The sequence below is a fragment of the Streptopelia decaocto genome, assembly GCF_964273445.1.
Source record: "Streptopelia decaocto genome assembly, chromosome: 18".
Classification (NCBI taxonomy): domain Eukaryota; kingdom Metazoa; phylum Chordata; class Aves; order Columbiformes; family Columbidae; genus Streptopelia; species Streptopelia decaocto.
This window is the reverse complement of record NC_138673.1, coordinates 9,487,799-9,629,402: the sequence shown is the minus strand read 5'-3', so window position 1 is coordinate 9,629,402 and position 141,604 is coordinate 9,487,799. Positions and strand designations below refer to the sequence as shown.

The 141,604-nt window shown below is 48.0% G+C and overlaps 7 protein-coding genes across 10 annotated transcripts; 1 reads left to right on the top strand and 6 right to left on the bottom strand.

Annotated features, from left to right (window-relative positions):
* Positions 1–61,070: 61,070 nt before the first annotated feature.
* Positions 61,071–68,307, bottom strand: MRM1 (mitochondrial rRNA methyltransferase 1). Its single transcript, XM_082068680.1, has 5 exons — positions 67,384–68,307; positions 66,860–66,953; positions 65,016–65,136; positions 61,629–61,748; positions 61,071–61,498 (listed from the first exon to the last, which is right to left on the bottom strand). The coding sequence occupies exons 1-5, from the start codon at positions 68,109–68,111 to the stop codon at positions 61,449–61,451; spliced, it is 1,113 nt and encodes a 370-aa protein (XP_081924806.1). The 5' UTR covers positions 68,112–68,307; the 3' UTR covers positions 61,071–61,448.
* Positions 68,308–69,184: 877 nt separating this feature from the next.
* DHRS11 (dehydrogenase/reductase 11) lies at positions 69,185–90,260 on the bottom strand. 2 transcript variants are annotated; one of them, XR_014185661.1, is made up of 7 exons: positions 90,090–90,260; positions 79,352–79,561; positions 74,245–74,339; positions 73,668–73,797; positions 73,242–73,356; positions 72,547–72,612; positions 69,185–71,818 (listed from the first exon to the last, which is right to left on the bottom strand). XR_014185661.1 is itself a non-coding variant. In XM_082068642.1 (7 exons), exons 1-7 carry the CDS (start codon positions 90,219–90,221, stop codon positions 71,777–71,779), a joined length of 768 nt encoding a protein of 255 aa, XP_081924768.1. In that variant the 5' UTR covers positions 90,222–90,260; the 3' UTR covers positions 69,185–71,776. The 2 variants fall into 2 exon arrangements, 1 of the variants encoding a protein (XP_081924768.1); XM_082068642.1 differs by having other exon boundaries at positions 73,242–73,334.
* A 689-nt stretch (positions 90,261–90,949) lies between these two features.
* GGNBP2 (gametogenetin binding protein 2) lies at positions 90,950–109,377 on the bottom strand. Of its 2 annotated transcripts, none has more exons than XM_082068406.1 (14): positions 109,255–109,377; positions 108,465–108,582; positions 104,656–104,736; positions 102,466–102,719; positions 101,401–101,499; positions 98,928–99,041; positions 97,072–97,281; positions 95,925–96,099; positions 94,279–94,473; positions 93,486–93,636; positions 93,186–93,311; positions 92,953–93,104; positions 92,302–92,550; positions 90,950–91,606 (listed from the first exon to the last, which is right to left on the bottom strand). In XM_082068406.1, exons 2-14 carry the CDS (start codon positions 108,555–108,557, stop codon positions 91,403–91,405), a joined length of 2,103 nt encoding a protein of 700 aa, XP_081924532.1. In that variant the 5' UTR covers positions 108,558–108,582; positions 109,255–109,377; the 3' UTR covers positions 90,950–91,402. The 2 variants fall into 2 exon arrangements, with proteins under 2 accessions (XP_081924532.1, XP_081924533.1); XM_082068407.1 differs by having other exon boundaries at positions 97,078–97,281.
* Positions 109,378–113,030: 3,653 nt separating this feature from the next.
* PIGW (phosphatidylinositol glycan anchor biosynthesis class W) lies at positions 113,031–115,732 on the bottom strand. The gene is made up of 2 exons (XM_082068409.1): positions 115,595–115,732; positions 113,031–114,967 (listed from the first exon to the last, which is right to left on the bottom strand). Exon 2 carries the CDS (start codon positions 114,954–114,956, stop codon positions 113,436–113,438), a length of 1,521 nt encoding a protein of 506 aa, XP_081924535.1. The 5' UTR covers positions 114,957–114,967; positions 115,595–115,732; the 3' UTR covers positions 113,031–113,435.
* A 503-nt stretch (positions 115,733–116,235) lies between these two features.
* On the top strand, positions 116,236–131,385 carry MYO19 (myosin XIX). The gene is made up of 25 exons (XM_082068405.1): positions 116,236–116,366; positions 116,704–116,794; positions 118,067–118,211; positions 118,987–119,135; positions 119,359–119,472; positions 120,229–120,361; positions 120,573–120,642; positions 120,991–121,093; positions 121,261–121,357; positions 121,824–121,900; positions 122,246–122,336; positions 122,484–122,655; positions 122,851–122,924; positions 123,014–123,135; positions 123,835–123,948; positions 124,275–124,451; positions 124,892–125,038; positions 125,576–125,683; positions 126,348–126,418; positions 126,804–126,913; positions 128,718–128,881; positions 129,372–129,501; positions 129,684–129,769; positions 130,121–130,435; positions 130,622–131,385. Exons 2-25 carry the CDS (start codon positions 116,783–116,785, stop codon positions 130,748–130,750), a joined length of 2,910 nt encoding a protein of 969 aa, XP_081924531.1. The 5' UTR covers positions 116,236–116,366; positions 116,704–116,782; the 3' UTR covers positions 130,751–131,385.
* Positions 131,386–131,434: 49 nt separating this feature from the next.
* On the bottom strand, positions 131,435–133,457 carry ZNHIT3 (zinc finger HIT-type containing 3). Of its 2 annotated transcripts, none has more exons than XM_082068410.1 (5): positions 133,316–133,452; positions 132,498–132,529; positions 132,338–132,418; positions 132,190–132,270; positions 131,435–131,856 (listed from the first exon to the last, which is right to left on the bottom strand). In XM_082068410.1, exons 1-5 carry the CDS (start codon positions 133,393–133,395, stop codon positions 131,666–131,668), a joined length of 465 nt encoding a protein of 154 aa, XP_081924536.1. In that variant the 5' UTR covers positions 133,396–133,452; the 3' UTR covers positions 131,435–131,665. The 2 variants fall into 2 exon arrangements, with proteins under 2 accessions (XP_081924536.1, XP_081924537.1); XM_082068411.1 differs by lacking the exon at positions 131,435–131,856 and adding an exon at positions 131,885–132,018 and having other exon boundaries at positions 133,316–133,457.
* Positions 133,458–135,067: 1,610 nt separating this feature from the next.
* On the bottom strand, positions 135,068–136,036 carry LOC309447813 (lysophosphatidic acid receptor 1-B-like; the record flags this gene model as incomplete). The annotated part of the gene is made up of 1 exon (XM_082068791.1): positions 135,068–136,036. The coding sequence occupies one exon, from the start codon at positions 136,034–136,036 to the stop codon at positions 135,068–135,070; it is 969 nt and encodes a 322-aa protein (XP_081924917.1).
* Between the last annotated feature and the right edge of the window lie 5,568 nt (positions 136,037–141,604).

Genomic DNA, 141,604 nt, shown 5'->3' with positions numbered 1-141,604 from the left:
GGACCAAGATATAAACCCCGGGAGATTGTTTTTCCTCACTCTTACCAAGAGCACTTTGCAGAGCCCGACTTTGGGCAGTCAATATAACATATTCCTATAAGACTGTCAGGAGGATTGGTAGGGTAATCTGCAGAGGTTTTGTGGATCTGCAAATTGAGACTCAGCCCTCAGAGGATTAAGGTTTCAAATTCAATTTTACGCTAATTCTAGGCATTTTTTTAAAAAAAACTACAAGCTGGGCTTTACTACCTCGTGTAGAACATTATTTGCTTCTCCTTGGGCTCTCCTTATTGTTTGGGGAGGACACCAAGCGGATGTAACTGACTGCTCGGCTGCGTCGAGCGGGACCGTTTGCGTGCGGTGTGTCTGAAATAGTTCACCTGTGAGTAAGATGAAGTGCCGGGGCCTCATCCTGCTCCTCTCCGCACTGGGGAACGTCAGCAGCAGTTGACAGCACTCGCTATACAAAAAGCACATGGGTTCAGATCGAATGACCCCTTCCAGTCCTGTCAATCAGTCCCTTCTTCTGACTCCTGGATTACTGGGGGTTTTGGATGTCACCAGTATTAGTGGTTTGTGCTTTGAATTGGAAATATCTCCTAGGAATAACTGGAAATATCTCAGGGCACCACCATGAGAAACACCACACAAACATGAACTTCGAGAAAGTTCTGGCCCAGAAGATCTCCAGCCTGAAATCTCAACAGTGTCAAGTGCCAAGACCATAGACAGAACACAGCACCTTATTTGCTGAAATAAATTGCAGATTGTTATTTTTTTTTAAAGAGGCAAAAAGAAAATAAACTGGAGAGCACTTGTAGAAATGAGTGAGGTTTCACCTGGTGATAAAGGTAGTTATGCTCCAGTAATGAGGAGAAAGGGAACTTGCTATCAAGAATTAATGAGATCACAAAGAACAGGCAGGGGAAGTGAAGGTTTTTAAAATGTCCCTGCAGAACACCAGGAATAATAGAGTGAGAAAAAATGGAGTAGATCCCTGTGGTAAAAACTATTAGAGGCGGCGAATTATAAAACTATTAACCAGAATGTAACTCCCAATTAAAAGATGATTTAACACTGGAATCTGATGGATGAATTTTGATTAAATGGAGAACTATTAGGAGCCCTGGGAAATGGACTTCTCCTGCCAGTTCTAAAAGTTAAAAGGCAGTTTGATATAAAAATTTATAAATTAAGGTTAATTACTTTAAATAACATGGCTGGAAGCAATAAAAAGAAATTTGTAATATTCTCTGGAGTTTTAGGAAAATAATATAGATATCCACACCTCTCAATGGAAAATCGAATTAGCGTCCCCAAGTACAGGGCGCCAAAGACAAAGGCAAAACAAACTGGCTGCCAAAGGGGCTGCGTGGGAAGCCGAACGACTCGGAGCCTTTGATCCGCCAGAAAACTCCTCGTCTGCCGCCGCAGTGACTCTCGTCGGGGTTTATGGGCACAGGAACAGCGCATCTTCACTCCAGCCTCAGCAACCCCGCGAGCACGCTGCAAACCCAACGACGGATGCCTTGACGTCCAAGAGAAAGGCTGGTCCCCTGCCCTCCGAGACAGGTTTGGCTCCGCAAGCAGGTAGGCGAAAATCAGTATCAGGTAACCAAATCCGTCATGGCAATGGGAGGGGACGCAGTAGCCCAAAGCGAGGTCGAAGAGTCCCTCTCTTAAGGGCTCATCGTTGTGACTTATAAACCTTTAAATATTGTAAGAAATGATTCAGCCTTGGCAAGGAACGGGCTTGTCCAGAGAGGTGTTGCGGGTTATTCGGAAATGAGAGCTCTCAGAGGCAGGACAGGGAAGCTCAGCTGGAGCTGGGTTACATGGCACCGCACCAGCCTTTGTGGAATACACCCTAATGCAGAGAAAGAAGAGTGTTTGGGGGATAAGGCACTTGTTCAGCCTGAATTTCTTTTATCCTTTGAGGTGGATCCCGTGGAGGAGGTGGGGACTGAGGCAGGAAAGCCTGTGCCCATGTCATTCTGCTTTAACTGCCTGGACTGGATCATTCCCTGGGGAAATACAGCAGAAGGCGGCAGAGGAGGAGAAGCTTCTCCCGCGACAGCCTCCTGGGGCTCTTATGCAGCCGATGCTGAAAAGGGTCACAGAGGAGGCAGAAAGCCTGGAAGGTTTCCACACATCCCAAAGGATTCCCAGGAAGCTGGAATCATTATGCGGAGACATTCTCCACTAATAGAAATGTCTCCTTGCCCCCCTGCTTTCCACTGACCTGGCTGGCAAGGGGTCTGCCCCTGAACTCTGCAGACAGAGGACGGTATTTGCCAAACCACCACCACGGGTCAGGTCGCAGCAGCTTCTCCGGGTCTGCAGTGCCAGGACCCCAAGGAAGGGTCCCTGCTCCTGCCCTGTTTCTGCACCACGGGTCCAGGAGGATTCCCAGGGGAAGCGCGGAGTGAGCTGCACATCAGTCCTGCCCCTGGTTTATTAATACTTGCCAAACCCAGAGGAAGGGGCAGCTCTCTGCAGGCTGCCCTCGCGAGGCTGAGCCAGACCCAGACGTTCTGTCCGTCCTCTCCATACACCCCTCGGGGAACGCCGAGGTGGAGGACGCCATCGTGCACCCCCATGGGCTGCTCACCCAATGCGATGTGCACCCTCCTGATCGCTCGTTCCTCGGGGCTGGGATCCGTTCTGTGCCAGCTGAATGACCGCAGTTGTGTGTCCACCAAATCCCCCTTCCCCGGGTTCTGTCCTATTCCCCTTTCCCCAGGTTCTGTTCTATTCCCCCTTCCCCAGGTTCTGTTCTCCTGCTGCCCCACGTACCTGCGCACGCCTGTCTGTCCATTTACACAGACACGCTGTCTCAGCCTCCCCCTGTCACTTTCCTCCCTCCACATCCCCTCAGGGTGACTCTGTGCCCGCTCACTCGGATCCAAACCCGGGACACCCCCCAGCACGCAGGGTCCCCCACCCGCTCTGCGAGCTCCCACTCTGTTCCACACCACGATCAGAAAACCCCTCTGCTGACTGAGCCATTTTTTCTCGTTTTCGGTCCCTTTGAGCGCTGATCCGTGAAATGGGCAGCTCCTCCCTACCCCCTTCCCCACGCACACAGCTCGGGGTCACCCTGTGCCCCCCGTTCTTTGTGTCGTCACCCTCCCTGCCCCTGCCCGGCTCAGCGCCGTGCTGCTCCTTTAAGGCTTGCTGCCTGTAAGTGATTACTCTTGGCTATCACTTTTTCTATATCAGACATGTCATGGTGAAGAATCTTCAACCTTGACTCTTACAGCTGCCCTAATTATAGGACATATTTTTGGTGCTGTGTCTTTATTCCTTTCCGTGCTGGCACTCTGACCCCGGTGCTTCCTCCGTCGCGCTTGTGTTAACAAGGTTGTCCATTCTACAGTTTCCTCACTCTGATTTGTAACTCGAAATTACCATATCTGGCTTTCACTCACTGACAACCGTCACTTTAAATAGGCCTTTTAAAGTTAATACGATGTCCATTCTAAAGTGGAGTATTACTTTTCAGTGATGTTAAATGAGCAATTTAAGGAGCTATAGGCTTTTCTTATAAGAAAAATTAAATTTTATCTGCCACTTAATTTATGTATAGGGCTAACCCTAAACAAATCTGTCATAAGCTGCTGCCATCCCTAGAAAAAAATAATAATACAAGAATAACTCTAGTTAATGGTGGTAAAATACGGAAGAAATACGTGAGTTATTCATAAAAACATGTCAAGCTCACACTTTTTAGAGCCTCAGGTACAGGCTGCAGCAGGAATATACTCCCTTCCAGGTCTCATCCCGCGGGCCTAGTGGATCGGTGGCCAGCAGGGACAATATCAGCGACTGGAAACGTTTTGTCAGTGCTATCATGATATCATGGTGCCTCGGGAAGTAAAACAGCTTTTGACTTGCTAGTTCACACTGTCTAAGGAAAGGATATTTACACTAACGCAGGTTTTTGCTGGGAGGGATGGAGTTGAGCTGCCGCTGCAATGGGCTCGGTCCCATTCCTTCAGCCGCCCGGATGATCGGCGAGGAGCCCGCCCAGCTCTCCTCCAGAAAAACCTGCGGAAGAGGAAGGGAATAATGATGATATTCACCGTCGGATGAAATCAGGGGATCTGGAACTGCGAGATCCAGCCCGTGTCCGTGGTTTCTCACTCATACCCTGCTATGCCGTCCTCCCTGACCAGGCTTTTCGGAGCAATGCATGGGTGCCTGATCTCCTCCGAAAGCCTCAGCTTCCACCCCTCCACCTTCCGCCACTGCTTAAGTGAGGCCATAAATCGCCCCACTTCTTACTGGATCACAAGACCAAGTTCCCTCCTATTCGGGAAATTATTTGAGAACAAACCTCCCTTCTTGAAGAAAGTCCCTTATCTCCAGGCAGCTCGAGCAGCTCCAGCCTGCCTGAGATTTCAGCGTTCATGGGGGATCAACATGCTGGGCCTAATGCTTTTCCCCTGGCTTCCGAAAGGTCAGGACGGCAGTATATTGAATCTCTAAACATACTGATCATACAGCTCTGCTAGCTCACTAGAATCCATTAATATCCAAGATACTGGAAGGGAAAGGGAAAAGAACCTTCCTCCACGAACTTAAATCAATTAGCTGGGACTAAAAAATGTAGATTCTTGTGGAAGAATAAAAAATGGAAAACACCAGGCCTCATTATCCTGTCCCTGAAGTGCCAGAGGGTAAAATTATCCTTCATGATGATGTTCTGCATTGATTAGTCAAACATGGAGGAAATCATATTAAAGATTTGACACCCGACGTGGGATCAGAAGAGCTGCGTGCTACAACAGCACATGCAAATGCTGTGGCGAAGTGGTTTGTGCTCCAAAGGAAAGGAAGACGAGAGAGTGTGGAAGTATGATGGGAAAAGAAAACCTGGAAAATTCCCTGTGGAAGGATCTTGGAGGTTTTAACGCTCGGTTCAAGAAAAAAAAACACCAAACTTTTTCCATAGAAGATACTTCAAGAAGCTATATAATAACTTCCAGATCGTTTCTCCTTTGCTTTTTGTTAATTATCCAGTAGAATCCTGTAGCCAGAAGCTGATTAGATGCATTCAGGTTCAAGAGTAGATCCTAGACAGCCATAGGCAGATACCCAGCACCCTCAAAGAGCCACGTTATCGAGGGTTATAGCTGTGGAGTGACCCCACTGTGGATTCAGTAAAACAACAGGTAAAGCTAGAACTGACGGAAAGAAATATTGTCCTGAAACGGGAGACCAAGATCTACAGGTGAACTGGCTTAACTTCAGAGAAGCCACAGTGAGACAAACCAGCCCCCTTATTGACAGAAGCCATTTCACTGAACTCCACAGATATTACAGCCCCACAGCAGGAAGGGGAAGGAAAGAATTTGTACCTATATAAGTGATGCCACTACCAGAGTGAGGGATCTGGCCTGAACCAAGGCCAGAAACGTGGCTTTGCTACAAGAATCTGCAGTTTAACATTATTATTAAACCAGGAAACCTGCCAGAATGGCTTTGCTCATGATTCCACTGGTGGTGAGGATCATAATGTGCATCTCTCTGACCAAAATGCTGACTGCATTCAAAACCACACAAACCATTTGATGGAAACGTTGTGTAAAATCATTATAAGCCTATGCTCTTATCAGACAACCATAATCAGCAGCTCTGGGATCTTCCAGCACTTCAGGGCTAATTTCTACGCCAGAGTTAAGTAAATTCCATGGCATGGATAACCTAAATTATTTGGCAGATTAGACTGCAGGAAGCATACCAAGTATTACTTAAAGCATTTTTCAAACTGCTGTACAAAGTGCACTGTAGTGATAAAACAGAGCAATACCTAATTAATATGCACAAAAAGCCCCATAGTTAAATAATTTTAACCCCTTTCTTACGACTGACTCTGGAGGGTGGTATGAACAGAACACATACCGCAGTCAGCTAAGCAGAAAAACATCTTGGTTATAAGATAAGGCTGCCAGGAGCGCAAGTCTCTAACAGAAGAAAAGCGCCTGTAAACAGAGCGATCGAGACTTCCCAATTCAAAACGGTATTTTTCCTCTTATTATTCTGATGGTGGCATCAGTCTAGCAATTAATCCAGCTCTCATGGCATCAAGCTCCTTACCTCAAGTTCTCTCTCCCTGTTTCTTTCCATCACCTTTTGAATATAAACGTTTTTTCTCCCTTCTGGACCAAAGAAGCCAAGAATTTTTACTGTCGAGCAAGACTCTGAACGTGATACGGCCCATTGCTTCAACTGATATGCGCTCCCTACTTCATCCCACCACCCTACCATGTTCTGCCTCCACGTGTTGTTCCACAACACAAAGGTCCGCGCTTGATGTGTGGCGCACCCACCCGCCGAAGGTCCATGCTGCCTTCAGCAAGGTTCTCACCATCTTCAGGAAGATCTCCCCTTTCTCCTCTGGCTTTACTTCCACCTCGCTCTTGGCATTTAGACCCAGCGACGACCATCACAGTCCCTGGGCAGTTGTCCCTGCAGATGTGGGGCCAGCAGCAGAGCAGCTTTCCAGATGCTTTACAACCCCACGCAGCTGGACTGAGACCGAACATTTGAACTCCAAACTGAGCAACTGAACTCACATCAAAATTGCTGCTGACAGTGTAACTAAATAAAAGAGCTACTTTTCCAATCCCTGCGGCCAATGCAAGAAACAGTGGTGAAGAAATGGATATTTTTCATCCATTTGTCTACAGGGATCGTCATTAAATTGGAACATAAAGCTCAAAAGACCCACGTAGTGTCACCAAAAATCCTGGAGTGGACTGTCACATGGTAACAAATCACTTGGAAATGACTTTGTGGGTGGAATCATAAACTGATTTTGGAGCAAAAGTTTGGTGGAAAGTCACTGAGTTCTGTGAGGAAGAAAAGTTTGGATTTTTCCTCTTTCTCCCCGTTTTCCTCTCAGCCCAGCCCAGCCCAGCCCAGCCCACCAACAAGACTAATCAGAGTTCAGCACCCAGTGTAAAACATCTGGGGAAACACCCTTCTGGTTTGTCAGGATTTGGAGATGGACAGCACGTCCTGCTGAAGACCACGACTTCCTGGTGATGCTTGTGTCACCCTGGAGCCAGAGGTGACCTCATCGTGTGAGACGAGCAGGTTAAATCTGCAGAAAATTACTTTATGGGCACAAAGTTACAGAGACCGCTGACAAGAAGCCAACGTGGCTGATGCACTTTCCTGGACTATTTAGGCAAATAGTCCACACAATATAGTCCCACTGGCAGCTCCATGAGTAGTGGGGTAGCAGGAGGCAAGTACAGTATCCATATATTCACAGGTACCTCTAATGTACACAAAAATATATAATAAGCATCAGCAGTCTTCATTAGAGTACAACCAAGAATTATGGAGATCCTAACCTTGCAAGCCGAATAAATTATTGCCAGAGGATTATTATGTATTCTAACAATATCTAATGTACCTCTTTGTCTCTCATAAATTACAGGGCATCCTCTGACTCCTAGAATACACTCTGCCTCATGCATAGGGGCTATATAGTCTTTTTTTTCTCTAAATACACACAATAGAAACTCTAATCCGCATGGTCTTGCATAAAGATTTTAACAGCCGAGACAAAACATACTTGTAGTCACACGTTCACTGGCCTGGTGGAACTATTTCATTTACCAAAGCAAATGACCACAATTAAAATGTACTGATAAAAGGGAAGCTCATTTGCAGTGTGTGTGTAAGAATATCATTATTAGCTACGCACATACCCCTGTTCACGGTTCCACGGGAATTTTACCATTGTACAAAGTATCCCCACCCAGTGTAGGCGGCAGCAGAGTCTCCATGACCTTTGGACTTTCTGCCATCCCATCAAAAAATCACCAAAAACACCTCCTTCAGCATTGACTTATCCAGTGCGGACTTACCAACGACTCCCAATAGTGAATCATCGAACTCAGTTCTCTCCTGCAACCAAACTCCTGTATTTTAACACCTTCCACTCACAACCGATGGGAAATGACACCTCACAGAGAACACCGGCTCTCCGTGTGCATCAGCACCAGCTACGCTACCTGATTTACATCAATAAATAGCTGGCCCTCGGGTGATCTTGAAATTAGCAGAACCTGGTGCATTTGCCTTTCTTTGCTGAGTGCTTCCGTCCACATCTGGGCAGCAATGGAATTGACTGACAATTATTTTCCAGTAGATTTACCCAGACATTGGATACCTGCTTCAAAATTTTTAAATGTCTAGATATACCAAAAAGCACCACAGACTTAGAAAGTTCCGTACCCCAGAACCAGCTCTTTTATTGTCCATTTCTGCTGGGAAAGACACGAAAAACACGTTTGGTTGCACGCTGCATTAAAACTGCAAAGAAATCTAAAATTACTTTTAAACGTCCCATTCAATTTACAAGGCCACAAGGACAATTGTTTTGCATTGTTCTCTCACGTTCTTTCTGTTTCAGGTTCCTTTTACCACTTAGACTGTCACATACACACACACACACATTCACACCCTCCTTCAATATGAAGACTCCAAGAGGGGTATTGTGCGTAAGCCTCCATGGGCTGTATTTTTATTATATATTAACAAGATGACGGATACCCTGAGTAGAATGGTCAGACAAGAAATATTCTCAGGGTGTTATTGATTAACTGTTTTTCGGAACAGAGGGAATCATTTTGAACTGGTTTAAACTATGATGGACTCAAGTGGAAAACGCAAGCGGAATTAGCACAGAGCATAATTGACTGGGCATGGGACTAAGTAACCTCTCAGCACGCTGGGGGTGGTGCAGCCAGGGGGCTCCAGCCGGGGCTGCGCCGGACCCAAAGCCCTTTCTTTCCAAAGTGAACTCTGCCAGCAGCCAAAGACGACGACGAGTAAAGGGAGGAGGAAGAAAAGGGAGAGAGAGGGGGGAAAAAAAAAAAAAGGTCCAGCCACTCAGTTACATGATCTAAATTCTAATCAAACATCATTTAAAGCATGTTTTATTTCAGCCTCTGGAGAGATAGTCCCTCCTGACTCCTCACCATGGCAACCGGTGTCTCATTTCAGAAGTGTCATGCCACATTATCATCTTGCCGGCTCACACACTCCTGCCTGACAAGTTCTCTCTGCCCCTTGTGACAACCGTTCCAGGCTTATGCTGTTTATTTTTGGTGTCAGGCTGGCCCTGGCAGATTGAAAGGCAACCTCAACCCCCTGAACAACAAGCACCACACCCCACTTGGTGGTAAGAGATGATTTGAGAAGATATTTGCTTACATGTGTATAAGCAATTTGCCGTCGGATGAAGCCGCGCTGTCTGTGTGAATGCACGCATATGTTTATGTGTGCAAAGGGGAAGGAGACGGAGAAGTGTTAACATTTCATGAGAAAGCAAACAATTCATTTCAGATCCCACGCAGTAGATTTCAACCATCAGATCCTGTTACTTGAGGAGAACAATATGAAATATGGGCCATCGCAGGTAGTCTGTCCTAAGAGACGCAAAGCTAGACGTTGTCTCTGCCAAGAGTTTAACTATGCGTTTTGTACAGCCTCTACACAGCTAGGACTAAGTCTACAGCTGGGCTTCTCGGTGTAAGCACAACGATAATGCTGATACTAATTATAAAAGCATGTATTACATTTGCTTTTAATAGTAAACATAAGAAAGCAGCAGGATTTCTGACAGCCATTCGACTGCTGAGACAGTGGCCTCTCTTCAAGTAGGCGGAGGAAAAAGTGTGCTTGGATTAATTGTTTTGCTGCTACCATCACTAAGGCAGGAGGCAAGCTCCAGGGAGGCAGATACCATGTCTACGTAGCAACAGCACAAAGAAATGAAGGAATAGGTGTTGACAATAAAGAGGTCAGCACAGATTTCATATTTACTATCCCAACCAGTTTCTTTGGCCCACAGGTGAGGATCCACTCTGGAACAACACACTAAACAACGGAACATCCCTCCCAGCTGAAACAAAACGACTCACAGAAAGTGATTTTTTTCAGAGAAGTCACAACTATGCTGAGACAGTTGGAATCTCGGTCTCATGTTAATCAATAACTGATTCCCCAGTTATCATTTTCATGGACAATAATCAATCTTACTGTTGCTAATCAGATTAATTGAATGTCATTTTCACAATGCCACACAAACGCAGCAGAATATCTGACTGTGATGGGTCACTCAACACTGTCACAGTCATGAGAAACATCGTTATCATAAGACTTGTACACTTTTTTCACCAGAGAGCCAAAATAGTAACTTACAACAGTGAAAATCAGCCAGTTGCTTGGGAACATTTTACCTGAAAGGCGAAAAGGAGCGTTAAATGCAATATGTGTGATAAAGGGCTTGTTTATTTCAGGACATCTACAGACACTGGAGCTCCCATCCACGCATTTCATGGGGAGAACAGAGCATCATCCTCTGATAAGTAGCCAGAAAGGGCTGATTTCTGGAAACTTCATCATGATATTTTCACGCAAGTGATCAGGATGCTGGTTACTGACAATGTGCCACAAATACAATTGCTGCAGTGATCTCTTTTTCCTCCTTCACACAGGTCATCAAACCTCTATACCAATTTCTCTGCTCAGACAGATAGCCAAACTCCTCTAGCAAAGATCACCAGGCTGTGAATAATATCTGCAGAGTTGTTGATGGAAAAGACTGATTCGAAAGTCAATCCATACAATGGGACAGCATGAAAAGAAAAAGCTCTTGAACGACTTCTGTTCAAGACAACCGTCCCACAGACACAAACGATGGTCTCTAAGCGACACAGCAGCGGGACAGTGACCCTGGTAAGAATGTCCCCACCAGCACCAAGTAGGACGATATGGAAAGCAGCGGTCGGAACTACAACACAACAGTGATAACTGTTGTGGGCAAAGCTGGTGTCGGCCATGCCTCCCAGATTGTTCTCACCTTCCCAAAGCTGTGCGGTGAGGAAGGAGCCCGTGGTGGAAGAAATGAACGTCGGAGAAGGTCAGAAGAGGAACAGTCTGAAGCCGGGTACAGCACTGCAAAACAAGTGGCAACAGCATTGAAAAGATGGCCAAAGGCTGCGATAGTGCAAAGCAGAGCTTCTCCATCACACACATGTCATTAGGGATATCAATGAGCAGCACACTGTGAGTGTGGTTTACCATGGCCTTTATATGGGTCACAATGTGAACAACACCTGACCCAACATCCTTGGTGCAATCTCAGAGAAAGAACCGTAAACTGGGCAAAACCCCACCATGATCTCAGATGCAATCTTTGATTAAAATAAGGAGCTAATTGTAAAGCAGTTTTCATTAAAAACAAACAAAGCAATATGTTCATTTAATTTTTAATCCATTTTCTGGTAACTGTACCATAGAAAGACAGAGGCTTACTACAGCAAGGCATCTGTAAACAAAATATGATCATCCCAAGACACACTAATGGCATTTTACAGAGTTTGTAAAAGTCGAGCATGTACATTTTTAAACCCATAAAATGAAGAAAATTAACATTGATTATGGAGCAGCAATGAAACTCCAGAGTTGCAAGTCTCATAAAAAGCTATAAACACAGCAAATGCTACGGGAGATCTTTCCAGCAAAGACAAAAGGAAGCCAAGGGGAATATTTCACAGTGCAGAAGGAGCATCCAGGGAACAGGGAAGGAAGCCGCTTTGCTTTGCTTTGTAGGAAACATACAGTACTTTTTTCCCCTCAAAGTTCCTGGGTACATCTACTCACAGCCATATGCACAATCAAGTGCATAAAAAAGTATATCCATGCATATGTTGCTACCATCACACAGCCCAGCCTGGGAGACTTGCATTCCAAGCTCGGGCAAGCAAATCCCGTATTTTTGTCTTACATTTGCAGTTGCTCGTGCATATCTGTACAATCACCTGTACACCTATCTTCATAAAAACCTAACTGCAACAAAATAAATAATCATAATTCTGCTGTTTCTCTGTTTCCGGTATTCTCCACCAGAAAACGGGTAATAAAACAGCAAGCTCTCTAAAGTAGACATTATCAATCCAGGCCATGCAAACAAACACTTCACCGTTTTATAATCTCACATGTCAAATGAACATCATCGTTCCCTTTGGTGCTTTAAAATATCAGGTCCATAAAATGACTAAAAGGCAGCTCAGCAATGCTGCCTAACGCTAGGACTGCCTAGAACAGACACCAAAGCTGACGGGGCCTTTGCTCCCCAGAAATTCCCCTTCCCCCCACAGACCCAGGCAATGGGTCTCCCTAACTGAACAGCGAAATTTTGATTTCTCACATTTTATGTATCAGTTTGCCATGTTTTTCCCCTTAAAGTATAAGAAGACTGCATGATGTATCCGCGACTCCACAGCCCTCCTGGCTACCCACAAAGATACAATCACAGCTGCCTCTGAGAAATAGCAAGCAAGCCCAAAGCATCCAAGCAACGTCTGTATCATCTTCACTCATTTGTGGCTTCGAATTTGCAGAGTAGAGTTTACTGTGTGCAATGGGCAAGTGATACCCACCTTGTACAAGAACTTCCCTGGGACGTGGAATCAGCATCTCCCCAGCACAGACACGGGTGCTCAGGGCAGGGACAGTGGCCAGATGCAACCTGAGCCACTCTGTGTAGATACAGTTAGACCCGCCTGTCTGCAAAAACAGGATACCAGCACTTCTTTAACGTTTATTTCTTGTTTACCCTTCCTATGCACTTCTCAGCAGCACAGGGAGGCTAAACAAGAAATACTGCGGGCCACTGAATATGGGAATTAGAGTGGGAGAAAACCCTGATGTAGTCTGGTCTGTCCGATGCAGCACTTGTTTTAAAATAAAAGTGTGCACGGCATGACAGATACTGACAGAGAGAAACTGCCTTTTACAGGAAACGGATAGGGCTTTCCAGCTTTATCCTTAAAAAAAAAAAAAAGGTAATAATTATTAAAAAAAACCCTGGACCAACGTCACTGATGAAAAACACAAAATGAAAATATCGCTGCTAAGGGCTCTCCTTAGTTCGGAATGTCATGTTTACAACAAGGCTATAATTTTACAGACTAATAAGATGAAGTTGGTGGCAAAAGAGGACAGGGGGAGCGGAAATAAAGTCTGAGCTTTGGAGAGAGGAGGAAGGAGGCTGGTAAAAATGCTGATATTTACTTACTGTAAATGTTGAGCCTATAAAACCTTCCCTCACACAGCAGCCTAAAGTGCCAGGCAGACACCAACAATAGCATGCTTGAATGAAGTTGTATATTGTTTTGTGAAAGCGGCAGCTCACAGCAGAACTGAGATTAATAACAAGCACAGCTTCCTTGGTGTAAGTTACACAGCACAGCACCACTTGCTGATGGCGCCGGGCCCAGCGCGGCCACCGCTCCAGCGCCGCTGCCACGAACCCAGCGCTCAGGGTTGGTTTGTTGTTGTTTTACAAACCCAAGTGAAAAAGGAATTAATTTCTGGGGTGCAGCCTGATCAGCGAGCAGCCGAGGCTGCTTGCAAATACAGATTCTGGCTCCCATTTTGTTCCTCTGTAGAAGAACGGGCATTTTTCCTAAAACAAAGACGTAAGATTTAGTAGGCAAAGTCCTTCCCGTGGTCCCTGTAATCTGGTTCCTGTAGGCAAAATGCATGTGAGTGCTTTAAAGTTGTTTGGATACCAGTTCCTCTGAGACAAAGGAATTTAGCTCACAAATAAAATCTCATGCAAATCTTTCTCTTGGGAGATGTTTGCAAGGGGCGTCTGTTTAGGTGCGTTTCTTGCACAACCGCCTGGCAAAGCCACCAGCGATTGCTGGGATCCCAGAGCAGAACCCTTGCTTTATATAAATATTTTTATTTGAGGGTCTAAATTCTTACAGATATCCCCACATCTTTCCGGTACGTGGGGCAGGGGAGGCCAAAATCTCCCCGTTCGGGATCCATCTGCAGAGACCCCCCGGGCGGCGGCCATGGCGGCGGCCGCCCCGACTTCACCGCGACCCGCCGCCAGCTCCGGTTGGCACGGGGTCTTTCATTAATGGTTTGTGTTTATTTAATGAGGTGAGGAGCAGCCTCTAGCGGCGGCTCAGCCGCCCAGCTCGGCTGAGGAGCGGCCGCCGTGGCTCCTCGCAGCCCGGCCGCCATGTCCACGTGTGCCCCACGCAGCCCCACGGAGCCCGTGCCCCACACAGGGACAGAGCCACGACCCTCCCAGAGTCCTCCCCCGCCCCGGCTGTACCTGAGGACGATGTGCACGGGAGGTTTGGCCTCCCCCTCGCAGGGTGCCGGTCCCCGAGGAGCAGTCGAGATGGGGCGTGGGGCAGCACAGCCCGGCCCTGCGACGTGCTGGCCTCCACAGAGACGTGTTTCTTCTGCTTTTCTTTATTTCCTTCTATCTGAGGCACAAATTAATGAGTCTTGGGTGGGGAGGGGGTTCCTAAGGCGGCACAGCGTGGGGCAGCCGTCTCACTGTCAGTGGTCTGGGGCAGGTGGGTGAGCTCCCTCACAGCCCTGCTGTGGAGCGGCGCTGCAAAAACTGCCCTTTGGTTCTCTTTCCTTTGTACTGACTGCCCCCAATGTGTGCAGAGCTCCCTGGAGCTCAGAGGAGGGTCCCCATGTAGCCCCATATCGCCCCCAGCCCAGCAGCGACCCGGGGCTGCTCAGCCCCCCCGTCCTGCCCCTTCCTGCTGGGACACTGCGAGTGGATTCATCCTGGAAAACTTCCGTGAGTCCGGCTTTACAAGACTGACCTAAGAAGGAGCAGCTGTGGGGCACGGTAGCAGCTCAACACATTGCTCTTGTCGAGGCTGCTTGCAAATACAGATTCTGGCTCCCATTTTGTAGAAGAACGGGAATTTTTCCTAAAACAAAGACATAAGATTTAGTAGGCAAAGTCCTTCCCGTGGTCCCTGTAATCTGGTTACTGTAGGCAAAATGCATGTGAGTGCTTTAAAGTTGTTTGGATACCAAATAAATGGGCATCACACAGCTGGAGAGAACCAAAACTATTCTGTTTTCCTCCCAAACACTCACTGAGGTTTTTGAAGAGCGGTTTCCCCCTGGTTAACTGTTGGAAAGTCTGATGCACCATATTGGATGGTAGCTGTTTAGCTTCTACTTCAGGACACTTGGAGTTTCAATTGATTAAGAGTGTGTGAATCAGAAATCTTTCATTGCAACTTGTTGCAGAACACAGAAAATTGCCCCATCAGTGCTTGTGTTGACCTTGTGCTCGCTGGTTCCCCAGCCAGGCCAAGTGCCCTCAAACCCTTTGAGCATTTGTTCCTTTCCTCTTATCTCTTCCTTCAGTTAAATTCACCTCCCTAATCACTTTATCTTGTGTCCTGAAGTTCCTTCAGCATCACAGCTCCCCGTTCTCGGCAGTACCAGCCAGCACATGCTCACAAGTAGCTCTGCTGCAAGGACCCGCCAGCCCATGCTCAGCCAGACACGTGTCCCACACTTGTTTCACTCCAGATTACACTTCTTGACTGTGTTACATCCAACCTTTCCTGCCACTGCAGAAATTATATCTTTTGGCTTTCTCTGGCCTGTGATTTGCATTAATTCCTCAGAAAGCCACTGTCAGTGTTCTTCTCCCTTTATTGGCACAGCTTCCAATTTTTTAATCCTTGATGGTTTTCCTTAATTAAACTCATAATTTCTCCTAACTATTTCTCTAGTGCAACCCCCAGATTAAAGTGCACGTTGGCCTCCCAGCCATGCAAGGTACCTTCCTCTGTACCACCAGCTTGCATTGCTGGAAATCTTCCTTGGAGCTCTGGACTTGACATCCGCAGGAACTTCTCCATCTCTGGGCTTCAAAGGGTCTTCATTGCCCTCGACAGAGTTTTCCTGGTTTTCGTTGACTCAGCTCTAAATCCTGAAAGGGATTTGACAGGGATCACATGCTTTCAGGGTCTTTTAACACTCTTAATTTCTCCATCACCTTTGCTCAGTTTCCTTCAATATTTCTTCTTTATGCAAAAGGAAATGTATCTTTCATTCTGCCACCCGCCTTTGGGAACATGAAGGCAAAACCGTCAGGGATTATTTTTTTCCTTACACAGTGTCTATCAATAACTCTCGGCGGCTTTTAGAGTCTTTCCATCGCTGATCTATTATTCCTTTGGCCCGCGCAACATTTCTGATTATTTATTATAACCATTTTCGGAGTCTTCCCTTCATTTCCCACAATGGCTCGTGTGTCTTGTCACTTCTTTTACTCCTCGCTTCATCCTCAAGTTGCGGTTTCAGGACCAAACGCTGGCACATCCGTGTTCTCCGCACGGGCTGCGGGAGCTCCCAGGCAGACAACCAGCCCCTTAAATTGGGGAATTCAAAGGGTGGCAAAACTCAGACCATTTCGATCCTGCGGATATACAACATATGAGAGGGAAGGCAGCAAACACCTTGTGTTGATTGTGAATGTCACTCGTCACTTTAAACTAAGTATATTTATCACATCATAATATTGTATGTTGCATTTCTGAGACCTACCCTTGTATATTTAGCACGTCTGTTTCATTCTGATTTTCTTCCAGCTTTCCACTTATTTTTCCCCAAGAAAAGATTCCCTTTCCTGAAACCCAGTTTATCTTTTGTGACAGCAGTCCCAGACTGCGCTTGCTCCCTCTAGACAGTATAAAGCACCAGCCAGAATGAAACCAAACCCACGAGTTTTAGTTTCTGGGTGATGTACACTACAAGGGCTCTAAACACTTGTGCACCTTCGTAACTAATGCTCCGCTCCATCTCAGTAGAGCTCCAGGAAGAAAAGGTTTGGCTCTGTGAATTTGCAATTGGGTACCTAAGAAAATAAATCACTCCTTTTACCAAGAAGCAAATTGCCACCACCTATGTAAATAAAACCCCTCACTTGAGGGCAATTTCAGATTTTGATCGAGCTGAAACTTCCAGTGAGATCTTCTTTGGAAACCCTGGTTTTTTTCTGTTATCCTCGCCTGAAGTTGTGCTCAGCTCCTCTTTGGTTTTTAATGGCTGTGACCACCTTACCTCCTACAAAAGTAAACGCTAAAAAGCCACAGCCCTGAGGGTCAAAGTAGAAATGCTCTTTATTTATAGGGGGCACGTTTAACTGTCATGCAGTTCCTGCCCGCTCTGCGTGTCACCGTTATTCATGGGATCCTCTGGTCACTGCTGCTGGTGCTCAGCTGCTGGGGATGAGCAGCACCACCTTGGACACTTGGTGGGACAAGGGAACCAATAAAAAGGCATCCAGGAAAATGACCATTTCAAGGGAGATAAAATATCGTTATGTGAAATGGATTTGCTGGCACTCCTCACCAAATTTAGCACCTGTTAAATTATAGAAACCATTATTCCTCTTATACAGAAAAGTCCGAAACTTTCCCTCAAAGATATATTTTATTGTTTTAAGTGGGGCTTAAATGTATTTTTTCCTAGTGATAAATTTCCACATATGAATTTTCTTAGAGATAGAACAGGTTCTTTTTCTGCTAATAATTTGATTGATCAAACAGGACAATACTTCTCTTTTCCCACAGCCCAGGAATATTTTCCTCCCAAAGTGATACAGCTTCATTTAATTAACAACACAACCTGTCTCAAGTAAACCAGGTGCTTTTACATACAAAACCACTGCTGCGCGTCCCATGTATGATCCATCTACATCCTCTCCTTGTACTTTCCTACTGCGCTTTCTGAGCTGTGTCCTCACTGGCCTTGTCCAGTGTAGCGTTAAACGTGGTTAACGCGGGATGGCCCGTTCGGAGCTGCAGGAAACGTTCCTGTGTTTGTTTGTTTGTTCTTCCTTTGGCTGAGCGAGCACTCTGGGAACAGTGGAGCCTGCAGAAGTATTCAGAGAGTCTATAATCAAACTTCCCCTGGCTGGGTGCAAGAGGCCAAACTAATTAAACAGAACATCAGCACAGCGATGCAGTCAAGTGTCTGCTGAAAGGTGACGGGAGAAGGAGCGGGCTGGAAAAGCAGGTGCCTTCCAAAGGAAGGAAACGTGGCCTTGCAGGACAAAACTAAAGTGCATTTGTAGAAAAATTTTCTGTGGATACCTGAGGGTATTTTTTTTTGCCCCTGAGGGTGGTGAGAGCCTGGCCCAGGTTCCCAGAGAGGTGGTAGATGAACCATCCCTGGAGACATCCCAGGCCAGGCTGGACGGGGCTCTGAGCACCCTGAGCTGGTGAAGATGTCCCTGTCATGGCAGGGGGGGCACTGGGGAGCTGGGAAGGTCCCTCCAACCCAAACCATCCTGTGATTCTATGATTCCCAGCAAGTGCTGGTATGGACGTGCATCCAGGAGGAAAACGTGGAGGGGAAACTCGAGAAGGACTGATCCCGTTTGATCACCAAGCGTAGAAAAAGCGGAAAAGAGCAGATGCACCTCTGCAAACAATTTTTTCCCTCTTCCTTTTTAACATCAAGCAACTTTGAAACACCTGCAGTGGGAAACAAAAGGTTAATTAAAAAGAAGCCCAGTCTTTGCACTAAACTGATTGCTGGGACTCCTGCCAGCCGGGGAAGGTTAAAGAGCTCAAGCATGCGTGGGCTGCGCGGGGAATGGCTAAAATTTACAGCCGGCTCCCTGGAAAGTCACAGTTCAGCTGTTCTCCCCGAGCAGGTGCTCATGGGAGCGGGCCTGTCCCTTTCAAAGCGTGAAGATTGATGAAGCCTTCGCTCTCACCAACTGTAAATATACAACCAGCCTTGTCAGAGCAGGTTTGTAACATCACTTGCTGACAGCAAGAGATTTTTTTTAACCTCCTAAACACACGCACGCCTGCCCCACACAGACTCACACACACAAGTGCTAAAAGCAAAATTAGTAAAAGGCTTACCCAGGAAACAGAGAAAAGCCAATAAATAAAATGGTGGGAAAGGCATTTATGCTTTCCTTGCCCATAAAGGCAATAGATAGAGGATGTATGCGGGGTGATTTCATCCTGTCCTTCTGAAAACAAGCAACGTCTTCCTTGGGCTGTGGAGTTTATGGCCAAGTCCTGCCCGGCAGCTCAGGCACTGGGGCAGGAGCCGGGCGAGCCGAAATCAGCCCATGGACAACAGCAATTCCTAACATTGCAGCCAGTTTAACTAAAATAATTCTGCAGCATCCTTTGCTAATTGCTTTCCCAGGGAATTTCCTTCTGTGTTATCATTTCTCCAAGGCAAAATTTCAGTGTAGTAGAAAACGTTTAGCCTAATTCCCTAAATTTCTTAAGTTTGAGCGTTTGTTTGGTGGCGGTTTTGGTTTTGCTTTTGATCCACTGATTCTGTTAACTACTTTTATCTACTTATCATTAACAGATTAGCAGAAGGCTGCCCTTCCCTAGGGCTCAGTGATATAACCCCTGTGCAGCTCGGCAAAAACAGGCCTTGGATAATTTCCTGAAATTTTCAACCCACTGGAGATTCCCAAACCCACTGGAGATCCCCCAGCCCATTGGAGATTCCCCCTAACCCATTGGAGATCCCCCAGCCCATTGGAGATCCCCCCTAACCCATTGGAGATCCCCCAGCCCATTGGAGATCCCCCCTACCCCATTGGAGATCCCCCCTAACCCATTGGAGATCCCCCAGCCCATTGGAGATCCCCCCTGACCCATTGGAGATCCCCCAACCCATCGGAGATCTCCCAACCCATCGGAGACCCCCCCAAACCCTCTCTTTCTACAAGACAGAGAAATTCCCACGTCTAACATGAAGCTCCAACAGACCCAGCTTGCACATAGGCTTGTCCAGGATAAAATTCATTTGCATTTCCTTACGGATACTTAAAGAACACACCTATGAAAAAATCGGGCAACGCACTCAGCATTTGCAAACTGTCACATTCTTCCTTTTGCTGTGCTACATCCCTTTTCTCAAATTCTTTGACTGACGTGGCTGTTTGAGTCGCTAACGCTCTGTGATAGAACTGTCACTGTCGTTTCTTCTGTGTTTACCCCGTGCTGCTCACAACCAGGTTCCCCTCCCCGGCACAGTCCCTCGCGCTACCATACATGCTAATAAATAGTAAGGAAAAAAAAGGTACTTCCCTCTTTTCAGTGGCAGAAATATAACATATAACAATCATCCTGATGAATAGGCCAGGAACTGGGAATGTTTCCAGAAGCTCTAAGGAAAAAAAGAAGTAATTTATTGCAGGTGCTAAAAATACATCATATACCTGTGAATACAGGTGACCATCGCTTGCTCAGACTACGGCTGCTGTCCTTGGAGGGAAAACACCACGAAGGTCTCTTGCTACCGTAGTGAAGAGCAAACTGCAAAGTCCTCCCCGAGCCGCAGGAGGGAAACCTGAAACACAATCATATTTTCTCAGTAAAATGGCATTTGGGTCTTCCATGAGGTCCATTTTTCTATCAGCTTCATTATTCCCCTCCAAACAGTGCTGCTTTATTTTGCGTATTCCTTCACTAAACTCCACCTGCTAATATTTCAAATCCACGCTTATCTGCCTGTTTGTGCGCTGGCTCCCTGTGCCACCCCATGCCCAGGCCAAGCTGGGGCTCTCCCTTCCCTCAACAGGGGAGCAGTCGGGGCTGGGGGGCCGTGCGCCCCCTTTCACACGGGTGTAAACCACCCGGTACCATCAGGCTGCCCCAGCAGGGCCCTGCTCTTCCTCACATTTCTCTCTTCACACCTCTGGGATGGAGCTGTCGTTCCCTGCTCCAGTCCAAAACCAGGTCCCCAGTGTCAGAGATCTGATACAGCTGTCCCCTTGCCATCAGCTGAGGGTCACACCAAAACCCCTGCTTTCATTTGCTCGTTTTTGCCCAGATGTTACAAAGAAGGCAGCCAAGGCATCATCCCCATCCCCTCCCTCACCCGTGCCCCTGTTCAGAATTGGTACCGTGAAAAGAAGGATCCTGAGACCTGTTCAGCCCCCACTCCCCCATCCCGCCGGTCCCACCTGGTTAAACACAGGGCATTACAAACTTCTGCGGCTGGGAGCATCTGATTATTTTTATGGAAATTCACTCCAAGTTCAGAAGTGGATCAATGACAATTTCTCAAGCTGGCTCCGTTTTGAGAACCAAAATTGACTTTCTGGAGAAGCTGCTTGATTTCCCAGCTTTCCCTCACCAGAAAACAGATTATTGCATAGGGCAGGGGTGATACAATTCAGCTCCAAATAGGTTCTGGGCCTATTAGACCCCAATATAAAACTCACCCAGGCTCCGAGGAGAACAGAATAGCTCCCTGCCATACTCTGCCTTGTCACCCCTTTACACCAGAGAGACATGAGAGTGAATCCATTGGCTAATATTCAATATGCCACACAGATATAAATGGCAGCTCAGGACATAACACAGGAGAGACTCATTTTGAGCAATTTAGTTCAGCTATTCCTTTTCTGAGCTCCCCAGTTTGCCCTATTTCCATTACCCAGCCGCGCCACTTCTTCGCCTTCTATATTGTCTTGCTGTCTGCTCATCTCTTTGTTCTCCTTTCTTTTTACATTTGAAAAGACTTTCCTTCTACTTCCAAGGTCTTTCACTCGGTTTCCCTCTCCCCGTCGCCTGCCGGGTCTCTGCGTCGCGCTGGGGCCACAGGAGCAGCGACTCGCTCACTTTTCGGCACTGAGCACCCTCGCAACGAGCAGCTCCCAGGGCCGTTCTCCCCGCATGGAGCGTGCGGGAGCTGAATCAGCCCCGCACCAGAGCTGCGCAGCCCACAAGACAAACTGCCAAAGCTTTTCTCGTCTCTTTACCCTCACACAGCCCTACAGAATTCAGTTCACACCCACAGGCTCTTTTGCCACCGTGTTTATCCTGGAGAAACCTTCTATGATTCTGTGAAACCTGACTCACCTTTTGCTGCTAAGTGCCACAATTCCTATGGTTTAGGAAGAGTTTTAATTGGAGATTCTGCTCGTAAAAGGTAGTGCAGTGTTAAAACTGCATTTTTACAGGGTGTAACTGAGTCAGTGGAGCGCATTCTGCACTGGACAGGCACAGGAGGATAAGCAAAGCTTATCTTAGGTTCAGCTTTATCCAGCCAGCACCTCCCCAGCCCTTGCTGCTGCCTGCAGTCACCGTGGTGCACAGCCTGCACCCCAGCCCGAGCTGGTGAACAAACAACAAACCCAGGGGCCGGAATGGTCCGATGTGGTAAACTCACATTTCGTGGTCTGTCTGCAACAGAGCAGGTGACCCTGGACACCGTCTTAGTCTCCGGGTGTCCCTGATGGCATCACCTGGTGGCACTGACGGGTTGTCCTGCCCCGTGGCAAAGGCCCCTCTGCAGCTGGGAAACGCAGCGAACCTCTTCCAGCTCTCTCTGATGGAGGAATTCAGACTTGCCCTTCTGCACATCTTTCCTCTCAGCTTGGCCTTTCTCGATAGCAGGATCTGCCCACAGAACACGTTGTGCTGCAGGAGAACGGTGTTTGTTTTTGCTGCAGCTCTGGTTAACAAATACGTTCACTCAACATGTTAAAATCATCTTGGAGGCACCAGAGGTAACCAAGATTGAGGCTGTGAATGCAGATTCCCGGCTGCAGGTGGGCACAGGGCAGCGCCTTCTGCAAGGCCTCTAGAAAGAGGCTTTTAATTTAGCACTAATAGGGAGGTTATTGTATGTTAAATAAATACTAATTGATTATTTAATATATATGCGTTGAGGGTTAACTGCTATGTAATGAGCTCCTCTCCATTAGTGGAGCTGCTAAACGTCAATTAATATGGGTTTTATAATCAATTGATATTTAACATGCCCTAACTTCCTTGTTTAGGCTTAATGGGTCAGCATTTCTGAAGTGGCCAATGCCGATAGTTTCTTTAAAAAATTAAAAAACATTTGCCGGAAGATTTACGAAGGGATGGAAAGTTATGATGCTATTAAATGCTGAGCTCCGCAGAACTGGGCGCAGCAGGGTTAGTCTGATACCCAGAGCTGCGCCAACCAGAAACCTCTGGAAAGGGCAGAGGGAGCCACGCTCCCTTGACTTCTGCAGGACTTGGGCTTTTCTATGAAGAGTTTCCCTGAAAACGCTCTGTGTTGTTTCAAAGCTTTGTACCATCACCCTCTCTCCTTCCTCAGAACTTGAAGCAGTCTATGGCAAAGAGCTGGGCTTAGCCACTGGGTGATCCTGGTTTTACTGTCCGTTTGCACTTACACACGCTCTGGAGATGGGGTGCGCAATGCCCCGTTTGGAAATGACCGCGAGACAAATATCAGGGACAAGATTTTCAAGGGTGACCAGGGGATTTAGACACACAGTTTCCATTTATTTTCATAAGCATCACGTCTCTCAATCTCCCAACTGCCTTTTTGAATGAAGAAGGCTGGGATTTTGTTCCCTTTGCCTCTCCGCTCCAAACACACACAAATAAACCACATGCAAGCTGTTTGTGGTGTGCACCAGGGAGAAAACAAGGAGGTTTGTAATGAAAGAGGTGACCATAACACATTTACAGCCATTATCTAACACTATTCCTTCTCTAATTTCCTTACTGGCAGCTTTCAGGCAGTTTCTATGATGTGTCAGAGTTCAGCTTTGCCAAAAATCCAGCTGGAAGAGGACATACATGGAAGTGCAGGATCTTCTCCCATTTGAGAGCGTCTTTTTCAGGTTTGCCCTCTCCTGTACCCAGCCAGACCCCTGCACCCTAGCGGGCCATTCCAGCAGCTAAATGCTCCATTTAATTAGGACTATATTTCTAATCAGCAGGGCTGGATGCAGGATGATGGATTCCCGTTTCAGCGCTCTCACTCCGGTACGCAACAGCACTCATTAACGGCAACTCCATCACTTTGCCGCTGTGGAAAGCGGCTCGTGTTACCCACACTGAAAGCAGGTCAGTCTAACTGATATGAACATCGCAGCCTAAATCCTAGTCTAGACAAAGTCCCCATGTCCCACACTTGCCTGGTAGGTTCTGTAAAACGGGCGGCTGTTTAAAGCAGAGCAGATGAAAGCACAGGAATAGCTTCTCTCGCCGCATTTGTACAGCACAAAGACAATGGAGCTGAAAGCATCATTGCAGCTTTCAGGCAGTGTTATGATGCAGATAATAAAGATGAAGAAAGAACAAAGAGGAGTACGTGGCCTGATCACGGTTTGACGTCTACAGGCTGATTTATGTCATCTGAGGATCTGGCCCAGTTAGATCTAATTTTAACATCCTTGACAAATTCCCTTTAACAGCAAACTGTCAAAAGGGAATCTTTTCTCCGCCCCTCATCCGTCCGTCTCCACAAGCTGTTCCCTGTGACAACACTCTTCTCCAGCAGTAATTGGCACTATCATTCTATTATCACTTATTCTTAAGGCCTGAGGATTTCATTCCTTGCAATTTTCCTGTTGTACAAATTCTTGTCCGTTAGTTTAACACACGTGCATGTGCGTGCGTTTATTCCCTGCGAGTATGCGCGTTTGTGTCCGGGGAGGAAAACAGTACTGAAACCTAAAAGGACCACTGTCTTATAAAAGATCTGAAGGAAGTAAAAGAGCTAATTGCTGACAACACGTCGCTGTGACTTGCAGGAGGAGGTGCCCCTGTTGTCTCCAGCAGACAGTCTCAATTCTCCTTATAAGCATTTTGAATGGATGATGATCCTAATGAACTTAATAGCATCACTATCCAAGGACAGCATCAACTCATTGCCACCCTGCATTTTGCAGAAATCGCTTCTCTTTAAACAGTGTGCCCCTGCTTTGAACAGTAATGGTTTTTAAAAGTGTCTTAGCACACAAAGGCAAAATCTTTTTTGAAACAGGGTGGAATTGGTTGGTGATTATCACTGAAAAGCTGGCAGCCACCAGCTAACCTTCTAACAATGAAATATGGGAATTTACCTTCATGCTTCAATGCTTGCTATTCAGCTGTCTACCAGGGTCTAAATCAATGATTCTACACCCTCCACTCAAGGTTTCTCTTTCAAATGCTGCAGATATGACCTTAAGTTCATCATCTAAACAATGCAGTTCACGTTTAATTTCATTAATCTAAGATCTTCCATAAAATTGCAATATGGCACCATACCTTTCAAGTACCTTCATTAAAATCCATGTTATTTCTAAATCCTATGCATATCTATGAGGTCATACGGTGTTTTATTAAAATGGATTTTTAAAAGGCTCAGCTCTTTTATAACCAATAGTCATAAGGTAGTTTACAATATTTTTTTATATAAAATAAATCCTCTCCCATTGCTCAGGTGATGAACAGATCACTGTTTCCTGCAAATTAGCCCCTTGCCTAATTTTTAGCCTTTTTCCAAGGATTTTACATTTGGAAAAGAAATACATTATTAAACCCTCTTTGTTCATCTATATTCTACTGTTTTCCCAGTGTGGTTACCCTTTGGAAATGTATCATGCCATTCAGATCAAGTGGACATTATTTCCAGGGTTTGTCCCCAGATGTCTATATGGCACCATGTTCTCAAACTGCACATTGGATTTCTTCACCATTCTTGGAAAAATACATTGGCACAAGTTTATTTTTCTGCTGCATCCCTTTCCCTGTCTCTCATCTATATTATATATTACTTGGTTTTGTGATAACACTTTATTCAGGAGCAGGGACCTCATGACAGTAGATACCAAAAGCACAGAAGAGAGATCTTGACCCCAAAGCCGCCCTCTCTCAGCACTTCCCACCCATTTAGATCAGGAGATATTCAAAGGAAATCATTTTCCTCTTTATTTTGTGCTCACAGTGAGCAGACGCACTTTGTGCCGTGAAGTTCTTACATAATTCAGGCTTATGCGCATAATAATAATAGCAGTAATGCGAAATAAATAGATTAATCATCTTCCTAATAAGTGTGCCCTGAGATCAGCCTCGACTGCCCTGATCCTGCACAGGTCCCTGGGCACCCAGAGCCCAGACCCTCCTCCTGGCGCTTGTTCTGCACAGGAATATCTCCAGGATCAGGAAATAAGTTAATCCTGCCGATACCTGGTCCTACCTGAGCCGTGCTTGACTCTGGGCGTTCACAGACACCCCCCCAGCTTTAATAAGCACCATCCCAGCAGGAAAGGAGGGCGGGAGGGCTGAGCTCCTTGGGAAGCATCGCAGCGGTGGGGCACGGCCCCCCAGCCTTGCACAGGAGGTGCCAATTCTGCCTCTTTACTATTAGCACTTGCTTCGCTCCCTTCCTGTCATGAAAGGCAAAATAAAACGCTGCACTCCACCATTTAGTGCAAAGCCACCAAAATCCACTTCCATAAGGAATCAAAGCAACAACTTATCCCTTAAAACACAGATGTTTTATGTGTCTCCCTTTGCCACTGGGGAGCAAAAGCGCCAGAAGGGCCTGGCTGTAAAAAAATGCTGCTATGAAACACTCAGTAAGTCAAACTTGGTCCCTACACCGTGGGGGAAACCAGCAGAGCGGTACCGTGTTTCCAGCGGGACCGTCCCACACCGCGGGGGTACGAACAACGATCCCACCCTCCCGCGTTCCCCCAGGCCTCGCTGCACTTCTGGTTTCCATCTGCAACGCCTGGAGTCTACCAAAGCCACTGTAACACTTCTCCGTGTGTATGGGCTCGCTTTAGCCCTCATCCTGTAATTAATTGCAAGTGATGCTGCATTGGAGCAACCATTGCTCCCTCCTTAATTAAACTTGCCACTGAAACGTAAGTTCAGCACCCGTTCTATCGATCTCTTCTGGAAAAAATCCACCCCTTACATTAGTGCTAAACCAAAATAGATCCCTGGCAAAACCTAATGCAAACAGTCAAGATTTTTCACAAAGGTAAAGAGGACACAAATGACGATATCTGTGCCCTCTCCCAAATAACGTTCCGCAATGTTTCCGTCTCTTAAGCAAAATATTAAGCAGCTTGAAGAGACAAAGCTGTCCCATGGTCCTGCCTCATCCTCTGCACTATTTTACTGAGGCTCCAGCAGGAGACACAGAGACACTGCTATTGAGATGTCACTTGTGACAAACCTTCCACAGTTAATATTGGTTGATGACTTCAACCTCGCCTTCCTTCATCCTTCCATAAAAACATACCCCAGCTGCAGTACCGCGCTGGCGGTGTAACATTACTCTGAAGAAGCAATTACAGTGAGCAGAGCAAGGAACTAAAGACAGGTCACCTAAATGAACTGAGGGAAAACTACATGAGAAAACAAGAAAATGTCTTCATCACTTTTCAGGCTTCAAATTGGAAAAACAGGGATCAATACAGCAGAACTTCATTTAATGGTGTGAAAAACAATCCACCCCAAGACAGGCAGGAATCACTTATTGCAAAACAAACAGGCCAATTAGGGCCGGGCAGGGCGCAGCGGGACGCGGCGCCGGAGCCATTCCTCCAGCCTCGGCCGCCCGAGACGCGGGCACAAGGGACAAAGCCACCGATGGAGGATGTTCTGAGGCTACACAGCAAAATATTCACCTACACAGGCCCACATGGCAGCAGTTTGCTGCTTTTTGTCACCTATTTTTTCATCCATGGTACTTCCCATTCGCTTTATGATCACAGGAATGGCGTGCAGCGCTGGCTGATGAAACACCAAGAGACCTGGACTGGAGATAAGGACATGACATAGAATCATTCTGGTTGGAAAATACCTTTAAGATCATTGAGTCCAGCCGTCGACCCAACACTGCCAAGTCCACCTCTACCCCATGTCCCTCAGAACCTCATCTCTGTTGAACCCCTCCAGGGACGGTGACTCCACCACTGCCCTGGGCCACCTCTTCCAGTGCACAACCACCCTTTCCAGGAAGAAATTGTTCCTAATATCCAATCTAAACCTTCCCTGGCACAACTTCAGTCCATTTCATCTCGTTCTGTCACTTGCTATTTGGGAGAAGACACCAACACCCTCCATGCTTCAACCTCCTTTCAGTTGTAGTGAGCAAGAAGGTCTCCCCTCCGCCTCCTGTTCTCCATGTTCTCATACGTGTTGAGGTTCAGCCAACACCTCTCAGTCCGGCCCTTAGCGTAGCAAGGAGAACAAGGCTGTTATTGATCCGTGGCTTTATGTTGTCCCCAGCGATGGGGATGTGCAGGAGAACCCCACCACCGTGGCTGTCACCACTAATACCATTCCTCATTGAAAGCCACAGGGCCACGATTGCATCCTTCCCTCATCCTTCCTCAAGGTTTGGTCCAGCGCAGCCTCAGAACTTCTGGTATCCAAGTCCAGCCCCCTCCTCAGTCAACTCCTTCTGCTGAATGGCTTTTATTATGTTGGCAAGTTTCTCTTCGTGCATAAAGGCAGCTCCTCTCTCCAGCATGACACTGTACCCGAATACAAACACTTGCCACGTGAGGATTTTACTGCTTTCGCTGTCGTTGCCACCTCCAGGTCCTGTAGCGTATTAAACAGATTAATAGGAGTGATGTAGAGGGAGTATAAAACCCTCCAGTCTTCGCTGCGGGCCAAGTGCCACCAAAACGGAGAGAGAGAGGCTGGAGCTGACGTTTGCAGAAGTAACGTCACGTTATTAAAACAAATTTGGCATGAGGGGAAAATATGTGTGCTTTGCACTTAATAATGGCTACGAGAGCATATTCAAAATCAAATATTTGTAAGGCAGTAAGTTAGTGTTTTCTCCTCCCCCTTGCCAGTCAAAACCATTCCGTGTGTTACCGAGCCACGGGGCTGCTGTTTTCAAAGCACTTGAAAATGTAGAATGGACGTGAGGCCTAAATCTCAAATCTAACTTTGAGTTGATATTTGCCTTCGGAAAAGTAATCAACCCCAAAACATGTGGCCACAGTCTTGGCTGCATTTACAGAAAACTGCTACACATTGCAGTTTTTCTCTCTTCTTTTTTTTTTTTTCCTCCTTCTACTGAAACATTGGTTGTATTTTCTCCCTTTATTTATTGGAGTGCTAAATGGATTATTTCAGTAATAAATCAGGCCCTTTCATTACATTTTTTAAGGTGTTGTCACTGTTATGAAGTACAGTGTGCCATCAAAATTAAGCTCAGATTGCATTACCACCTATTTTATAGATAGAGAATTACTTGATGGATTTTTTTTCCAGCAGGCTAAGCACTTTGTATCTTCCCTTTGAAGAACAACCAGCTCCCTGGTTTCACAGAAACTTTCCTCTACAAGTTATGAAATTTTCATTCACGTTTTCTCACAAATATCTTTGCATTACGTTTTAAAACAGAGGCCTTATATTTCTTTTAGCCCAGGCTAACTATTCATGTAAATGCAAGGAGTTGTTCATGGGAACAGGCAATGCTTGAGCAGAATTACCGGGGGTGTCTGACCCCTCTCTCACTTCCCAAGGTATAAATCAGAAGTTACCTGACAGCAAAAAGACCAAAATTGCCCATTTGACAGTGGAGCGGGGCAGCATTTTGGTTCTGCTGTGTTGTAACAGGGGCGACTGAAGAGACGCTGATTTCCAGGGTAATTTCTAGTTGAGTTCACCCGAGCACGAGTCTGTCTCCTCGCCCACTGTTCCTGGTGGGGTTACGGAGCCGTCTCCATCATCCTCCCACTCCACAGCTTCACTGCAAGGGACAAATAGCATTACTGGGGCTTCATTTCCAAACACACCTCCATCTATGAGATTTTGCTATTAACACTCTCTAATTAGCAATGGAAACTTCTACTTGGGTGTTTTCATATGCAACAATCATATATTATTAATATTCATATAGTTCACATAACTCCATAACTCCGCTTGTGTGCATGCACGTGAGTCAGGGGCAGGACAGCTCAGAGAATCCAGGTTGACGTCTCTGAGCTGACACAGGGGACGGTGGGAAGCGACATCGGACGTCTCCTTGTGGCAGATGGAGCCGTGCTGCGTCGCCACCTCCGAGCTCTGCAGGCAAGTACGGGCAGGAAAACTTCCTGCCTGCTGGGGTGAAAGCCCACGCTGCACCCCACGTTCCGCACCCCGACACAGGCACGGGACACGCACACCCCTCTGGGCCCTCCAATAGATACCCCACGTGCACATGGGGTGGGACGGACCCACCTGAATCACCCGCGACAAACCCCAAAGCAAAGCCCCTCTTCTGTTAAACACTTCAGCTGCAAGGAGCATTAAAACGCTGCTCCTTAAAAGTGCTGGAACTTGAGCATATGTTTAAAGTTAAGTGCGTTATAAAAGGCTTCCTGAATTGCATCTTTATGAGTATTATATTTATCTGAGATGTAAAACTTAGAAAAGAGTTCCGTAATGCAGCCAGCGTGCTGCAGCACGGGCTCGTTGCACAGGGTCCGGCAGATCTGGGAAGGCGACTTTTAGTCACGTAGGTTCAATTCAAACCACGGACCCACCGTCTCCTTCCCAGCGCTGCTGCGGTGCTGCTGGGTTTAAGCAATAGGTGGCACTTGAGGAAATAATTTCTTCTAAATCTTCAGAGCGCAGAGTTTTTAGCAATTCCTCCTCTGTGCCTTTAAATTGACAGTAGCGTTTTTATCCGGATTTTTAGAAACTCAGATGTCCCAGAAGAAACTAATAAAGTGCGTCTCACCTTCAAATAATACAGCACACTCCAAGCTCCACTGTGCCTGCTCCTTCTTCCACTCCCCCAACACAAACTGGGAGCAATCCGGAGGAATTAGTGACATTACCCTCCGGTAGCCTGCTGACACTTATGTTCCAATCCTCAGAACAGAAACTGTGGGTCTGTGGACACGTCTGCCTAGCGCTGCAGCAGTAATCTTAGCAAACTGGCTGCTGCGCATTCTGGGCGATACTTTGCGAGCTGTACATGGTAGTGAATGCTGCTGCATCCTCTGCCAGAGCTTTAATCGGTGCTCGCTGAGGGCCGACCAGACAAAACAACTGCTTACAACTCCAAACTTTTCTTGTTCATTAAAGACATAGCAGAGGACAAAGCTGCTCAAGGAGTTAAATGTATTAAGCAATTTACAATTAATATAGAACTCATTCCAGAGATATCTACTAGAGAGTACAACAGGGCAATTAACCCACTAATACACTAGGCTATTACATCGCTATGTCTCTTATTTTAGCCTGAGGTGATTTGAAACGCATTGGATTAAAGGATATTACAGGAGATAGCATGAAAAATAGCTTAATGTAATGAGCCATCCCGTGATGTCTGCTATTAAAGATGATTTGCAGTTGAAAACTACAACATACAGTAGTTCAGCCATTTAGAAACACGAGTATATTTAACCCTTTTCTAGCCCGTGTCCCTTAGATGAATCGGTGCAAGACTTTCTCCCTCTCCTCCCCCGCACTTCCAGTGCCTTTATCTGAAGATTATCAAATGCACCTTATTAAAGTACAATGGTACTTTGGGAGATTGGTGCCTGAGGTTGATAGAAAACCAGTAATCTGCTAATAACTTTTAAAAATAGATCCCCGAGAGAGTAAATAGGCTCAGGCGGAGGGAGGCTATTCGGCTGGCGACACGTTCGCGAAATGGGAACTTGTAACGAATTTCTGTACTAGCCTTAGGCCTGTCATATCAGCTTCAAATGGTAACTCAGAGCCGGGAAACCAAAGCACCTCATCTTAAAATCTATAACCGTACAACTTAGCATGGAAACAGCGGCAGCAGGGAGAGGAGGGCTCGGCGGGGGGAAAAGATCCTGCCGTGGAGCAGAATTGCCCCACACGCCCCTGACAGCTCAGGCACGTTTGGCGCTGGGTTTGGACCACAGGCAGCCACGGGTCGTCAGCTCCTCTCCTCTGATTCGGTCCAGCTTTGGTGAAGAATCCAGCACCAACAAGTCTGGGCATTGAATAAAGGCATCTAGAAGGCTTCTTGCTCCCGAAGAGAGAAGCACATGTGAGCAGATGCTCAGCTGCAGGCACAGCGCTCCGGCCACGGGCTCCGTTCGTCCCCACCAGCACGGGGAGGACGGTGCCGCCGATGTGCCGGTTGGACGGTGAGTGCACGGAGGAGCTGGGGGGCAGATCCTGCCCCTGTGAAAGCCCCAAATCCATGTTGCAGCCGGGGTGGCTTTCCATAAGTCATTTTAGCACAGTTATGCAAGGTAGGTTTTTTTGCCCTTGTTCCTGTGAAAAAGTGTCTTTCCTCAACAGATAGAAACTTAAAAATCCCACGCAGCCCATTAAGGACATTCCAGAGTGGCTGGGAAGTCAAATTAAAACAATGAAGAGAAGATACTCATAGTAAAGGCAGGATCTTACGAACAAGCCTGCTCCGCGGATTCCTATTTCCACTTTCTCCCTGGAAGCCCAGCAGCAGACAGGCTCTGCACCCATAAAGCAGCATCGGGGCTGCCCCAAAATGTCCTCCTGTCCTCACCAGCACCCGATGGGCTCCCCACGCTGCATCTCTCCAAGTGCACGTGTGCTCCTCGGCATCCCGACAGGCATCTACAATGGAGCATCGCTGCGGGTTTGGGCTGTTGGTGCCGGTTCCTGCCCATGGTGAGGCCTCTGCCCTGCTCAGAGCAGCACTCTCCCCCTGCAACCCAAATAAAAGCGCTTGGTTATAAAATATTTGTTAGAAGGATCAAATGAGGATTTTCATGTTTGCATGGAAATAGACAAACAAGTAACAGTGCAAAACAGACCAAACTGATCTCATGGAAAGTACTTTGGTAAGAGTGCCTTACACAAGGGGTAAGTTCAGGGGAGCCAATATGGAGAACCAGCAGGATGGTTTTTGGGAGGACACGGATGCTGCCTCCACCCACAGCTCCCAGGCATCCCCACTGTGGCTGCAGCTGCTGGGTTCCAGGGTTTCCATTGCCTGCACAATCTTCTCAAAAGCATGTGTAGACAGAATAACCAGTTACCCAACAACTAAAGCAGATATCACCAGTGACACAAACACCACCGAAAGTAACTCTCCACCTGAGAAAACATGACCCTGCAGCACTTGCCACCTCCCAGCCCCATCCCAGCCCCACGGGCAGCGGAGGTTGCCCAAAGTAGGGTCAGTGGCTACTTGGGGATGCTGCCACTGGTTGTGTTTCCTTTTGATTGTTAACCCATGCCCTGAGATTTAAAATATGTGTACCGACTTGCACTGAATTATGAGGAGGATGGATGGTATCATTATGGTTCCTCCTTTGAAAAGTTGGCGAGGAAGGAGAAACAGAAAGAGAAAACAGCCAAAGGTGCTCGCAGGCTGAGATCGTCCTGGACTTCAGCTGAGACGCTTCTGCACCAAAGTGGAAAAAGAAGACAAAATCAAGTCCGTTTCCCCAGCTGAACCCCCCGCAGCAGCGTTCAGTGGGGATTTTAGGCAGAGGGACGCGCTTTCCACAAACCTTCCGCAGGGGCCAGAGGAAGGAGGTGCTGGGGAACCTCTTCCTAATCAAAGAACTTGTCACTGTCACTTTGGTGTTAGCAGATGCCACGAACAATAACCAGGATCCAGCGCCTCTGAAATGCATTATTAACAGGCGACATTCATTGCTATCCACCCCTGCTCCAACCAGCTTTCCTTTAAGCTTCACTCGGGGCTGCCTGCGTCCCAAGTGGCACAGGAACCTGTCATTTCTCATTTCCATCCAGAGGAACAAGTGATTTGGGAGAAGGGGAGAGGATGACCAAGGCTTTCTGACCTTTTCTCCTTCAATTTTATTCCTCTCCTTTGCAGGGAGAAAACGGCAATCACGCTAGGTGGAACCGACAAACTCATCCCTGCGTCTCCCGTCCGCGCACAATCGCCATGTCACTCGGCATCAGGGATGAGGAGGCTGCCGTGGGATTATGGGCCCATGATGGTCCTAATCTGGGGGCAGATTTAAGCCTTCCCCATGCGCCCTGTCGGTGCCGGCTGTGCTGGGGTTATTTAATTGTGAACAGCGTTATGCAAAGTGCACCGAAGAAATCTACATGCCCTGCCTGTTTTCCCTGCCCGAGTGGGGCTGGTAAGAGCTTGTGGCTTCTGAGGTTGCAAAGATCTTCTCATTGCTTTATAAATTAAAGATATCTCAGTGGTAGCGATGGGGAAACTGAGGCACAGATATGAAATGGGGCTGTCTCAAGGTCATGCCATATCTGTGAGGGTACTGAGCACCCATGTCCCTGTTCTGCGCACCATGGTCTGTCCTGCAGCCAAGTAGATGGGGACAGACAGCGTGGGAAGGGGGACAGATGTGTAGGGACAACCTCTGCTCAGCAATGCCTCCATATTGTGGTATTCCCCTGCCATAAGTGCCAAGACCCCAATTGTTTTCTCCTTGGGAATTCCAACTCAATCCTTTCTTTGTGACAAGAGCTCCCTGGGCCTGATCCTTCATGCTGGGAGCAGCCAAATTAAATGCATTGCTGAAAAGCCTTTATCTGGATCTACACTGGCCACAGGTTGGCATCCAAAGAGCCACAGGGTCATCTTTTTGTTTTCCTTCACAGTTGTCCCCAAATCTTTCCATATTTGCCTTGGTCATAGTATCCATGAGCTCGCGATGGTAAGGAGACCCCAAACCTGCACCGGCACGGCTCAGCCCCGGTTAACACCGCGGAGCCACCGCCACGGTGGTGTCACCGGTTTACACAACCCATCAGCTGCACCTGTTGGACAGGGACGGACAATTCACATCCACCTGGGAGCTGCGCAGGGTTTGCAAATGCACCTTGATTTGTGAGGGAGGTGGTTTATGGTAAATTAGAGACATGGCATTAAAGGGGATTTCTCTAAACCACTCTTAGCCTCAAAAGACTAGAGCCTGACACAAAACCGCCGGAGAGAAGAACAAAGAGCAGCTATAGCATTGTTTTAGTCCATTGTAACTAGTTCCAGATGAGCTATGGTACGACAGGTATTGCATTCCTGGCCGGCACCATGCAAACCAGCTGATTACTCCTAACGCATGAACAGAGAAGCACAGGAAGGCAAAGGGGGAGTGAAGCAGAGGAGAAGGTTTTGTACAGAGAGATCTGCTACAAGAAAACTCCCTTTTTGGAGGGTGGGAGGGATATTAGTTGGTAACAGCAAGAGCACAGATTTTTGCACTCCTATAAATCATTATTACTGGAATGTCCCTGAGGGGATCAGAAGAATGAGTCAGTTACACACGCAGCCAAACTTTGAGATGGAGAAAGAAAAGAGAAAGAAGATGGAAAAAGAAAAAAGATAAAGAGAGGGAGAGGAAAAGAGAGGGAGAGAAAAAGAGAAGACTAAAAAGATAGAAGAAAAAAGGGGAAAAAAAATAAAGAGAAAGAAATAAGAGAAAAAGCAAAAGAGAATGAGACAAAGGGAAGAAGAGAGAGGGAAAGAGAACAAAAGCGAAAGGAGAAGGAGGAAAAGAAAGGGAAGAATGAGAAGAAGGGAATGAATGAACTTTGGAAGCGATTTATAATTCCTTTCACCTACACCATGAATTGAACATGCAAAAAAAAAAAAAAAAAAAAAGGTAGGAAGGAAAAATATTCCGCCCAGCATGCAGATTATCATTTGAAAAGATTCTGTTGCTGTGTTTTTGTCCCTGGGTGATGAAAATGAAATTGTCTGATGTGAGCGCCGTGTTAGATTTACCTTTGCAGGGTTCACCCACAATCAGTGGAGAGGGGTCATGCCACAATATGTCATCTCACAGCTCCATCACACCAACTCCAATTTATACGAGGAGGTATTATGCATTTCAAAGGAACCCCCTGCGCGTGGCTCTTGTTACTGATCTATATCACAGCCCAGCTGAGGGAAGATTAGTTCTGCTGCAAGGGCAACCAGACTTATTTGTTTATGATTATATTCTCCTTAAAGACGCACTATTCCTTTTTTTAATGTCTAATTTAAAGTGTGCGTTAAAGGCACCGGGGAGAGGGTGGGATGTAAAAGGTGAGAGAATTCTGCACTCTCCCACAAGGAAACCTAATAGTCTGAGTCTCCCATGCATCCTGCTCATTAAAAAAAAAAAAAAACACACCAAACTCCATTTAAATGCAAATTTGAGTTTTAGCTGGGGACTCCCCCAAAAGCTTCTCTGGGAAGCACCAGGGAAATAGGATTCAGAAACCTAAAATGGCTGACGGCAGCGGAACGCCTGCAGAAACGCTTCCCATCCCAACACCCCGCTCCTTCCCCCGGGCAGCCCCGGCCCCCGCGTCACATCCCGCGCACCCGGCTGGCTCGGGCGCAGCATCACTTATCACCGCGCTCCACCGCCGGATGGTTTTACCTCAGGCAAACACCACCCCAGCGAGCTAAAACTGATAATATTAGCCTTTCAACTCCTGCTCGCTGTTGCTTTAATCAACGTTTTCCCAGAAAGTCGGTGGTTTTGTCCCTGATAAAGGCTCTGAAGGATTTAATGAGGCCGCTGAGCTCTGCAGACCCCGGGAAGCCCCGCGATCGGCTCCCTCTGTGCTACTGAATGTGGCTTTAGTTTGAGGGGCTCCAGATGATGCACATCGTGCAACCCCACAACTTAAAAAGCCAGTGAGTCCTGGGAGGTTTTTATGGTGGAAAAGTAGATTTGTTCGATGAGGACAAGATGCAGAAGAAGGGGGCGGTTGCAGCCCATGGTCCCGCCCGCGGTGGTGGGATGTTCATGGCTGCCGAGCAAACCCCACGGCTGCTACCAAACCTGCCCTGGGATGTCCCCCATGAGAAACACCCCTAAAAAAAGCCAAACGCGAAACACAGAATCTGGGGTTTCTAAAGCAAAAAGGTAGAGTGGTGGGATGAGGGAGGTGAGGACACCTGCGAGCGTTCCCACTGTGTTTGCACCCAAGCTCTCACACAGGGACACTTCAGCTTGTCATCGCTGGGCCTGTTTCTGACTCCCCCGCCCATGATTAACGTATCGCTGGTTATAATAAATAGGCCCATTCCCATCTAGGAAATAAACGGGTCCATTGAGGACCTGTGAGGAGCGGAGACACGGAGATGCTGCTCTCTGGCCCCATCTCTCGGCACCTCCCACCCCTCCGCAGCAAAGCCAGCAGTGCCGCTGGGGTTCAGCAGGGGTTGCGTGGCCACCTCAAGTTTTTCTGACTGTTTTCTTGAAGCATTTTGCCAAAGTTTGCCAAATCAACGTGCAATCAGAAGCATCGAAGTCGCTGTTGCTGTGGTGTTTCCCCTCGCCCGGGTTGGAGCATTTGGAGGGACAGCAGGATGGCTGCACTGCCCTGGGATCCCACCCCAAAGAGCTGCCGGTCCCAAAACAGATCCCACTCACCCCAGGGGCCTGATCCTGCTCCTCCGTGTGCTGGGGAGCACCCAGGGAACCCCGCCATGTTACTGAACCCCTGTGCGTTACGCAAACAGCCACGCTGGGAAAGGAGCACTCCCCGCGGCTCAGACCTCAAGTGTTAAATACTTTCCTGCTTAAGTGCAAAATCTTCACAGTGCGGCTCATTGAGTTTCTCCCTATGCCAACCTTCACCGGAAAATGAAAAACTGAGACGCCAAGGGCCAGTTGCAGATCCCAGAAACCCAGGTTTATCCAAAGAGCTTCGTGGCCATTGGGCTCTGACCTGAGCAAACAGCCCATCTGTGCCGGCCATGGTGTCACCTGCACTGGCCACATCATCACCTGCACTGGCCACGGCACCACCAGCCATCACCCTGGGCAAGGAGCCGAAGGCTCGACGCAAGCAGGGAGGTGTTCACCACGGCCACCACACCTGGACTTCCAGGAGATCATAGAGCAGAATCACTTTGGTTGGAAGAGACCGTCAAGGTCATCAAGTCCAACCTAACCTGACTCTAGCACTAACCCACGTCCCTGAGAACCTCATGTCCGTCTGTCCAACCCTCCAGGGACGGTGACTCCAGCACTGCCCTGGGCAGCCTGTTCAATGCCCCACAGCCCTTTGGGGAAGAAATTGTTCCGCAGATCCAACCTCAACCTCCCCTGGTGCAACTTGAGGCCGTTTCCTCTGCTCCTGGTGCTTGTTCCTGGGGAGCAGAGCCCGACCCCCCTGGCTCCAAGCTCCTTTCAGGCAGTTCAGAGATCAGAAGGTCTCCCCTCAGCTCCTGTTCTCCAGCTGAACCCCCAGCTCCCTCAGTCTCCATCACACTTGTGCTCCAGCCCCGTTCCCTTCTCCCAACTGGCTCCAGCACCTCAAGGCCCTTCTTGGTGTGAGGGGCCCAAAACTGCCCCCAGGATTTGGGGTTTGGCCTCCCCAGCGACCCTCCCGGGAGAGGAGCCAGCCTGCCCCTCCCCGCCATCGCCTCCCTTGTTCTCCATAAAACCCACACTCATTTCACTACTTTGGAAAGCTCATAATATGATGGGTGAAAACAATTAAATGAAATAGACTGTTAATACCCATGGGAAAACATTTTTAGATATGATATTACAATCTTGTTTCAAAATTGGATTTTGCCAAGAGGAAATACAGTTTATTATAAAACACATTTTCTTTTAATTTAATTATATAATCTTTGGCTTCAGAGAAGGGATGCTTAAATCAGACCCATTTAATTTTCAAGTGTATTCACCCATCACCTAGGGCAAATTGGTTTAAATTAGCAGGTGACTATGTAAGTTCTAGATACATGTCAGACAAAAATTTATCTGGAAGTCTGTATAAAAGACCATCCACATCAGCAGCAGAAATTACAGGGGATGCACAGACAAGTATCCAAAGAGTAGTATTCGCTCTGATTTCGATGATACCCACTACAAACCCCGATCTAGGCTTAGGGTTTTTTTACCTTTGTTAATGTTTTGCCAGATCAGTTCATCACACTGCATGTCTGCACTATGCCAATAAAAACTGATGACCTGCAGTTAGTTTCTACCAGGTGCATTAAATTCCCATAACGTGAACAGATCTTGCTAAGTCTACCATAGCCTCTCCTTTTGCAGAGATTACATTTCCAACCTAATGACAAGAGCGGTTTGTTCCGACGCTGCACTCACTGAACTCTTCCTCTGATCCATCACGGTGACCCGGCACATGGTGCTCGTGCAAAACAGCTCAAGATGGACAATATTTGGTGAGTTACATCGCACGAATCTCTTCTCAACCCACACTTTACCCCTATTGCTGGGTTCCCAGAAGCCGAGGGTGAACCTGCTCACAGCTCACTAGGACACAGCACTTAAAAGTGGCCAAAGAAAAGGCCTCCAGACCCACAGCTCCACGTGCAAACGTGCTTTTGCACAAGCAGCCGTGCACTTACAGATCCCAGAGCTTAAAAATCCGGGGTTTACTGCTGCTCGCTGTGGTTTGGGATAATAGCTCTCAAAGAGAGGAAACTCCTCAGCAAAGGGAAAATACTGCAGTGCAGTCAAGTCTGACTTGGCGAGAACAGTACAGTAATAATAAATAATAATACATGGGGCTTGTAAGGTGTTTTTCATTGCAGGTATCAAAACGCACTGTGAGTGCTGGCTGGGGGAGGATGAACCCCGAGCATCCTCCTGCCCGGGGGCTCCCACATGCGGGGGTTCAGAAACCTCCTGCTCCAGAAATGGTTCTCAGGACCCAGCTGAAAGCCTGGATCATATTCACCCCCATCAGCCCTCCCGCATTTCTGCTCACCTGCCCAGCAAACACAAACGGGCACCAAAACCAGGCACAGCCACCCCACCAAAAGCAAAGGTTTCTGCCCCCCACCCGGTGCCATTTGGTTATTACAATTCTTGCCAGGCCGTTTCATTTTTAACAAATTACAACAAAAAAGTCTCATGCTGGGCAGTGAGCGCAGGTCCCTGTAGAAGATGAAGCCTGCAAAGGCGCCCACTGCCATAGCACCAGAGGCACGTGTATGGATATAATATGTACATAAATATACACAGGGAAATTCTGCAAAAGTGATTTGAATGAATCAAATGTGTTGCTTGAAAGGCAAATACTTAAACTCCATCAAAATGTTATTGGCAAAAATAGCTTGTTTGAAAATACAGCTCACAAATGCAGAATTCCCATGGCCAAGGGCTGAAGTCAAATTGCAGGTTAGACTCTGGTGTCTTCTGCTCCCTCACCAACAGGGCATTTGCATGGAGTGGAAACTCACTCGTGCCCAATATGCATAGGTGCACATGGGTGTAATCGTACGTATATATATAGGTAATCCATGAATAAATACGTATTATTATTTCAACAGGTGCTGGACATGCACCTCTTTCCGGGTCATTGATGCTCTGCCCCTCGGCTTCCCAATTTGGAGGGGTATCCACATCTTCCTACAAACCCAACCCCGAGCCCACCAAGCGCCGAGATGCAGATGTGCTCCAGGTGTTATGAGAACATATGATCTCAGCGATGTCTGGTAAATAAACACTACAAGAGGCTGTTTCAAACCTTTGTAGTAGCAAATCTCAGCACTTAACTAGTAATGCAATAAGTCCTATCAAGAGCATGCTGAAAGGTGGAATAAATTTCCCGGAGAACAATGCGGGTGATGTATGCATATGACCGCGGCACAATAAAACTGTAGAATGGGAGGAAAAAAATGCATACAGTCAATACAATAAAATCAGCACAAATATAGGCTGTGTAAGCAAATAAATCTAACAATCCAAATATTTTACAACACACTCACATGCAGAACATTTTTCCCCCAGAAATCTTAGGGTGAAAAAGAAAAAAATTGGACTGTTTTGCATCTTAGTGTATTGTAAAGGCATCAGCGGCTGTCTGCACAAATTACCATTCATCTAGGCGTTGTTGTGGAAATTTTCAAGGGATTTGCAGTAATTATATGACAAAATGCTTGCAAATCTCACTCATTGCTGAATAGAAACACACGGGTCAAAGATTGAACACTCTCAGCTTGGTAATTTGTAAATGTCAATCAGACGGGGGCCGCGGGAGGCACGGAGGCGTAAGCACTGAAAGGCAGAGCGATTCCGTAGCAACCAGAAAAAGCCTTTTCAACGCAGATTATAAAAGGCACGGGATAGTTTTACTTCCCAGCCTCTTTATTTTTTTAAACAAACTGATCACCTTGCACCAAGAGGAGGAGGAAAAGGGGGGAGATGAGAGGAGGGAAGTAAAGAAAGGAAGGAAAAACAGTTTGAATAAAACTGGTGAGATTAAATTAACTGATACATACATTCGCAGAGGTAGATCGTTTGCTCTGTAATAAATATGGACTCCTATCTTCCCTTCTCCGCGACAGCAAGGAAAGCAAAATAAAATTAAAAGATATAACAATAAAAATTATAAATGCATTGCGGTCTGGTGGACCAACAGCTTGTAACGAAGGCTGCTGAGGAGCTGGGGGGCGCGGTGTCTCTTGGGATCATAAATAGGTAGAGGGAGGCAAGGTGAGGGGCTCCCATGTCCCTTCCCAAACTGCCACCGGCCTCCCACAGGGACACACACCTTCGGGAAGCCCATTTTCCAGAAAGCGAGATTGGGAATGAAATTGTTTTAGAGTGTACAGAAGAAATAATCCTGGCGTCTCCCACTCCCCGGGGAATACATTAAAGCGACCCTGTTTGCTGCTAAAGCATCGTCTGTCCTCCGCGGGGGCTGTTTCAGACACAATTACACCCCCCGCTCCTCGGGCACCGGGAATTCCTGGCACTTGCCCCCGTGGCTTTTCTGCCGCTTGCCCTCTATTTCAGTACTAACAAAAATGACATTTTTGTTTAAAAATGGTGACGTTCGGGGCCTCCTGAGGTTGGTTGCCTTGTTTTTTTTAAAAATAAATAGGAAAAAAACCCCACAGAATGACAAGATGCTGCTGGTTTTGCCCCAGAGAGTACAGTTTTAGAACTGAAAACCACATTGCCGGGGAGCTGCAAACACCTCGAGGAGCCATCAAGCCGTCACCATGTGTCCCCTGGCTGGTGACGCGGTGATGGGCGCCTCAAGCTCCCCCCTCACTCTTGCCACACGGCTGTGAAACCACAGCTGGCTCTGGCTACACCAACACTTCACCCGCTTTGTGTCACAGACAGCTTTTCTTAAATCCAGCGTCATATTGGGCAGATCTCAAACGCAGAAGGAAGCGCCAAAGCCAACAGGCTGTGGAATTGTTTTCTCCCTACAAACGGTCCCTACGACCACAGCGAGATGCCGTCACACGCCAGAGGGGTTGGCGCCAGCCAAACTGCAAGGGGAGGATTTAACACCATTTAACATCCTCAAAACAGAAACCTGGCTTTGGTGTGTGGTGCCAAAGTTTGGCTTGGAGGGACCTTCAGCATTCACCCAGTGCCCCCCCTGCCATGACAGGGACATCTTCACCAGCTCAGGGTGCTCAGAGCCCCGTCCAGCCTGGCCTGGGATGTCTCCAGGGATGGTTCATCCACCAGGGCCGGGCTCTCGCCACCCTCAGGGCCAACAATCTCTTCCCCATGACTTCCCACAGGTTCTCCTCCCATGGTTTGAACTTGGCCAACACCTGGAGCCTCCTCCTGCTCTTTGCAGCGGGGTCACGGGTGGCTCGGTGGCACTGGGACCGCACCACCTGCTCTGCCATGGGCTCCACCCTCCACTAGATTTAATGAATCTGAGAAAAAATTATGAAGTATCATAAAGCCACAAGTATCATAAAAAGTATAATAAAATTGAGAAAAGCTATTAAGTTATAAATACAACCAATACATGCAACATCACTCAGATGGCAGAAACTAGCTATAAAATAAAGTCATTTTAAACCATCATTCTACAAGTTACCAAGTCTCTTAATTCACAAGTCACACGTCCCTTTATGACACACAATCCTATTGTCTGTATCGAGAGCTATATAACATATATCTTCCCGTACTGGTTAAACATACACATGCCCTTATAGACAACGTAGGACAAAGGACTCTGGTCCACAGCCTCCCAGTAAGTAGTTGTGCAAATCTCCACTTTGTCCCTACACAATGTCTTATTTGACCAGCTCCCTAAATATCTTGCAAGTGGAGAAAACACCTTTGGAATTAATGCACCAAGCGAGGATGCAGCGGAAAAAGGGTTTGGGAATGGGGAAAAAGGGGCTCCAGGCACAACTTCAGCCAAAAGCCCCAAAGCAGGTGGTTTTACAGGAATCAGTGACCCTGTCTGCAGCACCAGGCTCCAAATACTTCTATTTAAGACCAAACTTATTCTGAATATACCCAGCGTCCATTTAAAATAAATGGTTCTCTTAATAAGTTGCTTAGTAGGAGGTGTATTTATTTCTTAAACACATATATACAGCAACTGCAAAACTGGAGATTTACAGTGCAGGTGTATTTAATTTGGCTCACTCCATTTAAAGCTGAGACTTTGCCTATCAAGCTCCCAATTGCCATGGAAAATTTCTTCTATTTACTCTAAAGGTCTTGTATGTTATGAATATCCATGAAAATAATTAAACACCCTGTTCACAGCTTGTTGTGTTTACTGTTAGCCCAATAAAAACCAAACAGGTTAATGATGAGCTTTAATATGGGAATTTAATATTATTTCATCTATATATCGGCTAAAAGTTTAGCTTCCCCTTTAAGCCTCATCAATTTACTGGAAATAAGTAACCACCATAACACACTCTGGACTGTGAGGCAGAGGTACATGCCTCTCTATACATTTGACTTCTGTGCTTTTCTGTCTGAATTTCTCATTTTGGTGTTAGAGAGAGGAAAACAACGAGGTGTGACTTCCACCCACCCAAGAATTATTCACGCAATGGGGAGTTCGCTGCAGTCACGAGCAAGTTGGGTGGAACAGGAGCACAGTGTGGCCTGACAGTGGAAAAACCTCGTTATGATCCTGCAGTCATTAGAAAAACCTGTTTAGCGAAGCTTGTATCCTAGAGGAAGCCTCTTACAGCAAAACAGGGGAGGAAGGGGCCAGAGCAGCAGCCCAGGCTCCTCGGGAGATGCCGCCCAACCCGGGGCTGGTACCTGCTAATTAACCTGCTCCGCCAAGAGCTGCTCGTTAGCTATTTAGAACGGGCTGTCAGAGCCACGCGGTGAGAATAGAAAGGACCAGCACAAATCAGGAGAGTTTATGAGGAGAACTTACATTAATTTTATCCTTTATAGGTAATAAACCTTTGCTGGTTCATTACTGGCCACTGTTAAGTTTTAAGGGAGGTTTTTAACGCGTGGGGGGGCTCTGCCCGTCCCCGCGGGTGCTGTTCGGCCTCGTGCTGTCACCACGGAGGAGAGGGGGGGTTTGGGGACGGCGGAGGGGACACGCGCTGGGGTCTCACCTGCGGGCACAGAAGGGACATCACCAACCTGGGGACAGCATTTGTCCCCAGATGGTCCTGTCCCTGCTGGTGGTGGCACAGGATGGGGTCCCCCCGCCGAACCTCCTTTGCTCACAGCTTCCCTGTGTCCCGGCTCAGCGCTCCTGAGCTGGTTGTCTATTTTGGAAAGGGTGCGCTGGCTGGTTAACACTTTCCTTTCTGCTTTCAGCACATCAACCAGCGCCAGCAGCCCGGGAATGCCACCGCAACACCCCAGCGCCACGGATTGCCCCATAATGAAAATACAGATGCCAGGGCTTCCTACTCCTTTCTCCCCCTTGTACTGAACAGGACACAAACACCACCACGTGTAATCAGAAATACACCCCAAAGGGCCGGGGGCAGAACGCGGCTGCTCCAGCCCATCTCCCCCTCGGCACCGCCGGCTCTGCAAAGACAAACCTCGCTTTATTTGCTCCTTCCCTTCTTCAGCTTAAACACCCAGTGAAAGCGAGTGCCATTAGGTCAGAATACAGAGCAAAATATCCAGCTGCAAGCAAAAATTATACTAAAGGTGCAAAGCTGGAAAATAAAGAAGAGGTGAGGTGGAAACCTGCACCCACAACTGCCTTAGCTGGAGTTTTGTGATTAAACAAGATCGACTTGGCTGGAGACTTTCCCTGGGTCTTGAACATTAGAGAAACATTATTCTCAGAATTACCTGAAGTTTTATTTAATGCAATAAAAGCTCATTTTCTATGGGAATTAGTCCTGAAATAGATGACTATTAAGGAATGCTGGGTGATGTATAGCTCAGCCCTCTGAACTAATGAACTCCCAAATACCTAGTGGGGAAGCGCAGGGGAGGGGGCTGCGGGGGGACTGGATGTCTTTCTGTCGGAGAGGCGGCTAACAGGACAAACAATTAATAAAACGTCTAATTTAGTGCTGGAATTAACAGAGCTCTCAGAATTCACACAAGCTCAGCTGCTCTTCCTCTACCAGAGCTTTAGTATTTGAGCCCAAGCAAAGTTCCTCCCTTTTCCAAACTACTCAAGGGAGATGAGAAACTGAAACCAAACCAACAAACAACCCCCACCCCAGAAAAAATACAGAGCAAGAGGAAAAACCCCACAGATATTACCTCCTCCATGGGGTTTTACAAGGCATTTTCTATTAATAGAATTGTTAGCATCATTTAATGAGACACTATTCCCAGGGTCCCCTCCAGCCTTCACCAAAGAGGGTTACTGCTAATTTGAATAGAAGACATCAGCTGTTTTTCAGTGTACTTCCTCCCCATTCTTGGCACCTTTTAATAAAGTGAAGGAATCCAGGGCAAATGGAGCAGCCAGAGTGGGGTCTCAGGGGTGCACCCCATGTCCCTGGGAAACTCAGCTTGCAGGAAGAGAAAAAGGCAAGAAAAATCACCACAACAAAACCAGTAGCAAGGAAAGCAGATCCTACCCCCACAAAGACAACAACAAACCTCCAATTCCCTCCAGAAGGCTCCAAGCTGAGAGCAGGAAATAAAACAACCCAAGGAGATAATCTGTGCTTCAGGTATTTATAACCTTCAGCGATCCTCACCTGAAACCTGGCTGGGGGGGCGGAGGTTCCTGAGAAGCTCCACCCAAGTGATAACTGGGAGCACCTGAGTGATAACTGGGAGCACCTGAGTGATAACTGGGAGCACCTGAGCAATAACTGAGAGCACTTGAGTGATAACTGGGAGCACCTGAGCAGTAACTGGGAGCACCTGAGCGATAACTGGGAGCACCTGAGCGCTTCCTCCGAAGCTCTCACCGAGGAATTAAGGGACCAGTTCACTTAGAAAGCATTTGTTTCCCTGTAATTTGCTTTAACTCTGCAGTGGGCCCCAGCGCACCCTCCCCAGCAGCAGCCAGGGCAGCTCTTTAGCACGTTCCCTTGAATATTTCTTTATATAAGAGGGATAATTAACCCCATTTCCAGCAGAAAGTAAAGGAGGGGTGGGGAAGGGAGTCAGGGCCACCCTCTGTTGAGCTGCACTTTGGGGCAGTTTGGCCCAGAATTGGTGTGTTTGGCACCAGGGCTCCCGGGAGCATCCATCCCTTCCCGCCCCCGCTCAGAACTGGGTGGCCAAGCAGAAATTCGGAGCTCCATAACAAACGACGGAAAGCAGAAACAACCCAACCTAGAAAGACAGCTCCTGTCCACAAAGTAAATGCCATATCTCATGAAGTTGTCCTTTTTAGTTGTCTATATAAATAAAAAGGCTCCCCTTCGTCTCCATTTTTTTCCCCGCCGAGCAGCCTGTGTTCATTGTAGCAGTAAATGGAGTTCTTTAAAGAGCTGTACGGGAGCTCTCCGTACTACGGCTGCGACGCTGATGGACACCATAGATCACACGTAACACAACGCAGCGAGAATGCAGGGCCTGATCCTGCCCAGTGCTGTGGGGATGCGGTAAGTTCCAGAACCCGTGGCCCAAACGTGGGGGCCGGAGCCCCGAGAGCCCTGGGGAGCCGCGGTGCCCAGCGCAGGACTTGGCTCCTGCGTTGGCAGCACCTCCAGCACCTTTACAATGAGGCTCCAGCTTTATCCAAACAAGCAGCCAGGTCCCCGTTCCCAGCGTGCAGCAGCATCCCTGGTGCTGCGGGTACCAGCCTGTGGGTACCAGCCTATGGTACCAGCCTGCGGGTACCAACCTGCGGTACCAGCCTATGGTACCAACCTGCAGTACCAACCTGTGGTACCAACCTGCGGTACCAGCCTGCGGCGCAGTCCTGCCTTCAGCTTTTCTGGGGTTTCAACAAGCGATTTTGTTTGCTTCACAAAACCAGAAGCTGCACATTTTCAAACCATCCGGTTTAAGAAAGAAATAACAGAATCACCTGTATTTCTGAAAGCCCAGCTAGTGTGTATATATATATACATATATTTTTCATAAATATATATTGCTTCAAAAGGAAATTACAGTAATTAGGCTTCCTGTTCTACCTCTCCAGACCATCTGTACCAGGGAAAGGGGACACCCGGCACGTCCTTTGGCGTAACCACCGGGGGATGGGGATGGTGCCACCATCCGCGGTCCCGATGGAGAGCGACCCTGCACAGACCGAGCTGCCCGTGGGACTTTGGCCTCTCCAAGTATCCGAAGGCAAAAAGCTGATGAGTGGATGTGACAGTTTTCTGAGCCACCTCAGCTCAGGCGCTGGCCTGGGCAGGTGGGGACATCGCAGCAGCAGCATCTGTCGCCCATCTCCAAAGCAGACCCTCCATAACTAACGAAAAAATGACCCCAAAAAGGGTGTTTTGTTCCCATTTGCTCAGTGCTGTGCCACCCCCAGCACGTTTCTCAGGACAGCCCCGTTCCATCTGTATCTCTCATGGGAGGAATGTGCCACCTCCCGTGGCCACCGAGGACCTCAATGCTTGGGTGTTCCCCTCCCGCTCCCCAAAATGTTGTCCTTCTGGGTGGTCGCAGGGCACCAGGGCTCACCCGTGGGTGCCGGGTGGGTGCCCATGCACCCCCATGTCTAATATCAGAGCTCCATCTAGCGCTGCCAGCCCGGCCTGCCAGGGCGAGGGGAAAGGGGGGAGGAAAGGGGAAAAAAAAATTAAAACATATTAAAGGTGTTAATAAGCGACTTATTTAAACGGAGTATCACATATTGAACATTAATCACCTTGCAGTAAAAGTGTAATTAAGGAGTCACTCTGCCTTCTGGGGAAGGCTCGCTTGGAAGCCGAGAGAAAATGGTCTCTTTATTAACACAAATTATTTTATTTGGCTAAAGGTAATAATTCTAAGTGAGGTCAACGGGACTCGCGCACACGCGAGCGGCGCCGGGTCCCGGCCAGCGTTTCCATGGCGACTGAGCCAAGTTCATCCTCCACGGTAATGGCTTTGCTCTCCCACCAGCGCTCGGGATTGTTTCTTGGGGAAAAAAAACAGCCTTCGATCTGTCAGCAGCGTCTCCTCGCCGGGAGGAGCCCCCGCGGCCTTTGGGGTGGTTTTTGTACTAGTGGTGTGTTTAAACGGCGGCGGCACCGTCCCCCCAGCCGCTCGGTGCAGGGGGTCGTGGCGCGGCACCCACCGAACGTTCTCCCCGTGCAGATGGCGTTGAGCACACCGTATCGCTTTCCGTACCTTGTAGCCCAGCTGCAGCGCCTTTGGAGTTTCCCCGTCGCCTTCCCAGGGCTCTGCGGAGCTGCGGCTTCCCCAGGGAACCCCAACAAGCCGCAGACCCGCAGGAAAAGCTGCACCTGGGATGTGCCCCCAGGTGTTTTCCAGGCAGAAACACGTTTTCCTCCCCATTTTAGCGCAGCTCCAACTAACGCGTTTGGCGTTCCTAATGGGCAGCAAGTCATTTACCTGTGAGCATTTCCAGGTTCCTACAGCACTGAGTGTCCATTATGAGCAGGGAACGGCGTATTTTGAAGTATATCTAATTTCATAAAATCAAACTCTAATAAACGTACCAGTAAAAATCAGAGAGGATTTGGGCTGTAAAACCCCGTTTTCCCGAACACATTCCTACGCTCAGAGAGCTCATGTGTTATTCTGTCTCCTGCAGATTATTGTCTGAACACAGCGGTGATTTATCTGTCTCCCATGTCATGTCATCCGTTTATGTACAGTATTATATGTAGAGTATGGCATTAACATTTTACTATTATTCTTACCTTTCAATGCAAAAAGATAAGAGTGTAAATCTGGGAGGCGAGGGATGTGTCAGCAGAGCTGAGCCAGCGCGCGGGGCTGTGACACGGTGGGGACATTTCCATCAGCAGCCCCAGCGGTGTGATGGGTGCGCTCGTGATCCCCTCCAATAAAACAAACCCCCTCGATGGGAACATCCCTTTTCCAGCACAAAACATCCCGTGTGCCACAAACATAAACCACCTCCCTGCCACGCCAGACGGAGCAACAGCCTGTTCACAAGTTACGGCCGGGCCCGTGTAACTTATTAACACCTAGTCGAGATTAATCAAGCAGGGAAAGCTAAAGCAAGTCCTTAATTAGTTGCTGATGATAACTATATTTGTCATCCTCTCCCAATTAGTCTACTGTACATTTTGGAGTTTAATTGCACCTTGTTCTTCATTATGTGCATATATTCTCCTCATTCTTTAGAAAATTTGAAAAAAAAAATGACATTAAATATAGATTATCTTTAGATTTTCATAATTAACACAACTGAACTGTCGTCGGCCTAAATATATCTCCTTACACCATAAATCTGGCCACTCTCTTGGAAGTGGGTATTTGCAGGGTGCTGTGGGTGTGGGTTTGCAGCCCCCAGCACTGGTGACACTGGGGCCGTGCACAGGTGGCACTGGTGGCCGTGGTCAGGACGTGGCCTTGGGATCCCCCGCAGAAGGAAGGGATGGGGCAATCCTTAGTTTTTCTCTCATTTGGATTCTTTTTTTCTTAATTTTCATAGCTGTTATATTTTCAGTGGTCCGATTTGCGAACGGTGGGTCAGATTATACCCGGGGAAATGAGGAAAGTGAGGGGACTGTCCCACATCCCTCCATCCGCTGCCAAACCTGCCCCAGGCAGCCCCGCTCAGCCCTCCCGTCCCACAGCACCCTTAGGACAAGGCACATCTGCCGCGCTGCGCGGGTCACATCGGGTCCCCGCGGATCCAGATTAGAGGATATTCAATATATTGACGTACAAGAGAAAGCTCTGACCAAAGCTGCTGCCCAGTGACCTGCGCCTCTGTGTCCCGCTGCCTTTAACCCTTCAGCTGCTGCAGGGAGCAGCCGGCAAAGTTGTCACCAGGGCTGGGGACACGCAGCTCACCTGCACCCGCTGCACTCCCGTTTGCCAACCCGCTGTATCGCCCCCAGGTCCCTGCAGCAGCTCAGAGGGAGCAAGACCTGGGGAATGACTGATCTGGAGCGATTCCCAGCATCACGGTGGGATTCCAAACACCATAGGAGCCTTTGACCTGCCATAACCAACCTGCCCCAGCCGCAGCCCGGACCCCCATGTCCCCACCCTGAGCCCCCAGCCCAGCTCTGAGCCACCACCGCGAGGGGACGACGCCAAAGCGAGGAAGAGGAGGGGAAGGGAAAAAGCAAGGAAGGAAGCTGTGTGGTCCTACCTGTGCTTTAGAAGAGGGTCGGTGCACAGTTCATCCCTATGGACTAGTAAGAGCAAAGAACCCATGGTGGGCTGTGCGTTTCCCAAGCGCTGCGGGGCTGCGGCCGCTCGCTTCCACGGGAGGAGGCTGCTGCTGTGTGAGCAGACGGGGAAGGAGAGGAGGAAGGAAAAGTGGGGAAAAAAAATAAAATAAAAAATCAAGGAGTAGTCAAAAAGTGTATTAGAAGCAAATTTGGAAAGAAATCAATGGCGTGTAATTAGATTTGATTTTTCTTCACGTTTTGTTTGGCTGGGGGTCATGTATAGACTCGGTATGAGCAGAGTAGAGAGATTAAAGCGCAGGGAACAGGTGCTGGATCATGAGCCGGTGGCCACCAAAGCATGACAGCTCCATCACCGCTGTCAGGAGGCACGGCAGAATAAACATGTAAATAAATAAAGGGGAAACCATGCAGGGAGGAGATGGGCATTTGCTTATTTACTATTTTAGCTGCTGTTCCCCCTACCCACTCGCAAACCTGTCCCATCAGCAGGAGAGGGACATGCAGGGACCAGGGCTGTGCCCAACACTAAAGCCCTCCCGGCACCATGGGGGACGCAGATGAGTCCTGCCCTGCATGGAGGGGCACACAGAATAATGGCAATGTCCCAAAAACCTCGTGTCCCTGCTGTTGGGGATGCTCCTACCTCCCCCAAACCTTCACCATCCTGCTCCAGACACCAGTGCAAGCTCAACACGGGTGTGCGGTCACCAGGAAAAAGGAGAGCACTGTGCCAGTTCATCCCGCATCTCCACACAGCATTGACACGCGCCTTTAAAACCAGAGCTGTTCCTGTGAGAGGTTTTAGTTCTCCACCTCTAAACAGGAGCGATTCATACAGTGTTTGGGAAGCGAAGCCAAATCCCTGCCCACCGTGGCGCGGGCTGCACACAGGGATGCTGCTGCACACAGGGATGCTGCTGCACACAGGGATGCTGCTGCACGCAGGGATGCTGCTGCACACAGGGATGCTGCTGCACGCAGGGATGCTGCTGCACGCAGGGATGCTGCTGCACACAGGGATGCTGCTGCACACAGGGATGCTGCGCACACAGGGATGCTGCGCACACAGGGATGCTGCTGCACACAGGGATGCTGCTGCACACAGGGATGCTGCTGCACACAGGGATGCTGCTGCACGCAGGGATGCTGCTGCATGCAGGGATGCTGCTGCACGCAGGGATGCTGCTGCACCCCAGTTCCTCGGGTAAAAACAGCAAACACGAGGCTGAAAAGCATCTCCCACACCCCGTGACATGATCTGATAAACCCGGACTGACCGTGACCCTCAGCCCTTCCCACAGCCAGCAGCACCGAGAAAAAGCTGCTTTATCCTTTATATTCAACCTGCTTCCTATGGCCCCTTCGCACAGCTGGAGGGTCCGACCCTGCACGGCAGCGTTTTCCAGCCAAAACTTGGAAAATGGGAGGGAAAGAGGGTGGGAAGCGCTGAGTGGAGCACGTGTGCAGCCAACTATAGACACACACGCAGAGGCTTGGGTGCAGTGTGGGTCTATATATGTCTTTGTGCATATACATATGTCTATACATACATACACCCCCTGCATGGCTTTCAGTGTTGCCAACCGTCACTCCTCACCCTCCGAAGTTGTGAGCTTTTTTTTCTTTACCCTTTAACCTTGAAAATTAACCTAAAACACAGGCCGCTGTACACATGACTTACTCAAATAAATTACATCCTTAATTATGAACACCCTCGGCTCCTCTGCGCTCCAGGCCACGCTGCCCCAGCGGACACCCCCCTCCTGATGAGTGGTTATTGAACACGCGAACAACAATCAACACTAATTAAATACTCAGCTGTTGAGAGGAGACAATGTTTATCAAAAAATGCAAGAGGAGGGGAGCGCATCTTCTGTTTTCTATAATTAGTTAGCAATATTCCCCAGGCGGTCTTGGAAATCGAACTCGGGTTTGTTCACATCTGTTTGGCACGGGCAGACAAAGGCCAGCGCGGCCCCGGTCCCTGTGTCACCCCCCAGCTTACACCCCAGCGAGGCACACGGGGTGCAGCACAGTGTCCCCAGCCCACGGAGGAAGGGCACCCGCCCTCCTCATCCTCGCCGCGGGTGTCACTGATGGGATGAGGATGCTGGAGGGGAACGAGCCACCCCAGCAGCTGTTGGCTGTGGGGGTCCCATCCTGGGCAGTTACCCCATTAAAACCCCTCATCAGCAGGAAAATCACTTTGAATTCAAATTTATACCTGTTTAATGATTTCTTTAATTCTTTAGCGGTTTTCAGCCAGGGAAGGGGCAGGACGAGGCCGGTCATTTCCCCTCTGTCTCACTTTATTACCAGCTTAAAGAATTACTCGGTGGCAGAGAACAAGAGTTAAAATTTCCCTGAAGGAGGGGAAATAAGGCGATTAGTGATTGCTGGGGTTTGCACACGGAAGCCTGGGAAGGGCTCCAGATAAGAAAACGCTGGTTTCATAGTCTGTACATGAATAAGGAACAACAGGAACAAAAAAAACTCTCCGTCCTAGTCTGTGCTCTGGTATTTATCCAAGGACTGCTGAGCTGGCCCTGTCCTGCAGACCCAGACTAGTGTTACCCACACCGCTGATAGTATGGACAGTCTTGTAATGAAACTGGGTTTGCTAAAAACAAAACTACTTCAGGCAATGCGCCGCAGTTGCTGCGCTGGCAGGCTGCAAGCTCTTTGCATACACTCCTATAGGGACTGCTACACCTTTACTTCATACTTACTACTAGCACTTGTAGGCATGACTCTGTATGCAGCTGTTTCTAGGGTGTGCATCTGAAGGGACACCACTGCCCTTCTGAAGTCTATTACACCACATTAACAGCTCATCTTTCCAAATAGAGTATACAATTCAATATTAAGGAATACTTTCCGTGCGGCATCGTCCCCAGCCCAGTCCCGCAGCCAGGCGGGATCCCGGTGCTGGGAGGATGCTTGGGTGATGCTCGGCTGCTGGTCCAGCGGGATCACGAGCCCTGGGGACACCCCCGCCGTGTCCCCCTCCTGCCCCCCGCCTGCAGCCGTCACTTCCCAGCCCCGGCCCCGCTCGTCACGTCGATCCATCAATACTCGTTGCAGTCATTGGGGGGGACATGGCTCCAGCCCCCATTGATCCGCACAGCCCCCTGGGTGCTGCACTTGTTGAGCGAGGCCGCGGTGGAAGAAAAAGCAACCACATGTAATACATTCCTCCTCCATACAAACCCGAAGGTGCCGGAGCAAGCGAAGGGGCAGTAACACGGCAGCGCCAGCAGTGCCGGGACCGGGCAGGAGCAGAGCCTGGGATGTGAGCCTGACCCACAGCACATCTGTATCACCGCTCCTGGGCTTCATCCACCGCACCTGACACTGCTAATGATGTCCAAGCTCTGGTGGTAAAATACACCGGAAAAAACATTATACTTCATTATACTGCTGGGCTCCTGGTCCTGCACACTCCTGCTCTTGGTGACTGTGGAGGCTACAATAAACAACAGATAATACTGTCATGGTACTTTCCATCCCAGTGATCTCAAGTCTCTTTTATGAAGAGCAGGAATTAATCTGTACTAGCGCCCTATGAGACAGGAGGAGCGGTACCACCGCTGTCCCTGGGCCGTTGCTGCGGGTGGGGAAGGGGTTGGCACCGATGCCACGAGCCGGGATGCGCCGGGACGTTGGCAGAGCAGAAGTTGCCACCACTGCAGTTGCACTTTCCGACTTGCTCGGCTTGTGGCATCAGCGTTACAGGTTTACATAACCAGACTCAGAAATACATACATTGCCCTTACACTCCACTGCGATCTGCCCTAAATACCTACAATATTTCTGGTAGTAAACAATCTCTAAGATTCATTTCTTAGAGCAGCAGCAGATGGTCAAGAGCATTTCCTGAAATTGAATATTGTAATGAATTTAGGATCAAAAAAATTTACATAATAATCTGTTTTAGATTCTGATAGTGAAGAAACCTACACAGAAACTGCTTCTTTTCAGCTATTTGAAGTATAAATCTTCAAGTAGTTTAATTATAAACAAACTCTTTGCTATTGCAGATCCATGAAAGAAATTGAAAAATTAACTACCCAGTGAAGCTCAAGGCCACATGTCAGGCTTAATTCATTGGCGAGTTTACCTCTCGCGACCCAGCCGCTGATCCTGAGTCCCCATCCAGCTGCACGGGCGGCACGACCCCACCGCGCTGGGCTCCGAAACCTGCAGAGCTGCTCGGCAAAGGCAAAGCAAAAGCTCTTGGTCTGGGGCACAAGCGTGGCCTTTGAGCTCTTGGCCACAGGGGGTCCCCAGGTTTGCACCCTCAGCTGGGATGGGGATGGAGACAGGGATATGGATGGGGATGGAAACACGGATGGAGATGGATGGGGTGAAATGAGAGGGGAGGGATGAGATGGGATTTGGATGGGGATGGAAACACGGATGGAGATGGATGGGGTGAAATGAGAGGGGAGGGATGAGATGGGATTTGGATGGGGATGGAAACAAGGATGGAGATGGGTGGGGTGAAATGAGAGGGGAGGGATGAGATGGGATTTGGATGGGGATGGAAACAAGGATGGAGATGGTTGGGGTGAAATGAGAGGAGAGGGATGGGATGGGATGGAATGGGGTGGGATTTGGATGGGGATGGAAACAAGGATGGAGATGGATGGGGTGAAATGAGAGGGGAGGGATGGGATGGGATGGGATTTGGATGGGGATGGAAACAAGGATGGGGTGGGATGGGGTGAAATGAGAAGGGAGTGATGGGATGGGATGGGATTTGGATGGGGATGGAAACAAGGATGGAGATGGGTGGGGTGAAATGAGAGGGGAGGGATGGGATGGGATGGGATTTGGATGAGGATGGAAACAAGGATGGAGATGGATGGGGTGAAATGAGAGGGGAGGGGAGGGGAGGGATGGGATGGGATGGGTTGGGATGGGGTGGGACAAGACCATGCCACCCTGGGGATTAGCCGTGTCCAGGTACTGTTGAAGCCAAATCCTCCAGAAGAGGCACAAAGCCCCGGTCACACACAAGCACATGGCAAAACCAGGCGGGTGCAAAGCACGTCCCCAAGTGACGGTGTCGGGCTGTGACAGCGCCAGGGCAGGGGCGGCCGGAGCAGACGCCTCCATCCTCCCGTCGCTGCGGAACCACAGGAAAATGTCCCTTCCCGCTCTCGTGCCGGGAGCTGTAGAGGCCCTTCTCTTTTAGAAAAGCAAATATTTAGTCTAGATAAAAAAAACCCTGAGAGCATTTTCCCCAGGTAATACTAGTAACTAAAATAATCACATTCACTTTGCTGGTTTAATTTTATATTTCCATTTCTACCTTATCTTTTTTCTGCAAGCATCATTAAACCACACCATAACAAAAAATACATGAAGTGTTATTCTTTCAAGAGAAGCCATAAACCACCTCAAAGCTTTTCAGGTTTATTCTTATCTCGTACATCTTCCTCTGGTTCCTTATTTTTTTTCCTTCATGCATTTCAGAAGGTAGTTTTCCCTAATGTTAAGAATAGTTGCATTGAAAATGAGATGCTGCCTCTGAAAAGCCCCTCTGGAGGATTCAGTAAGTAAAATATAGCCAGAAAATAAACTGGAACCTCATTAAAATAATTTTGCAAGAAGAAATCCTACTTTACAATAGGTTTTCAATATCACTTAGAAAATTCTTAGAGTCATACATATATGTTCTTAATTCAGGACCTTCCATTAAAAAAGACATTACAGGGGGAACTGAAAGGCCATTTAGTACCCTTGTTTATATAAAAATGCATATTAGGCACAGATGCAATCTCCAGCAAAAGACTTGTGAGGTAGTTTGAATAAGCTCCGCTTTGCTGCAAGGTGCTAATGAGGGTTGGCAAAGCTGCGAAGGCGCCGCCAGACACCACCAGCTCATTTATTCTGCCGGCTAACGCGACCCCTCGCACATCGCTCTTGCGTCCCCCTCGCTTTTAACTCTTCTCCCACTTACCGATTCCCCACCAGTGCTGCTGGGAAGTGGGGGTTTGCCCGGGCTCCACTCGAGATGGGTTTACGGCACCGATTTGCTCCATCCTCAGTGGACAGGGATGGGGCTGCACCTGCCGTTTGGTCCAGGGTTGCAAAACTGCCAGATTCTGCTCGCGGGATGGAGCTTGCGTGCCAGCAATGATCCCAAATGGAAAAGGGGTAACTCTGCTTGCTGTGACCCTGCTGTCACATGTTTAATGTGTGATACCATCCCATACCCTGCTATAAGCGTGCACAAGGACACCTGGCTGCAGCACCGGTGGGACAACCTTCGTCCCGCAGCATCGCTCCATCGTCCCCCACAGCTCTGGGTCCTCAGCACAGGACACACATGGAGCTGCTGGAGAGGGGCCAGAGGAGCCACAGGAATGACCTGAGGCTGGAACAGCTCTGCTGGGGACAGGCTGAGAGAGTTGGGGGGTTCAGATGGAGAAGAGAAGGTCCGGAGAGACCTTAGTGAGGCTTTTCCACACTTAAAAGAGGCTGAGAAGATGGGGACAGACTTTTTAGAAGGGTCTGCTATGACAGGACAAGGGGTGATGGTTTTAAACTAGAAGAGGGGAGATTCAGGCTGGACACAAGGAAGAAATTGTTGCCCTGAGGGTGGTGAGAGCCTGGCCCAGGTTGCCCAGAGAGGTGCTGGATGAACCATCCCTGGAGACATCCCAGGCCAGGCTGGACGGGGCTCTGAGCACCCTGAGCTGGTGCAGATGTCCCTGTCATGGCAGGGGGGGCGCTGGGGGAGCTTTGACGGTCCCTTCCCACCCAAACCATCCTGTAATTCCATGATTCTCACCCTGGGACCCCCTCGCTCCCATCCCCACCTCCAGCTCCCGCTACCCCCGTCCACACCAGCACCCAGCTGGGAAGGGGACGTTTCCCAAAGCACCAGCACCCAAGGGCAGGTGAGGGGGCAGCGAGGGGAAAAGCAATCGCAGTTTTGGGCAATGGAAAGGGGAGAGGAGGGAAAGCATCATTTTACTATTCATTGCCTCCTGCAGGAGAACCAGGCAGCGATTGCTCCCATGATTAATTAAACATTGGAGTGTCACTAATGATTTACATAAGTGTGGAAGCTTTGATCTGAGAGCCTCTCGGCCAGCGGCTGCGAAGTCACGGAGCCGGGGCTGGATCCGTGGGATGCGCAGGATGCGACGCTGGGATCTTCAGAGAAAAGAGCTGAGCTGCCGCTTCCCGGGTGCAGGAAACTGCTGAGTTTGCAGTTCGAAAACAGGGCAGCCAAAAAAAATTGGCAGGTTTCACTTTGCATCAATTCAAAGGGTATTGTTACATTTTTAAAGTGAATAAAACTATTGATCATAAGCAAGGCAATTACCTCTGCCCACAATTAAAGCCACGCTGCCGGCAGCGAGGAGCCAGCGCTGAACCCACTTACAGGCGTTTACGGGAGGGGGCAAAAGCTCTACCAGAGGGAGAAAATCACCAGCAGAGACCCCTCGTGCATCCGCAGGGCTGGAGGCCTCTGAACCAGCGTCATGGTGAAATCACAGGAATTGCCAAGTTTTGCACATCCTGCTTAACAAGGAGATAAAATACACATAGCCAGTGGGTGTACCCCCAGCGTACGGACAAATAATTTATATCCAAAGGCTTCACAAACCATCATTAAGCATTATTACTATTGCCAGTCCCACTGACAACATGAGAACTCCTTCAGCTACCTCCAAACCTCCATCTTTTTGAAGTTGGCTTTGGAATAGCTTTAATAATCCCGAGGCCGAAGCGCAGGAGAGGTTAAAGCATCTTCCCTTGAAGCAAAACCAGCCCCGGCCCTCCCGTTCAAACCGTGGGGATGGGGTCGGTGCGAGGGCCGAGTTCGGCAGAAACGCCCCGCGGTGACCGGACCCATCGTACGCGATACTTGGGCAGCAAGTTTTGTAGAGAATAAATATCACACTTCAATTTCATGGTAACTTAGGCGGGTTTACTGGCAAATACCATGGCTTTTACATGGTTCTACCAATTACCAAGCAATTACATGTAACCTAGATCTGGAGGACATACAGTAGCGGTATAATGTATTCCTCTCTGTGTTAAGAAGAAAAAGGCTGTTAACGGAAAACACCTTTTTTTCTTTTTTACATTATAAACCCCTCTGCAATATTCCTGTGTAACATTATTAAAACTCCACATCAATATCAAAGCCAAAGCCAAGACTGCCATCCCATTAACACATCAGTCGTGGGATGATCAATAAAAATTTACTTGAAACTGTGCCATATGTTGCTCCCCACAAAGTTTTATTATTCAGATTCATCAGTTTGTACCTCGACCCCCGTGCAATTAAATCCCGTTTAGCAGCACTGACCTTCTGATGTGAACTTGTCATTCCTACAGCTGGTTTGGAGTTGAACGGCACTTTTAAATAATGAAAGCAAAATGTCTGTGAATTAACAGTGGGGTACGGGGAGCCCTCTGCTGGGAGCCCCCCCGTGCCGGAATGGGGAGAGCGGAGCGAGAAAACGTAAGAAAAAACGAGTGCTGCACGTTTTAACATGTTGTAGCATATTTGTAAACATCGTTAATCACGGATTAGCAGATGGTAATGTTAATTGCACCTGTGGAAGTAACAAGACCTCAAGGTTGATTACATTTACCGATGCGACGGAGGATTCCCCGCCGCCGGCGGGGCCGGGTGCGCGCTGCCTCCAGCCCTGGGACCACCTCCAGCTCCGCACAGACAAAGCAGCTGCTTCTGCCCCAAAACCCTCCTGGCCTCAAGAAACCTCATTGGGACCCAGGGATGCGCTTGATGGAACGGGATTGCTTCCGGTTGTGTTGATAATCTGTGCACAAACCCAAAATTCGGGGTATGAGCGGAGCTCCTCTTGCCGCTGGTTCTCCCTGGGGATGAAAAGGTTGGTGTCCGCCCTTGTCTGAGGATGGAAAGGCCAAGGTGCAGCTTCTGAACCAAGGAGGACAAACGTTTTGCCGCTCTGCACAGAGACACTTTGATTATTGAGAAATCAGTTTGGAAGGGCAATTACTAAGTTTTAAAATCAATTTGGTAAATAAGCCTCTGAAATGAATCCATGACAAGCAGCAGGGAGGGAAACACTGACTTTCAAATTACACACACACACTTTATTCATATCTAAATATCAAAGAGACTGTATGTACAAACAGAAGTAATCAGGAAGCATGTTTTGATCTTGCTGATGTACACAAAAAATGACAATTAATGTCCTCCTTTATGATATAAAGCCGGCAGTTCTTTACAGTTACATTACAGGGACGATTATAGTTAAGCTTAAGGCTAAAAATAATGAAAGACTATAAAAACTACATTTTAACATTTAAAAATATCCAGGAAATTAACTGGAGAAGCAGGCAATGATCCAATTAATGGATCGCATTTATTAGATCGGGGCGAATCGCACAGCACAAAGCTCCATCTCCAAAGGTGCGAGCGTGCAGGGGTCTCAGCCCGGAGCGGGATGGAGCTGGGGGGAAAACACGTCAACCACAGGTATCCCCAAAATCCCACCGGTTGACGGCAGAGGGGGATCAACGTGAAACAACACGGGGCCAAAACTTCGCACCGAGGGAAAGAGGCTGAATGTGAAGAGCAGAGTCCTGCGGAGCGGGATCCACCGCGCTCACAAGAGCCTGTGCCGCCGTCTGAGCTGCAGCCGCGTCACACACCCAGATTCCTGCCTCTTCAACTTCAAACCTCACGCAACTCCCCATAAGCCTCATCTGATCCAGGGCCAAACCACGTGGGAAACCCACGGTGGCCGTGGGGCTGAGGGACACCCACGGCAGGAACTTCGGTCCATCGCACCCACCCCATCGGTGGAGCCGCCGTGGGCACCGAGGTGTGTGGGAGCCTTCAAGAAGTCAAGTAGCTGCTCCATCCTTACTCACCTGCCTCCTCCTCGGTGAGCCAGTGCGCTCTGATGGCGTCTGGCTTTTCCAAACACATGCAAACCTCCTCTATTAATATACTGCTCGAATAAATATAAAAAAAAAGGGGGAAACTACAGTTCCTCTGAAATTGGAAAAATATATGTACTCACCTATAGGTCAGTAATAAAGGAATGCTTTATCCTCGCCCCTGCTGCTGGGAAGGAAGGCTCCGTTAGCCCCAAGCGCTGAAACGTTTCTCTGAAAAGGAGCAAATCTGAGCCACGGGCACCCTCTGCTGGGGCAGCGCCAGGCGAGGGGGCGGCCTGCGGCTCCCCGGCCCTGAGCCTTTCGATTTCAGCATTAAAACACACACGCAGCTCACAAAATGCAAGAGCTGCACACCCGTGCGAGAGCGTCACCCCAGCAATGCATCGGTTCACGGGTATTCAGCGACCAACTCTGCCTTCAGAGCGGGGCAGTAGAGCCCGGCTCATGCTACAGCTGCTGTTTAGGGGGAATTTGGGGTTTGTGGGGACCCCCAGCAGGACACAGGGGCACCCGTGGCCCTGGGGACAGCACCGTGGCCACCGCAGAGGTCTCGGGCGGAGGGATGGAGGCCACGGCAGGCACAGGGCTCCAGGCCCTGACCCAGTGGGGCACTGGGGTGTCCCCAGCCCCGCAGCACCCACAACCAGGGCCCCCAGGGACCCATCTGAAAAACCTCCACATCCACAGACTTCATTTAGCTCAAAGGAAAAGTCCTAATTAGTCACTCCGAGTGATTTACTTGTTCATTTGGAAAGGGGGGAGGGGGGAGACTAAGCTGAATTGTTTGAAATTATCCCTAAAGGGCACTGTAAATTAAGTGTTAATGAGGAATCCTATGCAAAGGGCCGCAGTAGCTAAATAAAATAATTAAGGTGCTAAGTGATAACATTCATTTGGTTCTCAATAATTTAGCCAGCCTGGTTTTCAACCAGGATATCTGCAAATGAAGCCACCTCCTCCGTGTCACCAGCGGGACGGTGGTGCTGGGGCAGCTCAGCATCTGAGAGGATCAGGCCCAGCAAGGAAAGGAAACTTCGCCAGAAGAAAACGAGCTCCTGATTCCCCTTCCCACCCGAAGCAAGTGCTCTGTTCCACTAATCACGCTCTGGATTTATACAAGACACAAAAAAGGATTGAGTGGAGCCTACAACCAATCTTCACAGAGGTTTTATTTCAATGGGCTGCGCTTTCCCCCACTACAGCTGTTCTCTAACAGCTGCGTCCATCCCGCCTCTCGCTTCCAGCCCAAATTCTCTCCACAGCACGAGCGATGCAGAGTCCCCCGCGCAACAAGCACAAAGCTCGCAGCAGTCACTGGTATTTCACTGCAAGAACTGAAGGATGTGGCTGTTTTTAAAACCCAGCTTGGTGTCCCTTCCTTGCGGCTGCTCCTCCGAGGGCCGGTGGGAGGTGTCACCTACCACAGGCTGCTCTCCAACTTCAGCATCAAACCAGGGTTCTGGTGGCATCGTGCGTCAGCCAAGGTGCAGCTCAGGACCATGGGAGCAGCTTCTCCCACCAAATGAAAAACACATTCAGTCACCGTGCCTCAGCTTTTGGCTGCAGATGGAGTGCAGGAGAATACCTGTGGGAAAGTAAATATAAAGAAAATATTTTTTTAAACCACAAGAAAGTTATTCTGCGGGTCTGGATGCTTGATTTTTAAATACCGAAATTTGGACTGTGATGCCTTTGTGCATCAGAACCGTTTTTACCGGTAGCAACGGAGACGTTGAGCGACTCGATGCCGGGGTGCAGCGCTCTGCCGGGGGGGATGGTGAGCATCCGATGGCACAGGAGCTGCGTCTCTAGGGAAAGTCCGTCACCTTCGCTACCTGCAGAACAAAGACGTCGCTCAGGCCGTCCTGCAGCTGCCGCCACGTCCCTCTCCCCACTCTCGAGCACAGTTCTTGCCAATGCTCTGTCACAACTACACCCCTGCCGCTGAGCTCACCAGCAACCTCAGTAGCTCCCACGCAGCAACAGCCAAGAACTATCAACGATGAGACAGGGACCTTGGTGCCTTTCCTTCCTGGCCCACTCCAGCCTCCCCACACCTTTTAGATTGGATATTAGGAACAATTTCTTCCCCGAAGGGCTGTGGGGCATTGGAACAGGCTGCCCAGGGCAGTGCTGGAGTCACCAGCCCTGGAGGGTTGGACAGACGGACATGAGGTTCTCAGGGACATGGGGCAGTGCCAGAGGTGGGTTATGCTTGTACTCAGTGATCTTGAGGGGCTCTTCGAACCAAAATGACTCTGTGATTCTCTCTGTTCTCCAGTATCTGGAGTGGTTTTGAGGAATACCTGTGCAACAGCCCTGTGTGCACAGCGCAGAGCAGAGCGGGGCAGGCTGAGCCCCGCTGCCGGGGGGACAAGGCAGACAAGGGGCCACAGGCCTGGTTTAGATCCAGCAAATCCCAGGTCCCTATCGATAGTGACGGGTTCTGCCTTTGCAGCACACAGTACCACCAGCTGGGTGCAACTTGTGAATGCAGACAGTTTAACCAGAGGCTTCAATTGATTAGTTGTTAAACCATCCAACAGCCCTGATATGTTTGGGCTGATACACTGGTGAAACAGAGTTGAAATCTATCCCAGGTCATTAGTAGTTGTTTGACTCACACTGTCACAAAGGGAAATGGAAAGGGAGAGGCTTTAAACAATCCTGCGTGCAGACAAGTGAAAATGCAGAAGAACATGGACCTCCCAGCCCGCTCGGCTCCCCAAAGATTTCTTCCACATTCATTATTTAGAGCTACACAGACAGCTACAGGGCTGCAAGAACACCCCGCTCATGTCAAAGACGGGCTCATGCTTTTCTGGCCTGATCTAACCAGCAAGATGCTCTCTGTAAGGAAAAGAATGCTTTGGGTAACGTATCTCACATCACCTTCCCACATGAAATAAGCCATAAAGGCAAAAGCATCCTCTGGCTGGGGTAAAGGAACATTCAGAAATTATCCTACTTTTTCCTGATTCAACACAGAAAAGTTTTACAAGGTACAGAGCCGTGTCTGCTCTCAAACCACGTTCTCCCGGGACTCTCCAACTGGGACAGCAGCTCCTGCCAGAGGTGCAAGGGCTCCTGGAGCAACCCCCCCCTGCCCTGACAGGGTCTTATGATTCCTAATAAAGGCAGCAATTCTGCTTCCAGCTTTTACAAAGCTTTTTATGGCACTGGCTGCTTAAAATAATTAGGAACCATAAATTCAGGGCAAAAAGACTTGCACAGAGTGACACAAGGGAGGGAGTATTGACTGAATGAGATTAAATCTGAGTTTATACTGGTGAACAAAACACCTCCCACTTCTTTGACTTCCATCTCTCAGCTTTGTCCCCCACCAACAGGCCTCAAAATTCAGAGTCAGGGCTTGGCTGAAATGATAAAACAAGTTTCCTGCCCTATTTACAATTAGCATCACTGTAACTGCAGTTCCCAGTGCGGGGAGCTCAAGTCCAGGCAGAAGAGAAATATGCACGATGAGCATCTCGATAAAACCATTTCTTAAACCCTGAGCTAAAACTTGGGGGTGTAAGAAGAACAAATTACCCAGAAACTCCTCTTGCTCAGACACCTGAGCGCTCCCCATCCGTTCCTGTTCGCACAGGTCCAGCCTGCCCGTCACCTTCGGCAACCAGCCCAGCGCAGACATGACGCTGGACCCTCCAAATCACTCTGCCAAGCCGGCGAGGATGTCAGGAGGGGGAACTCACATCTGCAAATGCTCAAGTTACAAGACAATCTCTGCAATGCCAGGAAGCTCACTACCATGCTAAATTATTTCTGCTGCTCTCTGTTTGCAGCACAGGTACGCTCCATATTCAGATGTAGGACATTTCTTCAAACAACCCCAGCATCAGACGACTGTAATGTTCAATTTTCTTTTCAGCGAAGAGTTAGTGCTCAGCAGAGAGTTGAAATGATTACCGCTGCAAGGTCCGGGAGCTCTCCTCATGCATCTACCAATCTGCCTCCAATCTCCCTTGACAAAAGGATATTTGGACTTTTTCCTGGAGAAATCTCTCATAATTCAAGGTAACGACACCACTGCCACTTTCACCCCCTTCCTTCCTCCTGGTGCTGTTGTCGTTTCTGGGATGCATTTCTTTGTGGTCCATCAGCAGCACTGCCAGCCTCCCTGCTCCCTCTATGATATAGCTCCACACATCTTGTAGAGATGCCAGATTTGCGGCGTTGTCTTGTCAGTATTTCTAGGAGTTCAATAAACATTTTAATTAAAGGAATGTCTTCTGAGCCAAGGAAACCGCAGCACGGGGCAGGATTACAGCCCCTTGATGGCTCGTGGCCAGCACGACGCTACTTCCAAGTGTAAATGCTCCAACCAGCTCTTGTGGCAGGTGACACAAAGCGGGGGCTGAGGCACGGTCACACAGGGGGGCCTGAATTTCCTTCTCTAGCTGCCACGAGGCCATTATTCCCCTTCTCTTCACCTCCTGGGAGGCTGCACAACCCCAAACTCTGCCTACAAATGACAGCATCCTTCACAAGCATCCTCTACGCAAAGAGAGGGGAGAAGCAGGAGGAATCGCCCAGTTTGGGTGCTCAGGAAGCGGCGCCCGCTGCTCAAACTGTGCACAGAGATACAGTCCTGGTTTTCTTTTTTAAGAGGAAAGATGATGGAGCAAAGCTGCAGCACAGCTCAGCATTGCAGCTCAGTGCAGCAAGAGCAAACACGCACCTCCTGGGTCTCTCATGCAGGTTTGTGGTTCGCCAACACAGAAAAAACAGGTTCAGGGCTCTAAGATGGGATTAAACTCAAACCAACACAATGTGCTGAGCCTGTCCTGCCCCTACAAACTGTCACCCAGACCCACAGCTCCTGAACGCCCGGTTCATCTGCACAGACCGGTTTGTTCCTGCGGCTCCTACTGGGAGGCTCCTCAGCCCCCCTCTTCTTCTGGGTCCCCATTTCACCTGCAGCCAGATCATTCTGGCACTTCTTGCTCAGCTTTTCTTGTCCAGACCAAAGCGAGATGTAACGTTACAGCCCCGCGATCAGCTCTGGAGCGCAACATCACCCCGATCGTTCCCTCACACACGCGCTTCCACCGAGCCCCAAGCTCTGTCACTTGAAATACCTATTACTAGAATAACGGGTTTATTCCACTGGAATTCCAAGCAGCTGATGACAGGAACATTTTCCACATCCTCAGGCTTGCTCACCGTTCCAACGACTTCCCAGCCTTCTGCACTTTTAGCCTAGAAAGAGAAAGAAATGTTACAAAATTGCCTGCTTTTCAAGATTAAAAAGAAAATAAGTCACACGTGCAAACTTTTTGTTTGAATGTTTTCAGTTCAGCTGACTGGTTTCCCAGGTTTTTGTAGCATCCCTTGAATTTTTACCACCATACCAGCACACAAACCTTGACTTATGAAAAATAACCACTAATTTTCCTTCTGGTGTTTATTCCAGTTCAGCAAGCGAACAAACAGCAACTGAAAAGCTGAGGTTTCGTCGGTTTTCCCCCATGCAACAGTTCTAGGAGGGTTTTTGCCAGGAAAGCACACAAAACAAGTAGTGTTAAACAAATCAGCATAAGGCCAATCCGCAGAGCAGGGCAGTGCAAGTCCTCAAGTGCAGGCTCAGCCATCAGAACCCCCAGTAATGTTTCCCAACACAAGTGCACGTTTTCCAACCCAGATGCCAAAATTGGGCTCGTACAAAAGGCCGGGCACTCAACGCACAGAGAACCAGCCTTCTGCCCACACACTGGTAAAAAGAGCCTTCATTATTTCTCTTGCAAATCCATTTTAACAATAAAAGAACTGCTGCTGCTTGCCAGCTTTATTCCCCGTGAAACTGGCACTTTTTATATTACCTTATATCAAATTTACACCAGCCACGCAACGCAAAGGGTCCAATTAAATGAACTGCTGCAATGGCTCAAAATGTTAATAATTCAAGCTTTAGAGTAACAAAGTGATTCTTCCAGCTGTTTCAATTAAATATCAATGTCTTTTATCTACCTTTCATTTCACCATCACCCAGAGCTCCAGCTGCCACGGACCAACTGTACAGCTGGACAAGGGTTTTCCAGCACCAAGAGCCCAGGTTTACCTCTGCTCAGCCTCCTGGTGCTCACACCAGACCATGCTGATTGTCCTCAAAGGGACACAGACACACAGTGACCCCAACCACCCCCGTTCTCCTGCGGATCTGCAGCCCCTGCCCTCCCACCCCACTGCTCCCTGGGTCTGGGGGACCCCACATGAATAGGGGAGGCAGAGGAGACCTGCAGCTCTCTGCTCCTTGGGCACAGGGAACCTCCACGAGGAGCCAGCGTGGTAACTCAGGTGATGGACGCACTGTCAATCCAAAGCAACATCCCTGGGTTTCAGTTTACATCATGTTTTTCCATGCGGATTCCTATTTTTCCTTTTGCAGCACGTTCTGCAAAGAGCCCTGTCTCACAGGTAGAGCATGAAAGGATTCTCAGCAGCCGGCACCAGCCCTGCTGTCCCCGCTCTCCCCCGCTCCAAAGGCTGCCCAATGCTGCCATCGTGTGCCTGCGCCCCGGGACGCTGCCTCGGCCGCGCGCCGGGCCAGATCTGCTGCAGGCAGCACCAGTCCCCATGGAGAGAAAGGAGACGGACCCCATCCTCATGGACAGATAGGGAGACAGACCCCGTCTTACCGAGCTCAGATACACACGCAGCGTTATCCTGCTATCGCCATCTTCCAGAAAAAAAGGCCCCCAACTCAGCCCCGTCACCCCCCGCGATGGAAGGGGACTGGGGGTGCGCACCTGTCAGAGCTGGTCCCACAGCACAGACCGCCGGCAGCAAACGGGAATGCAGAGCAGGAGCACAGGGCACTGCAAGGAACAGAGTCCTTTTCCTGCACCTCCTCGCTGCTGGTCAATACGTGCAATATTTGAGGTTTCTTGAGAGGAAAAGGAAAAATACCCATTGATCATTGTACCTTCAAAAAGCTGTGGAGATCATCTGTGCTGTAGACATCGAAGACTTCCATGACTCCAGAGCTGGCTTTGCTCACTGTCGGTGTCAAGGGGCAGCTGCAAGGATAAAAAAGAAAGGAAAAGTGCCATATGAGAGCAAAAAAGGAAATCCAGGAGTATTTCTGTTGCTGTATTTTTTTTTTCTTGCTGGTACCACCCAAAGCCAATTAGTCCACTGAAGATCTCGCTCACTGTGTATATTGTTTTCCTATGGAGAATAGGAGGGCTCAGAAATTAACCCAGCAAAGAGGCTAGAGCAGTTTTGTGCACAAATGGGCAACTAAAACATGAAGTGGGCTAAAACAAAAGGGACCCAGGGAGATCCCTTGCCAGCCTGGAACATCACGTCCCATGGCTCCCTGCAGAGTGAGCGCCAAGCAGCAGCAGCGAGCCCAGCTCAGCACCACCAAGCCCTCTACAGCACCTGAGCAACGCAGGCTGGAAACCCATTTGGGAGGCAGCAAAAGCTGCAGGAGCAGCCCCGTACCTGTTCCTCCGGCTGGTCACCACTCTGTCCACCCCCAAGAAGTAGGCAGAGCGCAGCAGAGCCCCCAGGTTCATGGGATCCTGGATGTGCTCCAGCACCAGCCAAACCCGCCGAGGCTTCGGCTTCTCTTCATCCCCCGCCTCGGGCTTTTCCGCCTCCTCCAGACTCTTGAAGCGCAGCGGGGTGGCCTCCAAACACACTCCCTGGTGGACGCGGCCCCTGCACAGCGCGTCCAGCTCCCTCCTGCGCACCCGCTGCACCGGGACCCCCCGCGCCGCCGCCTGCAGGGCCAGCTCGGCGGCCACCGGGCGCCGGGAGCCGCCGCTGGGCTGGAGGAACAGGCGGAACAGGCCCCTGCGCGCCCGGGCCAGCGCCAGCGCGCACGGCGCCACCCCGAACAGCAGCTCCGAGCCCCCGGGCCTGGCCACGCGTGGAGGTTTTCGCTCCAGCCGCTTCGAGGCGCCGCTCGCCCGTGGGTTCCCGGGCCGGCTCTGCGGGGCCGGGTCCCCACGGGACACGTTCAGCCGAGACCCCCCCGGGACGGCCGGCGGGGACAAGCGGCCGCCATCCCCGCCGCGGGGCGGCCCTTCCCCATCCCCACCCGCGGCTGCGAAGGGCGGGGGCCGCTCCTCCCGCGTGGAGCGGAACCTCAGCCCCCGCCAGCAGCGGGGTAACACGGGTGACAGCCCCACGGCCCTGCGGACACCGGCCCGGAGCGCCGGCTCCATGGGTGCCCCAAAGGCCTTTCCACGCGGGGAGAGGGCGGCGCTGGCACCGGCGGGCAGCCCACGGGAGGCGGCACGGGTGGGGTGAGGGGAAAACACCGAGCCCAGTCCCAGAGACAACCCGCAGAACCGGGAGCGCGGACACGTGGAGAGACACGGGGTCGGGGACACGCGTGGGTGCCGCCGCCGCCCCGCCCCTTCCGCCCGCCGCTTCCGGGCCGCACCAACGCGCCGGGGGATGCCCCGCCCCGCGCGGCAGCGCCGCCTGGCGGCGGGCGGGGGCGCGGCCGGGCACGGCGTTACTCTGAAGCACCGACAAGTTACGCGAGGCCTCAAAATCATAACGAAGTTGGTTTTGCAGGTGTAAAGACCAAATAAAATCAAATAAAATCATGTTTTTCCTGCTCACAGCTCCTCCCCCCAAAAATGCGAGGTGAGACCAGTACCCTGAGATCACATAATCTGCTAATAAAACGGCCATACCTCCAACACACACATTAACATAACTGACGATATATAATCTATAGGACCAAAAAAACCACCAAACCCCATGGTTTTAATGCTACAAACGCCCTCTACCTATTTACAAGGTACGCAAAATATCTGCCCCAAATCCAGCAATGGCAGCCAGCTCAGCTATTCATTAGTTCTGTGCAAAAACCTTGTATTTTGACAGCAAAGCTGAGCTTAGGAACGCGCCTCTGCATTTGGACAAGCTGAAGGGGGACTGAATGCATTCATTTAACAACGATGATACTTGGTCTTGCTTAGAGGCAAGCACAAGAGACCAAAAGCAATTGATACCCAAGTCTGGCTCATGCCTTGCTCAGTTTAGTTAAACCCAGCCTACCTGGGGGTTTCAGTGAACCCCTCTGAAGGAGGACAGGCAAGCCCAGGCTCCAACGGTTATCCCTGAGACAACTGGATGCTCTTCTGCTCTAGAAAGCAATTACAGCTTTTCTCATGAAGAACCAAACCCACGCGTTTCTGTTTGAACTCTTCACAAAGGTTCGGCTGTGAACGGTAAAAAGGATGTTATGTTGTAACACAAAAACCGCAATATACACAACAGAAGAACCACAGTGTGCCTCTCTTTTTATTCTTTATTTTACAGTTCACAATTAGGATCCTACCGATGAATTACAGAGTTTTAAAACGCCTCAGAGTTGCGCTGCCAATCCCATCTCATCCCGGGACGATGGCTCGAGGGGCAGAGCGACCAAACAACCCAACGAACCCCTCCGGAGGCCGCGCTTCATACGGGAAGGCAACGGGCAGCAGGAACTATCCCCTAAAAACACACATTTGAAGTGGAAAAATATACCGGATATCATTTCAAAGTTAGTTTATAGACTAGCAAATGTTACAAATGTTCTTGGGGAGGAAAATAAACCCAACTTCCAGGGCTGCAGGTCAGCCGGGTTGTATCTGCAGGGAGCAAATACTCTTTTTCAAGGCCCTACATCTTGAGCAATTCCCTCTGAATCCTCCTTCCATAGAGCAGAAAGATAAGCCAGGTCCCTCCTCGGCCATGCATTTCAACATCGGCTTAACATCCAACACGGTTGCAGCCACCAGTTCAGGTGTTTCACCAGCGCTACCCAAATGCCTCATTCGTTTGCTGCTCAGAAGATCCTAATTTCTCAACTTTTCTCTTTTTTGGCTTCCCAGTTCAACCATCTTCTCCTAAACTGGCAAACACTGCACAGCGCATCTGCTGAACTTCAACAATCTCCTGCAAAAGCAACCCTACGAATTTCACTCTCAGTCAGTTAAAAGGCCAAATCCAGGGACGAGACCATGGGTACTTGCCAGTAAAAACTGGTGGCAGATGAGAAATGGACAGAACACATCATGAGCATCTATTCATGAAGAAGAAAAAAAGGGGCAAATTGCTTTGTTTTGTCATTACAAAGGAATGTTTCACCAGTTTTCTCCTTGCATCCTTCTACAGTTACTCACCTTTGGCACAAGGAATTCTACGTACCACGAGATTCAATTCATAATAATACTTCATATCAACACTCAGCACTTACATAGCGCTTCTCATATTCAAAGTGCTTTACAAAACGTTTGTGAGTCCTCACAACACCCCTGTGAGGTAGGTAAGTATTATTATCCCCATTTTACAGATGGGGAAACTGAGGCAGAGAGGTAAAGTGACTTGCCCAAGGCTATACAGGGAGTTGAAACTCATAACGTAGTGGCCCGATTCTGGTCTCCCTTATGGTGGTGTAACACAGGTGAACTCCCACAGAGCTGTACTGGTGCAAGCAAAACCATCCAACCCAAGCTTCTCCGGCTCCTCATCCTCCACTCAATCAACCGACCGTACCCACTCCACCGAAACCAACTATTCCGCCTTCAAAACACCACGGGAAGCCCAGCGCGCAGCAGGAGCGGGTCTGCAATGTCAAGGCAACGCGTTCGTGAGCAGCCCCACAGCCCCGTGGTGAGCACAGGGACGTGTTCCTGCTGTGCCACAAGGGGCTGGAGACACCCCAGCGCTGCCCAGCTCTGCGCGTCCCAGCTTCGAGGCCAATCTGCTTCTCCCTCCAGTTACAATAAACCCAGAGCAAAACAACGGGGCTACACCAGCGCAGAACTAGGACGAGATCTCAGCCAGACCTTTCACCTGCTGCTTTGTAGGCGAGCGCCCCACTAATATCTTCTCACTTTGGACAGCTTCAGCATGCTTCATTTCACTCTCTCTCTCTGAATTTGTACCTCTGCATATAAACAAACTTTCAACATTTCCAGCTCATCAGCACCAGCATTTAAACAGCACCATACATCTTTCTAAGACTGATCAATATTTCCAGAAAAGTGTCAATGCATGCAAATATCACGTACAAAAACATCGAGAGTGCTGGGAGATGATACCAAGGATAGAGGTGATCACAAGACAGCACACATTTAGTTTTTATTAAAAATACCAAACAGCTCGCTCTTACTGTAACTATGCCACTTAGATGATCATTCTAACCTGCAAAAGTACAGGTACTTTTCCTCCAACTATCTACCTACTACCTAGAAAGAAAGAAATAGCAAGCACACACATTTATACTCCTCAAACCTGGCAGGCATGATTCATATGAATGGGAAAGGAGGGTTTGGGGAGGTGAGATTGTACACTGGGCTTAGGGCAGTGGAATATGAAAGGAGTAGAAAATATCATGAGTCATTACCATCAGTAATCAACCTGATGAAAATAAGCCCCAAAATTAGATGGATTCATGTATGACATCCACTGAAAATCTCCAACCCTACACACGCTGAAGCCGGCAAACACCTCGTGCCGCTTCACCTGTGTCCAGACACGGCGTCAGCAAATCAGATCAAACAAACCTTGAAAAGAAAGCAAAAGGAAGAATAAACCAGCCTGGAGACAACAATCTTCCACAAACCACTTCCCTGCGTTATTTTCAGATACTTTTTACTCTTAAGCAGTTTCAGAAAGGAGTGGGGGAGAAAAGAGACCCACTACGGCTTTTTCTTAAACTGGCTCAGCACCAGCACCAGCTCAGAGAGAGGGAGAGAAAAACAGTTCTTCAACGTGATCCTTGGTACTTGATTAAAAGGCTGCTAGCCAGCCAACCAAACCCTGAATCGCCAGAGGGTTCCAAGTGGAGTGGAGACGCGGTGCTGCTCACGATCCTCTTCATTCGCTACGATATCTGCTCCGTGGGCCTCATCTGTATATCTGCAATCTAGAAGAGACCAACGCAGGATTTTACTGGAGCACTGGAGTCCATTTAAACCCTGCACGTCCATGCTGCACGTGAAGAAAGTTCCCGTGACTAGAAATGAGCCTGCTTATGAGATATTAGAAAGAAATAAAAGTGAATGCGACTGTTCTGCCTTTAGCGGAAGGGATAAAAGCACAAACATGAGCAGAAAAGAGCGTGAGATGACGCCGATAACAACTCTCATGGTTCAAGTCTTTAGGTTGGTTCTGCTCACAGAAGGTCAAGCAGAAACACTGCTCGACCAGCCACGGGCAGGAGAGTTTATCCCTTGAAGAACAAAGACCAGCTCTCACTACGGATCCAGCGTCAAGACGGCCACGTCTTGCTCCAAAGGAGCAGAGTTCACACGAGGGGCTGCTAAACCTCTCATGATCAAAGTTTGCTCTGCAACAGGAACTTTTGTGTTGCGCGTACTAACCTTTGACACCGCTCCTGCCTCCAGCTCAAAGCTGGTCACTTATTTCTTGTTTAACAGGAGGGAAATCCCTCTGGCAGCTCAAGCACCTCACACCACCCCTGGGGAGGTGCACAGCACTCGGCAGGATCAGGCCCAACACGCTATTTGGCAACTGGCAGAACCCAGCTGCAAGAGCATCAGCAGATCTCAGATGGCACCATCCAAAAGGCCAGAGTGCGCCCAGATCTCCCTGCCCCCCGCCACAGAGTCCTCCAACCCAACCACAGCCTACCTGTACATGGGGGGGGGCACTGAGGACGTAGATGACAGCGTTGGCCATATCTTCAGCTTTAAGACACTGGAAAGACAGGAAAGAGACTCTCAGTCAAAGGGCACCTCGGGAAGTTTGCCACAAGGTCGCGTCTTTCCTGACCATCAATAATGAGTTTTGACAGTGTCAGTGGGGCACGTCAAAAACATGCAAGCAAGCAGGTAGAAAAGAATCCATTAAAAATTTAACAAAGGACGTGTCCGGTGCTGAAAATTCTCCATTTGCTGTGAATAACCTTACTACGGGCACAGGAATTCTGCCATCCTTATAGAAAAATGACCAGAGAAGCACATGAAATCCTGCGCTAGCCACCTATAAGACAACACGCTGTCGCTCTTCTTGTGTAGGTGTGTTTGCTTATTATGTCTTCTCTTCAATAAAGAAGTTACAGCCTGCCAAGTACCAAAGCTGGCTGATATTTATTTACAGGAACAACAAAATAAAAGGAAAAATACAGGGAGCGGGACACTGAAACCCTACATAGTGTGTAAATACGAGTGCAAAACCTGAGGTCTGAGACTTCGGGGATGCTGATCACACCCTGGAAAACACTGAGCACTCTGCAGAACTAGTTCTTTGTGTGATTAGCCAGGAGAGAGACTGTGACAACTATAAACAGAACCACTTCCCTTCATTTCCATTTCTCCACGTCCTACCCGAATGCTCTCATAGGTTGCGGCAGCTCTCTCGGGGTCATTATCATGAAGTTTAAAGGCAAAGCCCGTTTCCACCAGTCCTGGAGATATACACTGGAAAAAAGCAGAGCACATCCTAATAGGATTTGTAATTCCCCCTCGGTAGAAGAATGCCAAAAAAAAAGAAAAAAAGGAAATAAAACTTTTTAGCACTGAAAAAGCCCCAAAATCCAGCCCCCTTTCTATTGTTCTCCTTCCCCACTCTGCCTGGGAAAGAGAAGTGGCCAGGGCCAGTTGGCCATAGGACTTGGACATTCCCAGTGTGCTGAGCCCTATTTTTGCACTTCCTTGCCTGTTTTCCAAACGGAAAACCCTCTGTCCCATGAAACCTGCCAGTTCTCTACCACCCACAAAGCAGGAGTGAGGAGAGGAGCCCGCAGTACTCACTGTAGCTCGTATATGAGTCTTGGCTTCCCGGAGCTCTTGCCTCAGCCCCTCCGTGAGGGCTGTCACCGCGTACTTGGTGGCACTGTAGAAATGCACCACGGACTGCGGCACGACGCTGTGGCCGTTCATGCTGAGGGGAGAACAACATGGAAAGTGCTGAGAGGGGGGAGGTCAGCGGAGACCCGAGAAGGAACCCACGGGAGACTCGAACCACTGTAACGCAGACAGAAAGAGATGGTGGCGCTGGGGTGGCGGCTCCTCCGCGGGGAACGCACGTCACCAGAGGCTCCTCTCAACACAGCCCTTTCCTGGAGCTGCTCAAGAAGTTTGAGCCTCCAACCTCGCGCCATCGCAAGCGGTGGCATCAGCCTTTTCTCCTTGGTTTGGTCTGTCTTGCATTTAGACCAACAGAGGTTAAAAAAAAATGGTTTGAAAATCAGCCCACCGCAATCCTTGGAAAAGCCCTTCTTGGGCAGCATCGGCCCACCCCGAGATTAAAGCTTCTCTGCTTAAATCCTCCCTGCGAGGCGGGGAGGAGGACGCCCACACGGCTGATCCCACATTCCCCCATGTGTACCTATTAATGTTAATAATATGCCCATCGTCGATGTTCCTCTCTTTCATGGACTGGTAGGCCTCCCGGGTGCAGATGCTTACAGCCATCACGTTGACCTGGGGGATGAGAACAGAAGTAGAAACTCAACCCAGCAGCACATTGCACGCCCCACATCCCCCTGCAACCCAACTCAGGACTGCAGTAACAAGGGATTTGGGCAGGGGAGGCAGAGAAAGTCCAGTTTTCTAAGCCAGGCTTGGCCTCGGCCAGAAATAAATGGACTTAATTGTTTTACAGACAAGAGTGAGGGTAGAGTGCAAGGTAAGGCAGAATAAACTCACTTCCCCACAGTCAGCACTCTGTCCCAGCGACAAACTTGTTTATTTTGTCCAACACTGAGCACACTGGAGTTTGGGCAGCTGACAGGGCAGTAACAGCAGGTAATTAGGTCAGATGGTTAACGAGGAAATCCCCAGATATCGCCTGTCAGAGAGCCAGGGTGGCCAGCGACCCTGCCGAAAGGGAGGCGAAAGGGAGGCCACCGGTGGCACGCGGTCCCCTGGCGTTCTTCTCAGCCCCGACTGGGTGAGCCAAGGAAGAGAGGACATGGCAATTTCTCCCTTCGCACAAGATCCACAGCTTTCCAGGCTCTTGCTCTTTGGAGCAGCGCCGCCCAGCACACCGTGGCTCGGTTAAACTCAGCCTCTGCAAGGTGCCACTGCTAATGCTCAGGTGCCTTGAGCATTTGCTGACCGTAAACCACAGAATCAAAGTCTCCAGGAAGGCAGAGATACGGATATTTCCCCAGCTGGAATACAAACCAGCCAGAGGTGTGTGGGAGACTGATGAACAAGCTGTCTCAGCAGCAGTGCTAATTGCTCACATTCATAGGGGTCGAGATTTGGAAAAGTGCCTGAAAGGTAGAAAGTATTTGCTGAAGCTCTTTAGAAAGGATGTAACCGTTTCAAGGCAGGACACGCCGGTAGGTCCTACCTAGTGGCATGTCACTTTGCTAACTAAATGAGCAAGCCAGACAAGCCTAAGAACACTGCTGTAATCTAAATATCCAGGCAGAACTGGATATCTGATGAATCAGAATCAGGTGCGACTGTAAGCGCAGCAGGAACAGGCCACGCGGACCGCGAGCGAAGGGTACGCGAGGGCTGGCTATCATCACCGTGAAAGCTATAAACAAGAATGGGACAGGCCAACTAGGACTTGCTAGCACAAAAGGACGTCCAAGAGACAAGCATTAGTCTGGAAACCAGAAAGTAAGAGGCAGAAAGGGCTGAATTGCAAAGCTGTAATTACTGAGCAGCACACAAAGGATGAGTGGGGTCAGCTGAAGGATCTTCCGGTCACTGCTTGTATCTCAGTCATTATTTCTATTCATTACTAGAGGCCGTGCTTACAAGTTTTTGTCTTGGCAATAGATAAATAATGTGCTTATCTGATCTTGGAGCACCCAGGCAACACAACAAGTAGAGTCATCGTTCTCATCCAAGTGCACTTTGGCTGAGCACACAGTCACTGCCGGATATCTCAGTCGTCATACCTGGAACTGCAGAGATAAATTCCCTGGCACCAGGTTGAAGATTTACCTGGGCTGTGCAAGGAAGAAAGCTCACAGATGTGCCAGCTGAAGGGGGACCGTACAACACCCTCAGCACTGCCGCGAAGCCCAGAGCAGGGAGCCTGATGCTTCTGGATTTCACAGGGTCAAGGAAAGCGGGAGTAACCTGCTCCAGTCGGACACACCAACCATGTGAGGAGCCAGGTCTCCCAGATACAGACCTGGGCAACTATCAGTATAAAAAACCTTGTTGACAAGCACCATCCCCACTTTCCTCCCTGTCCCAGGACGCCCGGAACCCACCAGGCGCTGTGTCTTTGGTGCAGCATCGCTCCCGGCTCCACTCCATCCCTGCAGGCCACTAGAGGGTAACATCAGCCTAAAGCCTGAGACCAGCTCCAGCGCTGGGATGGCGCTCAGCAGTGCTTCCTTACGCTCAGCAGCGCTTCCTTACGCTCAGCAGCGCTTCCTTGCATGGAGAGAGCTACAACATTTTGACAGCTACTGGCAAAGCGAGATACTGATCAACAGCTGCATGGGGAAGTCCGGAGCCCGTGCGATAAGACACTCTGGTACAACAAAACAACCGGCTGGAAGGGAGCGGAGCTGGGGTTGCCTCGCTGCCTTTTCCTGAACGCACCCACAGGATTTTGGGGTGAAATCCCATTTCAAAACATGGAACAGGCACTCAGAAACCTACAAATGTGCCTGGAAAATGAGCAAGGCTTAGGGCTATATCACTTTGAGAAATAACCTAAAGGCTGTTTTTACAAATAACCACGGAAGACGTTTCTCAGCCTTGTTCCTATTTTAAGAACAAAAGGTTCAAAGGTCCCTTAGCAGAGCCGGCCAACACATCTGCGCTGCGCCTCTGCAGCAGGGCTGCGGCTGCCGCCCGCCTGCGCTCATGCAACAGAAACAATGAAGGCGCATTTTCTAGTAATTAATGAGTTCCAATTGCCAGGTTGGGAGAACATGAAAGATCCTGTTCCTGGAAGCGCTGAGCATTTCACTTCCCAGAATCAGCCTTTTCTAAGGCATCAGAAGGAGTATTCCAGCTCCTAAGCGCATATTAAAATGCAGCTTACAGAAAGCACATCTCCGCACAGATGGTGTATAAACGCAAGAAGAACAGACCCTTGCTGGTCAATAGATAATGCCAAGAAGAATCAAATCCATTTAGTGTCTAGAGGAGCGAGAGGATATGTGCTGCAGCCCTTTGTGCCCCCAGCAGTGCAAATGCAAAGTTCAGCTTGAATTCCTGGCTGTAAAGGTCAGTAGGTGAAACGTGAAGGAGCTGTTTGAACCCCAGGGCCCGCAGTCGGTGTGTACACAGCATCCAGCCCCGGCTGCTCCCGCGCCGGGCGGCAACGGCCGCAGGACTTTGCTCCAGCCCCACGTCAAGAACAGCCTCGCAAACAAGGAGAGAGAAAAGCGGGGAGAAGCTGTGAACCAAAAGATGACAGACTCAGAACCTGCCTGCGATGACGGGATCCCTCCCGCTCGCACGCCGAGCTTGCTTTAAAGTAATGGAGACACCATTCCGAACGTGAGACTCCTGCAGCCCAGGGAGAAGCAGTTCCCTCCTTGGGAATAAATACCAGACAATAAAGAACCGGAACATATAAAAAAGAAGAGGAATAAGTAAATGAGAACATGATTTTTGACTGTTAGATGTATAGCAGGGTATTTTATGGAACAGGCATACTCAGAGAGGAGCCTAGAAGGAGACAGAGCCCTTGTGGAGCCACCACCCTGCCTCTGCCCCATCCCATCCCATCCCATCCCATCCCATCCCATCCCATCCCATCCCATCCCATCCCATCCCATCCCATCCCATCCGTCACCCCCAAGCAGCTCCAAAGGTTGCACACAGCAGCACCCACAAGGATGGGGACCCCAAACTCTGAGCCACTGTAAACACCAACACTGGAATGCCTCATGCAGGACAAACCCCATTCCCAAATCTTTCTCCCCAGAAGCGGTGGAAGGCGAGATCGAGGGAGCGCTCCCACCCCAGCAGCCAGGGAAGGGAGCACAGAGACGGGAAGGGCAAAAGCCACACGTCCCCCCAGCCTGCCCACCTTACAAAGAACTAAAGGTCAGAGGAACAAAGACAAACAGACACACAGCATCTGCAGAAGACGCAACAACAGCGGCCGGGACACGGGGCTCACAAGGCGCAGGCGACCCGCAGGGCCAGGCTTGCAGCGAGACAAGGCTGGAAGTGCCCTGCTTTACATCAGCTCGGCCTCTGCTACACTTCACTTAATTTTCTTTAAAGACGCCATGGCAACCGGGGACAGGGGGATGCGGCTGTGCCGTGACCCAGGCTGGGCCGTCCACAAAAGCCCGGCTGGGCAGACAAAGCTGAGCTGAGCTTGCTTTGGCTGCCGTCACCGCAGCCAGCAGACCGGCCAAAATCCTAATGAGAACTTAATTAGTCGGGGTATGGCAGCTCTTGCTCTGGCAGCAGGAGTCTGAGGCCTCAGTGTTTCTCTCTGGTTTGCCCCTGAACCTGCTGCTGGATGGAGAGCTTTACCAAAAACTAAAAATGCCTTTAATTTGAGGCTCTAGTGCCTCCTAAATTGATAGATCGATGGATGTTGAGATGGATGGAGAGCCAGCGGATGCTGCAGGAGCTGACAGATCCCGGCTCACCCTGCTGCCAGATACTGTAGCCTCAAGCCTACAAGCTTTGAGTAGCTTTTCAAATAGAAATGTCTTCTCCTGCACCAGGACAAGTCGCTGGGGGTGCTGCAAGGTTTACTCCAAGCCCAGAGTTCGACTCTTGTTCCTATGAGCACGACACTTTCACGCACAAAGGTAGGGAGCACAAGAGGGGAACATCACCTTTGGGAAAAGTTTCTGTCACAGCATCTCACCAACCATTGCTGCAGAAGGCCCATACAAAAGGGCCACTGCAAGGGCAAGCAGACTGGCCCCGGGTCCCACAGCCATGGCCACCATGAAAAAAAGGCCATTGCATAATGATGAAAGATGGAGAAGACCCAAAAAGATGCACAGCAGCACCTCAGGACAGCAACACCCAGGGAGAAGCGCTGCTGGTAAATGCCATGGACCGTTTGCACAAACTGCCTCGTTCACATCCAGCCCTTAACTAGATTATGGGCAGAAAATTAAGCTATAAAGACAAAAAGCATTACAGCTTTTTAAGCCAAAAAGAATCTGCCCATTTTACAACCCGCTGCTACAACTAACAGGATTAGCTACAAAAGCCAATGCTTGGCATTCAATTTCATATTTTATTGAAGAAAAAAAAATACCACGAGGCTCATCACCCTGCAGAAAGCCATCGAGCTAAAGGAAAAAATGCTGCTGAAAGTCTTGAGTGATTTATACTGCAAGGTAAAAGCACATGGCCCAGCAGTGCACGATGTCTTTCCACTTCACCATCAGCAAACCCCGGCCATGGCAGAGCCAGATGGGAAGCAGGTTCCTCAGCTCTGAACACGTAAAATAAGTAGATGGGGACAACAGTGCTGGTGGCCAGAAGAAACAAAAATCTAGCAGGGTTCCTGCGGCACTACTCACGTCTATCATGGTCCGCCAGCCCTCCGTCCTCCCCGAGAGCAGGGGCTCCGGGCGAGCCAGCCCCGCGTTGTTGATGCAGACATCAACGCCTTGGTGAAGGGTCTTGATGGCGGAGAACATGGACAGGATCTCCTCCTCGTTGGAGAGGTCGCACTTGTACGGGATGAGGGTCCCTGGGTAGCCGGCACTCTGGCATTCAGCCGCCAGTTTCTAGGGGAGAGAAAGGAAGGAAGAAAACAGCCATCAGCCTCCGATTCTCGAGGAGAAGGTTATCCAGGCATTTGCTTCAAAACACACCCCAGGGTTAGCAAAACACGGCAGCTCCTCAGCGAGCCCATCTTAACAGCAGGCACTAGGGAAAAATTAGTGGAAATGCTAACTAAGAAAAGAAGAAATATTGATATACATGAGAGTATGAGTGCTTCAGCCTCTAAGTTATTAAACTTGAGGACACACTCTGTGCTCATCCATCACCCCAGGCAATACAGGTCGAGGTGAGCAGGTGCTGGCAAAACACAAATACATACTGTCGCGGCACCAGGCTGCACATCTGCGACACCGCCGCGCGGATAAAGGACGCGGCAATCGCATTCCTGACAATTCCTCGTTAGCCATTACCAACAATTATTCCAACCATCCAGATCTTTTATCAGACTTGACGATATAAAGCAAATGAAAGGCCAAGAGCTGCTGCCGGCCGCCTGTGTTAATGATGCGGCAGCACCGCACCGAATCCTCGGGAGGATGCCCTTTACCCCCTGATGCTAATGAGAAGCAGCATCTCATCCCCGATGTGTCACATTAGCGACAGCGACAGCTTCCAGCGCGAGGCGAGGGCCACGTGATGTCTGGTTCCTGCGGGGAGATGGACTCTGGCTACAAACGTCCACCGCACCGCTCGAACGCCATCGCCCGCGGCGGCTCCACCAACGTGACATTTCAGAGGGTGCAATAAAGTCCCGCTCCTGCCAGGGGCAGCTTCCCCGCTCCCCCCGCACGCCAAGGACTGCAGTTCACAGCTGTTTGTGTAAAAGCAGGAGCCCAGCACAGGGAGGATGGTGATTGCACATGAACACCCCAGCCCCAGCCGAGCATCTGCGCTCAGCCAGGAGGACGTGGGGAAGCTGGACCAGCAGCCACAGCACCCTGGACCACCCGACACACCACTGGGAAGCTCGTACAGGAGGGACGTTGGCATTTTTGCTTGCTAAGGTCCAGCATCACCTCCCAGGCTGGCCCAGCCCCTCCCGGCCCTCCAGGAAAACACATGGAGAAATCCCCACGTTTTGGAGAAGGCAGATGCTGAAACCAGCATTTTCTAAATGCTGCTCTTGCAGGTTTTTTCCCCCCAATTGTTTTCTCAAGTGTATACTCTGAGCTTTAAAAAGAATATATTTTTCTACTATTATCAGCGCATAATCAACAAGATTGCATGTATAGCAAAGCGAAAGCAGCCCCAGGAGGGTACAGAGAGGTACAACTCAATCCCAGGGGCGCCTTTGTTCTCCACCGGGCAGAAATATTGTCCAGCTCAGCCCTCCAGAGAGCGGGACGCTGTTGGGATGTATTGATCTCTGGGCTGGACTCAGCACGTCTGTCCCCTTCTTCCTTGGTGCTGTGAGGGTAATAATAATAACACTAATGATTCTTGTGTGACTGCAATGGCTTCACTGAAGCGGTACCCAGAAAGGAGAGCAGCTTCTGGACCAGAGCGTTACACCTGGCTGGTTTCGGTGTGTGCTCAGTGAGCGCTGTGGATTGCTGTGAGAGGCAGATCAGAAAAGCTCAAATTCACTCTTCAGGGACTTGGGGCACCTCTGTGGTGGTCTTAGGTATTGAGAAAAGTTGAAAATAATTTCCCAAACAGAGCCATCTGTCCCACAGTAATTAAAATTAATATGTTCGGGATGCAGAGAGGGGTTTGGAGGTCCTGGCTTGTCTGTCCCGCTCCCACTGAGGATGCTCAGCCCTGCTCTGTGCCAAATGTGACCAAGAGAAAGTGGGTCCAGCAGCATGGACGGGCAAGGACAGACAAGCTCATCCCCAGCCGGGAGGGCAACGCCGTGTTTCGTATCTCCGCTGCCACGTTCAGCTGTCACTTTTCACTGTTCGGACAGTGTGATGGAGGCAGACGGGTCCTGAACACCGTGAGCTGCACCCAGACGAAGGAGCAGGTGAACACGGGAGCTCGGGCCAGCGGCAGCCCAGCCCGCGCCCCAGTCAATCTCTTCAGCTTGTGTCTTAGATACACCAAGAGAAAGCTCCTTCTCACCCGGACAAGGGTTTCTCTGCCACGACCGACCACAGGAATCAAATCTCCCTCAGGATCCTTCTTTTCCTGCCTGGCGTCTCGCCACCTCCAACAACTCAATGCAGATCCTTTCATCTGTCAGGCTACACTTGTGCTAACAAATTCTCTTTGAAAACGAGGTGCCGAACAGCACTGACATCCAGGCGGAGCTGAACACGCTTCAACCATCTACAGATAAAGAGTCATCACGGGCTCTTCAAAGAAGCATCAACTGCGGGCAAGTTTGCAAGAGCAGACGTATGTAAAGCAACTCCGCGAATTAGGGAGCTCACAATATTTTTTCAGAACACCCATTAAGTCGTTTAATTAATGCTCATTCCACTTCAAGCGCACACCACATGCACAGGGAAAAATTAAAAAGCTGTTTTTCCAGATTTCATAAGCAACGTGAGAGTCGCCATCTAACGCAACATCACGTTCTTCCAATAAAGGGTTAATGCTCTCTGTGCCTACAACACTTGGAAAGGGCACAGCGCATTTAGACTCAGTCCTGGTAAAACGGTTTTACAAAACTAATTGATACAAACATTTAAGGGGAGTCTTAAGTAGAGGAAAAAAAAAGAAGAGAGTCATGTAGGGCTTTATTTGGCAAACCATCCTATTAACTTCAGACACATTTAGTTCAGAGAGATTAAAGCCAGAAGAAACCATTAGGTAATTTTTAATCTGACCTGCCATTCATCACAGGGACTTGCATCCTACTGATTTAGCTTATGCTTAAATCCATAGCTACACCAAGAAACCAACTGGAAAGAAACCAAAGTCACCCCAATTACTTTTTCTATCTGAAGGAAATGAAGGAGAAAAACCCCTAACGAACAGCATCACAGTGGTGAAAGAAAACTGGGAGCTTACCCATCCTTTCATTTTACTGATTGGCAAGTTTGAAGCTTCTTTTAATTAAGATTTAATACCAGTGCAGCAGCATAATAGAGGCAGAGATATATGGTGAATAAAGCACTAGACTGGGGTTTATTTCCACAGCGTGGTCTGTGACCACGGGCAGGATTCAGAGCTGTTTCCCCACCTGTAAAATGGAGATAATCACATTAAGCCCCTTCCTAGAGCTGCTGGGTACCCGGGGCTTCGTGCCTGCGTATGACCCAAGGACAAGCAGCACTTCACAATTCTTGCCATTCCTTTTGCCTGGCTCCAGCTGCCCAACAGGGCCTCCATGGGAGTCTAAAGAGAGCTCTCTAATTAATAAAACACTATGTGATTCTCCTTCCCTCTCACGAGCTTTAAATCGATGCTTTTTGCTGGTTGTTTGCCAGTTGCGCTCCCAGCTCGGATCCATGGCTGCTCCAGGACCGAGAGCACAACGGCGGGGATGGGCAAGTTCAGAAATAAGGTTTAAATGGAAAAGCAAACATGCAGTACCCAGCTGGGGGCACCGATACAAAAACCCAGCGCAGAAGGAGGACAAGCACCAGTTTTGGACCATTTACCTGAAGCACATCTCAAGTACAAGCTGCCTGATCAGGGAGACTGAATCTTATACACAGCTCGAGAAACCCACTGGCACGGGGAAAGGAGAAAGCCATCAAAACTTGGACGAAATTTAAGTCCCTGTGTGTATTTTTTCCACCCTGCATCATCCTAAATATACTGACTTTGCAGTCCTTGCCAAGACTCGCAGGTGGCACACAAAATCAGCACTCATATAATAAATAACCCAGAAAAATCACATCTTGTTTTGTGGAAGAGAAGCGAATAAAACCCTGGGGAACCTCTTGGACCTATTTGCTGTTTATCAGCTTCCAGCAGCGAGATGCCAACTGCGGAGCGACACTGAAGGGGTGACAACCTGAGCCGAGCAGCCGCGACCGCAGCCGCCGTCAGGGCTCCAGAGCTCGGCACCGCAGCCCCCGCACCGGCCGCTCGCCCTGTGCTCCCACCAGCCACCATACCCACCACAGACAGCCCCAAATTACGCCTCGGCATATCCCCAGCATCTGGGACATGTCCTGGATGCTGCGAGGCTCTGGGCATGGAACGTCAATGTGGAAACTGCCCTTCGCACAGGCTGCGCGGGGGACAAGCGGCATCTCCTGCCCATCACCTCCTGCCCATCAACCACCTCCTGCCCATCAACCACCTCCTGCCCATCAGTCACCTCCTGCCCATCAGTCACCTCCTGCCCATCAACCACCTCCTGCCCATCAGTCACCTCCTGCCCACGGCTGAGCACAGCCCAGGGAGCCGCTCAGCCGGTGTCACCCCCGTTATTGAAGCCAGCCCCGCTGCTGAACCGGGCTCTAGTTGAGCAGCAATGCCTTCCCATGCTGGTATTTGTCCTCCCAGGCTGCTCCAGAATCACGCTGCTTCTTTTCCAAGCCCTCAATCCTCCCTGTGCTTTTTCAGTAGTCAAACATCTGAGATTATTGTTCTTCCTAACTCGATTTCACATTTCCAGCATCACACACGCAAGCCAAATCGCCCCATTTACGCTGCCCTGAACGCCCCTGCTACCTTAAGGCATTCAAACAGTCGCTCCTTACGTCAAGGCTGAAGGCATTTCGTGTGTTTTTTCACTGCTTGCTCAGATCACGTTGCTACAGGCTGGCGTGGGGGAGGAGGAAACACGCTGCTCCTGCGATGACAGCTCATTAGAGCAATGTCTCCTGCTTATTCTGAGGTATGACTATCCTAAAACAAGCACCAGAGGTGCCTGCCTGCCCTTCAGCTCCAACGTGCGCCAAGCGGGTTCCCACGCAGCCAGGCACGTCACGCTTTCCTTCTCCAAGGAATCCCAGCGCTTTTCTGAAGCCTGGAGACGCTGCATTGCGGCCGCCCGCGGTGCCACCAGCCTGCGCGAGGAGGTTCGACAACCACGCAGCTCCCAACGCCCAAGTGCCGGCACACAGCCGACCCCATGGTCTGCGCCGATCGCCGCCTGTTCGAGCACAGGTTTCCAAGGCAACCTGCAAACACAGCGCTGGGAGGGCAGAGCGGAGCCCCAGCTCCAGCCTGGCACCCTCGGGTCACAGCACGTGCCTCCTGTGTCACCTCCGCCGGGGCGAGCGCACCTGCACTGCGCTCCGGGAGTCGAGAAGAAGACCTATTGATTTGAATCACAACAAAATCCACCTAATCTTGCAGCAGCGATGTATGAAATGCCCAGAGATGCTCCGAAATTACCACTAACACTTCCCACGTGGACAGTGGCGGGAGCGAGGGTTAAAGCTGGACTTTAGCAGAGCTGCTACTTGCTGTGGAGCTTAAACTATTCACAAGTCCCAGGAAAAACACCATCACGTTTATTCCCCAACACGGTGCCAGGTGCATCTGGACCTCCCTGCCCTGGGACACTCTCCATAAACCCGAAACACCGGCCAGAAGCCCCCGTGTGTCTGAGCCCTGCTCCTGTACAGCCCTCGCTCCTCCCCAGGGCAGCTGCCGGGTTTTACACGGGGAAACTGAGGCACGGGACAGCTGCCTGATCTGCCTTGTTACCCAGCAAGGCAGAACAAGCACCCACCGCATCTCTAAAAGGCTCAGTTATTAATTAGGGCTGCAAGCACAACATACCCTGATATCGCTGCTCTATTGCGAAGCCAAAGGGAACAGCAGAGAAGCAGAGAAGGGGGGGCTGCTGCAATAAGACATTTTAAAAGCACAGTTTTGGGGGTAGGAGGATGAATCCAACCCAGTTTAAATGTAGCTCTTCCCCCACGTGCCTCCTGAGCTCCAAGGCTGAGGAAAACCATCGGGACAGCCAAGCGTTTGTTCCTGCTGCTCGGGACAGCAATTAGAGGATTTCTTTTGTATTTACGAGGAAAGGATCTGGTCAGGGACAAGTGGCAATAAAAGCACCTCAGAGGCCTTGAGAACCCTTTTGCCAAACACAAAACAAGCCCTTCCAGAGGCCAAGGAGGTTTTGAAGGTCATTCATTTACATGGGGACTGCGCCTTGGGAGCTGCGACTCCTGCCTTAAAAACATAATTCATGGGGTGAACAGCCAGCTCAGCAGCTCTGCAGCTCGGCAGCCTGTGTGCCAGCAGGGCCACGGGGACGGGGAAGGGGAGATGGGGAGGGACAAGGTCCATGACGAGCATTTGGGGACAGCAGCTCATCCACCTTGGGCACGGGGAGAACAGGAACCACAGCGCCCAGCACCCAAACCCACCTCTCCCAAAGAGCACCGGCCTCTTCGGAGACCAGGCTGCTCGAATCTGCAATAAATAGCTCAGCTTATCAAAGGCTATTTCTTGAGCAAGATCTAACCTTGACAATGCAGTCCCTGGTTATAAATGTTACCTTTGATCAATAACTGTCACAAATGCATTAGAATTAACTGCCTAAGCCTCGTATCTTCAACCACATTTATTGCTTCCTGCACAGCTCGCTCTCCGCGCCCCAACAAAGACTCTACGTTCACCACAAACCCTCCCAAGTCTCCCCACGCCCCAGGGGAAGAACACTGCAAAATAAAACTGATGCATCACGCTGAATAAAAGACCGGAGAGTGTTTTAGCAGCCAGAGGAGGAAACGCTTTGTCCCACGCCCGTGGAAGTGACCTGCAGTCACTCTCTCCCTCTTTGTGCTGCTGCAAGAGGTCAGACACTAAACACAAATTTCTGGAAAGTGTCAGGAAGAAGGAAGTTGAAGAGCCTTGTAGTGAAGCCATCAAAGGCTACAGTCTGCCTTTTGCCTGCGGTTTAACGTGCTATCGCGTCCCAGCTAAGCTGGAGTAAATCATTAAATCACAGCAGCTCTTCTAGCCGCTGGGGACCTGAGTGACCAGCGAGGGGGTCCCTGGGGAGGGAACATCCCACCGGGAGCAGCTTCCACCACAGCTCGGCCCGCAGCCGGCTAAAAACTCTCGGTTGGGTCATTAAGGCACTTACGCTCGCTCCTGGCTTGGAACGCGTGTAGCTATCTGAAGAGCAGAAAATACTCAGTAAGAACACAAGCCAAAAAGTCTGTGACAGCTGTTAGTACCTCGAGGCTTCTCACTTAAAACAAGCTTTCAACCCAGATTACCTCCTGGCAGGCAGAAGTAAAATAAAGCCATTTTAATTATATTTTATTCCTCGAAGTCTGACTATAGTGAAAACGTTACTGTTGGACAACCCACGCACAGAGTCTCCGCTCACAAGAGCGTCAGGACGAGGGGGAACATGAGCAGGGGCTGGAGGGGGTGAACACCGCACTTGGGGGGTCACACCTGGACGCAATGAGACGGAAACCCAGTGCTGGAGCCTGAGTTCGCCAGGTCAGCACACGAGAATGGGACAAAAGAAGAATAAAACCCAATTTTGAAACGGTAGCAGCCAAGTCAACCCAAGCACTGACTCAAGGCAAGCTGAGCACGTGGCTCTTCTACAGAGCCAGGGCAAGAAAAGATAAAGAGGCTTTTGCAGGGTTCGCAATCCATTAACATTTTATTTCCAAAGTCAAATAAAGAGCACTGGAGTCATGACATGGGTTTAAGACTAAAACCGCAACTTTGCAACTCCTTCATTATCTTGCCTCGAGCCCTTATCTGATTTTCCAAGAGATTAAGAAATCTTGACGCAGCTTTTATTGCCTGAGTTAAATTCCCCACAAGACAACATATTCTTTCAGTCACCAGTCAGGTTACAAACCCACCATATAGAGTGGTTCCAGCCTCCTTGTGTTAAAATGGATGACTGCTGCGTAGCACTAACGAAAACGTATGCTTTTGTGCTACAAAATGAGCACCGTATTCCTGATTTTAAACTATACCCTTTGCACTCTTTCTATTGCAAGCTGCCTTGATTTGTGTTTTGGGTTTGCTCCTCAGAACACCATTATCCACAGTGGTATGGCGTGAACTGTTCAGTTTTATACAGCAACAAGATTTGTCCTCCAGCGACTACGCCCGTGATGTTCTGACCTCTCCTTTATTCAACACGGAGCCCTCGGCTCCCTCGTGTTTCTCTCCTCTCATCCCTCCATCACCTGAACGCCAGCGCAGCTCCCCCATCCCGCCCCTTGTGCATGAGCCGCTCTCCCTGAATTTGCGCATCCTTGGAACCCCAGCAAGGCTTCCCGCACAGGTGCCGACCTCCAACCAACGATGACTTGGAAAACCAGCCGCTGGAGGTAACGGGTGAGTGGATTTTGTGGCTAGATCAGGTAATACAATAACTAATCAAGGTAACAACGCACTCGCAGAGCATCGGCAGCACAGACCTTCCCACTGCCCGGAGCATCCCCAGCCCGTCCCCAGCGGCTCCTGAGCCGGGTCCGGCTGCATCGCAGCATCGTCGCCCCCGCACCCATCACCGGCTCCTGCTCCTCCGGGTGGCTTCTCACAGCCACGGCCAAAGTCCCAAGTCCCAGGTTCCAGCATGAGCTCAACAGTCTGAAGCCTGAATATCTTCCTCCTTTTTTTTTTTAATTAAAGAGAGAAAAGAGAAGAAAAAAGGAAGGGGAAAAGAAGGGGAAAAAAAACCACCAAACCCACAAAGGGAAGCTCCTGGAGAAAAGCTTATTTGCCATCGCCCCCCCTGCTCCGAAGGCCTGGCAGGACTCATCTGTGCCGACACAAGTGTCCCTGGCAGCCCGTCCCAGGCCATGGAGCCGTTCCCGGCGTGACCTGGGAGCACCTCGTGTTCCGCCGCCATCCCCTCCCCAGCCGGCAGCACCTCTGGGATTTTCTTCCTCTTTAAGGAAACGCGCTTCGCAATAAATAAAACCAGAATAGCAACGGCGCTAAACACAGTCCAGACACCTACCAAAACAAACGACCACGTGCTGCAGACACAATTGGGTCCTTAGACAGGACGGGAGACAGAAGCTGCAGGGACAAACATGAGCTGCGGAGTTAGAGCCAAGGGTCTGAAACAGGACAGGAACAAGAGACTTGGAAGATGCCAAAGCATCTGTATAAAATGAAGCTGCATCTTGTGCAGATTCATATAGAAAGGTAAAGCCTTTACAAGACTACTCTGCCTTAAATTCACACTGTATTTTTTGCCAGAAAAGTTTCAGAAAAGAAGGAAAGTCCTCTGTAGCACTGAAGGAAAACAGAAGTTTCATTGATTTTCTTGACCAAAGAAAATCAAAGTATTTCAAAAGAAAATCAACAGAAATGGCAATACTGGAAATGGCTTTTCTTTCCTTTTTGGGGGAGAATGGGAACCAACAGCATCCTTTCCCAGCCGCTGTGAGGCCACAGCAGCCTCATGAAGCCAGGGAAGGAAAGTTCATTGAACACCATCAGTCGCACGTGGGAAAACCTTTGGAGAGCTCGGCTTTCCCTGGAAACCGCAGCACCACCACGCCAGGAAGCCCAAAATTAGAAGCAAGCCCCAAAGGACAGCTGAGTAAGTCACATCAGTGTATCTTCTCTCTACAAGTGGTGCCTTTCCGATTCACGATGAAGAATGGAAAAAGTTTCGCTTGTTCCGAGTGTTTCTTTATTTGACCCCACTTCTCAGCACCACCAGCAATGTCAAGCCTTGTTTTGGTGATTTTTTGGATGATTTATGATTTATTCTTCATGTCTACTGTGCACAGTGAGTCCTCATCACCTTCGCAAACGCTGGGTGTTTGTACAGATCTCCTTTGGCTCGGCAGGCACCAGATCACCAAAATGACAATATTTAATCTGTCTGACTGTAACTTTTTCATCCCTCAGAGGAAACTTCTTAAAAAGTAAATTAGCTCTTGCCACTGCAAGGTAAAGCCTACGAACGCATCCAACTATAGAAAATCCAAGCATCCCACAGAAACTATTTCTTTTAAGCATTTTTATTTTTAAGCCAATGTCACGAGGTTTTTGACTTAGCTCTAGAGATACTTCTTGTAGGGGCAAACACCACGTTAAGGACCAAAACCCTATTTTAACATTAACTCATAAGAGCATCCCATCTCTGAACCCAGCGTGTGGACAGAAAGCACCTTAAATCTCACACCGGGGGGGTTTAAGGTGCCCTTAGACACTTTGCGCAACCTCAGCCCGCCGGATGCTATTTTTGACCTCGATAAGAAGCAGCTCAAAAAAAACCACCCCAAAACTGAACCTGCACCTCGGGCAACTTCCAACCAAGCGTCCCGGACCCTCCGGGCTGCGAAACCCCCCAAGGCTCCGTGACTGCGCCCGGCCGGGCAGCCCCGCACCCGGCTCCTCCCGGTGCTCCGGGAACCGGCACCCGCAGGGGGCGAGGACCGACCCGGGAGCGGGATGGGAGCTCGGAGGGCGCCGGGCCCGGCGGCCACCCCAGCCCGGGGACGCTCCGGTACCGGTACCAGCCCCGCCCGGCCCGGGGCACCGCCCGCAGCCCGGCCCGCCGCTCCCCCGCCTCCCGCGGGCCCAGCCCGGCTGCCGGGAGCAGCTCTCGTCCCGGCGGAGCCCCGTGGGGAAGCGGCAGCGGCGCGGCCCGTGGGGCGCTCCCGCCGTGGGGCTGCCCACGCCCCGGTCGAAAGGTGCCCGCGGCCCCCGCCCCGGTACCTCGATCTTGTCGACGCTGCGGGCGCAGCCCACCACCTTCATGCCGTGCTGTACCAGCGCCCGCGCCACGGCCGCGCCGATGCCCACGGAGGCGCCGGTGACCAGCGCGACGCGCCCGTTCCAGCGCTCCATGGCCCCGGCCCGGCCCCGCCGCCGCCGCCGCGCACAATGCGCCGCCCGCCCGCTGCCGCCGGCCACGCCCCCATCCCCGGCCACGCCCCCTCCGTGCCACGCCCCCCCCCGCCTCGCAAGCCCCGAGTTTGTGCAACCGCCTTGCGCTGACCGGGATCGGGGATTTTTCACCCCAAAAAACGTCCCCAGGGAGGAGGGTGAGTCCAGAAATCAGAAAGGGGAAATGCTGTTAAATGGCTTTTTCGTTTTAAATGTAAAACACACAATGGCAGTTGGGTGAGAAGTAGAGATGGGCCGGTTTAAATAAAAAATAGCTACTTAGCATGAAATATATACCTTAAATAAATAGGCCCTTCGGATATTAGTTAACTTGGAAAAGTGTAAAGAATGTCTTCCTCCTGTCTAACCTGAACCTCCCCTCCTTTAGTTTCCAGAGAGCATGAAGCTGCTCGGGCCCCAGGCACTGAGCTCTTATCTAAGGTCCTGGAAGCGGAACAGCCGCTCAGGCTGAGCAGGTTGTGTGCAGGGTCACGGTGACACCGCCAGGTAGCGGGAACACGGCCAATAACTCCAAGATCTCAACCGCGTGTCTGCGGGGAACGGCGGGTTTTGCAGATCCAGGCACCTCCAGGGGGTTTATCCACCTTCCACCCACCTCCACGGGGCTCCAGACTGAGCAGGAACTCAGAGCGCGGGGACGTGTTTAAAGCACAAGCATGTACACCCACTTTTACTATGCATATTAATAAATATTCTTTATTTAAATTTTGCACATTGCGCTTTAACATATTACATCCAAAACATTTTGCGAATGGATGTCTACTTTGTAAAATCTTATATTCAGCTCATTGTCATTCTGTACAGAATTATAGGTACAACATTACTTTGCCACTAGGTTTGCTTTTTGCAAGTCTCACAGTAAGAGAAACATTTAATGAAAAGAGATGGCTTAAATTATAAGAGAGGCTTGCACAGCTACTCAACTAAAGATACAAGCCTGAAGAAAGAACAAAATTAATGAAATCACCTCCACCAGCCTCCCCCAAAAAAACAAGAAAAAAAAAGAATCACATTAATTTAAGATAAAATTTTGCCATAAGTCACTAAATTAAGTTTTTGAAAGAGAAGGCGCAGTAGTCATCTTGAGAATTTCAGTGAAAGACAGAGCTATTTTATTGTATTTAGTTCGCTCCAGCCGTTGTCAACCAGCCATTACAAATTGGCCTCTTGTGATCGTTTAAGCGGCAGTATTTATTAAATTTCTCCTTCAGATGCTGTCGGTATTGTTCTCTATTGCTGTAAAAAGACTTGTTGTTTGCCATGAAGGACTGGATTTCGTCTTGTGAGATAAAGATTTCCTCATCAGAAGTGCATTCAGACTCATCCTACAAATGAAAACAGGCACGTAAGAACTCAGGCGTTGCCCTTCCCGGGCAGAACGTGTCCCAAATCGTACCCATCGTCACGGTTGCTCTGCAGAACGACGTGGCCTTCGTGTCACAACAGCACGAGGCTCTGCTGGCTAATCCAGTCACTCCAATCACACACAAAGCTCTGCTATTTTTTGGGTCAGAGGCAGCCCATACAGTCACAAAATCTAACAGAGTAAGGCTTGCACTCTTAAGAGGCTTCCACTGAAAGAGGATGCGTTTATCAGGGGTTTTAAAAGGAAAAAGAAAGGAAAAGAGATGTAAAGCAAGGGGAAGGGAGAGAACAAAACTGTCCAAGGAGCCTGTAGTGGGAAGTAATATCTGAGGCACGACGGCAACAATAATGCACTCTTCATTTTACGGAATAATACGATCCTTGATAATGAATACTTATAATACGAGTTCTGCCACTTGCATTCCAGTGACAGGCAATTTCTCCTCCTCTGCAAAGCGTCTGAGTTACACACTTTACAGAGAACACACAAAAGCAAACAAACTGAACATTGGGGGAGTCAGCTACGGATCTTGGCTTCAGTTACAGTCTCTTGTAACTGCTCTTCCTTGGGATTTGAGTTCCAAACGCCATCCTCAATCCCGGGGATTTAAAGCAGCATGCTACAACCTAAAACCCAAATCAAGTGGTTACTTACAAGGAGTTCCACTAAGCTCTTGGCACCTTTTCCAGTATCGGGAATAAGTGACATTTCTGTCGGTTCTGCAAACTGTGACACATTTTTCATATGCTCAAACCAAGGCAACTGCTGCCCGCTTTTTTCTGAGCTACAGCAGCTTTCAGCATGTGTGTCTTTGGTCTTGTCGCGATGAAACTCTGTGTGCATGATGTTTCCTGAGGTCTCTCTGCTCCCTGAATCTGCCATACAGCTTCCAAGTTTCTGAATCTAAAACGGAAAACAGCCTGTAATGAACAACCAGCAGTGTTAAACATGAAACATCCCAGTTTTACGTGGATGCAGGGGGAAAGAGGAAAGGAAAAAGTTCAAAAAGAGACAAGGATATATATTTATGTGTGTGTGCGCGCCTGGGGAGGAGGGGGGATAGTATGTTAATTCATTGCGAGTGCACAAAAGTGCACATGCTGAGGAACATGGGAGAGAAGAGATTCCTCCTGCCACAACCGATTCAAGGAAGGACCTTGATTTCAAAACTTGGATGGAGAGATAACAGAAGATCCACGTTACCCCAGTCACGGGATTAGTCACAATTGAAATTTGAAATAGCTTTGTAACTACTTCAAAATGTCTGCATTTCAAGAAGCATTCTGGAATAGCTGTGCTCCTTACGTGTTCATTCTCGCACTTCAAAGTTTTACTTTTCTTTTTCTTCTTTTTGTTTTTGCCTTTTGTGTTGTTCTCTTCTGAGTTAGCCCAACACTCCACACAGCTATCTCCATCCTCCTCTTTGTCGTCGCAGCGATGGACGCACGAGTCATCTCCTGCAAAACACGGCTCATTTTCTTCTCACATACTTCAGTTTTGTGGACGCTAAACCAACACGACATTGTAACCAAACCCACCGTTTTCATCGTGGTTGCAAATGCCTTCAGTGCAGGCCACATCCGATCCCTCTCGAGACCCCGTTTCGCTGCCCTCCATGCTGGACGAGTAGCCGCAATCGCTGCCGTTACAATGCGGAGATAAACCTGAGACAAAGGGAAAAGTTACAGTAAGGTAGAGCAGCTGTTGCATATTCTTTAATGATGCCTCTAACAAGGAAGAATTATTTAAAAAAAGTTATTTTTACAAACAGCTGAGAGCTGTTTATCCCACAAATCCTACATGTTTTTAGAAATTACGAATAATGTCATTCAACATACCTTTCTTGATTTGAGGTGAACCTAATAGGGTACCACTAGTAGGACAAGTGCAAGAAGTGCTGTCGTTAGTAACAATTACTTCTGCACAATTGTTTGCTTCTTCGGTGCTACCACAGGCTTTGCAGCTACTTTCCGTGAAGTTTGAATTTTCCTTAAAACAAAAACAAAGAGAACATTCGCAAGTAGTGCAAGCAGCTCAGCCAGCGTCTTCATCGAGGATTCTCCTTCCACAAGGAAAAGCAGCTGACGCTGGCTGATAACAGCCCCAGCACTGCTTATAGTTCTGCAGAAGTACAAAACAAAAACACACACCTACTTTCCCCACAATAACCTACAGTTAGCTCAGTAAGTCCCATCAACAGAATAGTAATTGCACTTAGTCAATTAGAGCTTTCCCCTTCCCCAAAATTGAGCGGTAATTGTCTGCAACTAGCATTTGAATTCCCATATTCTAAGTGATCTTTAAAACCGATAGTTGAAAAATATTCTAGCATAACCTGACCCCCTAGATTTAGGATTTAAAAACCCAACAAAACACACCAAATCAAAACAACCCACAACAAAAGACAACCCACCAAAACCAAACTCCAAAAGCTAAGGAGTTCCAGACAACTACTTTATAAAAGACTGTACTAATCTGAAAAAGCATTCAACTCCACCAGTGATCAAAAACCAGTTCCCAAAACTGAAACCAAGTTAGAACCTCTCAAGAATTCTACCATGGAACAGTGAGCTGATGCGTGAAGCACCAGGTCAGAACTCCCGTTCTTTAAGCCCAGCTCTCAGTGTTCACCTTGGCTTGACTCAGCTCCTTCTCTTCTGTCGCCGGCAGAGGAGCAGGGATCTCACACACACACTTATTTTTCCGTCTGTTCTTTCGTTTCTGCCGCTTCTTCTCTTGTTTAAGCTCCCGCACTCTTTCTTCTTCTGAAAATTCTTCACACAGCTGTTCCAATCGACTAATACCCTGTACTTTTTCCACAGCCATCTGTTTATAAGAGGTTAGATCTATTTATAGATGTTAACACAATTCAACTTTTACTTTTATAAAAAAAGGAGGAGGAAAATAGCTGGTAAAGACTATTTATTATAAAGTCACAGCAACACAACTATCAGCTACAGAAGAAAAGTGCCCATCAAGACTTAGTCACTAAATTTACATTGCTGGGGAAGAAGCGTGTAAAGAGGGAGCACTGCATTTAACTTACAGCCCAGATTTGCAATTTGGACCTGTGTTTACACGGTAAATACTCTGATTATTTAACACAACAGCACATTAGAGCTACTGCTACAGAATTCCTGCAGTTTTTTGTCCAGGTTAACCAGTGAAAAATCGAACTGATTTTCTAGGCAACCCGGTTTCTGAAGTGTAGGCATATCTCAAAACATAGCAAGTATCTAAACGTGCTCCTTAATTTAGAAGAAATATCACAATGGCACGTCTACATAGAAAGTGACACAAATATAGTTAAACTAGTAAATTTTTCTGGATCAGTGCTCCTGCAGAGGTGAAAACACGTTCAGTGAGGGGGAGAGGGGCAGGTTTCACATCACTCTGGGAACTCCTGAAGCCAAAATGAGACATCACAGCACCCACTCACCTTAGAAAAGGACTCCATAAAAAGAAATAACAGATCTGTATTTCAAATTCATAGCCAACCTTGCATACCAGTATAATTACCCGAGTTTAATGATGTAAATGCATTTTCAACGCCATACTTTACTAGGTTAAAACACCTAGACAAAACCTAACAAAAATGCCAGAGCACACACAGCCCAACGCCACTTCCAAAACAACCAACCAACTAACTAACTGCATTAGAGTTCCACTGTGATCTTTCCCAAATTGATTTTGTTCTTCCTCCTCTGATGTTTTGCAAGTTTTTAGAGACAACAGTCGTTATGAATGGATGATAAACAGAAGCAAAAGGATTTGTGTCATGCCGAAGGGCAAGTATACTACTGGCATACGTTAAAGGAACGCATGGAGTTCCCTCTGAAGTGCAAGCTCCCACAGGATTAGAGTGCACTTGTATGCAAGAATAAGCAGTTGTGTTTGTAATTCAAAAGCACATCCTCCATTTTTACTAATAAGTCAAATAAAAACTGTTGTAGCCAGAGCTACTTTAAACGCTACCAGGTAGCAAAACCTCCTCTGTGAATTAAAGACACAGATCTCTCGTACTGTAATATGCAGCTTGGAAATTAAAAGCAAGCCTCAACCTTTTACGTTCTGGGAGACTTCCCGTCGGAACGCGACTCGGTTGTGCCATGCACTAGTATTGCACAACTGCTGCCTGCAGGGAACACGGCATTGAATGCACCACCCTTGAAGCTCCTTCCAGCCCAACATTAGTAGAAAGCAGAAAGATCATTTTAGTGAAAACACACACAGTCACTACAGCAATTCAAACAAGTTAGATAAAATTTGATTGTTACCTCAAAGCTCTTGCGTAAAGCATCAACACCTAGGTAAAAAAGCATCTGCCACGTTTGTTCCTCAGCTCGCAACTTTTGCCAGATTCGGTGTAATCTTTCATAAAGATGAATACCCAGGCAGGTCAAAACTTCTTCTTGGGCTATGTCTATTGTCTTAGCATGCCTTTCTCTTCGTCTAAAGGAAGAGTCGAACCAAAGTACAGTATGGTTAAAGCAGCTGGAAGTCTACCAAGAGATCAATGCACTTCAATGATGTATTTTCTGTACGTACAACTGAAGCTAAGTTTGCACAAACAGCTTTTTAAATCGAGTTCTGCTGTGCTGCATGCAGATGCAAAATAGAAAGGACCAGGTCAAAACCACCACTAGACTCCTGACTCGTTAACCTGTGCCCGGCTCGTTCTGCTGCGCTGTGCCTTCCAACCCGCCGCTTCTCAAAGTGCTGCCAGGAAGGACCAGCAGAGTTTTAATGCCAAAGAGATGCAGCCATTCTTTTGTTTCCTAGAGCTTGTATTTAGTTCATACAGCAAATATTTCAGCTTCCTAGACGTTTGCACATCAGTTAACTGAAACTGAATAAATACACATAGATGTTTATATATTACTTACCATACAAAGTAAAAAGATTTCAGTATTAATCTGTATCTACTAAGGCAAAATCTTTATAAAAAGATTTACCTTCCTAATCAAACAGTTCTAAAGATATTGGACTCAGAAATGTATTTTTCATTGGAAGATTTTAAGATGCTAAAACAGGTTCACAAATTACTATAACACACAAATGGTGACAAAACTAAATTGAACACTTGTCATTTGGTAGAACTGTCAACCAAGGCTCTTTCTATTTCACATATTTCGAACACCTCAATGGAAAAGCAGGCAGCCCTAGGGAGGGAACAAATGAGCTAGAAGACATTTGGCAATTTCTTTCAGTCTTGCCTTCAGAGCTGAATGCACTTTAAAGGCAAGAGCACATATCAAATCTTCACTACTTCGAAGCACTATCTTCAAAGTCTACTTCAATACAAATATTTACATCCAGAAGTTTCTTATGCAGCAAGGAGGCAAAAATCACTTTTGCAAAACACATTCCGTAATAAAATAAAGAAGCAAAGCGCTAGATAGCCCACTCTAGCAAATTACATACTCATACCCTCCTGCGAACTCTGGTTCAGCCCGACCCAAGAGGTGTGCGATGAAATCTGTTTCACAGCATACGTGTATGTGCCGTTCATGGGGACAGCAGCGCAAACCCTCGTAAAGCGCGGCGCAGTAGCCCTTTTCTTTGCTGCAGTCCAGCTCACCAATGAGAATATTGTATGCCCGAAGTACTTTATTTTTGCAGTCAGTGCAAAACCTGTGTTAGAACAGAATTCTTAGTCAAGCAGAAATGTCGACCCGCTTAGTCTAAGTTATAACATACAGAGTTATTTAATAGTGCATGCTATATTTAAACTAGGTCACATAGGGTTTATGTTACTTCAAATGGTAAAATAGTAAGGCTTTGGCTGCAAGCCACAGAAGTTTACTATATGTACTATACTATCTATCGTATATTACAAGTCTGGATGCTTCATGCTCTAGGGCACAAATCAGGCTAGTTGTTAACATGGAGAAATTCCTATATGGATATGCAATTCCGTATTTGTTCAAAAAATCCGAAATCTAATAGTGAACAAAGTGAATCATTAGTGCAAGCCAGGCAAAATTCTCCTCGAGTAACACACTCCAAGTTACGTTACAGCAATTATTTAAAGTATACTCAAGCAAGTGATAAGCAATAAGAAAAACCAAGTTTCCTTTGTTGCCTGCTGTATCAGAGTGTTGTTTCCAGTACAAGCACCTTTAAACATACTTTAAATTATTAGATTACCGCACAGAGAGCCAAAGAAGGTTTATTTAAACACAACGTATCTGATTTAAACCTGTGATAGCTCAGACCACTAATCTGAGAACAGTTATGAAGTCTGTTATAATTAAAATACGACCAAATTAAGCTCATTCTATTTTATAAGAGGAAGTAATCTTCAAGAAGCTACAAAACCTCTTGCTGTATTATTTTAAAAATGCAAGTCAGACAAGCTGCTCACATTTCAGCTCGAAAAGCTGGCTCTTCAGGCCATCTCTGGATGGTGTTTTTCCCTTTCCTAGTTTGTCGAGTCACTTGACAAGACTAAGTCAAACATATTTGGCTGTTTGATACAACTATGATAACTGGCTAGTTTCTGTGGTGAAAGGAAAGAAAACAGCAATATTATTGCAGGTTAGCATCAGGACCGCTGCCATCACCATGTTTAATGTCACAGGAGATTAAAGTTATTTTGTTTCCAAAGTGTTATTTCCACACCACCACCGCCCCCACACCCATCTGTGCTCTCACAGTTTGTATCAGAACCTTGAGACTACTGGAAATTAAAACTTTTTAATCAGCTTGGTAGCTACCGTACACATGCAACAATAATTTAGTGGCCTGTTTTTTCCCTGCAAGAGAGACCTAATAGCACTAGCACTACTAAGTCATAAACAACTGTTTTAAAACAGTGATTTACAAGCCCCAAATCTGCTTGTACTCATTTAGTTCACTTTATTTTGAAACCACACATGCCCCCCACAAGCCTAAAAGAAGACACAGTCCCAAACAGAGTAGGCTGTTTGTCAGAGAATGAAAGAATATGCAGAGCTTTAATACATCAAGTTGTCAATCAGAATTGAATCCTGACTCAAAAAATTGAGACAAGCAGTTATGACTTCATTGGAGGTCTCTGCATTTCCCCGACAATAACCCGGAACAACATGTAAAACAAAGATTATGTCACCATCTCAGCCTCATCACCTGTCACAGTGCAGTCTGGCAATGTTCCATCACCACGAAGCTCAGATTTAAAGTTTGAGAAGAATCCTCTACACTTTTAAACATCGCGTGAACTCTACGTACACTCTGATTCACAAAACAACGCAGCGTGTGTTCCTCAAAATGCAGGCGTCTTTGTTCTTTTAACATACCTGTGTTTTCGTAGATAGGTTTCTAACGTTTCTAGAAGACAACTAGAGTCAATTAAAACTACTTCATCCCTGCACTCCTGGGACATGAGCTCCCACACATCCATCCAACAACCCCTGAAAAAAATAGCAGAAGGAACAAAGGCTGTACATTACCCTGTTAGTGCTTTAGAAAAGACGCAAAATAAAGCACCGTTAGTTTACCTGACTGCTCCCTGGAAAGGTCCACAGTGGAAAGTGATGCTACACTTGCTCTCTTCCTTCCTGCTGTCTTCACTATTTTTCTTATCTGCATTTATTTTCTCTGTACTGAGTGTGTTACTGCTCCCTTCACTGTCACATAGTATTAAAAAACATTTTTTTTAAACCTATACCATATCTATTATGAAGTAGTTATTTTTCCTAAACAAATGCTATGTAAATGCTACTGTGTTCCTTAATTTACTTTGAATCCTTTACAGGCTAAGTCTTAACTTCCACTAAAGTCAGACTCAGACATGAGATACAAATTTTGCTGTCCATGTTTATAAATCCAGATTCATAACAACTTTTTAAAGTTACAACTGAAAGCCAGCAGTAATTTTTCAGAATATTGCCTTAAATATAAGCATATGCAAGTTTTAATACTCCTGGCAGATTAAATTTCATATGACAACTTACTAAAAGAAAAAGGAAAAAAGCAAAACAAGAAACCCCAAACTTCTACACATCTACCACCATAAGAAACCATAAAACACCCTACGTTACATTTCCAAAATTTGTTTTTGAAAAAAGAAACCCAAACAACTTTACACCACGCATTTGGATATGTTAAAACTACGCTTATAGAGGACAGAACAAACTTTAAATAGCAAGTCATGTTGACTTACAGGCTTGTCTGCACTTGACATTTTATCAGAACAGTCATTTCTGTTTAAGCTCGTGTGTGGATACAACAGCGCAGGAGACCAGGGGAAGAGGCACTCCTATTTAATAATTAGCTCCTCAAGACTATTTATGTACACTATTATCTACTTTGCCAGATCATACGGCTTATTTATGAGAGGTTAAAATGCTCCGTAGCCCCGAATGGCACCGAGTAGCCATAAAGCAGGCAGAGTGAAACTGCAGATGCCATATACCTCTCAAGCGGTTTACCTAGTTACGCAACTTGGATAATTAAACACACCACTACAAATCAAAGCCCTTTTTTGTGTGTACAAAATGCCTAACAGATGCAACTCATCTGGAGAACTTCTTTGTAATGAAGTCAAGCAGAAGCTTTACGTTGATAAAGAACATTTGTTCTGTAAGACAACTCTATTTGATGCCTCTACATCTACTGTGTGAGCATATTTGTTTCCACTTAAAGTGGCAGATTTATTTGGAGAAATAGCGGTACTGATACACCCTGATACAAACAGGTATCAATTGAGCAAGCAGAGTGCAAGTCATGTTTCTTTAGGAAATGACACTCATTGTCCACACACCATATTGCCAGATAAAGCTGAAAGCTTTACTCACAATATATTTAAATACTGCTTTTCCACATATTCCCTATTAACCTTCCAGCACTCAAAATAAACCCCCACATTTTCATAATGCTCTGAATTTACTTTATATTAAAAATATATACCCTTATGATCTTTTGCTTGTGTAACATAAGCTTTCAACTAATTACATGAAAGGCCTGTCTGTAACCAAAATGTAATAGGAGATAATGATTAGCTACCACTGTCCTCAAGCAGCACAAGTAAAAATCAAGTGTCAAATTCCACATCTCAGGGGATTTAGCTAAACCCAAAGAGACTCAACTCTGTGTAGAAAAATACATATCCTGTAACTGGAAACCATGGCCCAGCTTTCCCAGGTTGTATGCTTAACAAGAAGCAGAACGCAACTGACTAGAAAAGGTCAACTAAGCATAGTAGTCTAATTTATTGGTCACCATTTAAAAAAAGAAAATATACAAAAAACACCCCACAAATAAGAAAAAGCCCAAATCCACAAGAGATTTACAGGGAGTGTTTTTCTGGTTAACCAGTCGGAATAAACCATTTCAAGACAGAGGCGTAGACGCATCTTTTTCACTGGTATTCAAAACACGTTGTCATGTTTTGAGAAAATACATTTTACAGAGTTTTAGGTTTAACCTTGCAGCTCAGCCACAATAAAGCCCTTTATTAACAGTCGCACGGGGCATTTCTAAGAATCCCAAGCAAAATGATGTATATTTGTTCAGCATGTACCCTTTCACCTCAATGTGACAAAAACTGCTGAACAATCATTTTGGTGTAGAGCACAAAACCCAGTTTGTCTTTGCAGAGCATTGTATTTATCACAATGCAGGAGCCATCCATGCCCTGAGCAGAATATATGCCAAGTTATGTCAGACAAGATGCGACAAGCATGTCAGAGGGCACTGGTCTGTAATGGTCAAGCTGCATTTGGGCAACTGGTTTTGAAATTAAACATGGATATTTTCATACAAACTTACCCCAAAGGTTTTGGTTTGTGTGTGTCCAGGGAGTGTAGCTGACATCTCTTGTTCTTCTTACTTTTCGGAATTGCATCAATCATATCATTCAGTTTGGACCTATGGAAAAAAAAATGTAACTTAGTATTCTGAAAACATGGTGATCCAGAGAAATTTTAAAGGGATTGATTCAGCTCGTGTATCAGAAACAAGTATGCTGATGAACATGAAATCTAAAACTTTCTTCCTGTCCCAAATTTTTACTTCTTAGGACACACAATCCTGCAGTACACAAGGAAAACACAGTACAGATTTTCCAGACAAATCTTAGCAAGCAAGACCATAACCCACATCTGAAAAGCTATTGCGTAACTTCCTAAGTACCAGACCTCAAGCAACAACACCCATTTCAAAAGCAAGGGGAACCACTAAGACCCCTGTATTGAGTTACCCTACCTCACCCTCCAAATCTCAATATCCGCAGTCCTGCACTAACCTTTCCTGCTTCTCACTGGCCTGGCTAACGGGAGCAATAAGAAGCTGAAGCCAGCGGGAAGGCCAAGGCACACAGCGGGGAGCAGCCGCCGTTTGGGCCGCCGACAGCTGGGAAACAAATGGCACTGAGACCGAGAATATTTATTGTGCTGCCAGACCCAGAAGGTTTCGCTTTCTCAGCGTTACCTTTCTACTCAAGAGTAGAAAGTTTTTTTGGGGGGGAAGGTGTTAATATTTTTATGATTTTATTTTTTACATGCAAAGCAGTGGGGCGAAGAAACACTCTTTTTCCAGAGATCATGAAAAACCCACAGTGCTCATTTCAGATTCATGACTAAACAATTTCATAAAGGTATATTTCAATTGCAGCCACTGCACTGCAACGGATGATATGAAAGATTAGGTCTTTCCGGTTTGTTTTTTCTCAGTTTAGGCAATAACTAGTTTAATGTGGCTGTAAAAGACAAGCATGCGCTGTAAGATTCAAACTTCCGACAACTGAGTATCACCGAGAAAGCAGAGTCAGGTGCACAGAAGCTGGCCTGCCTTTTCCCCCAGTAAGAATAACCTGAGCAGCTCCAAGACACTTACCCATGCACATAAAACAGTGTGTAAAGCTTCTTTGCATCAGTCATACAGCTCCGGGTCACAGAAAGAACCCCCTTTGGCCCTACTGTCAGGGGCTCAAGCGCTGGATTTCCAGACTCGACGAGCTGAGAAAACAGCCGCTCCACACTCCGGCGACAGCCAACACACGGGACCAGCTGAGAAAGTGCACTCAAGACTTCACGCGATGTCACCATCATGGCGATGTTTAGATCCTGCTGTTTAAGCATGCTATGTCTCTAAAAAAGAACAAGAAATTTAATAATTAAAAGATAAATAAAACCACAAACAAAACCACACTTGCTAATATCATAGGAGCAATCCTGCTTCGAGTCCTACAGTTTACCCTCTGGAAGGAAGCTAATATTTTTCTCCTCGTGTTCCTTCCTCCTGCCACTCAAACCAGTAAATGCTGCCTCCTACCAAATGGCACAGCTTCCTGTCCTTGGCAGGAAACCCTTTTTTCTCTCCACCTCAGCACAGATGTTTTAGTAAAGGGTCTCACATACAACCCTGCAAGTTTTCATCTTCTACTCATACTTATTTTATCTTTGGCACATAGAAATGAAAATTCCTGGACACTCAACGGCATAGGCGGAAATCTCATTTACAACAAACTTGCTCTGTTCAGACCAAGACAATTTAGCAATATTTTTCCTGGAAGGCTAAATGCCATTTCACATTACAATTCTGACACCTGAAATTAATTAAAAAAAAGCACGCATTGCTATTCAGGGTGAAACATTTCACTTCAGTAGCAAACATTCAATGTGTGCTAATAATAGAACATTAAAGAGAACACCTTCTAATATTTCTTACGTCAATAAACAATTTTAGGAGCTTCTCCTGGTTCCTCTGTCAAACACATCCAGGCACACAAACACATAAAAAGCACATGCCCTTCTATTTCTTCTTCTAACTGTTAAATCACTAACTTGGACTTCACCAGCACTGAACTGCCGGTAGCACAGCTACACAGAGCGAGAGCCGCTTCCTCGCACACCAGTCAACACATCTGCACTTGGATTATCAGAACTACTGGCACTTTCCAACATAATCTGTAAAAGCAGAGTCCTGTCAGTGTATTCGTTGACATTTTTCCCCGGTTATACAAAGTACAGCTTCGTAAGCATAGCTGTATCTATACGGGGAATATTTTGCCACGATGGTATTTTCTGTATTATTGCCGCATCACACCACTTAAACACACCTACTGTAGAAATGACTTGTCACAACTTCTGGGGAGAGAAAGAGAAGACCACACATCACAGTGAAACTAATCAGTCCCTTGGAACGTGTAAATACATCAATTGAAAAGAGAAAATACTTTCAGCTCATTTTATGTAATACATGTTATGAAGAGTAAAGCTATTATCAGACAACATTTAATGTTTGTGCTCTTCAAGGCAGGCACGTTAAATAATCTGACAAGTGATATCACTCTGCAATAATCCTCTTTCCTGTAATTAATAGTACTAGTCACGGCAACAGCAGGAATGAGCTATTTTCACAACACAGCTATGCTTTATATGCAGCATATGTCTGAACTGCTGCTGGCAAAACACGAATGAAGACATGCAAGCTGCGTATCAGCAACCTGACCCGCTCCTTTGGACATCAAATGGCACAATTTTTTAGTTACTACAGGTGCTACAGTTATTTACCAGAGATAAGCAGATAAGTTTCTGTAATTAAAGCTTCAGGGGCACCACAAAACCGTCTCTCCCTATTCAACTGTGTATAATCTATAAACTGGCACATTAACTCTATCTTGGTCTGGTACTAATCATAAGAACTTGATCTTAAGCAACACACACTTCCACTCGAACAAGCAGTTCAGAATTGTTTAGAAAAAAATCAAAATGTATTTAGAAACTGTAGTTTCCATGTAGTATAAAACTGGCAGTGACCAGAAGACACATTGTTTTTACACGTTTTCAGTTCTAACTAGATATGCAGCAATTGCCTCCTGACATGATAACAATGTATAAATCCTGTTAAGTACAGAAACCAAATGCTCCTGTTCTACTTTGGTACCAAGACATAATCGCATATACATGCTGAGGTGTCTGAAGTCATTCCAGGAGTGAGAATCTCCCTGAGAAGCAAAAGCACGAGTCTAAGGAAAGCAAGACCTGATACGTGGCTGCCTTAAAAACCAAAGGATGTATTTACCTGAATGAACTGTTTTAGCTGCGCACTGTTATTCTGATGTCCATCAAGGTTTAGCACGTTATCAGGAAATTCCATCACCATCTACGCAAGAGAGGAAAACAAAGCTTTCAGAAAAACGTCAAGCACAGAGCATCAGTTTATTTTACTTTTTTTTGGGGAAATAAGGCAGGAATTACGTTAAATCCTCATACTTTTCACGTAACTATCAGAAGCTTGGGAAAGGACAAAAGTAACAGTTTAACATAGTGAATGTTTCAGCAAATGAACTAAATGTTTCACTAATATAATGTCCTAAAGGCAGTTTATAAATGGCAACTCAAATAGCTGTTACAGAGAAAGCAAAAGTTGCTAAGTGGAACATGAGTATTTACTCTGTCTACATGACTTGAGACTCTGTTTCATTAAAAAACCCCCAAAAATAAACCAAACGTACTTCACCACAGTGAGATTCACATTGATCCAACAGCCTAACTCGATTTATAAAGCTATGAGGAAACAGTCACAACAGCTTAATGACCGAGTCAACTCCTTCAAAGGCTAATTTAAAACCATATTAACCCAACGAGGTACTCCAAGGTATACTTTGTTTTGTACGATTGCAGCTGCAACTCTCAGGAGGCTGAAAGTAAAATGTTAAGCCTACAGAACAATGCAATTACTCGTAAGTAATTAATATTTCTCTTCCAATTACTGAGCAACAAAGACAGCGATTTCTTGGAGGAAGGAGGAAATCAGTAGAATAATTTTCAGTCAAAAATCCAACTTCGCAACCGTGGAAATAAATGAAACCAACTAGAAAAATGAGTAAAGACTGGCTTAGTTTATCTTCTTCGGACAAACTGAGAGATACAGAATTTATCAGTATGAATACTGGAAGTTCACTTTAAAATCTGAAAGACAAAATAACAACTTGGGTTAACAACTCTAATGCCAACCAAGAGCAAATGAAATGGTCCAATTCATCCTTTTTCCCCCTCCGCCTTCCCTCCATTGTCTGGTAAAGACAGAATTCCCCGCAGTCTTCATAATTGCTGATCCTACCTCCAGAGAACTTAGACGTTTACTTTCACAGACACTCAACACTGCTCCAAAATAAACACCTATTCCCTAAGGGCAGAAAGCAAGGCGATATTTTGATTTCACTCATGCTACAATGGGAACATGGGCACGGCTGCCCCATCTCTGTGCAGAACAGTGCCAGTCTGTGCTACTTCTGACCCCACACAAGTTTCTTTCCCCGTTTCCCTTGCCCCGACCCACACACACTAAGCAGCAGCATTTGCTGCAGAATTACAGGTCTCCTACATCGCTAATCTGATATTTCTGTGGGTAACGAGCTGCATGCAAAAGTAAAAGCTGTATCTGCCAATAATGGAGAAAAGAGATAAATCTGTATTTTTTTCCCTTTACCTTCATCTCCTGCTATCAGAGAACACTCTGAGGTGTTTTGTACAGCAGAGTGAAATTATCAAAGATTAAATTCATTCATGTGTCTGATGAGATTTTATTAAGTGGTTACACATCAACCACCATCACTCCCTGAACTGGAAGAAAAAATTCCCATAATACCACATCAAATGGAATGCCTTCTAGAAATCATAAAGGCTGCTGAAGAAACAAAAGGGGTTAAATATTTAAACTTCCTTTAATTTCTAGTTGAGCCATAACAGAAAACTCAGAGTGAACAATTCATTGAGAGGAGCAGTATCACACTGCACCTACACAGCGTTCTATGCTACTACAAAGCAATGTTGCACATTTAAGAGCATAATAGGCCATTCAGTCACTAATTTGCAATCACTAGTTCACCATTTCTAGACTTAAGGCATAGATTAAGTCTTCCAGCTGGCTGATAGAAAGAAGTTCCATTATTTTTAAAGTCTGAGCTTAAAAGAGGTCAACATAAGCCAGTTACCACCAATAAACACCACTGCATCTTAAAGATAATGCTGCAGATGTTAAATGATGTTTCAAAGACAACCGCATCTTTTACAATAGCTCTCCTTAAGAATTTAAAAAATACATTATAGAAGATTCAGAGACAAGGAAGGTAAGAATTCATTTACCTGCTTCTGCAGGTTTATTTAATAAAAGCCTCCAGAAACCACCTAGAAATCTGAGTACTTTGTAACAACATTAACAGAATGAAACAAAAATATTGACCTGAGCTAAGATTTCTTCATGGTGAGGATGACTTGCACTTACATAAATGCCTTTCATCCAGATGGATACAAAACTGATTTACAGCTATGGGAACCTCTTCAACCACGAGGACAGCTTGCCTCTGGTGTAAAAAGTAGAATGACAACGACAACACCATGCAATTGCACAAAGTTTGGGCCTGGAATTCAATTCTGGAACTAAATCACAACTGGAATTTTAGGTTGGTTGAAGCCATCTACCTGATGCCAGGTTTAGCCACATTTTCTCTCCCAGCCTGTTAAACAGAAAGGTAACAACAGCAACGACTAGGGACTCCAGGGGAGGGAAGTGAAAAGAGAGGAATCTAAGATATTAAAACTACACGGGGAAGTGTGTCCAAGACATGAGAAAAACCTCCAAACTTTAACTATTCCTGCACTGTTTCCAGGTAACCAACCACTCTAGGAGAGGCAGACATTGCTTTGGACAACTTCAGGGGAAACTTTGCCTAATGTACAAGCACAGTTAACTGGAGACGACAGACTACCTAAAGCTAAAACCAGCGATGATATTTGGCAATTCATTATTTAAAGCAATCAAAACTAAAATATAGCAAAGACCCTTTCTTCGACTGTAGCAGAACCAGATGGGATCAGGACAGATCATCTTTAGCAGTGGGATGGAGGGTTTAGACACTGTCTGAAGATACTCAATTGTTTTGTTCTGGAAGATGGAGGAAATTACATTACAATGTTGATCAAGTTAGCTGATGCAAGTCAGGTGTTCTTCCACATTAAAGCGTGAAATTAGGAATTTAAAGCACATACATTTTACATCATCTGAAGTAACAGCAGTTACTGTCACACCACTGACAGCAACAGAAATAAAATATGAGTAAATCAGATGCCAAATTACATTAAGTCCAATTTAATTTTCGCCCCAACGTTTTCACACCTTAAGAATTAAAACAACCAACAGAGCAGTAAGAGAATTTTTCCATTTGCTGTGTGTTCACCTACGATGCAATTTCTGAGCCTTCCTCTAGACACACGAGGAAGAGAAGCGAGACTAGAGAGCCTCCAAGCTGCAGTTAGTTCATTTTTCCACTGAATCTTCTGGAAATGGCAAAACTCCCATGTTTTTCAATTGAGAATAATCCGCTGAAACGGAAACTCTCTCAGATTTGTTGCTGTAGACACAGCAGCACGCTATTACAGGCTCTGTAACCCTCACTTTCAGCCAAAGCTTTCAGAAATGCCTTTAGTCTTTTCCTACCTATTTAAGGGCATAATAATTACCTAGTTGTAAACCTGGGGTTTAACGTTAATATGGCTCCTTTCCTTATTAACTGTAAAATGGCTTTGCTCCACATTTGGGCACCGAGACACGCTTGCCACCCGAAAACAAGTTATGTGCAGGCCCCAACCTGGCAATAACTTTCTTATTATGCGGTTTCCGTGTTTTTAGAGCTGGGAATCAGATTATAAAAAAAAAAAAAGTTGCCACATTAAGCGCTCTTAAGCCGAAGTGTTGCGAAGTCCCCAAGATTAAGGCTGCAGGAGCCAAGGAGGAGCCTGCGAGGCCTGTCCGGGGAAGAGGCCTCGCCTGGGGATTGCAACACGCTGGAGCTGCGGGGCCAGGGGCGCTCCCGGGCCGCGGGGACTCACCGTGAGGGTGTCATCGATGTAGAGGGGAATCTGCCTCTTCTCGAAGGGGAACTCCTCCTCTCCGTCCCTGCAAACGGCCACCAGCCGCGCCATCTCCGCCGCCGCCTCCAGCTCCGGCCTGCGAGCAGCCAAACCCCGCGGAGGTAAATACCCGCCGCGCTTCCCCGCCACACTTTCCGCAGCCCGGGAAGCAGCCTGCGTTACCCCATCGCCTGATTCACCACACGAGCGCCGGCCCCTCCGCCCAGCCCACGCCCGCCGCTTCCAGCCTTGGAAGGGACTCAAAAAGACTCCGGGCCGGGAACGGGAGAGGTGGGCAGGCTACGAAATGCGACATGGACATGGGAGGGAGGGGACGGGCGAGGAGAGCGCACCCGGCCGGGTGAGGGAGACGGGGGGGAACGGGGCTCCCCCTGCCCCGCCACCGGCCCGGACAGCCCGGGGGGACCCGCCCAGCGCCGAGCGGGGTTTGCGGCTCCCGCCGCCCCCGTCCCGCCCCGCGGCGGCCGAGGAGGGGGACGAACAGCGGCGAACGCCGGCAGAGCCGCTGCACCCCCGGTCCCGGGGAGCGGACCCGCCGCCCTCCCGCTCGCAGCTCCAGCCCGGGGGCACCGCTCCAGCTCCCTCCGGCGGCCGGGGGCTGCAGACCCACCCTCTCCGCCCTGTCCCCGCGATGGCGGGGAGGCAGCTCCCAACGGAGGCAGCCGGCGGGCCGGCTCCGGGCCTCCCTCCCCTCCCGCTTCCCCTCAGCCCCGCCGGGGCCGCCACCCTGTCCCCTTCGGGCCTTTACCGGCTCCTCCGCGAGTCGGCGGCCCGGGCGCTCTGACAGGCGGGCGGACACCCCGGACTCCGCCACAGAGCCGCCTCCTTCCTCTCCCCCTCCCGGGCCCTCCCCACAGGCGGCGGCCGCGGCCCCGGGCCGCCCCGCCCTCCTCTCGCGAGAGCCCGCAGCCCCGCCGCTCCCCCGGGCCGCGGCCCCGCCTCGCCGCCCCGGGCCCGCCCGCAGGAGGCGCCCGCTCACCCGTTACTTCCCGGCCCCGCGTGCCCCCCGCCCCGCGGGCCCGGCCGCCTGACGAGCTGCGCGGCGGCCCCTGTCACAAACGGCCGGAGCGGCGCGTTCCACCTCGAGTCGCGGAGGTCGCGGCCGATGGGGAGGCTGAGGTAGGGGGGCGGCCCCGGGGCCTGAGGGCGGGGACGCGGGAGCGGCCTGGCCCTGCGGGCGGGGGCGCCGGGCGGGCCTTCCCCTCCGTGAGGCGATTCCCGCCCTGGGCGCGGCGCTGAGGTGCCGGCGGGACGCAGGGAGCCCGCGCCCTCGCCGTGGAAAGGCGCCGTGTCCGCGGGGGCTTGTGAGGAACTGGCCCCAGAGAGGTTTGCGAGCGACCCCCGCTGAGGTGCGGCTGAGGCGGTGGGTGGAGGGGGCGGGTGGGGTTAAACCCCAGAGCGTTGGCGGCGTGAAAACCCGTCGCTGTCTCGAGTGGGGCCGGGCCCGTGTGTGGAGGTTTTGCAGGCTGACAAAAATGCATCGAACGGCTGCACTTCAGACACAGCCCGAACATCAAAGTGCGGCCGCAGATCTCCCTGCCAGGGGGGCGGTAATTGGACTTACGGGCTCTAACTCGGGGCTGTTGGCTTCTGCAGCACCTGGTGCAACCAGCTACAAATCCTGTGGCTGCTTAATGCAGGCAGCCAAAAAAAACCCCAAAGCCTTTCTTGAACTATTAAATAACACGGTTGATCTGTTCATTCTTGTTATTTATGTAGACAGATACTGAAGTCCTCACAAGAAAATGCAGGGGAGGCAATTAGGGAGCAGGATTTCTTTTTTTTCTTCTTTCTGCATAAAAACCATCTTTAGTGGAGGAGTTAATTTACTTGAACTCATCATGCAGCATCTCTACCACTAACGGAAACATCGTGCAATGCCACATCGCTGCACAGTTTGCAGTTTGCGTATTTACATGTTTTTTTTTTCATTAAAAAAAAGAAAGTTGGCATTTTGTAGCAGGGGACGGTTTCTCACATTAGTGTCATGAGCACATGGGACTGTGACGAGCAAACGTTGTCTTTGCAGGGTCCATTGGGCGTGCAGGCTCCTGTCACTTCTGCCCCCGCTCCCGGAGTGTGGTGGGATCACATTAACAGAACAGCAATGCCCCACATGTTGTATTCTCAGGGTGCACATTGGTAAACTATGTATGAAAAGCACCGTAACATCGCATGTATGTTTCATCCATGGAAAAGGGGTTTTTACATGGCTAGAAAATGTGGCACGTTCTCATATCTACAAAACACTGGGAAGACCGACAGCCCCTTTGTGCTGTTCGTTTGCATGCCGCATCTTTTGCCTGGAAGAAATACCTGTTCTTTAGGACAGAGCAGCTTTGAAATAGGATACTGCCCAATATCTTTATTGTAACATTTGACTTCAAAAGAGACACTACGGGGTTGGAAAGGAAGGCATGCCAGTGAGTCGATCCTTAAAAATAATTACATTTGGTAAGAAGCTACTCATGTTTAACAAACAACAATGTTAGGGATAAATGTAATCAGCTCTATTCTCCCACCACGTTTTTTTTTTCTGTCCTGCAGCCTTACAGAAAGGTCATTTGGTGGAATTATGGCATTAAAGAGAAGTTATGTTTTCCCAGTCCTCTGCTTTACTGTTATTATTGAAGTCAGCGGTATGCTATCGTTCAGCCATTTTAGTCTTACTAGTTGAAATATCTTTTTACAAATTATGTAACAGCTAAATCAAAGTTTCGGATTTTTTAAAAATGTATCTTTGATCTGTACAAGTTTACTTGTCTAAAAACACCCCAAAGTGAACTGAAATTTACTGTTCTCGCTCCCACCAACCCCTGTGCTAACAACAGCTATTGAGTGTGTGTGGCGAGACTGTCTACAGCAGCATCGTGGTAACTTCTCTCGCATCTTTTCAAACTCACTACGGTGCTGTTTCCTCGTACAGACTCCGTGATCAAAGGCTGCCAACTTGCATTTCTTGGTTCTTTCAGAAGCATGGTTAATTATCTGCATCTACTCATAGCCTAAACATTCAGCATTAATAACTATGCTGGCTGCTTCAGGGCAAAGCTCGCCACGTTTATTGACAATAAGCAATGGGAATTAATTGTCTCTCATTAATTCAGCAGTGAACAACTTACGGCTTTAGAAGCGGGAGACAGCCTCACGACGCAGTGTTGTGCTGTTGTTGAGAGAAGCGGATTGTTCCCACTCTCGTCGTTACCTGTGCACCGCAATCCCCAGTGTTTGCCGGCTCTGTTGTTGCAAACCGCAGCTCCCGTTCTGGACGGGGGCGAAAGAGGCTCTGCGCAGGCACGACAGACCTCCCACGGAATTTTTGCTGTGCAAAATGGAGTTGGCATCTAGTTTGCTGCTTGTCCAGACACAACTCTGCTTTGTCACACCCAATTAATGCCTTAATTCTGAATCACATTGATAGACTTGTGCTCACAGGCAGAACTCATGGCAGGTCTTGGGCTTCAAATATTTCAAAAATTAATACCCATGAGTAATTTTGCATAAACATATAGTGCCATTCAGTCCATGGCGGAGGCCTCTTTTTCCTAGGAAATGTTTTAAAATAAATACACCACTTACCAGAAGGCTGTGCTATAAACTGCGACAACTGTTTATAAGACATTGTTGCCAATTCATTGCAGTTGTCCCTAGGATAATACAGGCTGTTTTTCTTTAATTCTGGAGACTATAGGGCTAGAACTGGGAAGTAAACAAGCATGAAATCAGCACGGCCACAGCCCATAATCCTCAGACTTCACCTTTCCATTGGCCAGCGGCTTAGAGAACCTTATAAATTGAAGAATATTCCCCAGCATGTCTGCCTCAAGGAATCTGATTTAGAGGCTTAATCTCCATAGGTTTTATGATTCATCGCACTTGATTGACAAGAAGTTTGAAATACGGTCCACATGGACTTCTTAACTCCGCTGACATCAGGCATCTATCAGCAACCACCTTTTATATTCTACTTCTTGAGTATTTATATCTGCCATTATTGAATTCCTCACAATATTTAAATGTATTTATCTTCTCAACAACTTAATGAGGTCAGGAAGAACTGTCACAGTTTGGAAAGTGAACAAAAAGGGTGTTCTGCTCTGGGCTTGCAGAAGGACTGTGATAAACTGAGCACAACTCTTGCCAGTGCCCTGACCCACCGCCTCATGCTGCTTCCCATCTGCACACCGTTTGTTTGCTAATGAAAATTAACACAGCATGTTCGCACTTGAAGACATCTCAGCTGTCAAAATACAGTACTAAATGAGCTGCTGTTTAAAATCATTTTATAGACAAGTAGGTGGGCCTTGAGTACTTTTGAAGACCGTATTTTACACTGTTCCTAAAGATGAGCTGTCACAACATGTTGGTGTGCGGGCTGGGGGTGAATTTGTTTTGGATCTTTGTATGTTCTGATAAAAGGCTGTACTGCTTTTATTATCTGCTCCACAAATTCCCACATCTGCAGTTGAATTTTATCCTTCAGAGCATCATACTTTATCTAAGGTCTTCATTTATATTCATTAGTGAGGATGAAAATAAAATTTAGCTTTAATTCAAAGGCTAATTTAGAGTTCAGTGTATGATTAACATTCCACATGCAATTACTCTCATCAAAGTTAAGCACATGCATGAATCTTTGCAGGACTGGGGCCAAAACATTTTTAAGTATCCACTTTTTCAACAACCTCAGAACCTAAGTTTTCAGGAAAATGTTTAACAACTCCAACAGCATTGACTGTATGATTTGGAAAAACAAACCACTAAAAATAATCAATATTAAATCATTAAAAGTTATGCTAAATTATAAATTACTGCAATACGTACCGGAAAAATACTGGTTTTTCCATTAAAATACCAGAATTCAACTACAGTTGTAGTCAGCTACAGTTGACTACAAAGTTCAACTAGTCCACTTGAGACAGAATGGAATCACCAAAACTTTAATACTATATTTTTGGCATGCAATATATACATAATTAAACAGTTAACAAACATATACAAGTGTAGTATACACAATGTAAATGCAGTCCTGCTGTGGATTGTATCTATCAGTATATTCACAGTACCTGTCATAACATTTGCTAGCAAGAAAAATAGTAATTGATTTTTATTAATAGCGCTAATTAAGCAAATGTGCGACAGCGTGCCTGCCCTCCCCACAGGCATGGCCTCTGTCCCGTGCTTTCCACTGGTACTGGGGGGCTTTAGAATGTTCCAGCAACAGGGCACGCTGGAGCCCTTCACCAGCAGCTTTGTGAACACCAGGGCGAGATCGGTCACCACAAAACAGACCAAGAACATCAGGCTGTGAGCAACCACCCAGATGCAGTAGGATAAATTAGCCATCCGGCGCGACACGGGGTCCGCGAGGGCTTGTGAGAAGTGAAGAATTAGGAAGAGCATGAGAACCGTGAGCAGCGACAAACACACCGCTTGGATCCAGCCTCGCACCGAGTTCCTGCACTTGAGCAGACACAGCCCCACTTGCACACTCGCCAGATAGATGGCTAAATATCCAAAGAGAGAGAGAAGTCCTTCCCTGTTGGCATTTAAAAAGCCAACCCTGGTACCTCTGCCATCGCCGCCGTGCAAGATAAACACCTTCAGAGAGGTAGTGTTAAGAGTAAGCTGATAAAGTACAGCCAGGTTTATAGCAACGATCCAAGAAATATTTTTTGGAAATATGGCTAAAAGGAGAGATGCTGCAAGCCTCACAAATGCTAAGGTAAAGAAAAAATTCCAGTGCACTCCATACTCTGAAGTATGTTCGTGGTACTCTATAGATTTGACACTCAGCAGTCGTCCAACGCCAAGAAAAATCAACGGCCAAACAGAAAAGAACTGCCTGGCCAGACTGGAAAATGTGGATTGTGTCACACAAGACTTTTGTCTAACTTCAGGACAAACAAGAGCATTACCAAAAATAAAAGCTCCAACCCCAAAATCCATAACTCCTGTTCCATAGGTCTCGGCTTTGGCAAATCGCCGTGGATATTGCGGGAAATCCACTGCTAAAATGCTGATTGATGTCAACACGTTGACGTAAACACGAAACGCGGTTATTGCTGGAATGTAGTCTGGATCCAAGTACGTCTCCTGGAAGTCTTTTACAATTTGCCTAAAAGGGACTCTGGTCTCGTGTTTTCTTTGGCTGTATATTTTGGAGAATATTCCAGCACAGAGGGCTACAAGGATAGCTGGCACACAACACATGATTGGAGACAAGACTGTGCAGGAGAACACGAGAGGAGACACTAGCACGAGGAAGTCTAGCAGCAGGCTGTATTTCCTTGAGTTTAAAGGTTTCCCATAGTGCAGGTAATACAGGATCAAGAGGAGCCCTCTGCAAAGCAGGCAGAGTGGAGCTAGAGTCAAGCCCAATGAAATTTCCAGCAAGCTGGTCCCATTTAAGTTGCTGATGAAGGCTTCCTTCAGGTGCTTTTGCGACATTCTTTCTTCCTCTGAAAATACAAATGTGAACTTGAGTTAGTTTTGTAAAACGGGGCTCTTAGAACTGCTTCAAAAATGAACCTTACATTAACATTAACACATACATTAACACATACACTCATTAAGAAGTCATCTGTTCTGCAGTTACTCTTCAATTTAAATAATCCAGAACAGCCCCGGTGCTGCTGGGAGCCTGACCCACTTTCACCATCACAAACCTCGCTGTCCAAACAAGATTCTTAACATATTTTTGTTAAAGATCTCTAAATATCAAGTATTCTCTTGAACATTCACATTGTGAATAATCTTACTATATGTCCTGCTCTGTAAGTCATATTCTCTGTAGTATAAATGAAGCAGATACATAAAAAATGTGGCCCTAATGGAGTTTCTGGTCAGCAATAAAACCAGCAGCTAAAATCCCCACTTGCAACAAAAGTGCCTTTTAAAAAAAGGCCCCAGACCCACAGGCTCGGTGACCTGCTTCAAGAGAACATGTTAAATGCGAGAAGCACTAATTAGAAACCCGAAATTGCTGGTTTTGTTTAAGCCGCAGTGTGGGGTCACAACGAAGACTTTATCAGCTAAAACCCCCTGACCTGAGCAGCCCTTTCCCCACGCGGGGCGGCATCGCTTACCGGCTTCGGGATCAGTTACCGCTTTCTGGAGAATTTCTCGGTTTCCGGAGAGTTTCTCGGTTGGGGAGATGGATGTCGGAGGGACCGAACCCGCATTTCAGCGCTGCCGTCCCCTGCAGAGGCCGAGGTGCCGCCGGGGTGGCAGGACAAGCCCCGGGGCACCCCGGAGTCCGTTCATCCCCTGCCCTGCGCGTCCCGGGCCGCTCCCGTGGTCCCGCCGGTACCGGAGCCCCCGGCGCGGCTGCCGCAGCCCCAGCTCCGCAAGTAAACGTGGCCCGCGCTCGCCGCCCGCACTTTCGGCAGCGGCCGCAGCCTGCGCTTCCGCAGCGGCCGATTCGCTACCGCCCGCAGCCCCCGCCCCGGCTCCGCCTCGTCCGCCGCCCGTTGCCCGCGGTGAGTGCGCCCGCTCCCCGGTCCCGCTCCCCTGCCCCGCACCGCCGGGCCCTGGCCCCGCAACGCGCGGTCTCGCTGTGGCCGGGTGCGCGCCGGTGGGAACGGTGCTGCCCTGCGACCTTGGGGGCCGGGCCAATGTCGGATCTGCCCGGGAGAAGCCTCGGGAGCGGCTGCATCAGCGGGAGCTGCGATAGCCCGTGCGCTTCGGGGAACTGGTTTAACCGGCACAAAGAACTCTGCCCGCTGTAAGCAAGGCTTCTCCTAGGAAAGGGTAATAAAGAGGTTAGAGGCACTTTGGAGGGTCTTGGTGATGGTTGCTGAGCTCTGCACACTTCAGCTCCTGGATCAAAGTGGTCTCTGAATGGTGTTTTCATGCCAGGTAAGAATAGACTAAGACTTAGAAATGGAAGGGAATGGATGGCAGTCTCAGCTGGTGGAAGAAGACAGAATTCTTCCTGTCTGTGTGGCCGGAATCTCTGCTTATCGCAGAAATTCAGAGGGCGAGTTTGACTCACCTTGGGCTGGCTCCCACTGATTTTCGGAGGAAGCAGGAAGAGGACGGCAAGCCAGCAGATCTTATTCCTGCTGCAACGCAAAACTTCTCTGAGTCACTGCTCTTCCAGCTTCTCTGAGGCCATCAGACCCACGGATCTTTCAGGAGCAATGCAACAAAAACAAAGTTATTGTATTTTAAATGCCTTTTTTTTTTTATTTAGGGGCTCTTCAGTCTGATTTGAATGAGATACCTGAGAGTAAAAGCCAGCTCCAGTGTTCCCGTCCATAGGGCTGAACAAGATGCCAAAACAGGTAAAAAGAAAACTAGAAATTTTGTGTGCTAATTAAATTTTACTGCCAGGAAAGAATTCTTGGCTTGTTTCCATGCAGTCCAGATTAGGTAACTGCTAATGCATATTTAGTCCTACCATTAATTGACTGGACTTATTAACTGTGTGGTTTTGAGCTGTGTTACTAACACCAGCATGTGATTTTTGTTATGCTGTTGGCTTTAATGGGGCAGGTGTTAATGCATGTAGCAAATACATTCTTAAATGTATCTTTTCAGTTAAATTAACGGACGCATGAGTTACGCAGTGTAGGTATGAGAAGTGATAGTATTTTCAAATACTTTTGGCTAAGCGATCACCATCTCAAATGAAGCAATGTCGAGCAAGGGGGTGCAGGGGATTAAAAATAAGCCCTTTCTCAGGTCGTACACTATCAGCTGCACGGTGGATTTAAGAACTTGGCTGGTGCCACCGTAATACAGCAAACACATGGGAGGGCATGGGAAGAATGGGCGATTGGCAGATACTCATCTTGTCTGTGGAGTATTTAATAATTGTGTCTGTTCTCTGTGAAAGCAGCAAACTTCTGTGTTCATTGAGAATGACAGAAATCAGTTTGATGGCATTACTGAACAGAAAAGCAATGTCCAGAATGCAAAAGCAGGACTGGCATCTTTCCCCTTCTTCATTTTCCCCTGTAGCTCCTGTCTCCTTCCTCCCAGAAATGACAAAGAGAACCTGAAATCTCTCTGGCTAAGTTTTCCATTACGTTTGCACAACAAATGTGTCCTTCCAACTAATATTGTCAAGGGCATGGGAGCCCAGAGGCTAAGATTTAAATACTTGAGGTGATTCAAAAAAGACAAATCTTCACCTAATGCAGGCCAGCTCTTACACCACCAGCACCAGAAATACGCCAGTTAAGAACATTGTGTAAGCGTGTTTGTGCTAAACGACCTGCAAAATTGCAAGTGCTGGGTAGCATAAGGACACATTCTTTCCAAGTGCCTTTGCTTACAGCCAGAAGTCCCAGCGATGAGTTCAGTTCACAGACAGCACTGTCAGCCTGCCCGCTCCCATAGGACGGATAATACCTTTCTAAATACAGAGCACCCCATGGGAACCATTGATGCCGGGGGACGGCAGCTGGGAGGAAGAGCAGCTCAAAAGCCCCAAGTTGTGGCTCCTGCTGAGGCTGAACTTCTGTTACATGGAAGCAGCAGAAGAGCTATACATTATAGCAGACAGGTGAAAGTCCAGCCTTTGACCGATGCTGATCTGCCCTCTTCTCCAGGAAAATGGCCAAAAAGAAGATTCCGCCATCCAGAATGACCTCAGTGAGTCATTTGGAGAAGAAGTTAGAGCGTTCCTCAGTGATGAAGAGAAACTGCATCTTTTTGATGACCTCACGAAAGTTAATCCGGTGACAACTACGACAGGTAAGCAGCCAGGCAGGGGAGTATCTCCTGAGGAGCCACTTGCCCTGGTGGCTACTAACATATGGTAGTTACTGTTCTCATTGCACTCATGCTATCATGAACACAGGAGTTAAAGATTCAGAGTGTATTAAATAGAGCCTGTTAATAATAAATAAATTAAAGCCTTTGGCTTGGTTGAATTTTTATTTTTTTCAGAATGTTTTTATTTTAGATTCAGCCCTGCTGATCTCCTATCAAGTTCTGTGGAACTCATGTTTGTATTGTTGGTTCAGGTCGCTGGGTGCTGGGAGTTAATGCTGTTGAAGGGCTCCTGCATGACCTTGTGATTGCAGTTTGGTGCTACACGAACGTATCAGAAAATGAGGCTCTAACTTAGGTTAAAAATATATTCATGAAATTGGTTTTGAAAAGTAAATTCCACACTTGACTTTTAAAGATGATGCTGTTAAGGGAAGCTGAGGCCTGTTTCTAGTGCAGATGGGGAACTCTTGCCTCTGCTCTGCAAGGGAACAGATTTACTTCATAGGACTATGTGAAACCTCATAAAAGCACAGGATTTATTAAATGGAGTAGTTGGCAGATCCCTTAAGATTTTTAAGAATGAGAGCAACTCTTAGAGACATTGTTATGTGTATTTGATCTATACCACTCCCTTGATCACCTCATTCTCTATTAAACCTAATAGGTAACATTTCTGAAGATTTTTGTTACAAACAGGAGCAGGAAGAGTCAAAGACATTTTTCAAAAGATGCTAACAGAAGGTGTGTCTTGCAGTTCTGAAATGTCTTCAAGCAAGATATAGAGTAAACTTGTTTTATACAAATGCTGGCTGCAGCCTCGTGGCTTTAAATCCATTTCAGCCTGTGTCCTGCCTCTATTCACCTGAGCTTATGAGAGAGTACCATGGTGCACTTCGCCCTCAGGTAATCCTTACATTTGAAATAACTGTCCTTCCGCAGAACCCAGATGTCAAGTTCTTCAAAATCTATATGAGCAAAATAATCCTAAAGGATAAAACCCATTTCTAGTGAAATATGAGTTCTGTTAAAAGAGCAATAGTCTTTTCAGATAAATGTGAGAAGAACTTTGCTGTCGAACTGGGTAATTACTGTTCTCTGAAATATGAATATTCTCTTTTACTGCCAGGATTTAAAACCTCACATCTTTGCAGTGGCTGAGCAAACCTACAGAAACGTCCAAAGCCAGAGAGAACCTGTAAACCAGTCCATAATTGTGAGTGGAGAAAGTGGTGCTGGGAAGGTAAAGAGATTGTTTTCTGACATTGCTCCTAAGTTTTGAGATTTGCAAGTGATTTGTAGTTTATAGTATTTCAGTGAACAAGCAAAGCTGAAGAAAAAAATCTGACAGAGCACGTAGCCAGTCTGCTCCAGCGTGACTCTTGAAATATGCGTAAAGCATGAAGTGATTGCTGCAGTTAAATAGACTCTGCTTAATAGAGCTGCTCTTGAGGGGACATCTGTAATTTCTGTGAGGGCTTGATTTGAATAATTCAACAGGAACCGCACCTGAGTTAATGTCTCATGCTGATCTGTCGTGGGTCTCAGCAAACCCTGTGGAGAGATTTAGAAGCAGCAGAGAGTTCAGATCCTGTCCTGGGCCCTTCTGTAGTGGTCTGTACCTATTCAGGAAGAAATTGAGGATATTTTTAAGCCTGAGAACAAAATGATATGCTGAGTGTTAATGACTCAAAGTCAGTTTATATTCAATTCATCTTAAGATGCCAGTTTTTAGTTCTAGCTGAGCTTCCAGATGGTTACATCGTGATAAAACTGCCATTCAGCGAAGCGCTCCAACAGCATTTAAATGTGAGGCTGTTGCACATAAGCATATGCGCAGCAAGTTTCCGCTGAACTAGAGCTGTAAACCTGACGTGATCACTCTCTTTAGCATCGTTGCCAGCTGCATACTGTGTTTTCAGAAGCTAGCACTGTTTTACTAACTGACATAACTAATGTGGTAAAAACAAAGACCTATTGTGAAGCCTCTCTCTTGCAGACCTGGACATCTCGCTGCCTTATGAAATTCTACGCTTCCATTGCTGCTTCAGTTATCTCCCCAAAAGGCAATGAAACCGTGGAAAGGATAGAGAAGAGAGTGTTGGATTCCAACCCTGTCATGGAAGCATTTGGTAAATGAGGCTTTTTTAACAGCAAAAACAAGTAGCAGCTGCTGTGGGAGTTATCTTTGTTAATACACAAGTCTAAGTTAGCTCTTGGTCCTCTTCTTAAAAGACAAACTCTTCAAATACTGAAGATATGTACAAATCACCCTTAGTTCTGTATATGTCCAACATGGAAGAGTAAAACCACTCTGATTATCTGTCACTGGCAACTTCACAGGAAATGCATGTACCCTGCGGAATAACAACAGTAGCCGTTTTGGAAAATACATCCAGCTTCAGTTAGACAGGTAATAATTACTGTGTAAAAACCGTACCGTTTTGTTCCTTTGAACCTTTACAAGCCTGTTTCTGAAGTCTGCCATATTTTATCTGGTTTTAGAACCTGTTTTGGTTTGCTGGCAGCTTACATTATTATGATTTCTTTTTCCTGCAAGCTCTCACCCTGATCTCTAACAGAGAGCAATGGAAAGACAGAGATGCAGTTAAGAACTCTGAACAAAATGTTACATTAAACTTGTATAAAATTGAAGGTGAACTGCAAAGCATTCATAGTCGGTTGGTATTGTAACAACACAACACCTATCAGGTTCTGAGAGGAAGTTTTGTTAAAATCTTTGCTTGTTTTTCCACTCCAGATCCCACCATCTGAGCAGTGCTTCCATTCAGACTTTCCTTTTGGAGAAGACCAGAGTTGCCTATCAGGCCCCCAATGAAAGAAACTTTCATATTTTTTATCAGGTTTGCCTTTAGTTAATTTTGCTCGATATTTCTGATTTAGCACAGTTGCAACTCCTAATATTTAACAGCTTTCCTGTCTGCCATGCTTCCTGGTACATTATTCTTCCTTGTCTGTGAGCTGTAAAGACCAAAGGCAAAATTCAGTTGTTAACTTGTTTTGTCTCCAGATCACAAAAGGTGCCACTGCAGAGGAGAGGCTGGAATGGAACCTTCCAGAAGGGGCTGATTACCGCTGGCTGCCAAATTCTGAAAGAAACTTAGATGGTAAAGATTAGACTATCCCTTAATAATGGCTGTAACTTTAAAGGAGGGCAGGCAAAATGTGTCTGTCCTGTTAAATGCCATGACCCAGGTTGGTTAGTGCACAGCAGGCGTTTTGCAAAGGCGCTTGCATTAATGTGATTCTTTTAAAGTTTCAGTTTGCGCTATTCAGAGTTTTCACCTGGCTTAAACCAGCGGTTTCTAGCCCAGCGAATTTGCATCTCTGTGGCTGCGTTTAGAAACTGTCTCGTCTGCGGGTGTGCTTCAGCGACCTGCTGCCTAACTCAGAGCCACACAGAGTCCGGATTAAGCTGATGACTTGGTTCTCCAGCTTGTGCTGTGGGATTTACCAAGAGAGCGCCTTGATCTCCTTTGGCAGTCCCAGCTCAACTGGACATGGTGTTGAGCGTTCTGCTTGCCTGGTTGTGTGCATGGCTTTCTTTTAAATAGCACTTGTCTGGCTTTTCAGAGGACTGCTTCGAGGTGACCAGAGACGCAATGTTTCACTTGGGCATTGACCGCTCCACGCAGAACAATATTTTCAAGGTCAGGTACAACACACGGTCACCGCGAGGCTGCTAAAGACGTTTGGAATGTCTTTTTAGTGTGGGCAGTAAATCCGTATCAACGTGCAGAGCATGGGTTGTTCAGTACTCCTGACCACAGGGCCTGCAGGTACACAAGAGGTTGTGTAGCCATATATTAGAGCCTGCACCTGTGAACTTGAGTTTCCCTTCAGTAATTGGAGCATTAGGAATTAACATAAAGCTTGAAATGTGCTTGCTGTTTTTGTGCAGAAATGTGTTGACTTGTCCTGTTTGTGTGGCTAAGAGGACACTGCCTTGGAGGGGAGCTCTGGTTCAGAAAACTCAATGCTGGATTATATTTCAGGTGTTGTCAGGCCTTCTCCATCTCGGGAACATTCAATTCTCTAATCCAGTGGATGAAGCTCAGCCTTGTGAACTGGAAGACAAAACCAAAGGTGAGGCAAAGTCCACATTTGAGTTGGTGATTTCGCAGAAGTGTCAATTTTCCATAATCTCTCCAGACCTTCTGTAGGTTTAAAGGGGCTGCATTCATTTGACACTCCAGATAACCTCGCAATGTTGGGTTTTTTTTCGTGAACAAGATTTTGTGAAGACCGCTGGAGATTTGCTGAAAATACCTGTCGAGGAGCTACTGGAATCATTAAGAATTCGAACAATAACTGCTGGAAAACAACAACAAGTCTTCAAGAAGCCGTGCTCCAGAGCCGAGTGTGAGACCAGGAGGGACTGCCTGGCCAAAGCCATCTACGCCAAGTAAGGACACGCAGGCCCGGCTGCTCTGCTGAGCCCCATCACTTCTGTGAGGAACGGGGAGGCCAGAGAGATTTACCTTCCCTGGTTTCTGCTTGGGCTCAGGAACAGCATGACCCTGGTATAAACAGCAGTAAAAGAACATGACTCTGTTGTGAGCAAGCACTTCCCAACTAATCCAGTTGTCATTGTCTGCAGATTGTTCGAATGGCTCGTTCTGGTCATAAACGAGAGCATCTATGCAGATCCATCAGCATGGACCAGCTTCATAGGTACGTTTTTTCACCTTGGTTTAACTGAGTAACCGTAAGTCCTTCAAGCTCCTAGACCCATGCGTACTCTCTCCCCGTACTCCTTCTAGGTTTGTTGGATGTTTATGGTTTCGAAGCCTTCCCTGAAAACAGCCTGGAGCAGCTTTGTATTAACTACGCCAACGAGAAGCTGCAGCAGCACTTTGTAGCGCACTATCTGAAGGCACAACAGGTAATACCCCACTAACATCAAATGTTAAATATCTAATTTTAAACCAGCATATTAAGCCTCTGTAATTGTATTTCTGTGCCTCTGGGCAGATTGCAGCCTTCAATCAAGTAAGCAATGCCACAGAAATGAGTAGGATGTGCCTAACAATCACTTTTTTCAAGAGGAGAGTGTGGGGCAGTTGGTGGAACGAAACAGCTTTCTCTCTTGGGTACTGGAGATCTGTTCTTATTATACAGCTCCAACATGATGGCACCTTCTGCCTCCCAGCATAGTTTTATCTGTTCATTCAGAAAATAAGTATCTCTCTGACCGTAATTTGTGCTTTCATATGCCCAGCCTTTTTTGCCTGCCTGCCCTTGTCACTATGCCAGGGGTTAATGGTCAGTGAAGATGAAAACCAAGTTCAAGCACACAATTACTTTCCTTGAAACTGATTCATGCCCCGTGTTTATAGAACCCGCCCGGTTACCGCCTTTGCTGCAGCCTGCTCTCCCTGATCCCGCAGGACCAGCTGCGACGTCCTCAAAAGCCACCTGCGGCAGTGTTTTAAACCAAGACTGCCATAGAACATGAGCTGAGCTCTGGATGAGCAGGCTGAGCCTGGGATTAACCTGTTAAACAGTAACTGCAAAAAGGCACGTGGTTATTTGAGCTCCAGTGCCCTCTGCTGCAGAACAAACCGTTTCTCTCTGACCGCAGGAAGAATATGCAGCAGAAGGGCTCCAGTGGTCGTTCGTCAGCTACCAGGACAACCAGAACTGCCTCGAGCTGATCGAGGCCAATCCTCTCAGCATTTTTTCTCTGCTCAATGAGGTAAGCGTGGATCAAACCTCTCGTGCTTTGGGCCTGGTTGCCTGCCTCCCATCCCATGCCGCCAAAGAAAATGCTGAATTAGTAGGAAACTTGTCAGGTATAAAAATTCTGTAGAACTTACTTTTTAGAACAATTATGGCATTGCTTCATCCTGTTCTAAGTTCTAATGCAAATAGGAAGCCTCACTTTTTTTTTCACAGTATTTCAGGGCTTGCATACTCAAAGCAATTCTAAAAAATAAAACGGTTGTGATTTAAAGCGTCTCAGCTTTTAAAGACCAATCTTTATGACAAATATGCTGCAATTTTGTGTGGTTTGTTCTGCAGGAGTGCCGTCTGAATAGACCCTCGAACACCCACCTGTTCCAAACTCGGATTGAGAAAGCCTTGTCTAATAATCAATGTTTAAGTCGAAACAAGTTCAGTAAGGAGCCTAACTTCATTATTTCACATTATGCTGGCAAAGTCTGCTATCAGCTGGCAGCAATGGTGGAGAAGAATAAGGTGGGTTTTTTCAGAAATAGCTGTTTGAAAAATGAAAAAACACAAAAAAAAAATCTTACAAACTAAAACCTATTTAAATCAAAGCACCACTAACATGTATATTCAGTGATGTTTACTGGATATAGATGGCTTGTGCCAAATAAATCCTTCAGGCCATGTAAAACTGGGTGACGCTCTTGGTCTTCAGTTGTATAAAGAGAACAATGTTAGGAACAGTCATATATTTGACTAGATTTGCTGGATGTTCAGCCAGACGCTGTTTTCTGTTCCTGAATCTGTGAATTAATGTATGTAGTCGGATTCAAAACCACAGCTGTGGTTAAAGCAAAGTTTGCATCAGAAATACTATTCCATCTCTATTTGTGGAATTTCTAGTCATTTCAAAGCTGGCAGGTTTCTGCCTAAGTTCAAATACTAATGAGTCACGTTTGTGTTGGCAGGACCCCATTCCACCAGAGCTGGTCAACGTTTTGCAGAATTCTAAGGACCCTTTGCTTCAAAAATTATTTCCTGTGGCAGAAGGGAACCAAAATAACACCAAAACCCAGAACAGAGCAGCTGTTGTGACAGTGGTGTCAAAGTTCAAGGTACATCCTATTCAAGTTCTGTTTTCTACTGCTGTCTTTATAACTAGACAAGAGAACAGTAGCGTTGGACCGAGATCACTAAATGTCATTAAAATTAAACAGCTGCAAAACAGAAGTAGCTCCAGATTCCTGAGATTCTCTGCGTTTTTGGTTGTAAGTCACTCCAGTTTTGCCTTTAACAGTTGGACATCTGACTTTGTGAGGCTCCTTCCTACCTGTTCCTCTTGAGGGGTTACCTTTGACTAGTGGCCCTGCTATAATTTTGGAAATGTTGTGAATTTACTATCAACAGTTTTACAAAAGCATCCATAGAGTGGATTTTGGAAATGTTGTGAATTTACTATCAACAGTTTTACAAAAGCATCCATAGAGTGGATTTTTTGCTCAAGCTGTCCTTATGGAACAGTTCTGCTAATACTGAGTCTGTGAAGCCATCCTTGCAAAAAATGGCTTCATTGTTTTTATAGGTGACCACCGGTGAGCTAATCTACCTGTGGAGGAGGAGTCCCTAATTAAACCTGCATTTGTTCTCTACAGGGTTCACTGGAACACCTCATGCAGCTTGTGAACAGCACCACACCGCATTACATCCGATGCATCAAGCCTAACGCTGGCTGCAAGGCAATGACTTTTCAAAGAGAAGAGGTAACCTTCCAAAAGCTTTTCCTCACTCAGTTGATGAGAAGCTTCCTGGAGACATCACATGGGGCTTTGCATTAGGTCTCTTACGATCTTTAGTCAGTTGCAAAGCTCTTTTCCCAGCACATCTTGAAATAGCTTTTGCTCCTTTCAAGATGAACAGCCTTTCAGAATCACTGATGATGCTTGTCCAAAATAGAGCTGGTGAGCACAGCAGCTCTTCCAGATGCAACTTACTTGTTGCTGTATAAGTTCTCTTACCAGAGCACTCCTGGGTTATTTGGGGTGATCCCATCCCAGTCCTCAAAATACATAAAGGTGATCTGACTGCTCAGCAGTCGCACGGGTGAATGCCCACAATAAAACTTGGCTTTCTTCTGCAGTCTAGTCTAGGACTAGCGTGTCTCTGGGAGCAGAGCAGCAGATGCTAAAGCTGCAGTTAAAGAACCTCATCTGATGCAGAGGGCACATGAGGACTGTCCCTCTGTCAGTGCCGCCTTGGCCCTGCTCCGCGTGTTCCTCAAAGCAGCAGCTCGGTGGCCGCACAATCCCCTTCTCTGCCCTCTGGGTTCATTCCCCAGCGTGGGGCGCACCGGGCGAGCTGCCCCGAGCACAACGGCTTCCACAAACAGGACAGTGGGCACCTAAACCATCTCCGTTTGTGCCTCAGGTTCTCAGCCAGCTCCAGGCGTGTGGGATAGTCGAAGCCATCACCATCAGCGCAGCCGGCTTCCCCGTTAGGTAAGTCCAAACTTGTTTAGCAACATCTTCCAGTGTAAGCAACATCTTGAGTGCCTCTCTCATGTTTTTGGAGACAAAAATACCTGTTGCGTATCTGGACTGCTTTTCAGTGTCTTGGATGATGAAACTCTGCTGGTTGTGTGAGCCCAGCAGTGCAGCAGCCGTATAGTAACCAGGGCAGCACACCTTGCACTCAGGGCGATGAGATTCGTAACAATATACCAAATACTAAGGAAGTCCAGAGGTGTCTCTAAAATACCCCTGGTCTTAGAGCTCACTGCACTGGATTTTTGAAGCCATTCTGCAATTTCTCCCCCACAAAGGATAGGTTTACCCATATAGTCAGTGATACTTGCCTAGAATTAACTGTACATTTGTCCAACAGGATTCCTTTCCAAAGTTTCACTGAGCGCTATGAAATACTGAGAAAATCATATCCATCCAATAAAAACGGAGTGTGTGATAAAAGCAACTACCACACTGCCAAGAACAAAGGTACGTTTCTTTAGATAATCCACCTGCTGTCAAGTAAAATTATCACTGCACCAATTTGATATCACATAGACCAGATACAATTACTGTATTCAGCACTAGGGACACCACTATTCTCAAAATACATTTCTAATCTATCGCCAACTTGAATTTCTAATTTGCCCAATGCTTGCAGCAGGCTTTTTTTAAAAGTGCAAATCTTTCATCTTAATGCTGATTTTCTTTGTTCCTCTTGGGTAGAACAGTTAAAGTTACAATGGTGTTTGGGCTTCCCCCCAATAGATTATAATTTGATTTAGATTTGGTTCTTGAGTAGACTTGAAAACCACTTATCTTTTTGCTTATATTCCTTCTCCTTCCTTTCTTTTTTCCCCACCTTGTTTTCTGGCTCAACACACTGACTTTCTAGCTTACCTGGATTCTGCTGCTTCTTCTGCCTTTTGCAACCTCCTGCATGCGATTCTTTTTTCTGAGCGAGGATGGACTTTAGAAAACACAATCCAGTCTACAAGGTAACATCTTTGGTATGAACCCCTGAATGAAGGAGCTCATCAGGTGGTTACATTTAATACTGGAAGTTACTGCAACCCCCTTCTCTTCCCAGATCAATCCCATCTTCACCCCGTGGGTCTGTCCAGCAACAGGTGTGGGAAGCAGCACCAGTAAGCACCAGCCTATGTCAGATTAGTGAAATGGCTGGAAATCCATTCGCCTTGCAGAAATGGAATGAAGTAACAAAGTACAGGCTGGACAATTACTTACACACCGTATCTTCCCAGTTATAAACCCATTAGCTGAAGTGCCTCATTGCAATAGGTTACCAGTCCTTTTTATCTTTAGCAGGTAATAAGCCCCAAACAATTTCCTAAACACAGGGATAAGCTTTGGTTCCCTTATCAGCCCAGCCCCAGAACGCCATCGTAGTCACCAGATGTCTTCCTGTAGGCAACAGTGGCTTATATTTGTTTTCAGTACCTTAAAACACTCTCATCATCTCCTTAGCAATATTTATAGAAGAAAAACAAACAGTATCCAGGATGGAAAGACTCAAAGCCCATCAAGTTCCGGCACTGGGCATGCAGCAACTCATGCAGTGTTGCCTTGAGCAGCAGAGTCTCTGGCAAGGACAGGTCTGAATTTGGTCTCCCCCTGTTTGCAAACAGATTAATCTGGCTAAACAGTTTGTCTCAGCATGTAAAAAACTGCGTCCTACGTCCCAGAAATGGTTTTAATAAACTCTTATTGCTGCAATAAACTCCTGCACAGTACACGTCCCTGTAGCTGCTTCCAATGCGCTATGGAAGCTGTAGAACTGCATAGAAATGGTTTTATATTCCTGCATCTTTCAGTACATTCAGGCTGTGAGTCTCATTCCTTGCTTTTTGCTCTTTCCCAACAGCTTTGAGTTTTGGATATTTCATCAGATTTTCTTAGGACCAATCTGCTCAGAATCTGTTCTTAATTGCATCGCTCTTGCTTTCTAATGTTTCCATGTAGGGTGCTTTAGAGAACGTGGGAACAGCCGAGCCCTCGGTATGTCTGTGTCATTGTTTAGATCTCCCCAAAATGACGTTTGTCACCTATGGACAGGCTTAACAGTGGCAATGAGACAGCACCCAAACACACCAGGCTGGTTATCTAGTTACCAGCACACAGCAAAATCTGTGCTGTCACATTTTCCCTTAAGTACAGCTCAATCTGGTCATGTTTGAGCCGTCTCCTCCCCAGAAAGTCTCAGCGCAAAGACAGTTACTTGGTCCTGATTTCCCAGTTTTGTGATACCTTCTCTTCAATGCGTCATTTGCAGGTGAGGCTCCAGCGGAGGGCGATGCCGAAGCATCACGTTCTGTCATTTTTGAGATCCTTCGGAATGTTGTTACGGGACAAACCGCTGCTGAGCAACCGGGGAACAGAGCAGAGAACACTTCAGTGTACTGCGGCAAAACCAAAGTGTTCATGGCTAATTCCGTGGTAAGAGCGCTGTTTCCTTGGCTAACGGCTCTGGAACGTAATTGCGTAAGGGGGATTCTGGCACCAATTATTGTAACGGTTTAGGCAATACTTGAGCTAACGCCAGCGTGACCAGACTTTGGCATTAACTCCAACAGGCCCGAGCGGCTGCTTTATGAAAGATGAAAGAGACAAAGGCACTTTTACAAAGCTCACACACTGGAGGGTGCAGCCCTAACAGACCCCGCTAAAGGCAGGCAGTTTAAGCCAGCTGCTGCTTTGGGAGTATCCACTTTTCCCCCCACAACGCTCTTTTTCCCCTCGGATACTTACATTTTCATTTTACATGTTATCAGATAAGCATTAATGAAACGCTCCCACTTCAGTCCCATCCAGCACTTGTGGGGCACAAAGCTGCCACGGTCCTGCACCAAGGGACTGCAGGAGGGGGAGGGTTGTGAACACAACTCCATCCCTGAGGATTAAGTGCGGTCTCGTATCCCCAATGCAGCTGGAGCAACTCGAAGCTAGAAGAGCCCAGGTGCTAAATCAGAAAGCGTTTTGCATTCAGTGTTGCTGGAGGAGATTTAAACAGAAGAAGCTTGCCAAGGAGAGACGGTCTGCAACTGTCATCCAAGCAGGTAGTTTGATAAGGTCGTTGCTGAACATAATCTAACAAGTAACATTTCCAGTTACACTGGATGTTTAAGGTGGCAGGAGCCGGTTATGTTAATGGGACATGGAGAAAGCTTAAGTGCCATCTCTCTTAGTGTGAGAGCTTTGGAGAACCTTTGTACTCAGATTTCTTTAATTAAATCTTCAGCTGTTCGCTCCTGGTTAGCCAAGAATCGCTTCCAAAGGATGCGCAGGGCTGCTGATGCCATTAAGCGCAGCTGGAGGAAATGGAAAGTGAGTATGTTGGTACGGGAAAGCATTGAAATCGTGTGAGTGAGGCTTTGTCGTGTTGGAGAAAGAATCCGCCTCTGTCAAGTAACTGTACAAACCCAGTGCTGTCGGTTGCCCAAAAACTGCTCCAGCTGCAGAGCAGAGGAGGGATGCCAGTCTTGTACAGGGTGGCAGTGCAGACTGCAGAATAAACTCATTCCTTCCCTTCATAAAATGGGAAGATGTCCCAAAGGGTGATGCGGGGGTCTCCTTTAAGATGCCCTCTCTTTTAGACTCTTAATTTTGCAGTTTTACATTTTGTTCAAGATGTTTGTGAATCTTTTCCCAGCATATTGTTCTGCATCTCTTCATCAGGCAAAAATGGCTGCGTTAGCAGCAGCGGAACTGGACGAGGGTGAAGAAACGGCGTTTTTCTCAGTTCACGGAGCTACAGTCGCCTCAGCCAAACCACCTTGCTCCTGGGAAGCGCCTTGGCCGCTGCCCTCGGTCACCCAGTTCTGGCCGCTCGGCCTCGTCCTGGCTGCTGCCCCCGTGACCGTTGCGGGGCTGCGGAGGGACCTGTCCCTGTCCCTGCTGACGAGGCTCCGCGTGCTGCGCGACAGCGGCTGCTGCAGGGTGGAAAGCTGCTTCCTGGGCTGCGGCATCACCTCCGTCAGAGCCCTCCCGCAGGTAACGAACCCCTGCGCCCCGGTCGGCAGCACATCTCAGCTGCCCTGAGTTGAGGAACCTGAACTCCGGTCTGCTCTCCGTTCCCACTTAGATGTGCAAGGCTGACACTCCTTGAGTTTGAATAGCAAAATTAGCTCCAAATGTGGCAAAACCATCACCTGACCTCTCCACCTCTTTTCCTTCCAGGGCTCTATTAAGTTCCACTGTAGGAAATCTCCCCTGCACTACGCAGACGTCAGCCCCCACACGGCCGCCTACTCCATCACCGGCTTCAACCAGATTTTGCTGGACAGAAAAAACCTCCTGCCAACGTAGGTTGTGGCCGGCTGTACTTTTTCCTTCAGGGAAGGACCGTCTGCAAGCTGCTGCTTTCAAATTACTCAACATCCGTATCTGCTGCTACCTCAGAGCTTTCTGTATTGATGCATTGTATGTATAATATATTTCAAATTTAAAATGCATGAGGGGGGACGTTCCTCCGCTCACACACACATGCGCGTTTTAGAGGAAATACCAGTACTAGGAAAACACTCGACATAATCAAGTGCTTTAAGCAATATATACTTGAACTGAACATTTCTGGCACTATCTGGGAGAAGGAAGAGGCTGGTAACGAGAGAGCAAATACGGCAAATGGTTCTGGTGCGCGCAGGATTCTCGCTGGAGGTACAGCTGTCCCTGCTGGGCAGTCAGCGGTGTCACAGCACTTGTGACTGCGGCCAAGGAAGGGAGCAGCAGCCGGGCCTAACACACAGGCAGATGTCTCAGGGAAAAGCAAAACTGGACTCTTTATCTATAGGACCAAACCACGGGTACGCTCACCACTGCCGCGCGTTTCTAGTGCTGCCGAGTCAACAGTGTCACCTCTGCCACGGTTCCCATCCCTGTTGCTCGCATGGGTCGTGAAAATGTTCAGCTCTCCTGTGTATCATTAAATACCCGGTAAAGGTGTCTCAGCATCTGCAACGAAGTTTAGTTAATGAAAACACATCAAATTAGTTTGTGGATTAAAATAAATGCAAATAGCTTTAATATTGTTATTGGAAAGCAGCATTTCCCATGCCTGACAGTATTTCTGTACAAACAGAAAGTCCACAGAACATCAAGTTGAATTCCTCTTCTCCAACACTATCACTCTGAATCAACTCTAAATTGAAAATGAGAGCCCTGAGATCCATGTGCTGCCAAATCTCTTCTGTCAGAGGGAAAAAAGAGAGTTCCCAAAGTATCTCACTCGGGAAGCACGTTCTCCTTCTCCGGGGGCTCAACAATGCCCAGGCAGCAGTCTGCAAACTCCACGAACAACGGCTCCTGCATGTACTTCTTCATGAGGGAGCTTTTATCTTCTGCTTGATCGAGTGTCTGTAGTAGCTGCCTGAGATGTGGATTCAGAAGCAAGGCTCTCAGTTCTTCCGATTCCCCTTTTTTTAAAGAAAAGATAAATAGTACCAACCTCCATTACAAATGCAGTTGAGAACACCCTTGTTGTGCATGTGAACTTTCAAAGAGACACAGTGAAGGACCAGGTATCTGATACTTAAATCTGTGAGGGTCTGCGGTGAGGACTGGGATGAACTGCGCGGCTCCATGAAGAATTAAAGGGCATTGTGTGTCTGCCTGTTGTGCAGCCAGCCCCACCGCCTTCGATCCCAGCCCCAGCGCCTTCGATCCCAGCCCCGCCGCCTCCGAGCCCAGCCCCGCCGCCTCCGAGCCCAGCCCCGCCGCCCGCAGCCGCCCCTGCCCCGTCCCGTTACCGAGCAGCCGCAGCCGGTGCGGCGGGACGCGGTCCTGCTCGTCCCCGTCCGCCAGGATGTCCTCCACCGACCAGGGGCCGCCTGCGGGGAGCACACGGAGCTGCAGGGGGCGCGGGCCGCCCCGCCCCGCCCCGCCCGGCCCACCTACCTGCCCGCTGCTCAGCGGGGCCGCCCGGCCCGCCCGCCCGCTCCGGCTCCGGCCGCGGCTCCGGCTCCGGCGCGCATCGCTCTGCGGGGACACGGCGTCAGGGACACGGCGTCAGCAGCGCGGCGGGGCCGCCCGGCCCGCCCGGCCCCCCGGCACTCACCCTTGTGCGTCCTGCAGCACGGCACGGAGCAGCTGCGGGACAGCGCCGTTAGAGCCGCGGGGCGGCGGGGGCGGCTCCGCACCGACCGGGCGGCTCCGCACCGACCGGCCGCCGCCCCCTCACCGACCGGCCGCCGCCCCTCACCGACCGGCCACCGCCCCCTCACCGACCGGCCGCCGCCCCTCACCGACCGGCCGCCGCCCCTCTCACCGACCGGCCGCCGCCCCTCTCACCGACCGGCCGCCGCCCCTCACCGACCGGCCACCGCCCCCTCACCGACCGGCCGCCGCCCCCGCACCGACCGGCCGCCACCCCCGCACCGACCGGCCGCCAGCCCCGCACCGACCGGCCGCCATCCCTCTCACCGACCGGCCGCCGCCCCCTCACCGACCGGCCGCCGCCCCCTCACCGACCGGCCGCCGCCCCCTCACCGACCGGCCGCCATCCCTCTCACCGACCGGCCGCCAGCCCCCGCACCGACCGGCCGCCACCCCCCTGCCGCCATCCCTCTCACCGACCGGCCGCCATCCCTCTCACCGACCGGCCGCCATCCCTCTCACCGACCGGCCGCCGCCCCCCTGCCGCCATCCCTCTCACCGACCGGCCGCCATCCCTCTCACCGACCGGCCGCCATCCCTCTCACCGACCGGCCGCCGCCCCCTCACCGACCGGCCGCCGCCCCCTCACCGACCGGCCGCCGCCCCCTCACCGACCGGCCGCCGCCCCCTCACCGACCGGCCGCCATCCCTCTCACCGACCGGCCGCCAGCCCCCACCCCACCCCGCCCCGCCGCTCCCCGCAGCCCCCTCCCCGCTCACTAGGCCGCGGCGCAGCGCGGACACCGGTACGGGGCCGCCCCGGCCGCCCCGCACACCCCGCACGGCCGCGGTGCCCTCATGGCGCCCGCTATACGTCACTTGCGGCCAGCGGAGCGCCGAGCGCCTCCACCCAGGCTGGCGAGTCAACCGCCGAGCGGCGCGCGGGGCCGAGCCCAGCGGTTATTCTGTATCTATATAATGCAGGGGGGGGGTCTGGCTGGATTCCAGCTCTCACCCTGCCTGCGAATTAACAACCGCTGCAATAGACAGTCGTATGTTAAATATTCCGGTCACTACAACCACCTCGCCCATATCAATCCGGAGGTGAATAATAATTAATATCACCTAAATAAATATCTAATAACTCTCACACCATACAGCCAGCTCCAGGCTGATCTTTGCCAAAGTTTGGGTTGAGTGTCCTGTCATTACATGTGCGGTTTCCTGAGGTTGTTGGTGGCCGAGATACCGGAAAACACAGACAAGGCATTTGGTATAAAAAATAGAGCCCGAATTGTCTTGCCTGAGTTGCATTATCCATTCAAATAATTCATTCTAATTATGTGTCATTTGGTGCCATCCATTTCCCTAAATGCCTGAATTAAAATTGAGACGAAAGGAGTTCTCCCACAGTTCTGCAGGGTAAAGCAGCACTGAGGGTTTGGGGGCAAAGAACATAAACCGCTCAGTAGCGGATTTGTTAACGTAACATGAGCGGGTGAACCCATTTCTTACACGAACGGGCTCTTTTCTCACACCTGCTCACAAACAGACTAACGGGATTTTGTCCTTAGTTCACTTGAGGCTTTTGAAACGCTGAAAAAATCAGAACAAAGAAAACAAACCATAAATAAATCCCTGAAAACTGCGACTTGAACTGGAAGGGCCGATTTTGGTTGGACTGTGTGTGTGTCTGTTTCACAACTGTGAGAACATCATCACAACGTGGTTTATCACACCCGTGTCAAACCACTGAGCAACAGTCGAACACACTACAAACCCCAAACACGAGCTGATGGCACCAGGATCTATTCCATCAAGGCTTCTACATTGGTAGCTGTGCAAGAGGAAAGAGAAGAAATTAAGTATTGGGATTCTCCTAGATAATTTCCCCTTGTTAATAAGAATAAGCATTCATTTTTACTGGGGTTTCTTCTAAAGCAACGCAAATTTCAAAATCCATGGACTCAAATGTCCCTCTGTTTATAAGCAGAAATATGAAAAGCGTAGTCACAGCCGCCTCACAAAAAGCGTTATCCAGCTGCACACTGCATTCACAATTACAACAGCAACACAGTGCTGAGTGCCCCATTGATAAACACACTCATCAAGTAGTTAAAGATACAATTTGACTGGCTGTAAATGAGAAAGCAGAATTACATCTCCCCCGCACCACTGAAAATTTTCTAGCCGCGTAGCTGTCCCCGAAACCACACAAATAACACAAAAAGGGGGCAAACCGCAGCGGCAAAGCGAGAGCAACCACAGCCTGTTTTCAGACAGAAAGCAAACACGATTCTACGGCTAACGGAGATATTGTTATCTCTGAGTGAAGCAGCTCCACCGAGGAAAGCTGCAAAGCACCGGCGCTCAGCACCGCTGCCAGAGACACGGAAAGATGTGGAGAGAAGGCTCAGAGCTCCAACGCTCAGTCCCCGCGCTGTTTCGGTGCCCGGAGCCGTCCCCTGGCCGGGATGCTCTGATCACGGCGCCGCGGTCGCACCGGCGGCCCTGGCGCATGGGCCGTCCCCGCTACGTGTGCTCGATGGCGCAGGCTCGGGCTCGGCTCAGGGACAGACATTTCAGAGCCTTGAGCGCAGCCGCCGGGGGTTTGGCTTTCAGGGTGTATATGACGGGGTTTCCCAAGCAGTTTGTGGTTATCAGCATCGCCGTGCAGTTTCGGAAGATGTAGACGCCCGGGTAGAGATCGGTGTGGCACTGGTGGTTGGTTGCATCGAATATGACGCCTGCGACAAAAGGAGCGTAGGAGATCAGCCCCAGGAGCCAAATGAAAATACTGGTCCTGGCAACCTGGATTTCAGCCGATTTGTAGGTGCCCGTAGCTTGTCCACGCGCTTTCATGCGCAGTTTTCTTTTCCTCAGGATGATAATGATTCCAAGGTAAGTGAACAGAGGTATAATAAATGCCACCACAATATGGGGAATGATCATGAAGATGAGGTAGTTGACGCAAAAGGGACTGTAGAGGACAGAGATATTCTTTTCTGCATGCAAGCAGTTCCAGCCCATCAATGGCAAGCAGCCAAAAAAGAAAGCAAGGACCCAGTTAATTAAAACTGCAGCTATGGAATGGTTTCGAGAAACCCTGAGCCTTGTCCTCATGCTTTCAGCCACAGCCAGGTAGCGCTCAATTCCAATGCTTACCAAGTTATAGATGGTGGATAAAATAGACGTAGTGTGCAAGGCATAAGGTGCAAGCGTATCCTTGGATCCAAAGATTGTAATGTCAGGGTTGGTGATGAAAAGTACTGAAATCCAAAAGCCAGAAAAGCTGGTGAAGAGATCAGAAAAAGCCAAATTGCAGAAGAGTATGGAGATGGGCTTGTGCAGATCCTTTGTCACCATTCTGGTGACGATGACGGTGCAGTTGAAGATCACAGATGCTATGTTCATGGTCAGCTGAGGGATGCCCAGCGCGAGCACCAAATGGTGACTCCAGATTCTCGTGTGGTTAGCGGAGCAGTTTGGGTAGCTGTTCATGGTGCAAAAATCTTACTTTCGACCCCAAACGAGGTCTGGCTCACACATCCCGTGTTCTGCAGGAGACCACACGACACCAGTGGTACCGCCACCTTCTCCAGGTGACGAATGAATCCTGACACGCAGCTTCTATTGCGCTCATGACACTGGATTAAACTTTAACCACTCCTGGTTTTAAATATTTGGGTTACCAACTCAGAGCACAGCCAATTAGCTTCAAGTTGCTAGGATAGCCAAAAGGGGAGAACATATTTACCGCTGTACAGGTGATCTCAGAGCAACCTTTATCAAAAACAAAATCTGGCTGGTTCTTGTGGAGCTGCGTGATCACATCAGGGGGTCAAGAGTCTTTGAGCATACTCTAAAATTGGAATTAGCGTGAATTCAGCTTTAATTCACAAACAGATTAGTTAGATGAAGGATTAGAGTTGGACAATGGAGAGCAGTCATATTTTTGTTTCGGAGGGGGGGAGAATGTGACTGATGGAACTCAGAGAAGAACATCACTGTTGTGTCCCAACCCTGGGCTGCAGGTCAGTGCGGGATGTGAGTCCTGATTTCAGACCAACCCCACTGACACCACAAAACTTCTACAGTGCTCGAGGTTGCGCAAGAGACAAATCCAGTTGCTCACTGTCTCTTGCTCACAGTCACAAACCGATGTGGCCAGCAGTGGTGGTTTTTCTAAGCGCAGTTTGTTCACATCCACAGAACAAACCCCAAACCCGTCCGCACAACCGTACGATGAACTGCAGCGCTCCAAGGGGAATCCAACAGACGCTCTTGTGCTTGGGCCCACAGAAATATCCCTGCACTCAGTACTGGAGAACTCAGAAGTTGTCAGAATACACCTGAAACTGTCTGGCCTTTCTTTCCCTTGTGTAAAACCAGATGGAGTGATTCTTCATAAGCTAAATAAAAAAACATATTGAAAGAGTTGTTGAATTAACTATTTTCAAACAAGGAAATGCAGGAGAATGGCTCAACTCTTTAGTGGATTAATTGTTTTGGAGACTTAAGATGCCTAAGCAGCTCTGAAAATGCCATTTTTCCACCTTAATTGTTGGATGAGAACATAGCCAGAAAATGAGAGACATGGATGCCCATACCTTTGTCCTGGGATATTTTGTGTTTCCTTGTTTAACGTCAGGGTGTAACTTGTACGTTAATAAACCAATGCGTAATGATATCATTTCTTTCTGCGTATTTTCAAAAGCAAATGATTTTTGAGAATCCGTGAGGCCGGGTGGAAATGGAGCGCCGGCCGCAGCACCAGCAGAGGGCACCAAGGGAACAGACAACGCGGGAGGCGGCGGGGACGCGGGGGCTGCAACAGCAAAGCGGTTCGGGTGGGCGGCACCTCGTACATCAGCATCAACAGCACCGGGGTGCTTATCCGACGCAGAATTGGCTGCTTTTGGTTGCTAAGGCTGAGTGCGGGTCACCCGCCTTTGGTTCAAAATGCCCACATACAGGGATAAATCTGCGCCTGCTCTGGCTGCGACCTGGCGGCTGCAGCTGAGCCGAGTTATTGCAAGCTTTGCTTTAGCAAAATAGCCCAGGTGAAGCCATGCTACTTACAAACGTCTTCTGAGGTTTGGTTGGTTGGGTTTTTACCATTATCCTAAGAAAGGATTAATTTGCATTAGTAACAAATTTATAGCATGATATCGCAACGGCAGCTCGGCTAAGTTTATGGGCTTTCCGCATTCAGTCCTGACATCTGATCTTTATAGCAGCAATTCCAGCTCTGAAACTGTAAATCTGTGAACTATATGATAGCTCTGCCAGAATTTACAATGTAAGAAATTTGTGCTAAAATATTTGGCTTAAAAAGGAAAATTCTATGGCTTCTTTTTTCTGTTGAAGTTTCAGATGGTCACAGCGAAGTGCAAAGAATGATAATAGAGAACTAACGGCTGAAAACTGGTTAATCAAGTCTGCTGATGTAGTAACATCCTATAAAATATCCTTCTCAAAGTGTCACAGATAAACCGTTCTTTGTGCATCCTGTAACGAGCCTCATCCAGACTTGTCAACCACATCTTCGGTGTGTGGTTGCTGCTGAACAAGGATTCTGCTATTTCTGTCACCTTGTCAGCGCCAGCACCGCGAGTCAGCAAAGTCCTTTCAGCAACAGTGACAGTGTCAGCAGGTGACGTCCACCCAGGCCGACGTCGCTCGGGGACGGCGGGGGACACCAGACCGGCCACGCGCTCCTCAGCCCCTCTGGCTGTGGTTCCCAGGGCTCTGTGAGCTCAAGGAGGGGCCAGGGGCTGTGAAGAACGATGGAAGCATCTGCAAAAATATCCTACTTACTAGGAAGAGCATATCCCTGAACTCGGACCCCAAAGTGCCCTCGATATTCCCGAAAATGCTACTTGAAATTTCTCTAATTTGAAAATTTGGTGTTCAGCACGAAAACTAAATGACGTGAGATCATAATGGAATTTAGAATAATATCAAACAGTACAAATAGCTCTTCACAAAAGCTCTGTAATCTTATTTCCCTAATATAATTGCATACAAATTCACAAAGTGTTACTGTTTTAAAGGAGACGATATTATTGCGGAAACTGCATTTTCAGTGTGCTTCAATACACAGAAAACTGATTTGTATATTCCAGCCCTCAGCAATGAAGATTGAGCTCTCAAAACCAGATGAAATTTAGTTTGAATTGAAAACAGTGTGTGGAACAGAGGGCTGCTGCGTAAACCAATCTTGATTCAAGGATATTCTCATCCTCCCATATTCTGGGAACTTCACAATCTTCCTTGTATTTACGCTCACAACACACCCACAAGGAAAGTGTGTTATCTACATTTTTACGAGTGGGACGAGAGCAAGAAAATTAGTTGCATAAGGTCATGCAGAAGTTCAGTATGGAGCAAACTGAATCTAATCTATATCTCAGGCTAACGCTCCGAACACCAGCCGTCCCTTGCCATGGGCAACCCTCCGATCGAGATTTGTCTACATTTCACCTTCTACAACACTTTGTAGTTCTATAATTGTTTTTATGTTTCTTTATCTGAATGTCCAAATTGCTATCGTTTTTATATTTGTCAGTAAGAAATGACATTATGTAGTACAGGATCTCAACATTCAATAATAATTATCTGACAGTTATGCCTGTGGAGAAGACAATAATCATTGAACATATTGAAGAGACTGAGAAAGACACATGGGAAGCTTCAGGCTGGATTTTTAATGCCCATTCATTTCAAGTGGCTGTTGTGGAAAATCCAGCTTCACCCAACGCGCCCGTAACGCGCAGCTCTGGGACGTCACCGCTGTCACCAGCGCTGCAGTGACCAACAGCCCCCGCTGTGAACGCCAAAGCTGATTTCAAAACAGGAAATCAAGTCCAGGAGCTGAAAGTCTTAATTCTGTGCAGTAACCCTTGGACAACGTACACTTTTGCCTTAGTGTGATTCAACAGTAATTCTCTATGTCCCTTATGGTGATAATAATCTTGAGCTATACCTGAAAGTACAGGGAAAAAGCACCAATTCTGCACCTTACCAAGCGGCGGACAGCACACAGCCTGAGCCAAAACATCCCAAGCGACATGCAGGCTGGCTGTGCATTGGGGAGACAATTCCTGCTTGCCATGACCTTCAGCAAAGCCCTGAGACAAGAATATCCGTCTGCTCGGTCTTTCAACAGGCACCATGAGGCCTGCGAGCAAGGAACATTCAGGAAAGGGAGTAATACAAATAAGGAGTCTATTTATCCAATTTATGTTTTAATTTATGCAGATTAAAGTCTTCCTCTTTGGAGAGGAAGACACAAATGGGACGTATGATCTCCTTCCAAGATTTTTTCTGACATGCTTTCAAACCAGAAAGCTCTCCGCTCCTCCTCCGCCCCCTCTCCTTGAGGAATTTTGGCCTCACAGGTTCTATCTGATGTCCCGGCTCTGCTTTCACACACCTCCCCAGGAAAATAAAGCAAAGACAATCATCAGGCTTGAATATCTCTGAGTGCTGTCCAATGTTACACCAGCTACAAGCCACAAAACAATAGCAAGGACGGCTTGTTGCAAGAAAACCCCCACAAACCAGACCCTCTCCCGTCTACGCACAACCTGAACATTTCTTTGAGATACCAGAACTGTTATTTCACCTTTCAGGAGCTTGTGTTATGCTGTCTAATGGGAGACAAACATTGAGAAATCCTTGAAACCAAGGTTGTATGCTAAACAAAGCCTTTCACCGATAATTTGTGTGTAAAGAAGCCAGAAAGCATGTTATCCCTTTAGATATGAAACAGTTCACATAAAGGGCATCTTCCTTCTGAACTAAGCAACTACAGCAGTGGTAAGAAATGTGTGTGCTTCAAAAGAAGCAAACTAACCAGCCAGGAGAGCAGAAGGCCCAATAAAAAGCCATTGCAAATGCTTCTGACTGTTTCATGGAAATGACCTTGTATTAGAAGAACGTTCCCAACAGAGCAGACTCAGGGAGACTCACGGCCAAACCACATTTTCACATGGAAGATGAAGACTTAATGTTTGATTCACCAAAAGCTCATGAAATTCCAGATTTCCTGCTCAGTGGTGAGGGAATTCTAATGAAGAAAATTACAATACACAACTAAAGGAAGATCACTTGGTGTGTTCTCTCACTCTGAAGGGAAGGTTTCCCAATCATCCAGTCACTAATCAAGAAATCAATCTGAGTTTCAAGTCTCTTGGAAGTGCAGGGACAATTCCTCCCAGGTCAGCTCGTCCATGAGCAGGATTTGGTCTCACAAGCCTTAGATCTTCCTTCTAAGACCAACAGCTCAGGCTCCCGGCATGGAGAGCTGTGTCGGCACCGTGACCGGGGCTGCCACGGCACCGGACCCGCTCTCCTCCCGTCCCGCCGGCGCTGCGAGGACACGGGGCTCCGCAGCCGCTCGGCGAGGGCTGGGAACAGCCTGGGCCGCCCTCCGGCAGCACCTGGTAGGATCATTTGGCTCAGACACATGTGAGCTTCATCAGCCGTCACGTCAGCCCCGCCGAACTTCCCGTGAAGCCCTTTCGGTAGCAGCGGGGTGGTGTCTGATCTCACGCATTTCAGAAACCGGGCTGGGGGGAACCCTCTAGAATCTTTGCTGCTGCGGCTCTCAAGGCCACAAATTAAATGCAGTTTCACTGTTTTTGATATTTCCTCCTGTTCTTACCTATCCTGGAGCTACACACATGACTGCCACCGTTGTGCCAAAAGAAACTAGGTGTGAGTTCAGTGATCTGCCATACACTCTCTGCATAACTTTGTCTCAGATTCTCCAACCAACATCCTCATATGTATTTCGGTTCAATGTCCAAAGGCCATTATGTAAAACCTTCCTTCAGTGCAATTCCTTTCAAAAATACTCCCGAGTACAAAGTCATTGAGAACTGATAACCAAGCACCTGCCAGGTAAGTTTCTTTAGACAAGAAAAGTGGAGATCACATGATGTCTGCCCCGCTTATTTAGATTACAGGCTTTCTAAGGAGCGGAAATGTCTTTCCTTGAGTGTGCCTTCAGTCTCTTGCACAAATAATAACTGAGTTAACATGACTGCGGTGCTGTTTATT

Coding starts and splice junctions, on each gene's coding strand:
- MRM1 (XM_082068680.1), bottom strand. CDS start 68,111: ATGGAGCCGGCGCTCCGGGCCGGTGTCCGCAGGGCCGTGGGGCTGTCA. Junction 65,137..66,859: donor ATCTCCACAGCTTTTTGAAG/GTACAATGATCA, acceptor TTCTCTTTCTAG/GCTAAAAGTGCAGAAGGCTG. Junction 61,499..61,628: donor CAACGTCTCCGTTGCTACCG/GTAAAAACGGTT, acceptor ACTTTCCCACAG/GTATTCTCCTGCACTCCATC.
- DHRS11 (XM_082068642.1), bottom strand. CDS start 90,221: ATGGAGCGCTGGAACGGGCGCGTCGCGCTGGTCACCGGCGCCTCCGTG. Junction 73,798..74,244: donor CATATTATTAACATTAATAG/GTACACATGGGG, acceptor TTCTCCCCTCAG/CATGAACGGCCACAGCGTCG. Junction 73,335..73,667: donor AGACTCATATACGAGCTACA/GTGAGTACTGCG, acceptor GCTTTTTTCCAG/TGTATATCTCCAGGACTGGT.
- GGNBP2 (XM_082068406.1), bottom strand. CDS start 108,557: ATGGCGCGGCTGGTGGCCGTTTGCAGGGACGGAGAGGAGGAGTTCCCC. Junction 102,720..104,655: donor AGCTAAAACAGTTCATTCAG/GTAAATACATCC, acceptor GTTCTTTTTTAG/AGACATAGCATGCTTAAACA. Junction 93,312..93,485: donor TTCACCTCAAATCAAGAAAG/GTATGTTGAATG, acceptor CCTTTGTCTCAG/GTTTATCTCCGCATTGTAAC.
- PIGW (XM_082068409.1), bottom strand. CDS start 114,956: ATGTCGCAAAAGCACCTGAAGGAAGCCTTCATCAGCAACTTAAATGGG.
- MYO19 (XM_082068405.1), top strand. Junction 121,901..122,245: donor CGCAGAACAATATTTTCAAG/GTCAGGTACAAC, acceptor ATTATATTTCAG/GTGTTGTCAGGCCTTCTCCA. Junction 124,452..124,891: donor CAATGGTGGAGAAGAATAAG/GTGGGTTTTTTC, acceptor TTGTGTTGGCAG/GACCCCATTCCACCAGAGCT.
- ZNHIT3 (XM_082068410.1), bottom strand. CDS start 133,395: ATGAGGGCACCGCGGCCGTGCGGGGTGTGCGGGGCGGCCGGGGCGGCC. Junction 132,530..133,315: donor CCGCGCTGCGCCGCGGCCTA/GTGAGCGGGGAG, acceptor GCTGTCCCGCAG/CTGCTCCGTGCCGTGCTGCA. Junction 132,271..132,337: donor CCCCGCTGAGCAGCGGGCAG/GTAGGTGGGCCG, acceptor TGCTCCCCGCAG/GCGGCCCCTGGTCGGTGGAG.